The sequence below is a fragment of the Talpa europaea genome (genome assembly GCF_964194135.1).
Source record: "Talpa europaea genome assembly, chromosome: 11".
Taxonomy (NCBI): Eukaryota; Metazoa; Chordata; class Mammalia; order Eulipotyphla; family Talpidae; genus Talpa; species Talpa europaea.
The window spans coordinates 23,781,739-23,903,634 of NC_140078.1; the positions used below are offsets into that span (position 1 = coordinate 23,781,739).

A 121,896-nucleotide genomic window follows, 5' to 3' on the forward strand; every position below is an offset into this window, starting at 1 on the left:
CAACACTTCTGGCTTGTACCCCAGTTCTTGTATGCATAAATAAATGTTTTTTAAAAAAACAACCACTAAACTGTACACTTAAAAATGGTGAACATGGTAATTTTTATGTTATGTTTATTTACTATAGTAAAGTTGGGGAAAAAAGATTTTAAAAAACTGACAAGAGATAGATCACTTATATTTGCATTAAACATTTGTGGTAGGCTTTTGGGATGCTCCACCGTCACATTCTCCCAACTTATCTGATTTTAGTACACCTTTGATAGTCCCATACACTTTGCCACCATCCTCCATAAAGCAAGCATGGAAAGAGCTTCTTGCACCCTGTAATGGGTCAGAAGATCCATAGCTACATTTAGGTGACTTTAAAGTGCATGGGCATGAGTGAAGACCCTGGGGAGAGTTGTTCATGTAACAGGGTATGAGACCCATGGTTGGCGTCCACACCTCCACCCTAGTGGAGCAGTTCTGATTCTGATGTGCTTTCTTCACAGTTCTTCAGGTCCCAATGGGAGGAGCCCCAGTTGTCCGCCATGGTAATCAGCTCATTAATACCAAAGTGAGATACCACTTTACACCCCTTTAGGACGGCTACTGTAATAAAAAAAAAAAAAAAAAAAAAAAAAACCAAGCAATCAACCACAAAAAGAAAAAACCGGAAATACAACAAGGGCTGGTAAGGATGTGAGCAATTGAAACCCTTACGCACTGTTAGTGCTATATAAACCTATATAAATCCAACCTATGTTGGATTTTTCTCTCTTCCCTGCCTCATTTTTCCTCATTCTGCTACCTAGAACCTGCATCTCTCTCTGATTTTGCTTCTGGGGAGAACCCAACTAAGGTAGCACTAATCACTGACTGATGCTTTGTGGAGAATTAGTGATGTGGGTCTTTGACAGTTTGACCAGAACAACTTGTTTACACGCACCTGTCCTGACAAGCTGGCAGCCGTTTGGTTGAGTGGTTCCCATGTCACACAGGTCATCTCCCACTGAAGAGGTCTGTTGGTGCCATAATATAAATGTCTGCCTCTGAGTGTCCTTCTTGGCTGTTTATGAGGTTCTAGCTCAAGATGTATGTAGGGAATATAAATCTCTGAAGACACAATCCTCTTGGGTCATGTACTAAAAGGTCTATATACCTAAAATGGGGAGAAAAGGTTATATAAGGTCACCTTTTTTTCCCCTTCAGTTCAGGCTGAGGTCATGGTTGTTTATTTGAATTCTGGCAATAACCCTGGGAATGTATTTAGGTGCCAAGGGAAACATGAGGACAGTGGACTCCAGACAGATTATTCTCTGAATCATGTAAGACAGCAGGTATGGAGCCTGAGAAAGGCATCAAACACCTGGTGACTTTTGAGGGGAGGTCATGTGCTCTTTGTTGGTTTATGTGGATATCATTTAAGCTACACACCAGGGGGAGATCAGGCAGAAGATGAAGACACAGATCTCGAGAAGATTCTCCCATCTGTGCTACAGTACACCCTCTCCACAAAATGTCACAGGCAACCAACCATTCTATTAATGAAATCTTGTCTCCCTCCCCTGATGGTAATAGAGCTGAGGATGGGGTCCAACACTCCTAGTGTAACAGTGTAATCTCCATAGAAGGGGAAGTTTCCAGGTTTCCTGCCCTATCTAATGAAGGGTGGAGCTGAGAAGCTAGAGAAGAGACTTGGAAAAGATAAGACGGAAGACATGGAGGAGGCAGATGGAACAGAGACACATGTGAGGAAGAAGGGCACGTTTGCTGCTTGGTTTTGGACTTGCACCAAGACTTACCTGGCCCCTTTTGCGCTTTCCTATGGGTCCCACCAGAAGGTGCTTTAGACGTTTGGCAGGTTTTGGGCTTTGGTGACTCAGCCTTGAGCCAAACCTGTTTGACTGGGCATTTACCCACAGGAGGATGGGTAACTTTAGGTGTTTTACTGGGAAATTACTATACTTTCTTCTCTTCCTCTGCATACTAATTCTATTAAATTTCTTACATACTGAGAATATGCTTTGTCTTTATGTGGAGGATGGCAGAACCTATTTAGAGTATACAAGATTGGGGGTCCTGGGGTACCTCTTAACTCTTTCCACTAACATAAACAACCCTAGTGGATCCCTTCCCAGTTTCAGGGCAACAGACTCAGATGAAAGATGCATGCAGGAACTTATTGGGAGTGCTCTCAGGAACCACACCTTTAGGAGAGTAAGGGAGGGAATGTGGAGGGAGGTTGTTTGAGAAAGCTGTTACTATATGGCCCTTAGCTGATCCCGTTGGAAGCGCTGGCACAGGGTGACCCTTCGGGATTGTCCTGAATGCACATTTGTCAAGGCAGACATCAGGGACCAAGTCTATTGGTAGCTGAGGGGTGAGTGTCTTGGTCTGGAAGTGGGGATCTTGGCACAGCATCATAGCATCCATTACAACCACCTCCAACTATGCCCCTGGTCTTGTTACAGGGCAGGGAGAGGGGTACCCCAGACTCCCCAAACCTGCCTGCTCTAAATAGTTTCTGCTATCCGCTGCCTCAACACAAAACATGAGACTTTAATGGGAAGGAACTTAAATACAATTAGGAAACAATACAGGAAAGGGAAAGAATATAGTTTCTAAATCAAGTACCCAAAGTTACCCATCCCCTCATGGGTAAAAGTCCATCCAAATGGGATTGGCCCAGAGCAAGGCCCTAAAGCCTGCCACAAGTCTAAAGCATCCTCCAGTGGGGACCCAGAGAAAAGGATCAGAAACAACCAGACAAGTCTGGAGGGAAAAGAATAAAAGCAAAAGCAAGACAAAAACTCCACTGTCACCTCCCCACGGGTGTCTCACCCACAGCTGTGTCAACCAGTCCCTGACCAAAAGGCAAGCAGTTTCTTCATGTGTCTCTTGGCTCCATGTGCCTCCTCCAGGTCTCTTTCTGGCTCTGCATCCTGCTTCCTTCCTTCCTCAGTCTCCTCTGTAGCTTCTTTTCTCTCTACTCAGCTTCACTCTCCTTGGGTGGGGCAGGGAACCTGGAACCTCCCCCTTTCCTGGGGAGCACCCTGTTACAATCCCCCCTTTTAATTTTTATTCCACCATATCTATGGTGGCACAGATCTCAGGGTGTAGTCTTAAGAGACAGTCTTTTTTCAGGGTTACAATGTATGTAAGAGAAGCAACAATTAGCAGCAGCATTGTTCATGAATGTCCAGTCTGACAGTTTTCCATTTTGGAAAATAGTCCATTATCCAAGCCAAAAGAAAAAAAAAATCTGTAGGCATTAACCAAAACAAGACAGCAAATATATTAAAATCACAGAAAAAAAAATCTTAAAATTGGTTCAACTTATGTAAAAAAACAAGTTATCTCAACCTTGATCCCAAATTATTTCATCAGCATAGCAAGTTTGCAAACTAAATCTACTTTTAAACCATATTACCCATTTTTAAATAAAATCACAGGGCAGAATAACTAAACAGCAATTTTAGCTGGCTTTGTTGGAATACTCCCTATAGGATCAGAGCAAACACGACATCTGGTCCACATAGACCTCAAGAACAAAGTTGGTCTCACCAGACTTCACCTGGGCTGCTTCTTCTCGAGGGTACCGGGGCTTTTTCGTTTTCTGGGTTATCCAGTCCTGCCCAGGGAGGCAGCTTCCTCAGATTCTTTGGAGGTCTCTGGAACCCTACAAATAAAGCAAAAGGTTCTCCTCTTCTTGGTTCAGCTCTATTTCAACTTCCTGGAAGAACTCCATTCAAAGCCACACAATGAAACTTATCTCCAATTGTTTTTGTTTTAAGCAGACAAAATCCCTATGGAGTTATGCAAAAATAGACACTGACATGCGTAGTAAAAATTACTATCACTATTTTCATGCTGTGTTGGTATGAAGGGGAAAGAAAAGGCAAACACAAGTTAGCTCTGCTGAAGAAAAAAATTGTAATTTAACATTGCTGCAGGTCCTAGTCAGTCAAAATGTTACAGGGCAGGGAGAGGGGCAGCCCAAACCCTGCAAACCTGCCTATTCTAAACGGGTTCTGCCATCTGCCACACCAACACAAAACATATGAGACTTTAATGGGAAGGAACTTAAATACAACTAGGAAACAATATAGGAAAGGCAAAGAATCTAGTTTCTAAATCAAGCACCCAAAGTTACCCATCCCCTCGTGGGTAAAACTCCATCCAAATGGGATTGGTCCAGAGCAAGGCCCCAAAGCCTGCCCCAAATCTAAAGCATCTTCCAGTGGAGACCCAGAGAAAAGGATCAGAAACAACCAGACAAGCCTGGAAGGAAAAGAGCAAAATCAAAATCAAGATAAAAGCTGCCATTGTCACCTCCCCTCGGGTCTCTCACCCACATCTGTGTCACCCAGTCCATGACCAAAAGGCAAGCGCAGTTTCTTCACATGTCTCTTGGCCCCATGTGCCTCCTCCAGGTCTCCTGGATCTCCATTCTGCTTCCTTCCTTCCTCACTCTCCACTGCAGCTTCTATCACTCCCTGCTTAGCTCTACCCTCCATTTGGGTGGTGGAAGGAACCTTGTACATCTCCCTTTCCTGGGGACCTCCCTGTTACAAAAACAAGAAAAACTTTGTTGAATCAGAACAAGATGCAACAAAATTACCAGTATTATATCAAAACTTAGTCAAATTGGGCCTCCTTGGTGGTGCAGCAGTTGAGCGCTGGGTTGCGAAGCTGCCCACAGGCTCTGCAGCACCGGTTCGATCCCCAGCCACCAGGTGAGGGTCCGACATGGCACGCAGACCTCTCTTGCCGTCCGCTGCTCCCCTCAGCAGTGTATTTCGTCAGTCTGCCTGTTCTGTTCCCCACTCTGGTGAATTCTCTCACCCTCCCGTGCTTCTGACTGTACCCAGTGCTTGTATAAATAAATAAATAAATAAATAAATCTTTAAAAAAAAAAAAACAAAAAACTTAGTCAAATTTTTTTTTTACCCATCAAAAGTTGCATCAATAGGAGGAATCAATAGGGGGAATCTTTCCCCCTATTGTTTCCAGAAACAATTTGTGTAGATATCAAACAACTTAAGTATACAATATTATAAGGTGACAATCATCACTGACAATTTACATACATATCAAGCACCAAGAGGTTTTGTACATGTTTTGAAAACCAATATTAACATTTCTGTACATATCAAAGTTTTACCATTTTCCCAAGTGACAATGCTTCCCTTCTAGTTTTACTTTACTAGGTAAACCAAATAGGGCAAATTTATCTAATGCTGTTAGGGGGAAAAGGATGTCCTAAAGCTAATTCCATACAGGCTTTGTGGACTCCACCCCAACCCCAGGTCAAAGCCAAAGACACTGGGAACTCCAAATCCTATCACCACCAAAGGGAAGGTGGCTGGGACCTGAGGGTGGGGTTAAGCAGCCAGGTGGATATAAAAGGCAGACACGTGGGTTTTGGGGGTTCCCCATTTTGGCTCTCTGCCAGCTCGCAGCGTCCGGCCAGCTCTGAGAGTGACTTTGGGTTTCCAGGTCGTCGGATCGGGTAGGAAGCATTAAAGACTTTATTTCCCTATTTTCTCCTGAGTTGTACCTTTTCCTTATTTCCTTTTCTCTTGTAAATAAACCTTTTATTAACCTTTTGTGTGTACCTGTAGTGAAGTATTCATTAGTCCCTTTAAAGCGCGTGGGTGAGGACCCACAACCAGGAACCCGTTTAATATCGGGGTTGCTCTATAACAATGCCTTTCCCAGGAGGAAAGGGAGAAACTTTGTGGAGTGTCTCACGAGCTCGACTGAGGTTCCACAAAATTTCCTTACATCCACCAAATGATAGGCTACCAAATTTTTACTTGAATTTAGATTTCTGGGAAGCTTTGCCATAAACATCAGAAAACAACAGCAACAACAATATTCAATCTCTATGAAGGCCCCGCCTTAGTTCAGTAGTACAATGTTGACAATCAAACCATAACCTTCAGTTTTTTTTTCTCATAACTGGAGATTCTTTTCTCAATGTCTATAGGCACCAGGTATATCAATTTTTCAACCTCTTGAGGCCAAGAGTTAGACACAAGGACAGACAGACAACATATAGACAAAAACAGTTTTTTTAGTTATGCCATGTGGAATATCTTATATAACTGTGTTGTAGAGCAACCCCGATACAAAACGGGGTGCCTGACTGTGGGTCCTCACCCGCGCGCTTAAAAGGACTTATCAATGCTCTACTGCAGGCACACGTGAAAGGTTAATAAAAGGTTTATTTACAAGGGAAAGGGAAAGGAGGAAATGTACAGCTCTGGGAGAAAAGTGGGAGACAAAGTTTTAAATGAGCCCTACCCGATCCGCCGATCAGGAATCCCAAAATGGCGCTCTCAGAGTTGGCCGCCAGCCAGGAGCGGTGAAGCCAGGAGGAGAGCGATCGCGAGCCAGAGAGGGAGCAAGGCCCACGTGTTTGGTTTTTATATCCAACCTGGCTGCCCAACTCCACCCTCAGGTCCCAGCCACCCTCCCCTTGGTGGTGATGGGATTTGTCTTTCCCAATGTCCTGATGGCTTTAGTCTGGAGTGGGGGTGGAGTCCACAAAGCCTGTATGAGATTATCTCAGGACATCCTTTCCCCCTAACAACTGCAGTTTTACTCCATAGGCTCAGAAAAAATGTCAAAGTCCAAAAAAATGTGGCATGTTGATGGCTGAAATTATAGGTTCCGATTGTCATCCTACAAACCTAAGGCTTTGGAAATAGGAAGAAAAAGTTTTATTAACCACAAGAGTTACATGACTTTGTTTATCACTTTAGGATTTCAGTGTTCAAGCCAATCCTAGGGTATCCTGTACAGCAGCTGAAATAGCAAAAGCAACAGTTAAACTTTTAAGCAAAAGGAGTCATCTGTTGTTAGCCATCGAGCAGACAATACTTGGGTTTCCTGGAACAAAACCTGAAAAAGCAAAAGCAAAATATCAGCAATTAACTTTCAATTCAAAGGAAACATCTCCTTACTTCTGTTAGCCACTCTGGGACAGAAGCTAAAAGGACAGATTCAACATCAAAGCACAGATTCTACCTTCCCACACTAGGGAGGGACAACAACACAGATATGAAAACCTGATATTGTTACATGATGCACCATAAAGACTGATTTGCAGAAACTTAGAATTTTGTCTTATACCAGCAATTAAATCCAGAATTCAAATGGCAAACATGCCCAAAACAAATTGTGTAGACAAAATTTACAGCAGCAAATCCTTTCAGACTCAGACAAATTCTTTTCAATTTTTCTGATCCAGACTTTGCAAAACTTCAAGTTATCTCCAAGAATCCATCAAGGCTACCAGCAATTACCAGTTACTGCTTAAGGCTACTCTGTTGTTAACACCCAGGCACACATTTGCTAATTTAAACACCACTGCTCCACAGTTTGCTTGCAAAACCCCTCAGGCAGAAGTCAGGAAGTAGAAGTCAAAACAACATACCACTGAAGAATCATTATTGCCTTTGAGACAATGCTAATGAGACAGCAGAGATCACAAAAAGAAAAAAAAAAAGGGTCTAAAGTCTTAGCAACAAGAACCTCCGAGTTTTCCAAGAGCCTGCCAAGTAACCTCAGATGCCATCTTTGATCTGTCCACATGGTCCAACTTACTACCTAATCTTTTGAGTAAAACTGTTGTACAGAACAATTTCCACAAAATCAAATCTCTTAGCAAGTCACTACAAACAAATTATACACAGACACAAAGAATCTTCACAAAGCCCAAGCCAGTTTTCAACAGCATATCTACATATGAAACACACTAAGAGAAACCAAAAATCACATTTGCACTTATGGTAGCCAGTGCCATAGGGAAGCCCAGTTTCCCCATGGGGCTGACTAACCAGGGATGGCTTTGTCCTAAATGATGTTGGGCACCAAATCTGTTATAGGGAAACCCCGATATAAAACAGATTGCCTGACTGTGGGTCCTCACCCGCACGCTTAAAAGGGACTTATTAATACTCAACTGCACGCACACAGAAAGGTTAATAAAATGTTTATTTACAAGGCAAGGGGAAATGAGTCCTACCCATCTCCACCTACCTGGAATCCCAGTGGCACGCTGACAGCTGGCCGCGAGCCACCAGCTGTGACGCCAAGAGAACCCCCAAGGTCCACGTGTCTGGTTTTATACCAAACCTGGCTGCTTAACTCCACCCTCAGTTCCCAGCCACCTTCCCTTAGGTGATGATGGGATTTGAAGTTCCCAGTGTCTTGATGGCTTTGGTCTGGAGTGGGGGTGGAGTCCACAAAGCCTGTATGGAATTAGCTCAGAACATCCTTTCCCCCTAATAGTCTCACAAAGACACTCACATCCCACCACCATCATCAGTAACCTTCAGCCTTCCCTGGAGAAAGAAAGAGGAGCTTTTGCCTTACAGATGCTGAGGGCTGAAACCCCAAGGAAAGTAAAAGCCAGTTTGCATCATTTTAATAAATAATCCCGGCCCACAAAAGGAGTATTTTAGAGGCTTCAAAGCACTTTCACAGATGTCATCTTTTTTGATCTCACATTATTAGCATTAACATTTAATAATAACTGGAATAGAGAGTTTCCATTTCACGGATGACAAGCTGAGGTTTGGAGCAGGTAAATGCAGGCAGGGTGGGAGAGGAACCAAGCCTGGAACTCAGGCCTCTGAGTTTCCTACTGGCGTGGTTCCCTGCAAAAGGATAAAATGCCTTGAGTTGTACCATATACACTTGCACAGAAGATCCCTTGCTTCAGGGCTGCTAGAAAAAAATGGCAATTTAGAATAATTTCTTTATGAAGAAGAGAGGTTTCCAAAGGCCCCAGTTAAGGCTCTGAGAAGGAAAAAAGATGTCTGTTGAAGCTGCAGGACAGACCACCTAGAGATGTTTATAACAGACCTTTCCTAGACAATGTCTCACATTGGTATATAAATTATTTCCATTCAAGGTCAATCAAGGCCTTGCAGACTCATGAGAAAATTGACCACGGCCACAACTACCTAGAAGAAAGAAAACTGAGGGTACTACCCAGAGATAACCTTTCTATCACAGGAACCTATCAACATGGCAGACAAACATGGAAGTAGAGAGTTTCTGGTCTTTCTCAGATGAATCACTGTCTCCTCTTTAAAATGAAGATTTAATTATCAACTCAGAGGTTAAAAATCTTTTCTTTGTGGTTTGTCAAGGCTCTCAGAACAAAGACAGAATTTGTCACATGGTCTCCTATATGGATCTTATCATAAGAAGTGAATCCTCTTCCTCCTGAAAGCCCCCGACCCCTGTCCCATTCCTTAACTCAGGATCTGTACCTTATTTTCTCCTCACTGACTCTGGAACCCTCATTGCTGTGCAGATTCCTCATATGTATGTAATTAAATGTGTTTTTCTTTCTCCTATTAATCTGTCCGATGCTAATTTGATTGCTCAACCTGAGAATAACCCAGTGTTAGGGGAAAATTTCCTCTTTTCCTAACACTGTTAGGGGGAAATGATGTCCTGAGCTAATCCCATACAGGCTTTGTGGACTCCACTCCCATTCCAGACTAAAGCCATCAAGACATCGGGAAAGACAAATCCCATCACCACCAAAGGGAAGGTGGCTGGGACCTGAGGGTGGAGTTAAGCAGCCAGGTTGGGCATAAAAACCAAACACGTGGGCCTTGGGGTCTCTCGCTCTGTCGCTCGCCTCCTGGCTTCAGGGCTCCTGGCTTGCAGCCAGCTCTCAGAATGCCATTTGGGATTCCAGATCAGAGGATCGGGTAGGACGCATTTAAAACTTTGTCTCCCACTTTTCTTCACTTGCCCTTCCCTTGTAAATAAGCCTTTTATTAACCTTTCCTGTGTGCCTGCAGTAGAGTATTGATAAGTCCTTTTAAGCGTGCAGGTGAGGACCCACAGTCAGGCACCCCGTTTTGTATCGGGGCTGCCCTATAACAACACCATGTTCATTATAATATTAAAGGAGGGGGAAAACCTTGGGAAAAGAAAAGCCAAAACAACAACAAAAATCTCATTCCAAGCATTCTCTTGACTTGTGTGTGCGTGTGTGTGTGTGTGTGTGTGTGTGTGTGTGTGTGTTGTGGAACTCTGTAGTAAGCATGACGAATATTTTAAGCTGAAGATATTTAAGATTCAATAGAAAAATATTTCCTGGTGCTCCCCCTCTGATTAAAAGGAGCAGCTTCCAGAAAATGAATAAATCATAACTCCTCATAAAGGCATGAGAGGAGGGCCTCCCCGGTGGCGCAGCGGTTGAGCGCTGGGTTGCGAAGCTACCCGCAGCCTCTGCAGCGCCGGTTCGATCCCCGGCTGCTCCCCAGCCACCGGAGGAGGGTCCCACATGGCGCGCAGACCTCTCCTGCCGCCCGCTGCTCCCCTCAGCAGTGTACTTCAGTCCTTCTGCCTGCTCTGCTCCCCGCTCTGGCTCTGGTGAATTCTCTCACCCTCCCGCGCTTCTGACTGTACCCAGTGCATGTATAAACAAAACAAACAAATGAATAAATAAATAAAACATGCCTCTATTTAAAAAAAAAAAAAAAAGGCATGAGAGGAACTATTATGGCCCTAAAGGTGCAGACCACACATATCAGACACTTAAGGATCACCTATACCTGTCCAGACAAACCTCACAAGCTTTCTTATCTCCCACCTTTTCTAAAACCTCATTTGTCTTTCTTAAAGACACCTATTTTTTCATTTGCATTTAAGCTGGTCCTCCTCTCTTTCTTCCTCCTACTAGTTAGTTAATAAGCTTTTAACCATTTAATAGGCCAGCTACTTCTTTTTCTTCTGTAATCTGGCTCTTGTCAGTTTAATTCACAGGCTATGGGTACTGCACATAAAAGGGTGGAAGAAAAGTTCCCTTCCTCCCATGTCCCTTCCTTCCTTCCTTCCTTCCTTCCACCCATACCTCTTATTGGAAGAGTGTTTTTCACCTGTAATACAAGTGGTTTATCTGGGAAAGCCGGGGTGCCGTGACGTGGGCCAGAACACAGCCACAGTGTCATTTGGTTGTTCAACTATTTTGTGCAGGTTGTGAGCTGCAAAAAGGTGTGGGTATCACTACACCTTTCTTTGACATCTCCATCAGAGTACAATGCTTGTTGAATTGCCATGAAATGTGGGAAATGAAGTTACCAAAGTAGGGCTGGCTGAGAAGGGGTAGGGAAGGCTCAGTTTTCACAGCTTTACCTTCATTTATATTGGACACGTGATCATTGACCTCACTCAGCCTCTGTGCTGGGCATTCAGCTGCAACCAGGAATGATTTGGCAATGATAAAGTATGAACTTTATTTACTCAGGTATGAATGTAGACAGGCAGTCAGTTTATCATTCTGTTCAGTAAGCACTAAATGACTCTGCTGTGTATGGACCCACCTGGGATTTGGAGAAACAAAGATAAAGAAAGCCCAAGGCTTGTGATGAATTTACAGCTGAAAAAGAAAGGCAGATAAAGTAACAGCCTGATGCAATAATCCAGGAGAGAAATGTCAAGGACCTGAATCTTCCCCAAGTCCCAAAGAAGTTTCAAAGTCAAATAAACTTTTATTTTTCTCTTTACAGTGTTGATAACCTATACATAAAGGTCCTGGCTAAGTGACTGTCCTGTTAAAGTCATTAATCTTTCTTTTGTAATAAAATGATTTATGAATGAAATGGAAGGCTCATTTGCCTTCCCCTCTTTATATCTGGCACTATTTAGAAATAAATGGAAAACAAAGGAGTGAGAGGAGAGAGAGAGGAGAGGGTCAAGAGATGGGCAGAGGCGAGGAAGATGAAGAAGGTAAAGGACAAGGGAGAAGTTTCCTAGATAATAGCATACTGATCTGATCTGCAAGTTAATGGAGATTGTTTTTCTCCAAACCCCAAGAATTTCCCCAGAACACAAAAGCTGTCCTTGTTCATGATAATTTTATGTTCATGTCAATACAGTCAATAGTCCTGAGTCTCTGGTGGATTTTCATCCTGATGCAGTGCTATTGAGTGAGGAATGTTTACGCTGCAGCAATTTGCAGCCTGCCGGGCTTTCCTTGCAGAGCAAGGAGAATGGATTCCAGGAATGTCACACCACAGACCTTTCCATGACTTCAGCCTGGAAACTTCATGATTACAGATGGTGGAAGTAAGGTTTTAGTCCAAGCTGCCAGTTCTAAGTGAAAATATTATGGAGCCTTCCTTTGAACAATTAAGTAACTGTATTAAGCCAGAGAAAACTACAAAGAGTAAAAAGCATATCTTTGTAGTTATAAGTCTTAAAGGAGCAGAGGCTAACTCTTATTCAACCTGCTTCAGGTGAAACTGTCAGTCTTTACTCTTCCGTGGGCAGGGAGAAGAAGCTTTTACCATCAGTTGTTTTTCCAGAAGAGACCTGGTTGTATGCATAAAACACATCTGTAATGATAAAAGTAATTTAAGACTTTATCTTGCAGCTGCAATTATATGGGAGAGGGTTTTCTCTGGCTGCCAGTCTATCATGCCCATGTGGGGTTAAGGGAGACAGACCAGAAGTCCCAAGTAGCCCTCAGTCAGTGACTGATAGAGACCCATCTCCCTTGCCCTGAGATTGAAAAAATCTTAGATGTATGTTCTGCACAACCTCCTAGAGTTCTCCAATGAAATTAAGCTCCAGCTGTCTACAGTGGTGACATGCTGGTAACACACTCTCTCCTCTTCCCTTTGTGATCTCACATTCCCCACTCCCATTAGTGTTTCCTGGATCAATGGCCAAACAAATTACTTACACTTGAATCTTTGCCTCAGGGTCTGCTTCCAAGGAGCCCAAGTCAGACACTGGAATATTAAGTAACTTGCCTTGTGTCCCAAAGTTGGTAAATGGCAGGGGCAGGATTTGGACTCAGATCTCACTGCAGAGCTCCTGTTTCCAGTTGCTTGTCTTAAATGGCTTTATTGCACCTGGAGATGACTGACCCAGGATGTAATCAAGCTAGCAGGTTTCTCCTTTCAGGATCCTGATCTGGAGAAGATAGGATTATGAGAGTGAGGTTGCAGTTCAGCCATCTGGCACCCTAAAGGGTTGGAATGTTACAAATCTCAGGCTGCAGCATCCTCTTGAAGCTTCCTCAGCACCCTTGGGTACCACAGACAGAGTCTTGGGTGAGGTGGGAATAGTTGCACTGGTGTCACTATGTTATTGACTTAAAGTTCAGGTGAAGGACATAATGACAAGGAACTGGCTAACAAAAATATGTATACATCTGTAATTTATCAAAAATACGTGTGCTTTGGATAGTGCACATAGGACAAGGACCCATAGCTCAAGCTGTAGGAAACCACTTTCCTAATACGTGGCTTGACTAGAATGTAGCTTCCCCAAATATGGTTTTCTGACTACAGACTGCCTGCACTATTGAAAGAAAAAAAGAAATATTTAGGGCCTCCCTGGTGGCTCAAGGTGATAAGACATAGCACTATGAAGTTATCTGCAGATACTGCAGCATGAGTTCGATCCCTGGCGGCTGGGCAGGGAGCTACCACTGCAGCACGAGTTTGATCCCCAGCAAGCTAGGGAGATACCCACATGGCGCAGCAGACCTCTCCTCGCCCGCTGCTCCCCTCAGCAGTGTATTTCAGTAGATCTGCCTGTTCTGCTCTCCACTCTGTCTCTGGTGAATCCTCTCATCCCCCACAACCCTTTTTTTTTAATTTAAGATTTATTTTATTTATTTATACAAGAACCAGAGTACAGACCAGATCGCAGAAGGGTGAGAGGATTCACCAGAGACAGAGCGGGGAACAGAACAGGCAGACTGACGAAATACACTGCTGAGGGGAGCTGCAGGCGAGACAGGAGAGGTCTGCCGCGCCATGTGGGACCTTTGCCTGCAGACTGGGATCCAACCGGTGGTGCTGCAGAGGCTGCGGGCAGCTTCACAGTATGGTGCTCAACTGCCTGCACCACCAGGGGAGGCCCCTCACAAATCTTGTATGCATAAATAAATAAATCTTTAAAAAAAAAGAAAAATGTAATAGCCCTTTAAGGGGGAAAAATCCTTTTAAAAAAAGAAAAAGAAATAGGTAAACAGTGGGCTGTCTCTGCCCTTTTTTTTTTAAAACCCATTAGAGCTGATAGTGACATGATTTTAAATGTGGTTTCACTGGACAAATACTCTTGTGGGGTACCAGGGCTGATTTTGTCCCACTCCTAAGAGCTGTGCCTTCAGAAAAAAATCCTTTGCTTTCTGTGGTTCCTGTATTCAAACCCTTTAACTGAGAAAGAAGAACGCCCCCAAAACAGCTACTGTTCAGAATATGAGAAGGGCCACATTCAGAGTATTGCAAAGCTGCCAAATCACAGAGTATGTGTCGGGGACTTCCCATTATGTGTCGGATGCAGCTGGATTCGAATCCTGCTTCTGTTACCGACTCATGGTGTAAAACCTTAGGTGATATGCCTAACCCTTCTCTCTCCAGTTACCGGATCAGTGAAGCAAAGATGATATTACAGTTGTTGGCAGCACCCTTGCTGGAAAGCCTGCAGAATGCTTTATGCTGTGCATTCTTAATAGGCTAATTCATCTCTACAGGTGAACCATCCCAAGAAGGCTAAAAATTAGGGTTAAAAGACTGATACACTATTGAGACTTTTCTCTGATGGCATCTTGTCATCTCTGAACTCTGGCTTTCTCTTCCATCACTGGTTTGTAGCCTGTGGGCTCAGAATCAACCATAATAACTTTGTATTATAATGTATGTCACGTATGCAGTCTATATAATAATTAATATTATATTACTGATATCATGTATGGTTGCACAGCTTTTATTACAAAATTGCAATTCACATTTGATCCAGAGTATGATTGAACCAATTTATTATTGTTAACAATTTGGTAGTCAGAGACAACAAAGAGACATTAAGTCAATATTGCATTACCCCTTGTACTACCCATTGCAATACTGCATTGACTATTTAAATTTTAAAGGGATTTGTTGTACTTTGTAATTATTTCAAAATTATTCTCAGAAAATATTAACAATTCTAACTTTGTCCTGAATTAAGCAAAAAATAAAAATGTGAACCGCTTTTCTAAAAATTTAGATTTCAACTTTACCAAAGTATTTAAGACTAAATCTTCTAGAAAAATTTTGAAGAGCTTAGCATAGGAAATGCTGCTTAAGTAAGTCATGTTACTACCTCTTCTCAGGCTGTAGTTTCAAAGGGAATCCTAAAACTAAGTGCTAGAAGCTGGACCCAAAAGAACAGGGTTGGCAGGGGATGTTCAGAAGCTGTGGGCAAGTGGGCTGTACACAGAAAGCTTAGAGAACAGGGGTGAAAAGACAAAGGCAGGAGAGATGGTGAAGCCAACTTCTCTAAGGCTGTTGAGGGAAGTTCCAGAAGGTTTTGGAAACTGAACATTTCTACTACCTACATAACTGAGCTGCAAAAGTAGCTCACTCCTTTCTCTACTGCAGTCACTCCCCATCAGATGACATTTGCCTGGAATGTACTCAGTAACTTAAAGGGAGATGTATACATGTGATTTTTGGTGCACGGGCTTCTGCTGTGCACAGGCAGGGACGTAGCTGCCTTTTCTGAAAACAGCGAGGTCTTTTCAGTTTTCCCTCCACTAGCTGTAGGACACCTTTGACAGTCTCTTCCAAAGGTGGGGCAGATAAATTATTAGAAGGGCTGTTGTGAGCAAACCAATGATTCAATTCTGTATTAGCAAAAGAACCCGAGTCATTCAAGGCTAGCTTAAAATAGGACACCCAGTAATGTGATCAGCATGAAACAAAGACTGCAGCAGAGGGGGAGGACAGAGAGAAAAAGATACCTCTGGCTGGCTATCCTGCAGAGACTTCCAGGAACAAGCAGACAGCAGGCTCAGAAATGCCACTGTTACCTGGTATATCGGCTTCCATGGAGGTCCCGGGTGCTCCTTGGTTCTCAACTGCTTTTTTGTGTCACTAAAAATAGACTCTTATATAATACAAATTTCTGAAAAGCAATCTAGTCTAATTCCTTTATTTAATATAGGGACATGAGTTGCCATCTGTAGAATATCAACCTGATGAACACTTGGGGGTCTATCTAGAGGAAAATAGGAGATGCAAAGCCAGCATGACCTTAGGACTTCTCTCCAGCATTCCACTCAGACATCTCACTTCAGATTTGTCTACAGGAACAGAGGAAATGATGCAAAAAATGTTTTCAACCACTTGAATGCTCTGGTCCTTCTCCCTGTGCAGGAACATAGCATCTTTAGTGAAGTCCAGTCAAGTAAGTGTGGATTGATGCAGGGCTATACACAGGAGCACTATTCCAGCACACATGGCTTTCTCTGTCTCTGAACCCACCTCATCTTGTTGGGGGAAAGGATGTCCTGAACAAACTCCACACACAACTTTTATGGACCTTACCCTGACCCCAGACGAAGACACCAAGGACTACAAATCCCATGATGCCATCACCACCAAAGGGAGCATTGCTGGGAACTGAGGGTGGAGTTAAGCAGCCAGGTTTGGTATATAATCAGACCTGTGGTCTTGGGAAAGCTTGGTTTTTTGCTGGCTCTCAGCATGCTATTGGGATTCCTGCTCAGCAGAACTGGTAGGACGTATTCACCAATTTAGCTCTCTCTCTTTCTCTCCACGTTATGCATTTCTTCATTTCCCCTTTTTCATAAACAGACCTCTATTAACATTTTTGTGTGTACCTGCAGTTGAGTCTCATTAGAAGTTCCTTTTAAGCATGCAGGTGAGGCCCCACAGTCATTTCACATTGTAACAATCTGGAGAGGGGCAGGAGTCATTTAGAATAGATCACAATCATAGCTGCTTCTCTGCATGGTGCCACTCTCACTGTGGTTTCCTGGGCCTTAATCTGTGCCAAGGCCTTTGATGCTTTGAAACTATCTCTGCTGATTCTGCTGCCCCTCCCATTGTTACCAGGACTACCACTAAGCGCAAGTGATGCCTGGCTCAGATTATATTTCAGGAGATTTTCTTCCTGTCCCAGCCAAGCCACAGACCCCAGAATCTTTGAAGACGCAGGTGTGTCCATGCCTTTAGTGAAGAATCAATGTATGAGCTGTTTCACTGAAGCAGGAAAACTTCCCACCCCCATCTTTCTCTCATCCTTTATTATACTGACAGGTGGGGATGCTCATCACAATAATGATGAGGAAGCACTCTATTATACTGATTCAAATGAAGTTTACAAATGAAAATCACAGGGAGACACTGTGTTCTGTCTATAAGCTGGCAAGATCAAAATGTTTGATAACTATATAGACAGGTCATGGAGAAAGAGATATTGCAAAAGTAATTAATATAATCCTTTAGAAGAAAATTTGGTCATACCTACTACCATTCAAAATGTCCATTCCATTGGACTGTGCAACTGTATCTCTAGTTTAAATGTATCTCTAGTTTATACTTCAATATTTACAAGGAGGGTTAGTACAGCAGTGCCCGTAAATTGAAGGTTGGAAACAGTACTATAACAGACACTGGCTGACCTTTCCTTATTCCCTTGGCTCACCTCCCAGTTTACCTGCAGCCAGGACGGAAAGTTCTGTATGTATTGACAAAACTTCCCACCTTGAGTCAACTGCAGTGCCCAGCAGGGCCACCTTCAGCCACTAGAGAGGAAAGATAGATGTTTTAGTCTGCTGAAGCTGTCATAATAAAATAGACTGTGTGGTTTAAAAGGTGAGAATGTATTTTTCTCACAGTTCTAGACACTAGATGTCCAAGATCAAGGTTGTGGCCAATTCAGTTTCCAGAGGGGGCTCTCATTCCGACTCACAGATGGCTGTCTTCTTGCTATATTTTCAGTTTTTCATCACATAGTGTGCATGGGAGAGGGGATAGAGGGAGAGAGGAAGGAAGGGATTTCCTGGGAATAGTCACAAATCTTGATTCTCAGTCTTCTTTATCTTGTAATTCTATAAAAATATCAGAGTTGTGAATCACTTCATTAATAATTTGGGTGGACTTACTTGGTTGTAAACAAGCAAAACCTCAGCCCAAGCCATTAAACTACAAGTCCCAGGAATGTTACATAATGTTTAGTTATGATGCCTGTGTAACAAATCACCCCAAAACTCACTGGTATAAACAATGATTTCTTAGTCTCACAGATTAAGTATACTTAGGAAAGTACATGAATATGCTGGTTCCACAGTGTCTGAGGCCTCATGTGGAAGAGTTGAAGGCTGGACTTGAAATCATCTGAAGTTTCCTTTACTTACACCTCTACAGGTTTATGCTGGCTGTTGGCTGAAAGTGTGTGTCAAGTTTCTTCCACATAGGCTTCTCCATCTGGTCCTTTTCATTGAGTTAGTTTGAGGCCCTTCAAGAGATGGTAGCTGGGTTCCCAGAGCAAGTACCCCAGAGAGAGAGAGCACCAACCAGGCAGTGGGTTGAATAACCTAGCCTTGAACTTGACATAGCTTGTGTTCTGCAATGTACTAGTTGGTTGCAGCACTCATAGGCCTCACCTCCCTGATTTCTAGAGGAGGGGACTTAGAATCTACTTCTTGATAACAGAGTTGATAGTTCTGGAAGAGCTGTGCAACTGGTTACATTGTTTTGCCTTGTTCAGTGGAACACTGGCAACTTGGAGCCCTGGGCTGCCATGTTAGAAGACTGGTGACACTGAAATGCTGTGTATAGCTCACAACAGGGCCATGAGTGAGCCCGCCCATTGGCAACTGCAGTCTTTGAGTCATCCCAGTCCAGGAGTCAGACAGGTGAGTAGATGGAACTCCAGATGATTTAGTTCCAAATGCTGAGTCATCACCAACTTTCAAGTCTTCCCAGCTACGACTCCAGACTTTGTAGATCGGAGACAAGTCACTCCCACTCTACCTGAATTCTGACCCATGATATCTGCAAGGAGAATAAAATGTTTTTAATTGCTCAATTTTGAGGAACTTTTTAATGCAGCACTAGTTATTATTAGCAAGATATAACACAATGATACAGAAATTAATTCTTTTCCTTTTTTAGATCACTCTGAATAAACTACTGTGATGCCAGAAAAAGCATTGCTAATGTTGGGAATCTATAAAAACAGTAACTAGAACAAATGTTGCATCATCTATATGCTGCAGAGGCAGGGAAGAAGGGGCCAGGGAGATAGTCACGCCTGGCAAGGTGCTCCAGAAGGCATGTGCCCAGAGTTTAGAGCTGGGCAAAGAGTCAGGATGGGCCATATAGAATCATCATGCCACACATCAGCAGGGAACAGTCTCTGGTGCTTTCCAGCCTTGGCAGCATGAAGCACCTTGGGACTTGGAGTGTGAAGATGAAATAATGTGTGCTAAGGAAAGGAAAGGGCACTGAGTTATAGGATTCAACTTAAGATGGAGTAATAGCATAGAATATTCATTATTCAGAGAAGCATGGTGCACTCAGTTTGCTTAGATCATTGTTGGGTTCCAAGATGGTCAAAACCAATGGATGAGACAAGGCGGCAGGTCTTTTTTTTTTTTTTTTTTAAAGATTTATTTATGTATACAAGAGCTGGGGTACAGGCCAAAGATGGGGGGTGGGGTGGGGGGTGAGAGGATCCACCAGAGACAGAGCGGGGAACAGAACAGGTAGACTGACTGAAATACACTGCTGAGGGGAGCAGCGGGCGATACAGGAGAGGTCTGCTTTGCCAGGTGGGTTGCTCTCTGGCTTGCTACAGAGGCTGTGGATTGCTTCACAGTGTGGTGCTTAACCTCTTGCGCCACCAGGGAGGCCTAAGGCAGTAGGCGTTTACAGTGGAAGGTGTTCCTTGAATTAAAGCAGTCCTGAAATTCCCAGTGATTTTCCCGGAAGGAAGCTGATGTCACATGCAAATGGAGCAAGTGAGGAGAATTTCATAGACTAAAAAGATGTGGGTAGAATAACCAAAATGAATGGTTCAGTGCAATAAAGTTAGCAAGCGGGGAGCCATTCATACTCTTAGATGTGAGGGAGCAACAGGCAATAGTATTTATAGATAAAGAGAATGGCAATCTCTTGGTAGACGCTCTGGCTCTCAGCAGGATGGAGCACTGTAGCAATCAGCCAGGTAGAATCCAGGAAAATAAGCTCTTCAGCCTTTATCTCCTTGTACCATTACCCTTATGGGTTGAATCCAAAGGGAAACCAGAAGAATGAATCCATCGAAGCAACCCACAATGTTCAGCCTTCCAGAGCTCAGAACAGAATGGAGAGAGGTGGGGATTGGATTTGGAGGGACAAATATAAGAACCCTGTAAACCACATCATCTATACATCCAAGTCAGGATAACTCTAAAGTTTGAGCAGAAGGAGGACAGTGAGGATGCCTTGGTAGAGGTGGCTGGTAAGGGGCAGGCATGGACTTAAAGTCCTGGCTTCTCTTCCACTGTGGAGCCAAGATTTTCTTGGGGAAAACAGGGGTAACTTGCTGGGATCATACAGGTGAGACTGGAAAATGTATGGATCATGAACTTCCAATAGATAGGCAACACCATCAGTTTCACAGCCTGTTATCCTATTCATTTATTCAGAGTTTCTTAAACTCAGCACTACTGATACCTTGAACCAGAAAAGCCTTGGGGTGGGGTGGGGTGTGTGTGTGTGTGGTCCCTGTGTATTATAGGATATCTAACAGCACTCCTGGCCTCTATTGTAAAGATTAAAGTAGCAACACCCCATGTAGGTGTGACTACCAATGTCTCCAAACTTTTCCAACTGCACCTGAGAGGAAAAAAATCAACTTTCGTTAAGAATCACTGCATTCATTCATTCAGAAAATAATAGTTCAGGTCACATTCATTATGTGACAAAACACCATGCCTCACCTTCTGGATCAGGGGACACAGTGTGAGCCAATGGGATGTGGTTCTTTGGTATTTCAAATTTCCCAGTCTTGTGAGGGAGGCTGTAAAGGCAGGAATGGCCACAGTGCAGGTTTTCTGATCCCATGCAGACCGGGTAAAGGAGGAGTCAGAGTCCACAGTGATTTTTGCAGGTTTTTTTATTGGGGTTCACCAGGCACATGGCAGGCAGGGATGCTGGGGGGCTGGAAGGCTGGCTGGCCTCCCAGCCCCCAGCAAATCTTCACTCTATCTGGGCTCTCTGGCGTTCTCTGCTTCTGCTTCGGGCTTCTTCTCTTTTGGCTTCTGCTGCTGCTGGCGTCCCCGTGATGCCACCCTTAAAAGCAGTCTTAGCCCAGGTGAATCCCATCTACCTATGCCCACACCCTATTCCAGGTGCCCACCATCAGGCATGCATTCAGGACCTCAAGGATCCATCATCTATCCTGATGGCGGGAGGGCAGGAAAGCCTGACATTTTTCCTTACCCTACAGAGGCCAACATTAGACATGCAATTACATAAATAAATACATAAATACTCACCTTTTGGGAAAAGTCATATTTAATCAAAGATCCAGATGACCTTTTCAAGCAGGCGGCAGTTCCAGAATAAAATCCATCCACATGGAAATATCAGGTGGTAAAGGGAATTATTTCTGTTGACCTTTAACTTTTTAAAGTTAAGGTTTTCTTATACCTCGAATCCTCAAATACCACAAACCTTGAAGCAGGGATTTAAATAGCATCTGTTAAAATATGAAAGCGATTGTAGTTGCTGCAACTTATTTGCCATTCTTATCATCAAGATGTAGAATCTAGGTCTCTACCCTGGAAACGGGAATGACCTTGTGCCCAGTTTGACAAATAAAAGGCAGTTATCTTGCTGGGGAGAGGTAACCAGTGGACAGACTCTGGATGAGCAGCTGCTATGCAGAGTTAGAAGCCATGTGGAGGACCCCTGAGGTGTCAGATATATAAGAAAATATATTGGATATTGCAGCTAATTGAACCTTTGGCCTCCAGGAGATTCTGCCCCAGCCACCATCTGACTACAACCACTTGAGAGTCCCCAAATGAAACCAGCAGAATTACTCATCTGATCCCAGTCAACCACCAGATCCATGAGTGGTGGTTATTAATTTTGGGGTGATTTGTTACATAGCAATAGATAACCAAGACAGTCCTTAAGATCCTACTGAACATAGGATGGAAGTAATCATTAATCTGTTTATTGCATAAATATTAATAATATATGCAAAATGAATAGGATATATAAATCATGATTTGGGGAGAAGCTCGTGATACAAACCAATAAACTGACTAAATGAGGGAAGGGAAGGGCCACGTAAGAAAAATCAGGTTTCTAAGTAGACACGTGGATAGGTAAAGATGTGTTAGCCCTTAGTATGAACACCTGAAGCAGCAAACTTTTTATCTGCTCACAATGCTGTTGCTCAAATGGACACTATTCCATCTGTGCCTGCTAAGTTGGGACTTGTGTCTAGCTTGGCTGTATTCACTTGACTGTTGGTTGGCTGACTGACCTGGGGTGAGGCAGAGAGGTGGTGGGGTAGTCCACTGACATGTCTAGAACGTTTGATATCAGCTGGGATGCTGTAGGGTCAGGACAGGACACAGTGCAGGTTTTCTGATCCCATGCAGACCGTGTAAAGGAGGAGTCAGAGTCCTCAGTGGTTTTTTGCAGGTCTTTTTATTGGGATTTACCCGGTACACGGCAGGCAGGGGTGCTGGGGGGCCGGGAGGCTGGCAGGCCTCCCAGCCCCCAGCAAGTCTTCACTCTTTCTGAGCATTCTGGCCTTCTCTGCTTCTCTTGGCTTCTGCTGCTCTTGCTTCTCTCGGCTTCTGCTGCTGCTGGCGTCTCCATGATGCCACTCTTAAAAGCCCAGTCTCAGCCCAGGTGAATCCCATCTACCTATGCCGATACCCTATTCCAGGTGCCCGCCATCAGGCATGCATTCAGGACCTCAAGGATCCATCATCTATCCTGATGGCAGGAGGGCAGAAAAGCCTGACAATTTTTCCTTACCCTACAGATGCAGTATGACTTGGCCACACGCCATGCATCATTTAGCAGACTAGGCTGAGACTGGTCACATGATGGTAGATGAGCTCCCAGCACGAGATCAGCCCCATGCAAAGCATTTTTCAAACCTCTGCTTCTATCCCATTTGCTAATGTCCAATTGGACAATGTAAAATAAACATACATGCCCAGATTCAAGTCACCAAAAAATGGACTCCATCTCTTTATGGGAGAAGTTGCAATATATCTCAAGCTTTCATTCCCCCAATCTATTACTGGGGGTGGGAGAGGGTAGAGTGTTGAAGTATTTGATGGGGTTTTTTCAAGGGAAGTGCTGCAGACAAACCAAAAATGTTGACAAAATAAATGAACTGAATTAATCCTATAATTATCTTGACTTTCCCACTGGTCTGAGCAATAAACGTACAACCACAAAGATGGTGGTAGTAACCAATTAAGCCCTCAAAGTTTGCTTCAGATGTTCATGAGAAGTACTCCAGATTCTCCTCTTTGCATTTCTGGTATGAACCTTATTTCAGGTTTTGTTTTACAAGCTTTGGCAGCCTCTTAGAACTGACTATTTCTGGGGCCTCCCTGGTGGCATGAGCCGTTAAGAAGCAACTCGTGAAGCTTTCCACAGCCTCTGCAGCACAAGTTCCATTCCCTGGCAGGGAGCTACCCACATGGTGCAGAAGACCTCTCTGACTCGCCTCCTGCTCCCCTCAGCAGTTATTCAGTCAGTCTGCCTGTTCTGTTCCCCACTCCATCTCTGGTGAATCCTCTCACTCCCCACACTTCTGTACCCCAGTTCTTGTATACATAAATAAATATTTTAAAAAACTATTTCTGAAAAATATTTCTTGAGCTATCATCAAAAAAGCAATGACAAAAGGGTAAGTAGCTGATATTCAAATGAAAATAAATTATATTAATTAAGTGGCTGTAGGGTAAATGAAGATTGCTCAAGCTTTTGTTTCCTTGGCCTCTGTGGCTATCACCTGAGGCTTTGAATGGAGGAGGTGCTTGGGAGCGTGGGCTCAGGGTACACATGCCTGATAGTGTACACCTGGAACACAGAGTGGGCATGCATAAATCAGCACACCTGAGATGAAAGACTGAGCATCTATGGGAGCAGCAGAGGACAGTGAAGCCGGAAGTGAGCCCTGGGGGCCCAATTTGGAGCTGATTGAATCATTCATCTGCCCTCCCCGCTCCCCGCCCCCACCATGCCCATCTCAACCATTATCTCTCCTTATCCCTCCCTTTCAGAGCCAGCACAAATATTTGTTGAACGAAGGAATGCATAGCTACTCTTGATAACTGATCTCACAAAATACTTTCTCAGGAGACAAGTACTTCCCAAATTTTGGTTTTACAGATATTTTTGATGAATGAGCAGAAAGGGGTTTAAGCCAGCAAAAGAGATAGAAACCTATCTCAGAAAAGGACTGCTTTCCAACAGGCCTATAAACACTAATATTGAATAGGGCCTTGAGGTTAAAGGGATTTCCAAGTGGTTCTCTCTGTTATTGTCTTGGACAGGAAAGCTCTGAGCAGAGAGGGGTCCCGAGTGGGTAGCCACTGAGGGGGCAAGCAGTAGGTGCTTAAATGGGTATAATGGGCAAGGAGTGGGGGTTTGGCCATTGGGTGTCTCCTCATTGTGTCTCTAGCTGATCGGTCGGGGCCTGTGGCTCCTAAGCTAACCTCAGTTTTCCCACATTACCTGTCCTGCCTTCCAGAACCAGCTTTGTTCTGTTGCTTTAGCATTGTGTTATTGTGTTAGTGTTCTGAACATTCAAATTTTAACTGGGTTGGGAGGCACCCTCCTGGTTACACGGTTGTTTATTAATCAGACTGATAAATGGACTTAAGGTAGCTAGCTGGGCCCTCCCAGTTTCAACTGATTGTTCCTTATTCAGATTGGTAAGTGGGCTTGGGGCACCGTGTTTCCCAACTGACTGTACCCATTTCCTAACTTCCTCATTCAATATTATAAACATTGGAAAATCTCAGAGATGTGAAAATAAAGAATTTTCCCTTTTTTTCCTGACTAGGTCTCATTATCGTTTGCACCCTCACTGTCAACCACTGTCTTCTGGCTCTGCCCCTCTCTCCTTCTCCCACGCTCCCAAGAGGTTTTTCTCTGTTGCCTCATTGACCATATTTTACAGAAATAAATTTTTAAGAAAAGACAAAGTCTATCCTTTCCAATGACACTTGTTTCCCAGTCCTAAGGATCAAAGTTTCATGAAATCATTGTGCTCTGGTTAAATGAATCACTTGGAAAAGATGAATTGCATTAGAGGAAGGAGAAAAGGCCAACTCTGGATTAGATTAAGGGAATTGAGACGTTTGTTATTCTTAAGTAACAATCTAGGGGAAAACAGTAAGATTTGGTCATCTTGTTTATAAGGTATTGTATTTGCTGGCAGGAATGCCTGAGTCTACATTTATTGAGCTGAGTATTCCAGTAACTGTCACAGCAACAAAAAATAGCTACAAGCTTAATAGCATAAAGCAAGAGCCATTTTATTACGATTATGAACTCCGTCAGAAATTCAGAAAGGGCACGGCAGGGACATCTTGTCTCTGCTCCGCAAGCCTGGGGCCTCGTGGGGAAACCTCAAACAGGGAATGACGATGGCTGGAGGCTGACATCAACAAAGGTTTGCTAACTCACAAGTCTGGCAGTACTTGCTAACTGTTGACTGAGAACGCAGCTGGGCTGTTGGCTGAAACACCACTACCTGACCTCTGCTTGTCTCTGCTTGGGGTTCCTCACAGCAAAATGGCTGGTTTCTAAGACGGAGTATCCAAAGACAACTCGGCAAAGCTGTGCAATCATTTATAATCTTGCCTTGGAAGACACACAGTGTCAGTTCCACCATAGTCACAAACCCATTAGATTAACACAGGCAGCATGTCTTCCTGTAAAAGGTGCCGGCTACGTTATAAGAAAAGGGGAAGAGTGGGCCTCCCCTGGTGGCGCAGTGGTTTAGCACAGGGCTGCGAAGCTGCCTGCAGCCTCTGCAGTGCTGGTTCTATCCCCGGCTGCCGGTGAGGGTCCCACTTGTCCCGCAGACCTCTCCTGATGCACCTGCTGCTTCCCTCAGCAGTGTATGTCGTCAGTCTGCCTGTTCTGTCCCCCGCTCTGCCTCTGGTGAATTCTCTCACCCTCCAGCGCTTCTGACTATACCCAGTGCTTACATAAATAAATAAATAAATCTTTGAAAAGGAAAAAAAGAAAAGGGGAAGAGAGATGTGAATGTAGCCATCTTTGGAAATTACAAGGTGCCCACCTTGGGCATTAAACACAAATGACCTCATATGGAATAGTAGAGGACAGAAATACCACTCACCTTTGAGTCTGCTTAAAGTTTGAAACAAAATTAATTAATAATCTTTTGCTTATTAACCCAGAGTCAAGATAGAGGAAGTAAGAATAATCCTTAATCCTCCTTGATATCTGGGAATGTGTTAAGTCTAACAAAGAGAGGTAGGTAAGGGTAAGTGGGAAAAGGAGACTGATCAGATCTACAATAGGCTAGGGGAGAAGCTTGGGAAAAACAAAGTTGGTAAAGGCAAATATCAGTGACGAGAAAGGATCAGGCCCAAATTAACAAATGAATCTTTGGGTTTAATGTAACACTAATACCTAACATTCTTTTTTTCCCCCTCACAGAACCAAATTTTGTGCCTAGAAAGCTGCATGCAACCACTCTTTGCAGCTAGTCCAAAGAGATTTTTCTGCTCCAATCTCTCCTCCTTTTTTTCCCCCTCTTTTTGCTTTCTTTTATTTAAAGATTTATTTATTTATGCATACAAGAACTGGGGTACAGGCCAGAGGTGTGGGGGGAGAGAGGATTCACCAGAGACAGAGTGGGGAACAGAATAGACAGATTGACTGAAATACGCTGCTAAGGGGAGCAGCGGGCGAGACAGGAGAGGTCTGCTGTGCCATGTGCGTAGCTCCCTGGCCGGGGATCAAACTTGTGCTGCAGTGGCTGCAGATAGCTTCACAGGCTGGGTCTTAACCCCTTGCGCCACCAGGGAGGCCCCTTCTTTCTGCTTTTTATGAAAGCCAACTCTGTCCCAAATTTAATCTCAAATCCAATAGAACACACACTTCCTGGGAATTGCTGGGAGAGAGCACTCTTCCACACTCTACATTTTCTATAAATTTTTGCTAATGGTAGATTGCCATCCTCCTTTGAAACTCTGGGGGTTCCTAGCATCATCTGAAAATGTGTATAATGATAGAGATCCTCCTACATTACCTTATATGGGAAAAGGGACTCTGCAGAGATAATTCAATGAAAACTCTGGAGATGAGGAGATTATCCTAGATTATGTGGGTGGGACCAATGTAATCTCAAGGTCCTTCTAAGAATGAGGCAGGAGGGTCAGAGTCAGAAGAAGATGTGAAGTTTGAAGCAGAATCAGAGAAATAAAGTTGAAGATACTGGAATGTTGGATTTGAAAATGGAGACAGAGCCACATGACTTCCTGTTCCAGGATCCCTCACTTCCTAAAGCCCTCCTACATCTGGCTTCTGGTCTGTGAATTATGCTAACACAGGTTTAAATCTCCCCATTTCTCAAGCTAGCTCAAGTAACTTCCATTACATAGCAGCAAAGAGACAAAGCATACAAACTGCACTCACACTTTCAGTAAGTCAGAAAGTTCTGCTCTGCTGCACTCTTTGTGGGAATTTTCTTCTCGAAACCCTTAAAGCACAACGATTATTAATCTTTCCACGGGTGATTGAACAAGTCAGTATTCAACTGCCCTCCGGCATTCATGAAACCTGGCCCAAAGACCTGGCTGGTACATACAGCAACGTGTTTGTAGTCTAAGGCAACCCAGAAAGGAACAATTTATTCCCTAATTATTCTAGTTGGAGTGGTGCAAACTGCCTCAGATCTAGAGATATGTGGCAGTAGGAGGGAGTCAGAGGAAGTCAATTGCCCATGAGCAGCAAGAGACTATGATAACATGACATCCTGTCTGCCAAGGTTTTGAATCCTCAGTGTACCTGTCTTTACTATTGGGGTGCCTAAATGAATAGATATCTTAAGCAGCCCTCCATATGATGCTGTTTTGGGGCAGTATCCTGGCTAAAAGTATCCTTTCTACTAACTTGCCACAATTCATAGATTCTCATTACTGAGTTCTCCTTTTGGTTATTATTTCTAGGATGTCACTATTAAAACACAGATGTACTAAGAAAGTACAGAAAAAAAGACCATAAATGTAGTCACCACGATTGGACTCTACTAGCTTGGGTGGGCCATGGGGGAGCTCAGTGAACTGAGGCTTGGTCACCAAGATCCCACTGCCACTTCAACTTCTACAGTCGTCTAGCTACACAGGTCTTGTCCATTGAGGTCCTGCCATCGCCCAGTACATTTTGCAGAGACAAGGCTGAAGACACCTCCTCTTCTTCCTGTAGGAAGGTAGGGGTGAGTATGGCCAAGGTGGGGAATCCAACACTACCCTTCACCTTATTACAGAAAAAGGAAAACTCTGCCTCTTCCCTTTCTGGGAAGCTATAATGCCCCCAATGGACCAACCCTATTAAATAAAAGCCAGAAACGGGCAAATGTCATTGACCCCTATGTTCCTGGTCAAAGAAACCCAGAAGCTTTTCTTTGCTCTTCAAAGTATGATGACAGCAGGAAGATTTCTTTTTGTGCCTTGTATCCAGAGAGAGGATACAAAAGATTGGAGAAGGAAGCATTAAAGGGCCTTAAACTCTGCTGGAATTCAATCCATTCATTGAACAGATCTCCATTAAGTGCCTCTACCAAGCATTTGGAATATGAAAAAACAGGCTCCTGCTTTCATGAAACCTGGAGAGTAAAAGGGTGGATAGTGTCACTCCAAAATAATGGTTCTCAACTAGGGGTGATTTTGTCTTCCAGGGGACATTTGGGGATATATAAAATATTTTTGTCCTAACTGGAGGGGTTGTTATTGGCATTTAGTAAGCAGAGGCCAGGGATGCTGTGAAACAAGATATAATGCACAGACCCTCCAGAGTAAAATTTCACCTGGCCTCAAATGTCAATAGAGTCAAGGGTGAGCACCCCTGTAGTGGTTCCCAAAGTGTGGTTCTCTGACAGGCAGCATCAGCAGCATGTGGGAACTTGCTAGAAATGCAAGTCTTAGATCCTACTCTAAACCTACTGAACCAGAAATAATGGGGTTAGAAATCAGTATTCTGTACTTTAACAAGACCTCCAGGGAATTCTGATGCACACTAAACTGTGAGAATCACTAAATTAAGGAATGAAGGAATGTGTCACAAATACATTAAAGTGAATGCTGCTCCGATGCTACAAAAAATGTGGCTTGCCCTCAGCATCATCAGAGATGACTTTAGCTTGTTGCAAATACAAATTCTTGAACTCCACCCTAGCCCTATTCAATCATAAGAGCTACATAGGGAAGAGATCAAGAAAACCAGCAGAGCTGTTGTAAATGATTAAGACTAAACATGATGGAAAATTGGGAATCTCTAGATTGCTCTCATTCTGGAATAAACAGTATTAGGTTGGAGGAAAAACAGGCAGGGAAGCCTATTGGGCAGTTATGGGATATGGAACAAAGCAGACGGAGCAGGGATAAGACAAGGGAAATACATGTGGCAAAACTCCAGAAGATAGTGTACAGGTTGTAATTACTGATTAGATTAGGGGATAAAGGTATGTCAACAACTCTATTGATTGTAAGTAACAACAACAAAAAAATCCCACTTAGAGTGATTTAAGCAAAGAGATTATTTTCTACTAATAATGAGAAATCTAGACCAAGGCAACTGCTGCCTTTGGTTCAGCGATTCAGTGTTATCAAGGCTGTTTCTGGATTCTCTTGACCTTTTCTTTTTTTTTTTTTAAGGTTGATTTTTTTAAAAAAGATTTATGTATTTATTTATACAAGTACTGGGTACAGTCAGAAGTGCGGGAGGGTGAGAGAATTCACCAGAGCCAGAGCGGGGAACAGAACAGGGAGATTGACTAAGAAATACACTGCTGAGGGGAACAGCGGGCATGGCAGGAGAGGTCTGTGCGCCATGTGGGACCCTCGCCAGCAGCTGGGGATCTAAGAGGCACTGCAGAGGCTGCGGGCCGCTTTGCAGCCCAGCGCTCAACCCCTGTGCCACCAGGGGAGGCCCACTTGACCTTTTCTGAAATTTGTGACTTTGTGATCACAAGATGGCTGTTACAGCTCCAGCCATCTTGTCAGTGTTCAGGAAAGGAAGGAGGAAATCAGAAAGATCCAGTCTGTTCCTTTTAATAAGAAAGCAAAAGTTTAACAAAATCTCTCAGTCTTCTGCTTATTGGCCAGAACTGCTTCACATCACCACGTAGAGCTACAAAGCAGTGTGAGATGGTTTATCATCATTTCCATGTACAGAAAGAGATTGGGGATTGGAATTTAGACCTCTCAGGAGATGAGGAAGTAAACTAGAATGACTGGCTTGAGTGACTGAAGTGACTATGGCACATTCCCTAGGATAGGAAAGGCATGAGAAGAAGCAGGTTTGGAATGGCAGGAGTATTGTGGTAGATTGTCTACATAACAAATTCTTCCATTGTTGGATAATGACCATTCCCTTTGAAGCGGGGAGTTTGACTGTGTTTTTTGTTTTGGTCAATGAGACATTAGCAAGGATGGCAGTAAAGTGTATAAGGCTGGTGGTGAGTGAGCATTATAAAGGAGAATTGATGTGTCTCAGCCATGAGCCAGCACTGGACACCAGATATGTGAGCCCATTTTAAACTGTTGAGTCCCAAATGAATCACCAGTTGACTACAGCTTGCTGTGTGATCCCCAGTGAGATCAGCAGAATTGCTCAGCTGAGTCCAGCTCAAATTTTCCCATACAGAATTATGGGTAAGTCAATATCCTGGTGGAAATGCCCAGGAGCTAACTAAACATTTTGATCTGGAACGGTGCTAGAGATTTGGGAGTTATTAGCACATAGTGTCTGAAATTACAAAAAAGGGATGAGATTGCCTTGAAACAATCTCAGGAACACCAATGAGAGGGAATAGGCATAGAGATCATAGGAAGAATTTTCAGAAGAAATTTCTTAATATTGTCATATGCCAAGGAAGTGGTAGGAAAGGTGACCATTGAAAAGAGAACATTGGATTTAGCAACTATTATGTCATTAGTGAACTCCAGAGTAGTTTTAGTAGACAATAGGGGCCAGAGGTCAGATTGCAATAGGATTATAATGGGTGGAAGAGTAAGTAGGGGCAGAGAACTAGACTGTATTTTCTAGGATTTGGGACTGTGAAGCTAGAGATAATGGAAGAGGGAGAGGGTGAGGGAGAAGAAGAAAGGAAAAAAGAATCTTCTTTTTTCTTTCAAAATAGGGGGAGGCTTGAAAGTATTGGAAAATGTTAGGAAAAGTCTTAATAATCATTGGGGCTTGGTTCCTAAGAAGTGGGCTTTAGCTTATCCAGGAGAAAGCACACCATAAAACAAAGAAAGAAAACAAAAAACTGAAGGTTAAGTGTTACACAGGGGAGTGCAGATACACAGAGGTGAGTGACAGCTATTGGGACGGGAAGCTAAAGTACCTGTATTTGAAAGCATCTATTTCCCCCTGGTTAGAGATGGTCAGAGAGGCAGGAAGGGAGTGACTGTAAACGAGAGGTGAAGAAATTTGGACCAGCCTTTGTAGGAGTAAAGGAGGGAGCTGACTAGACACTAGTGCAAGATTGATAGGGTGCTGAGGTTCAGCTAAAGCTGCTGCTTGTGTAGCTGTGTAGGGACTAGAAATGTGATCACTAGCTCAGTCCACAGGGTTTCTCCAAATTTCATTCCCTGCAACAGAACCTCTTTTTTTTTTAAATCTTTGGTTCTTCCAAATTTTATTAACAAAACCAGGCAGAGGGGATGCAAGGGTGAGCTGACTCCACAGTCCTACCCAGGCACAGAAATGGAGATGGAGGTGTTACAGGGCAGCCCTGATATAAAACAGGTTGCCTGACTGTGGGTCTTCAACCGCGTGCTTAAAAGGGACTTAATACTCCGCTGCAGGCACATACAAAAGGTTAATAAAAGATTTATTCACAAGGGAAGGGCAAGTGAGCAAACGTACAACTCAGGGAGAAAAGTGGGAGACAAAGTTTTAAATGTGTCCTACCTGATCCGCTTATCCGGAATCCCAAATGGCACTCTGAGAGCTGGCCATGAGCCACGAGCTGTGAAGCCAGGAGGCGATAGCGAGAGACCCCAAGGCCCACGTGTCTGGTTTTTATACCAAACCTGGCTGCTTAACTCCATCCTCAGGTCCCAGCAACCTTCCCTTTGGTGGTGATGGGATTTGTCTTTCCCAATGTCTTGATGGCTTTGGTCTGGAGTGGGGATGGAGTCCACAAAGACTGTATGGAATTAGCTCAGGACATCATTTCCCCCTAACAGAGGGAAGACAAGAACAGGAAGAAATTCTGAGACCCTATATCAAGGGTAGATGGGCAGTCAAATGGTGGATGGACATAGGGAGAAACTCAGGGACCATGGGAGAAACAGATGAATGGTAGAACAGACAACAGCTGATTGGGGCAGTTCCCCTGCCTGGAAAGCAGGGTGTAAGGCCTTCTGGGCCAGTGAGTCTCAGCAGTCAACACTAGAGTACAGGTCAAGAACTTCCTATTTTAATTTTTCCGATTATATGCTGGGGCAGAGTGTTATTTGACCCCATCATTCATTCTCCCTAACTTTTAATTAGGTATGTTGCTTTCTGGAGCAAAGATTATATTTCCAAGCATCCCTTGCAGCTAGATGTGGAAATGTGAGTAAGTTCAACCAATGGAGTAAAAGTGTCAATAAATGTCTTTAAAGCATTTAAAGACAGCCATCTCTCTCCTTATTTCCCTGACTGGAATGCATATACTGTGACTTGAATCCAAGATGCTACTAGGAACTTTTTTTTTTTTTTAAAGATTTATTTATTTATTTATATAAGCACTGGGTACAGTCAGGAGCACAGGAGGGTGAGAGAATTCGCCAGAGCCAGAGCCAGAGCGGGGAGCAGAACAGGCAGAAGGACCGAAGTAACCTGCTGAGGGGAGCAGCGGGTGGCAGGAGAGGTCTGCACGCCATGTGGGACCCTCACCAGAGGCCGGGGATCAAACTGGCGCTGCAGAGGTTGCGGGCAGCTTCGCAGCCCAGCACTCAACAGCTGCGCCACCGGGGAGGCCTGAGAAGTCACATATTTAAATGGCAAAGTAACAAGGTAGAAGGTGTCTCGATTTCAATTGGTCATAGAGTAAAAAATCAGCCTGGACTAGCTATTTGCAAAAAGAAAGGCCTTCTATCATGTTTAAGTTTTCTGTTATATGTAACTGAAGCTAATTAATTGCAAATTGTCACAACTCTCTTGGAGGGCTTCACTTACTTGATAGTCTATCAATTCCAATTGTTTATAAATTCCTCAATTCCCTATTTTCATTTTCTCTAAGGTTTTTTATAACACCTACCCTATGGTTTGATCTGGCGTCAGCCCTACTTGTTCAAATCTCTGACCAAGAGCATATGATAGTTAATGCGCTTCCATTTATATTTCACTTCTGATTAAATTGCAGTGGAAATCCCCCTGATTCCCCTTCAACTATTTTAGCAATGCATTATTTCCATACTGCTATTAATAACCATGCCATCATATGTTACATGTTTATTAATTTTTTTCAATATTTATTGAATAACTTCTGTATGCTTTGAAGTGAAAACACCAGGGAGATGAAAAATTCAGTAAGACATGGGGTATGGTATCAGGAATCTGACAATCTAGTAAAAGGTAGCAACATGAAACAACTAGTAAAATGAAAATAGAAGTGAAGCAGTCATATTTTGCATGCTATGGGGAAGTGTGCAATATTGAAACTCTTTTCCTGATCATCACTGTTATATAGAAGACTAGAATTACAAATAGAGTTTTCACTCTCAATATTCTGGTCATAATATCAGACTCCACAATTGGCTGCCATTCCATATTTCCTTAAAACATCTTGGAAAAACAAAACTTTATTTATGGGCCTCCCCTGGTGGCTCAGCGGTTGAGCGCGCTGGGCTGCTAAGCTGCCGGCTGCCTCTGCACCGCTGTTTCAATCCCCGGCCCCCGGGGAGAGTCCCACAAGGCGCACAGACCTCTCCTGCTGCGCCCGCTGCTCCCCTTAGCAGTGTATTTCATCAGTCTGCCTTTTGGCTCCCCGCTTTGGCTCTGGTGGATTCTCTCACCCTCCCGCGCTTCTGACTGTACCCAGTGCTTGTATAAATAAATAAATAAATCTTTATTTATATAAAAGTTTAAATGATAGAAAATAGGGGCTTTGAGAGAAGTAAGAATTGATTTAAATGTATTCATATCTTTTTTCTTTTTTTTAAGATTTATTTATTTTTATAAACGAACCAAGGTGCAGGTCAGATGTGCGAGAGGATGAGAGGATGCACCAGAGAGGATGCACCATGTGTGACCCTCGTCGGCCGGCTGGGATTGAATCGGCACTGCAGAGGCTGCAGACAGCTTCACCGCACAGTGCTCAACCACCTGCGCCACCAGGGAGGCCCTGTATTCATTTCTGTACTACGTGTCAGGCCCAGAGCTAGACCAATGGAAACAATGAACTGATGTGTTACTAGCCTCATATATAATATGTAAACATCGATTGTTAATTGTGATGGAGACATTTCTAAGGGGAGGTACATGGTACCCAGAGAGGCTATAATGGCAGCACTCATTTTGGGTAGCAAAGGCAAGGAAACAGCTGGAGTAGGGTAGGGAGGTGGAGGGCGGTCTAGCAAAGAAAACAGCAAGAGGAAAGGCCCCTCAGTAAAGGGGAAATAGGGGAGGAAATGAAAGTCAGATCATTCGATGGCATTCAGAGAGCAAGGGGAAGGGAGTGTGGCTTAAGAGGAGAGTAGGGGTCAGTCTGTAGAGGGTCTTGCAGATCATGTTACAATTTTAACCTAGCTTAAGTAATGGGACGCAAAGGAAGTGGTTGGAGGTTGTGCTGTACAGAGCAATGTGGTCAAGAGACCAAACCCTGGTGAATGAGCACAGCTGGTGAGGGTGGATTTACAAAGGTGCCTTTGTGCCTCATGAGTGACTTTTCCTGGCAGTTCTTGAGAACTGAGTTATTGAGCTTTTCATTGTCAGGAATGGGGAGAGTTCTTTCCAAATCGACTCTGTCATGGGAACTTTTATTTCTACAGAACCAGGAGGAGGGAGTAAATGAAGCGTGATTTATCAAGAAACAGCTTAATTTATATTAAGAATAGTATGTACAGGGCCTCCCCTGGTAGCGCGGTGGTTGAGCACTGGGCTGCGAAGCTGCCCGCTGCCTCTGCAGCAACGGTTCGATCCCTGGCCGCCGGCGAGGGTCCCACATGGTGCACAGACCTCTCCTGCAGCCCGCTGCTCCCCTCAGCAGTGTACTTCGGTCCTTCTGCCTGTTCTGTTCCCTGCTCTGGCTCTGGTGAATTCTCTCACCCTCCCGCACTTCTGACTGTACCCAGGGCTTGTATAAATAAATAAATAAATCTTTAAAAAATAAAAATAGTATGTCCAGTTCATTAAGTTTGTCAAGTACAACAGGTGAGCAATGTCAAACAAAGAGATCTATGAGAGACTCTGAAGAGTCTGGAAGAAACGTTAAGAACAATGTTTGGAGGTTAGTGATACCCTCATCTTATCACCATCATTTAGAACTGTTTTCACTGCCTGATGGGTGAGTAAACCTTTGTTCAGAGCTCAAAGTCCTAACACTTCCTAATCTTTGAGATGATTTTCTGGAAGGGTGAAAGGGTAAGTGGGGTGTGTCTGTCCTTTGAACTGACTATGGGTGTAGCAAACATCTAAACTTTGGTAATTTGCTAATTCCTTCCTTGTCTGCTCTTCTAATCCTGTGAAGATTAAATATGCATTAACAGTTTTCTGTTATGAAAACCTCTTCACACCCAGGCTTTGGTGGAAATGGCTTTTGGTTTAATGCCATAGGAGTTTAAGGGAAATAGGTTAAGAGACAGACTGTTGAAATCGTGAGTTCTTTTTACAAGGGAGGAAAGGCATTCTCATTTAGGACCTTGTGTTCCTTAATCATAGCAGAATATACTGACTCACTTTCTATGGAGAAGATTAGCAAAATCTGTAACGACAATTTAAATGTCATAAATGAAAAAATAAAGAAGGCATTCTCCTGGGGGTTCAGAGGAAGGAAAAGTATCTAGGTGTCCTTTCTGGAAAATTCATGTCTGTATCTAAGCATTGCCAGAACCCAGCTCTGTGGGCCTACAGGACCTCAAACTATCAATAGAAGACAGAAATGATGCCAGTGAGTCAATAATCTGCTTTGTTTGGTAGCAGTTTGTTGGGAAACTGCTGTTTCCAGAAAGGGAGGGAGTTAATTTCACAGGGTACCCAGCCCACACTTGACATTTCCTTGCAGATGGAAAGTAGATTGTCAGACATTATGTGAGACATACTTACCTGGAAGCCCTGGAGTCCTTAGAATCCTGGGGTTGGTCCATAGCAAAATAGTATGTATCTCTCTCCTGGGCAGCCTCTCTCTCCTGAGCTGGGAGACCTTTGGGGCACTTTTCCCACTCACTCAACTCATTGCCCATGTGAGAGCCAATGTGAAGGTGTTTTCATTGTAAAAGACTATACATTCAAAGGGGTGCATTGCTAATAGGGGAATTTGAAATACATGGTATGCCAAAAGATATTTGGGGGCAGGAAATTCTAGATTGTACTGTTTGAGCGACCTAATAGCTAGCCTCTTACTTCACCCTGCTAAAAGGTTGGCTCTGCGGGCCTCCCCTGGTGGTGCAGGCAGTTGAGTGCAGCGCTGTGAAGCTGTCTACAGACTCTGTAGCGCCAGTTGGATCCTGCTGGCTGGCGTGGGTCCCACGTGGCGCAGCAGACCTCTCCTGTCTCGCCAACTGCTCCCCTCAGCAGTGTATTTCGTCAGTCTGCCTGTTCTGTTCCCCGCTCTGTCTCTGGTGAATCCTCTCACTCTCCCGCGCATCTGGCCTATACCCCAGTTCTTGTATAAATAAATAAATAAATCTTTAAATAAAATAAAATAAAATAAAGGGTTGGCTCTGCCCCTTGGAACTCCAGAAACATCTGGCTCATTTTCTTCCTGGGAGGTCCATTGATTTCAGTCCCTTCCAAGGACTTACTAGTAATGTCAGAGTTGTTTATAATTCCATGTTTTTTTGGTGAACAATAGATAAGGACTTGTCTCTTTCAGAGATAAAGGAGTGAGCTTCACAGTCACTTCAAAAGCAGAGGGAGAGTAAGTTTTACGCCTTGCCTGCAGGTACTTGGAGGAGATGGGTTTTATTGCCTCCTTTTTATAGAACAGGAACAGCAGGTAACCCAGAGATGTGAGGCTGCTGATTCCTACAGTGTCTCTGCAGACAGGTGAGCACTCTGCCTTTCTCACGAGTCTGTCTGTCCATCCACAACAAAGATGGGGGCAATTTAAGATAATAAGCCCAATGAAAGGGATATCTTCACATTTTTATTTTCTACATCTGTTTGGAGAATTTGAGCTTTGTAATTACACATTTCTCTTCATTTAGGCTTTTGTTAAGTGATTTTCCTTCTCCTAACCTTCAAAGAAGGCACTCTGGTATGAGGGTTTATAGCACACACGAGGGTTTATAGCACACACCAGGGTTGTTTCTAAAACACGCAAATGATTTGAGTCACAGATGCCCAATACAGAGCTATGTCTGCTCCATTTTAATTTTTTTTAACTAATTCATGAATGCCCCAGTCAGTTTCTTTACATTCAAATTTACTTTTAAATTATTTTCTAAAACTGAGAAAACCAAGCGTGATTCAGTTAAGGATAACTGCATTCTTTGCAGTATATACGTTGTAACATCATGTTAGCCAGCCATTAGGAGATACATTTTTGTGCTTCAGTTTCCTCATTTGTAAAATGGGCATAAACATAATATCTTACTCATTGCCCTGTTATGAAGATCAAGGGAAGAAATCTATGTCAGTGTGTTCTTACCACAGTCTAGAGCATTCTACCAAACTTAGCTATCATTAGCATTCTCTAATTGTTACAAATTACCAAGGTACTAGTGCTTATTTTTTTTTCAAGACTTAAATAATTTAGAGGTTTTTAAACTGAAGAAATGATAATGTTCACTCTTCACCCAGTTGTACCCAACTGTACTTTCTAGTGCTAGCCACTGCTTGTGGACCACAAGCTTTCAATGTGCAGTCATGCTGTTAGGGGGAAAGATGTCCTGAGATAATTCCATGCATTGTATCAGGGCTGCCCTGTAAAAAGGCCACTGCCTTAGAACGTAGCAGAAGACGAGGAGAAACTTTAATGAACAAATTTAGGTTCCTCCTTGTTTTCCATACCTAGCTCCTAATGTGTTATAGATATCTAGGATGATAGCTGTTTTCCTGGAACAGGTCTTCTCTCTAAATTTTATAGGCAGGAGAGAGGAAAGTCATGAACTCATCTTGGGTCTCTCAGACCTGGACTGATTTCAAATCAAAATAATCTGCATGTCAAAGTGGCACATCTTGGGGCAGCCAGTCCTGCAACCCATCAACATCAAAAACTAGTAGCAGATTATTTTATATTTCATGATAAAGACATCTCTGTATGGTCTAATATGTTAACCAGACACTATTATTTTTAAAGACACTGTGTGGCAGTCAGCCTCCAGGGGCCATAGTCTGGGGTGACCCCTGCCTTTGGCTTTGTCTCCATGCCCTTGAGTAGTCACCTCCCAGTGAATCAAGCACCCGGGGACCAACAGAATACAAAGGAGGGGGAAGGGGCTCTCTGGTGGTGCAAGGGGTTAAGAAGCAGCACTATTGAAGCTATCCACGGCCACTGCAGCACAAGTTTGATCCCTGGCCAGGGAGGTGACCCACATGGCGCAGCAGACCTCTCCAGTCTCACCCGCTACTCCCCTCAGCAGTGTATTTCAGTAGATCTGCCTGTTCTGCTCCCCACTCTGTCTCTCACCTCCCCCACCCCCATCTCTGGTTTGCACCCCAGCTCTTGTATGCATAAATAAATAAATCTTTTTTTTAAAAAAAAAAAAGAATATAAAAGAAGGGACAGTGGATGAATTTGTAGACAGGGACTGGCAAATTAGGGTTCATGGGCAAAATCCACCCGCAGACTGTTTTTGTGCAAACTGTGAGCTAAGGTTTTTAAAATTTTTTGATTTTTATTATTTTAAAACATGATTTTAAAAAAGATGAAGAATGTGTGACAGAAACTGAAGGTGACCCAGAAGGTTTAAAATATTTACAGTCTGTCTCTGCAGAAAAAGCTTGCCACCTCTGCTCTGGGGAATCCAATCACCTTGCCATGAGGACACTTCAAATAGCCCCGAGGAGAGAACAACAGGGAGAGGAACAGAGGCCTCCCACAAGCCTCCCTCCCAGAGCCAACACAAACTTGCAAGTCATGGGTGAGCCATCTAGAACGTGGAGTCTTCCACCCTTACATGCCCTCAGAGGATTACAGTCTCAGCTGACATCAGCCTGTATCTTCATGAGAGACAGTGGGCCAGAACCATCTATTCAAGCTATTTACTGCCAAGTAACTGACCCACAGAAACCAAAATAGATAATAGATCATAATTAATGTTTTAAGCCTCTAAGTGTTGGTATAATTTTTTATGCAGCCATACTAAATGGAAATACTCTATTATGTAAGCTCTTAAGTGTCCAAGTAAAATACTCCTTCACCTTTTTAAATAATTCTTGGAGGTAAGTTGAACATGAGCATTTGAAAATCCTCATGACCATATTGCATCTGCTGATTCCTGAACTTTGCAGCAGTTTCCCTAAGACTTGGGGTATCACATTCTAATAAATGTGTAAAAATCACATTTTTCCATTAATATTCAGAAGCATCATCAGTTTCTTCAGCTGAAGTCTCTTCATTTGTATTTACTTTCTGCTGATCTGTAATACTTTCATCCTGTTGTTACAGAGATAACTCCATAAAAGGGGAAGGGGCATCACAGCACAGAAAAAGGGTGCTATTTTCCCCACCCCCACCTACATGCAGGTAGTTACCTTGGATTGAGTCCCAGGGTGCTATAACTGGCCTTTCTGAGCAGGAGGATAGAGTCAAGCAGTCATACTTGATACACAACTGCAGTCACATAGACCAGTGCTCCGTACTTCTGCAGCCCAACTCATAGCCTGGTATTGCTGAGAAGGAGAATGGAAGGAGACACATGGAGGAGCGCTGAGACATGTGGGAAGCTTGTCTCCTGGCCCTTAGCCAATGCGACAGCAGCCATCATTCTGACTTCATGGTGGATTATTTGGTAAATTTTGAATTCTGACTCTCTCCTTTTGTCCCAGATCTCTAAGATCTGCCTTGTCCCCTTCTTGTGGCTCCCTGCCAGAAGGTGCCCTGGACTTATGGCAAGCATTAGGGTTTCAGCAGCCCCTCAGTGGGCAACCCTATTTGCCCACAAGAAGATGAGTAATTTTGGAAGTTTTATTGGGAAACTATTATTAGGAATAGTTTCTCTTCTTTTCCTTCTCTAGGCACACTGATTTATTAAAGATCTTTCACAATAAGAATCTACTTTGGGGCCTCCCTGTTGGAGCAGGGGTTAAAGACAGTGCTGTCCTGGCTAGCCAGGGAGGTAACCCACATGGTGCAGCAGACCTCTCCTGCCTCGCCCACTGCTCCCTTCAGTAGTTGTTTAGGTCAATCTGCCTGTTCTGCTCCCCACTGTGTCTGGTGAGTCCTCTTACCCCCTCATACCTCTGGCCTGCACACCAGTTCTTGTATGAATAAATAAATCTTAAAAAAAAAATCTGCTTTGCCTTTGTGTGCAAGGATGGCTGGACCCCTTTAAAGTGTGCAAGTTTGGGGGTCCCTGGTTGCATGTTAATAGTGTCTGGATTTTTCAAACCACTTATTTGGATGGAGAGTGAGTTTTGAGTTGCCAGCCATCAGTTCATCTATTATTCCATCAAGCAGTTGTATGTGTTTCATACAGTCATAGAAGGCATTTATTATTCCCTTTTGAGATGAGTAAGTTAAGACTCGCAAAGATTAAATGACAACAATCATATAACTGTTTGGTAAGAGAACTAAGATTGAAGTTCAGTCTCCTGACTCTACATTCATGCTACTTATTGCTCCATCATTGAGTGTAGACAGGCCAGAGTGACTGTGGGTGATAGGTCAGGCATGTCTATCCTTAGCATCATGAAATGGCATGCGATTTGTTAGTTCTTCATAGGCTCAAGTGCCAATGTCAGCGAGGAGAGGATATTTTCCCCTGTCCCTCAGGGTTCTTCTTGGACTGGTTGAGCAAATTAATATCAGAGCAGTTAGTAGGAGAAAAGAGCAGGTTAATGAACTATACAAACATGGGGAAAATACACAAGAAGTTACGGAGTGAGACACTGTCCAACTGCTGGGTATTCATTGGGGGAAAAACTGATACCTCTACCTTCATGGATTTTCCAGTCTATTCAGGGAAACTACAGTCTAACACTTTTGGTTATCAATTTGTTGTTTAGTCAAGGCTTTAGAATATTGCATGAACGAAAAGCAATAAAAAGTCTGAGACACATCAAACTACTTATCCCTTGAACTTTTATAATAGTTCCTGTTTTCTTTCTTAAAGACAACCCCCTGGATGGAAAAGAAATCCGATCAAAGTTCACAATGACAAAAAGAGATAAGGTAACTGCAAACACCACCACCATGTTTTGAAAGAGATATTTGGGTACTTCACCTACAGTGACTTTTTTTCTGTTAAAATAGATTTGGCTGAAGTAGCTGACTTAGCTGATGGCAGAAAAATCAACCACGAACTATAGGAGTTTCATAAGATTGTGACATAAACTCGGTTTTTACAGCCCATTATAAAATCAATGGCAAAACAACAATGGATGCAAAATAATTTATACTTTACTTTTAGAATGCAATAAACTATTTTGCAGTCTCTGCAGATTTAAATCTGTCAGAGAGGACCTACCCTTCATCTCAAGTTGGTAGAGAAATCAAATTAACATCAGGCAAATGGAAGAACAGAACAAATTTAATTAAATTCATTGAGGAGTTTACACAGATGTGGATTCCAAAGGCCATGAAACAAAATAGGGATTATATTTCCTAAGCTAAGGAATAGGATAGGAGTCTGAGGCTTCAAGTGTGGGGGAGGGTCTCCTGATGAGAAGAGTGTAACTCATATGACCAAGACTAGAAGCTCTGTAATTAAGATGGTTGCCTCCCACATAGGTAGGTTTCTCTGAGAGAAAGTTTATTCCTGGTAAAACTCTAATTCTGGGTAATAACCCAGTTTTCATTCTTCTAAATAATTAGGGGAATGATAAAAATTTCTGCGAGACTGCAGGTCTTTGGCCTCAGCTCAAAATAATCCACTTTCCAAAGTGACACATCTTAGGAAGGCCTGTTCTCAACATTTTAGGGGGTCATTTTCCAAACACCTTGGAGGTTTATTCTAAACATCTTGGGAAGACCTAACTTTCAGTCCAAATTATTGACTATTTAGTTTTGATGATGACCAATTTGTTTCCATTTCATCTGCTCTGACCAACTGAAAGTGGGAAGAAAGATGGTTAGGGGCATACTATAGAGCAAAGAAAGTCATTCCAGACTTCAGATATCTGCTCCAGATAGCATATCTAAAAGATAAGCCTTAACTTGAAAATGCCAAAAGTGAATATATAAAAACCAGTTTATACCAGATAAACTTGTTTTTAAAGCAAAAGGGTGACAATGGCAAAAGTCTCCAAGGTTTGTTTCACTGAAAAAGGTGAGAAAGAAGTCATGTTTTTGAGACTTCTTAGAGAGTATAAGGATTGACTAGGGTGGTGAGTGAAGGATGAGGGAGATCGTGGAAAAGATTTATACTTATGTATGAGTTATAGGGCTGGGCTCTGGACTACAAGAGCACCCCCCAGGAGAAATAAGCTTGATCACTATAACATCATCAAGTTCCCCCTGACCACTGAGTCCACAATGAGGATAGATGACAACACACTTACGTTCATTGTAGATGTCAAGGCAACAAGCACCAGATCAAATAGTCTGTGAAGGTCTATGACATTGACATGGCCAAGGTCAACCCTCTAATCAGACCCGATAGAAGAAGGCATATGTTCAACTGACTCCTTACTATGATGGTTTAGATGTTGTCAACAAAATTGGGACCATCTAAACTAGCAAATTTCAAATAAAAATTTTTCACCATTAAAAAATGGCTTTAGGGCCTCCCTGGTGGTGCAAGGGGTTTTGATCAACAATGATCCAGTGATCAACAATGTTCAATGATATTGAGAACCAGATGGAAAGAGACAAATTCAAACTGAGGGACATTCTACAATACAAAGTAATTGACTTGTACTTTTCAAAATTGTCAGCACCAAGAAATACAAAGAAAGACTAAGAAACTTGGATTAAAGTAGACAAAAGAGACATGAAAACTAGCAATGCAATGCATGATCTGGGATTTTTTTTTTTTTGCTATATCTTTTATCATTTTGAATGATAATAAACATAATAATCCAGATTATTTCATTCAATTATATTTACTTATCATTTTCCAGACAAAGCTAGCTAGCAAACTGTAAATCAGGGACATATAGCAAGGGAGGGAAAGGGGTCAAAATGGGGGGGAAGAGCACAAGAGACAACAGTGAAGGTTCCTGGGTGAGCTGGTGGTGAGAATTTTATGGGGATTACACCTAACAACATACAAAAATGAACAATCATGTAAAATAAATATATTTTAAACATTTTGTTTTGTTTTATCATTTTCTGGAACAGGAAAATAATATAATCCAGGCCTTCTATAATCATAATCTCTCATGTTACTTTGGAAGAATATTTTTATGATATATATTACATAAAAAAGGTAAAAATCAAAATTAGACACCTTGATTACCAATGCAAAAAGTTAGGAGAGAAAATGAAATTTATAATTACTGTGTTATGTTTGTCTGAATGTGATGGAAAGTGAGTTTTGTCAGGGTATCATTTAATGAGGTTAAAATCTAAGCCCCCACCTCTTACCCAGCAGGAAGGTTTGGGAATTTCCAATAGATAAAGGGAATTGATAAGGTTGCTAGAGGAACCAGGCATTAAAACCCATCACTTTGACCTTGAATAGAGAAGCAGGGCCAGGACATATTCTGTGTCAAAGGTCAACACCCAAGACCAGAGATCTCAGCACTAACTGGCCCAAACTGACTCCCTAGTCATGAAAAGCCCGTGAAAACTAGTTATAAACAGGAGCTCCAAATCCTTCTTCACACGCAGACCTTTCCCCTGTCTCCCCTATTTTTCTTGGCAGTGTATTTCAATAAACCCCCTTCTTTTCTGTTCACCACAGTGTCTCTGGTGAATTCTCTCATCCCCACATCACCGGCCTCACTCTAATCTTCTCTCACAAGTTTTACTTCTAATTATATCTCTAAATTTACCTTCATAAGGTCACTGCATTTCTCACTGTGGGGGGTTCACCGTACCTGACATGTAGTTGTTCAAACTTCAGTTAGTGCTTGTAGGGTAAGGAAAAATGTCAGGCTTTTCTGAACTCCCGCCATCAGGATAGATGATGGATCCTTGCGGTCCCAAATGCATGCCTGATGGTGGGCACCTGGAGTAGGGTGTGGGCATAGGTAGATGGGATTCACCTGGGCTGAGACTGGGCTTTAAGGTTGGCGTCACGGGGACGCCAGCAGAAGCCAAGAAGCAGCAGAATGAATGGAAGAGCAGAGAAGCAGAGAGAACGCCAGAGAGCCCAGATAGAGTGAGGATTTGCTGGGGGCTGGGAGGACTGCCAGCCTCCCGGCCCCCCAGCACCCCTGCCTGCCATATGCCTGGTGAACCCCAATAAAAGCCTGAAAGCCCGCAAAGGTCTCCGGGACTCTCTCATCCTTTACCCAGTCTGCTGGATCAGAAAACCTGCACTGTGTCCTATCCTGCCCCTTACAGTGCTATTTAAAATATTCATCTCAGTTGCAGGATGTAGAGGCAGGAAGACCACAGAGCAGGTTTTCTGATCCAGCAGGCTGGGTAAAGGAAGAGTCTTGAAACATGGCAGGCAGGGGGGCTGGGAGGCTGGGCAAATCTTCACTCTATCTGGTGTCTCTGGTGTTCTCTCTGCTTCTTTTCTTCCTCTCTGGGCTTCTGCTGGCGTCCCTGTGACACCGCCCTTAAAAGCCCAGTCTTAGCCCAGGTGAATCCCATCTACCTATGCCCACACCCTATTCCAGGTGCCCGCCATCAGGCATGCATTCAGGACCTCAGGGTTCCGTCATCTATCCTAATGGCAGGAGGGCAGAAAAGCCTGATACTTTTACCTTATCCTACTCAGGACTTCAAATTTATGGGGGTCCTACCCCAATGTAGAAACCCACAGGATGTCTACAATTTTTTTTTTTTTTTTTTTGTGGGACCCTTGCTGGCAGCTGGGGAACGAACCGGCACTGCAAAGGCTGCGGGCAGCTTCGCAGCCCAGCTCTCAACCGCTGCGCCATCAGGGGAGGACTCCTGGAAACCCACAGGAGACTGATTGCCCAGGACTTTCACCAAGATGGCAAAATGGAAAAATACCCTCGATGGTCCGGCAGTTTCGGTGATTGTAACATCCACATGTATGAGATATATTAAAATATTTTCATAGTCTTTCCTAATTTCTCACCACTTTTTTTTTTTTTTTTTTTAAGATTTATTTATTCATGCATACAAGAACCTGGGTGGAGGGTGAGAGGATTCGCCAGGGACAGAGTGGGGAACAGAACAGGCAGACTGACTGAAATACACTGCTGAGGGGAGCATCGGGCAGACAGGAGAGGTCTGCCGCGCTATGTGGGTATCTCCCTGGCTGGCGGGGATTGAACCCGCTGCAGAGGCTGGGGACAGCTTCACAGAGCTATGTTCAACAGCCTGCGCCACCCTCTCGCCACTTTTTAAGTACTGTTTGTGCCAGATTGTGTAGACATTAAAAGAAAAATATATTTTCCTGTTCTCTTTGTGTTCACCAAGCTCACTTTCAATAACCCTGTCCTAAAAATTGCTCAAATTAGCCTTATGCTGAAAACGTCAAGGGCTGGGGAAAATGCCCTTAGTCAAGATGGCTACTGTTGCCTTCCAGTGGCCTTGTTTGACCACCACAAAGATGGTTTCTGAGACTTCCTCCTAGCCTCACTTTCCCATAACAAATATGGAGCCCCTACTTCCGGATTCCAGGACTTTCCTGTTGTGGGGCGGTGAGTGCAATTGGGACCAGGTTACTTTTCTTGGTCAGTTGTCTATTGAGTTAGGAGAGTTTGGGGATTGGGAATAGCTGAGGGTTCTCAGCAGCAAACCATTCTCTCACAATTAGGAAGTTTTGGCGGCTTTCGCTGCCAGACTCGCATTTTCCCCGCCCTCTGCCCCTCCTCCACTCTATCACGGGGCCTCTGGTCTGTGTCGCCTCCTCTTTGGGAGATACCCAGGATTTGCTTGCAGTGTGTCTGGCTGAGCTTAGGCCCTTTTCTTGGTTTCCCTTATTAAGCCTGGAGGGTAAATAAAGTTAATAGGAGAGCTTATCTGGTGGGACAGAGAGACAACGCCTTCACTTGCTGTTAACACTTTTTAAAAAACTTCCTTGTGACTTAATTCACAAATTTTGCCCATTTAAAGTGTAAATTTCAGCGGTCTTTCATATATTATCCGGACTGTGTGTCCATTACCACAACCTAATTTTAGAACATTTTCATCGCCTCAAAGAAAATCCCTGTATCCATTAGCAATCACCGTTCTCCAAGATCTTGCAGTCCTGGGCCAGTCTGTATTTTATCTCTATAGATTTATTAATTTGGACATTGATATAAATGGAATCATAGCATATGTTGTCTTTCTATCTAGTGTTAGAAGATAAACTGGGGTATATTAATTTTTTAAAGAGTTTGAGGAAAAATTGATTGGAATTGAACAGTATCCAGTCCTGCAGATAGAAAGGAGATAGGGGGACTGATACAACATGAATATTTATAGGCAGAAGGGAGTGGAACAGGAAGTTTCACTAAGCAAAATGTCCTTGGTTATTGTAGAGTTTCTTTCCTTTAGGAAATGTCAGGAGTATGTCAGGCAGATTACTTAACTAGTGCTTGTCAGATAAGTTTTGATTGATTGGTTTAATGTTCCATTTTTGGGATAGCTGAAACCAAGTCTCAGTTTGATGATGAATAAGTGACTCCATTTGGGGCCTGTTGCTTCATTTTTTTTAACACTGCCTTCTTTCTTGAGGATAATGTTTTCCAAGTTTGACTTTGTTGTAGCTGGTATTGTTGTAGAGCAACCCCGATTCAAAACGGGGTGCCTGACTGTGGGTCCTCACCCGCGCGCTTAAAAGGACTTATCAATGCTCTACTGCAGGAACACGTGAAAAGTTAATAAAAGGTTTATTTACAAGGGAAGGGGAAATGAGGAAATGTACAGCTCTGGGAGAAAAGTGGGAGACAAAGTTTTAAATGAGTCCTACCCGATCCGCAGATCAGGAATCCCAAAATGGCGCTCTCAGAGTTCGCTGCCAGCCAGGAGCGGCGAATCCAGGAGGCGAGCGATCGCGAGCCAGAGAGAGAGAGCCCAAGGCCCACATGTTTGGTTTTTTATATCCAACCTGGCTGCCCAACTCCACCCTCAGGTCCCAGCCACCCTCCCTTGGTGGTGATGGGATTTGTCTTTCCCAGAGTCTTGATGGCTTTAGTCTGGAGTGGGGGTGGGGTCCACAAAGCCTGTATGGGATTATCTCAGGACATCATTTCCCCCTAACAGTATCAGAACTTCATTCCTTTTTTGCTGAAAAATATTCCAGGTATGCATATATCACATTTTATTCATTCTTTCATCAGCTGATGGATATTTGGATTATTTCCTTTCACTTTTTTTGTCTGTTGTGAATTAAGCTGATAAGAGCATTTGTGTAAAGCTTTTGTGGACATAATGCGTTTTATTTCTCTTGATCATAAACCTAGCTATGGAATTGCCAGGTCAAAGTAACTCTGTTTTACCTTTTGAGGAGCTGCCAACTTTCCCATAGTGGTGCACCATTTCACCTGTTTTATATGTATATTCATTTCATAGGTGTTGAAGAATATCTGCTCCCCATAGAATGGTCTTCACACCCTGATCAATTCATCAAAATGTTCTAGACTCTCAATTCTACCATACTGATCTATCTACATGTCTACCCTTGTGCCAGTACTAGATTTGATTATTGTGTTTTTTTATTTATGCATACAAGAACTGGCCAGAGGTGTGTGTGTGTGTGTCGGGGGGGGGGGGGGGTGAGAGGATTCACCAGAGACAGAGTGGGGAACAGAACTGGCAGAATGACTGAAATACACTGCTGAGGGGAGCAGCGGGCGAGTCAGGAGAGGTCTGCTGCACCATGTGGGTAGCTCCCTGGCCTGGGATCGAACTCGTGCTTCAGTGGCTGCGGATAGCTTCATAGGTTGCGTATTAACCCCATGTGCCACCAGGGAGGCCCAGATTATTGTGGTTTGTAGGAAGTTTTGAACTTGGAAAGTCCTCTTTGTTCTTTTTCAAGATTGTTTTGGCTATTCTGGGTTCCTTTCAATTCCATATGAATTTTTGAAACAGCTTTGTTATATACCTTTTTTTTTTTTAAAAGCCAACTGAGTTTTTATTATAAGAATTGCATTGATCTGTGGATCAATTTGGGCAAAATTGCCATGTTCAAATACTAAGTCATTTCATGAATATAGCTTAAAAACAATAAAATACTTAGTAATACATTTAATGAAAAATATATAAGCCATGTACATTGAAAACCACAAAAAAAGTCAAAAGAAACTAAAAATTTTAATGACTCGAAAGACATCTATGTTCATGAAAACATGACAGTCAAGGAGAGGGGCGAAGGGGTTATCTGATAAACATCCCAGGATTCATTTGACTGGGTAGCCCATTTCGGTTTGACGCAAAAGCCCAAGTCTGTTTGCCTTGTATAGTGACTCTAATGTCCGGCATATGGAGAGAGAGAGAGAGAGAGAGGGTAAACAGTTGAGTACATCTAGGTTTGGGTTTTGCCAGAGGGTTGTGATGAATAGTCCAAATAGGCAGGGAGGGGAAGTTTAGGATGTTAACAAGACTGTGGAATAGATGGGATGAAAGGAGCAAGTTGGCTACTAAATGGAAAAGAGAGGGACAGTGGACTGGAGGTAGGCTGGGAAGAGAGGAGCCTGTGATATGTTTTTTAATTATTACTGTTTTGTGCATTGGAGCTAGTGATTATCAAGCACAGATATTGTGCTGAGTATTTTACATGCATTAATTTCATATAATTCTTACAGTGACTGTATGAGGTAAGTATACTCAGTAGGTCGTTTTTATACATGAGGAAACTAAGACTAAGTGGCTGGCCCAAGTTGACACAGCTAAGAAGTGACAGCAGGGATGCAAACCTTTGTCTTTCAAACTCTAGTGACCCTATACATCTGTGGACTTTTTTGCAGTTTCCAGCTGTGTTTCCTGCTTCATGTTGACCCAACTCCTATTGGTAATTCACTCAGCTAACACAGTTAGCATTTAAAAATGCAAATCAATCATATCACACCCTAGCTCAGAAATTTCCATCATAAAATATGTGTAAAAAAATAAGGTGAATGGATGAATAAAGTCAGATAGATGGATAGTTTTGTAATAAAAAAAATGTGATGAAATATAAATACGAACTGTAGGCAGTCACTTAATGGATGATCGTTGGATAATTCTGCCCCCCTTTAATTTGTTTGGAAATTTTCATGTAAAATATTAGAAGACCTCAGCTGAAAAGCGTAAATGAAATTAAACTTCTTATACATGGACCCAGATTGACTTATATTTTGGATCTGTAAGAAACCGTAGAGTAATAGAATAAATGCCTCTTCTCAATAAATAGGTTTTTATGTAGTGAGAGACTTCTGGTGCCTCTTATCCGAGAGCATTTTATACTCTGTGGTATTGAAAAAGAGTATTTGGATTATGGATAAATAAATAAATTATGCACCACCCCGGTGGTGCAGCGGTTGAGCGCTGGGCTACGAAGCTGCCTGCAGCCTCTGCAGCGCTGTTTTGATCCCCGGCCGCTGGCAAGGGTCCCACATGGCGCACAGACCTCTCCAGCCGCGCCCACTGCTCCCCTCAGCAGTGTATTTCGTCAGCCTGCCTGTTCTGTTCCCCACTCTGTCTCTGGTGAATCCTCTCACCCTCCCGTGAATCTGGCCTGTACCCTGGTTCTTCTATAAGTAAATAAATAAATAAATCTTAAAAAAAAAAAGAGAATATTTGGGGGCCTCGCTGGTGGCACAGCGGTTGAGTGCTGGGCTGCAAAGCTGCCCGCAGCCTCTGAGGCGCCGTTTCAATCCCAGCCTCCGGGAGAGGGTCCCACATGACACACAGACCTCTCCTACCACCCGCTGCTCCCCTCAGCAGTGTATTTCGTTACTCTGCCTGTTCTGTTCCTCGCTCTGGCTCTGGTGAATTCTCTCGCTCTCCCGCTCTTCTGACTGTACCCAGTGCTTGTATAAATAAATAAATCAATAAATCTAAAAAGAAAAAAAGAATATTTGGATTATGTAATTAAAACACTTTTAAGAGAGGAAATAGATTCTTGTGGAGAACGAAGTTGAGCCAAAAGTTTTGGGGTAAAGGATAATCATTGTATTCTGTTTGCCAGCCTGGATGATTTCAGGCAAATACAAAGGGCCTCAACTCTCCCTATCACTTGTTTTCTCCTCTGTAAATTTGCTGAATCCAGAATAATGTGTTTTGATGCACACTTAAGTTAAAATTTAAAAAAATTGCCTTTCACTAGGCATATTTCTTTCTCTCTTGCTCTCTTTTGGTTGAATGCCCAGTTTGGAATGTATTTGACATTTAATACAGATGATTCTAAAAAAGGAGATCTCACATCAATGTGCTTCAGAAAGGATTCCTTTCATTTCAGATCTCCAATAACCCCGGTTGATAGATGATTTCAAAGCACCTTTGCTGGCAGGCAGGATATCCCCATGACATTCATTGACCTGTTTGTTCCCTTCCAGAAACCTCCAGAACAGTGTTTGGTAACATGAAGGGGGTGGGGGGAGGTGGAGGAGGAGCTGCAAATGCCTGCAGTAGAGGTGTTGCTGAAACTTCAGGCCTGGTTGGCTAATGCAGCCCTGTGAAAAGACAGGATGTTCTTGTTTCTTTAGGGAACCTTGATCACTCCTCTCCTCTCAGCTGATGTCTTGGCTCACTCTCTGCCTGAGCAGATGTCCACACCGGCATGTGACCGCTTGTTCTCAAACAAGAAGGATTTGGCCAGGCCTGTGGGTTGAATGGTTTTTCCACACCTCCTATCTTTGCCTGTTGGGTGGTAGCCTGGCCTGCAGCCAGGGGGCTGTGCAGACCCAGGTATACCTAGCTTGCTACTTTCTAGGCGGCTTTGCTTGGGCAGGCTACTCTACTTTTTTCTGCATCTGGACCTGAGTGTGACTGTAAATGGGGCAATAATAGGATTACCTGCTTCACGGGGCTGTTGCAAATGAAGGTTTTAGATTAATGCCTGCCATTCAGCAAGCACTTTATACTGATTATGTTATTCTGAAATTGCCTCTTTCATTCAAACACATTTCTTTGAGATCTTTCAGTTTCTGGTGGCCACTTTAATGGTTGCATAGTTCCATAATTTGGAATATTGCCTCCTCCCAAACCTATTCCTTCTTCTCCTGTCTTCTCTATCTCAGTTGACAATACAACCCATCACCAAAGCTGCTACTCCTTATTGACTCTCAGTTCCTCTTTAATACCTTTATTTGTTCAGTTATTGAGTTCCACTCTCATTTTTGTTCCTAAATAGGCCCTTAATCTGCTCCCTGCCTTCATCTGCTCTTCCTCTCTCACCTGAACCACTGCAGGCGAATGAATTTCTGTTATTTCTTAGTTTGCTTGCCACCCGCACTTAGGCCATGCTACCCAGCTGCCACATTCGCAGATCTAAACGTGTAACTCCTTTGCCTGGTGCATGGTGGCCCATGGCACTCAGGACACGTGGTGCTGGCTATGATAAGATTTCTTGATGTCTGCAGCTTACGAGGCCAAGATTAGCAGTGGGGCAGGACCTTCCTAGGTCTATAGTTATTTTGTAGAGAGGTTGGCAGGGCTGGGTGCAGTGTAGAGCCCTCTAGTGAGATTGACACTCACAGATTGACATGGACCCAAGAGATCTAGGGAAAACCCATTTCTTAATAAATGTTCAAATGCTGATCCTGGTATGCCATCTTGTAGTCTCTAGAGCTCAGCTAGAGAATTTGTATATCCAGGTTTCTGACAACTGCCAAGCCTTGCTGTCCTAGAGTGAGTATAGGAAGGGGAGAGCGCCCCATGGCCATTTGGCTAAGACCACAGTGTTTGGCCTCTTTAGTAACTCAGTGTGTTACTGTACCTTGACTCTCAATATAAATTCCTGATACCCCATGCTGCTCTGGTTTGCTTTTCTTCTGGTGTTCATGCTCTCCCCCAACCATGGACTAGTCTGCCCCATGCAGGGGATAACCACTTCCAGAAAGCCTACTGCCTTTTCTGGGTTCTTTGTTGACATGGTATATCTCTATGCTTAGATCACCCCAAACTGAGCATCTTTTTTTTTAAAGATTTATCTATTTATACACACAAGAACCAGGGTACAGGCCAGAGGTGTGGGGGATAGTGAGAGGATTCACTAGAGACAGAGTGGGGAACAGAACAGGTGGATTGACTGAAATAACACTGCTGAGGGGAGCAGTGGGTGAGCCAGGAGAGGTCTGCTACACCATGTGGGTAGCTCCCTGCATGGGGATCAAACTCACCCTGCAGTGTCTGTGGATAGCTCCATAGGTTGCATCTTAACCCCTTGCGCCACCAGGAAGGCCCCAAACTGAGCATCTTAAAGGAAGGCTCTATCACATTCACCTTTGTCTGGCTTGCTAAGTAGCTGACTGAATGCATGTTTGAGTAGACCACAGAAGAAAATGCAAATTACATATCATCTCACTACCCAGAAATTAAACCCCTTAATTAATTAATCACTGAAATTAATTTGGGTATACTCTTCTAGACTTGTTTTTTCTACCTGTATGTCTGTATTTTTCATACTCACATGTCCTGCACATGGTATTTTCTTTTATAAAGTCTGGATCAAATCCTACCTGCAGTTTAAAAAATGTTTTCCCATTTAATAGATCATGAATGGTCTCCCTTCGCATTAAACATTCTTGTAGCCCTGGAATTCTAGTACTGCACAGTTTTTTACCCTTATCGGACTTACAGCTTACGATCCTGATTGTTCATGGTTCCTGTGCTGAGAGTATTTGTTTTCCATGGCAGGACTATGGCTGCCCAGGAAGCCACTCCAGGCAGCCAGCCAGAAGAGAGTGGTACTTTGGACCTGCCATCAGCTTATGACATAAGAGATTATGTGCTGCAAAGACCCAGCCAGGATGCCAACAGTGGGGCTTTTAGCTCAGTGGAATCCTTTTCTTTTCCTTGTTCTTCTGATGTGGATCCAGGTAAGAAGCAGAGTTGAAAACAAACTAACATGAAAGCAAAAATAACCCAACCTATGCAGGTAGTTGAAGTTTGTTTCACTCTCTTCCAGTAGCAGATATCTGAGGAGTGGTTTATTGTTTTGGGTAGAAAAACATCTTATCTAAGAAAGCTGGGGAAGATACTTCAAAGGATGGACTTCCTGGTATAAACATGACAAGATGCTGTTTCCAGGGGCCATGTTTTGTCTGAGTCTTTTTCTGATCTTCACCCAAATGCTTTCAGAGGTAGGGGAACACTTGGTTCAACAAGGGGAGAGTGGAATTGTTTTTTTGTTTTGTTTTGTTCTTTTAAAACTTAAGAAAATAGTAATGTGGACTGGTATGTGTTATAGGTAAAAATAATAGGGACTTCAGTATTCCTTTTATGAAGTATGCTCTGGATAAAGTTAACAATTTTTCTGTAAGTTTTCCTGGCTGGATTGCCTAAAAAGCCTATTTATTTAATGATAATTCATTGACATCGTGAGAGACCACCTCTGTTTATCATGCACTTCTTGAATGCTTTTATCCAGTCTCACAACCTTAAATTCCCTGGCTACCCTATTCAGTCCCAGAATTCTCTCTTCAGCTGGAATTCTAGCTTGACATTGAGACCATTTCTGTGCTTAACATTGTTACTTAGATGTCTCTTAGATTCTTAAATTTGACATATCCTAAATCTAATTCCTCCACCTCCCTCTGTATTCCATTTTCCCTCATATTCACACATCCATACCTGTTGAGATGAAACTTTCTTATGTTAAAATAGCACTTCCATGCTTTGGTTCACTTAGCCAAAGATCTAGGTGTCATCCTCAACTTCCATCTTTCTCTTAATTCTCACATCAAGTCTGTCAACAAGTCCTATTAACAATTCCTTCAGGAAAATCTAAAATCTAAACAATTTCTGCTATCTCCTCTCCTGGTCCTTTCTGACCCCTGGATTGTTGGTACAATCTATATTTTTCCATACCTGCCCTTCTCTTCTACAATCTCTTTTCAATATCATGTTAGTCCTTGGTGCAAAACTCCTGCGGCTTTCTCTCTGATTCAAAGCAAATGTCAAGCTCCTTACCTGACACTCACGCCGTCTTGGCCATGGACCTGCTGCCTCTCTGACTTCTCCTCCCGCTACTCTCCTGGCCCTCACCAGGCTGAACCCCTGCCCTCCCCAGCATATGCCTCTGCCCCCTGTGCTCCCCTTTCAGGGAGGTCAGCCCTGGCCTCTTGTGTCCAGGAGCCAGCTACCCTTCCTCCTGTCTACCCCCTTCTTATCCTCCCCTGGCTTTATTCTTTTACATAGCACTAGTGCCATCAGCCACCCTATATGTTTGATTGTTAATTTTTTGTTACCTTCCTCCCAGCCAAAACTCGATAAATTTGTATATGAAAGGAATGAGTAAATGTTAATTGCTATTATTATTTCTTTGAGAGAGATTCTGTATGGATTTAGGGCTGGAAATAAAAAACTCTGTTCCCCTTCCCCCCTGCAACCCACACATAGCTTAAGACTGGCAGTGGCAGGTTCTGTGGATAAGGAGTGGGAGTCATGGGCAGCATTGAATTAGGTGAATCCTGAATTTAGCCCCATAACAGTGTTGGAGGCATGTCATGTGTCCCCCTCACCAGCATGGGTACATCATGTGCACCCCACATATAGGTGAGTCACTCTAAACTTGTGCCTTCAGAGTTCCAGTTCTTTTCACTTTCTCTCCACCTTGTCCCCAGGTGCACAGAGCCTCCAAGTGTCACCCATCAGTCTCTCAGAAAACAACCTGGAGCTTACTCAGACTAATACACAAATGGTTGTTGTAGCTTCAAGTGTTAGCTTTTCCAGGAAGGTCCTTGTTTAAGAGCACTTCTCCTTTACTCCAGGAGTAAAGGACAAGTGGAAGAGAGATTTGGGGAATGTGCCTCTAATATCCCTGAAAAGCATCCTATTCATGCTTTCCACCCCCACACATTCTTGTATTCTCCTCTCCACCCCATTCCTTTGTATCCAGACTTATCTCCTACTTCCTCCCCATGACCATATCTGACTGTCTTCAGCGGCACATGTTTAAAGTTCTCACACTGGTGTGCATACACTACCCCAAGGTTTTGTGTATGGTCATTTTTCTCTGTATAGCTCCATGTTAGAATGTTCTAGAAAAAGTTAGTAATTATCACTCCCCTGTATGGAGGAGTGTTCTGTGTTGCTATCAGGTTCTGTGCTGCTGGGCTCCAGAGTAAGTATTTCACAAACATTGCCCCTTGTCATTCCTACCACATACCTATGAAGTGGAAATCAGTCCCGTTTTTATAAACGAGGAGGTGGTTAGGAAACTTGCCTACTTAATAAATGGGAGAGCTGGCGTGAAGCCAAAGGTGGTGTTTTAGATCATGTTTTAATTGGAAAAAAATGCTTTTTTTCCTAACTTGGGAAATAACCAAGTGGATGATACTTCTGAGACATGGAATTGCTGGAAATAAGTTAAGGCAAATTTGCTAACTTGATAAATAGAGATTTTGGGAAGAGGTTATTTCAGGAAAGAATAATCAGTTTTTGATATTCAGACTCAAATATTTAAAACCAATTAATTTTGCTGGCCATTCTATGTTATGCCATTTATCACTAAAATACTTATTAGAGTTGTTTTTATTTTTTATTTATTTATTTTTTTAATAGAGGCATGTTTTATTTATTTGTTTGTTTGTTTGTTTGTTTTGTTTATACATGCACTGGGTACAGTCAGAAGCACGGGAGGGCGAGAGAATTCACCAGGGCCAGAGCAGGGAGCAGAGCAGGCAGAAAGACCGAAGTACACTGCTGAGGGGAGCAGCGGGCGGCAGGGGAGGTCTGCGCCGTCATGTGGGACCCTCCTCCGGTGGCCGGGGAGCAGCTGGGGATCGAACCGGCGCCGCAGAGGCCGCGGGCAGCTTCGCAACCCAGCGCTCAACCGCTGCGCCACCGGGGAGGCCCTAGAGTTGTTTTTAAAATGAACCAGATCACCCAGAACTTCCCAAGAACTAAATGATGTGATGTTTTTCAAACATGATGGGATCGAACGGAAGCAGCCAGCCTGTTTCTAAACTCCGCCATACCTAATAGTTTATACTTCATCAAAATAAAAGTGCTCAGCTTTATCCATTACAAAAGAAGCTTCATTCTGGTATCACTAGCACAAGCTTCCAAGCATGAAGGCTGTATTGTAAACACTCCAGAGCTGCCTTTTGTGAGAGAGATTTTATAAAAGTAAGTTACGGAAAGTTTGTCACTATTAATGTGCATGACCAGACAATGAACTTGATCAGTCTTCATCTCGGAGGGAATTCACTGCCCTAGCAACCAGCTCTAATTTGCTGCATCTGACCATCTCCAGTATCTCAAAATTGTCTAGGGACCTGGGGTTTTCATTTACTTATGTGTCCATTTTCCTTCCCTTCACTGTATGTTCACAGCTAGTTGTGCTTCTAAGTTGTCTTCCCCACAAAAGTCTTCCTCAGACTTTTGCCCACATTTTAATCTAATTCAGATAACTCTGGAACTGTTGTTTTCTCGGACACGTGGCCTATCTTTACATTGGTTGTGTTGGTGTCTGATAACTAGGCTCTATCTCAGATTCTTAACGTATCCAGTTCTCAAGCAACCTTGCATTCTTCATTTGCTTGTTTGCTGTTGTGTACTGTTGAGAAGCTGACCTTCTAGAGATTGGTGAATACAGTCCAAAGTTTCCAGTTGAATAATTGTCCGAGATAACTGCACTGGTCTGTACCCCCACTGGTATTCACTCACTGTTGGCTGCACTCACTTCACTCGTGCTTGGTTCAAAATATCACTGACAATATCAAGAACTGGCAGATTATGGCAGGTTGTTTACAGAGGAATGGAAGTAGAAGCATGGACATGGGGCCCTGCTTCCTCAGCTATTGGGTGAAATAGGAGCCAAGAATTGACCATTAGAATTCAGTTAGATCACTCCAGTTGTCAAAGCCTCCAGTCAAAATCCAGACATACAGTTGGCAAGACACAATGAAGGCATGAAATAGCCCACTGGTAGTGGGGCTGTCGCAGAACACAGCCCTGTAACAGGTAATCCATAGAGAGTACTGAGAAATCCAGGCATGTGGCAGGCTGGGTGCAGGTGCTTATCTCAGTGGGTAGCAGGGTCCCACTGTCAAGGTTGGCGTTATGGTCACAATTCCAACCCCTAAAAAGGTAACAGGTAAGAGATCAGTGGCCTCAGTTTTAGGTGGCAAAAGGGACCAGTGCTCAAGTCAGGTTATAAGGACATGGATCCAGGCTGAAGCCTATAAAGGATTTATAAAGGATTCCCCACTCCACCTTGCAGGCTGCCTCTGGCTGTGGGCCTATCACTGGCCCTGCCTTCCAGCCAGGCTTTTTGAGGGACTTTTCTGCATTCCTTCCATTTCATCTCATATTTGCTCCTCATTCTAAGACATGTGACCTCTGTCACCACTGCTTGCTAAAGAAGCCTGCCCTTGCTCAGGTGTCAATGATCTTCCCCAAGAGCTAACCCTAATGGACACTTCTCTGACCTTATCTTGATATCTAACTGCCAGATCACTGTTCATGCCCTGGAGGATATGTTCCTGGCAAGGGACAGGAGACTTAAGAGCACTTTCCAAGAAACTAATGGGTGGATAAAAATCAGCGAGTATAGTCAGAAAACCTCAAAAGCCATGGTCACTTCAGTCTGGATAGCTGAAGGTAGGTGAGAGACCAGGCTGTATCTGTCTAAATAACCAGACCTCTCTGCCCTGAAGTGACCAGCTAGCCATTTATCATGAAGTGCTGATGGAAAAAATAACTAAGCCAGGCACAGCATTAGGAAACTCCACCCCCTTTGCCCTTTCTGGTAGGATAGGCAAAAGATCCAGACCTTCAAAAAGGCCTTCCTGAAATACCTTTGCAACCACATTCCTCTGTTTAAGCCCCTTGGAGATGTCATTGTATACTTTCCACTTTCCTGCTAACTCCAGCAGTGCCTCCGCCACATTTTTAGGACTCTGTATAATCTGGCATTCAGGTTATTTGTTCAAAATATTTAACAACCGATACACCAATATTGCAATATTCTAGCCACTGGCAAGGCTGTAGAGACAAATGCCCCTACCAATGTCTGACTACTCATTAACGCAGATCTGCCACTCTGATTGGGCTGTTCATAGGGCCTGATTTTATGCCGAGTCAGGCCATAATGACTCAGCAGTGCTGTTCCCCTCCTTGAAATGTGCCTTCTCCTCCTTTGCCAACTCTAGTCCACTCCAAAGACTGCCAAATGGACTCTGTCAGTTAGTCCCCAGAACATACTTGATGGACTTGCGCTCCCTGCCTCTTAGCTACTTGTTTCCTTTCTCTTTTTGTTGCTGGACTTATAGGGTAAAGAGAATGCAAGTACCAAGTGAAATGGCAAATGATCTTGGCTAAGTCTCAAAAACAAGGTTGTAAAGGTTTTCTGAAGGCTCAGTCTAGTGTGTAGGACAGCTTGATAAGCTCTGGGTAGCTCCTGTGGCATATCTCATCCAGGCCCTCTGAAACCTTTACCCTGGAAGCACCCACAGTGTATTCGAATATAGGACAAAGGTTTCCTCTGAAGTAGTTGCTTAGACCTTACAATATGGAGATGGGGAAGCTCAGCCCTTTCCTCTTACTCTAACGTCTAAGAGCAGTTGTCAGGGAAACTGGTTGAATGTATACAGCAAGTTGAATGTTAAGCACAATATATCATGGTGATTAAAGGCACTAGCTGATGAGTGGCTGTAATTTTAAAACAAATAATGGTTTAATGTCCCTCTCTTGTTCTTTTTGAAACAATCTGGAATCTGCTAACATTCCAATCCTCAAAGACAATTTTTTTAAAAAGATTTATTGTATTTATTTATGCATACAAGAGCTGGGGTGTAGGCCAGAGATGCAGGGGGGTGAGAGGATTCATCAGAGACAGAGTGGAGAGTAGTACAAGGAGATTGACTGAAATACACTGCTGAGGGGAGCGGTGAGGAGACAGGAGAGGTCTGCTGCACCAGGGTTAGCACCCTGGCCAGGGATTGAACTCATGCTGCAGTAGTTGCGGATTGCTTCATAGTGATGAGACTTAACCCCAAGGAGGCCCCCTCAAAGACAATTTTATAACTTATATATTTAGGCATTTCATTCAAGTAATTTAATATTTAAGAGTTGATAAATGTCATTTTCCTTTTTGTAATTCATATGGTATCCATTTGTAATTCTAGAAATTTTATCTCCATAAGAAAGCAATTATAAGCTCTTAAGTCCAAAATCTCAAAGTAGAATTTAAATAATAAGTATAAAATTCTGAATGTGTTGTTGTTTTAAATAGGAGTCAGGGTACATTATGGACATATAAATGAAGTTAGAGATGTTTTCTTTAGAGGTGCAGTAAATGATATTCAACCTAGTGACTAATGATCCAGCACCCTCAAAGTACACCTAAGATAGAAAAAAGAGAAAAAAGGAGACAGCAACTCAGGTACCAAATTTCTGAGAAATGATAGAACAAATTTGCTACTCCCCCTCCCTACCACATTGTCAAGTTGATGGGCATTATTTGGAAGGTGTGGGTGTACTGCATGGCGGTACATCTCTGCATTTGTTACCATTTCTTACATTGAGTTCTGTAGAGTCAATCATCTAGATTTAATTTTCAGATTCAAAATGAGGTTTTGAATTCTTCATTTGCTATTTTTATTTTTATTTTATTTTATATATTTTTAAAGATTTATTTATTTTTATACAAGAGTTGGAGTACAGGCCCAAGGCGGGGGAGGGTGAGAGGATTCACCAGAGACAGAGCAGGGAGCAGAACAGGCAGATGACAGAAATACACTGTTGAGGGGAGCAGCGGTTGTGACAGGAGAGGTCTGCTGCGCCATGTGGGATTCTCACCAGTTGGCGGGGATCAAACCAGCTCTGCAGAGGCTGCGGACATTCACCGTGCAGTGCTCAACCTGTTGCACCACCGGGGAGGCCCTGTTTGCTATTTGCTATTTTTAGAAGGCAGAAGCAATGTGTCCTATTTGTATGGCTCAGGTAGGGAGAATAAACCACAAGTGTATGATGACGATGGCACACAAGGTTAGAGATTCTGGGTCAGTGATTTTTAAATTGGGCTCCAGGCAACCTTTTAGAGCTAAAGGGTCAGGATTGGGAGGAGGTAGTGAGTTTGTGGGGTCATTGCACTCTCCATTCTTGCTCATCCATAGCAATTGATTCACATTGAAGGCTATCAGATAAGTGTTTATTGGGAGAAAGGCTGTCAGGGCCAAAAAGAGTTTGAGAACCACTAAACTCACCTCGTTATCTCATTTTTCTCAAGGGGAGGTTGAGCCCCAGGATAATACACCAATGTTATGTAGTAACCTGGTGGCTCCTATTCCTTAGGTGGCTGTCTGTACAGGTTATTTGAACTGTAACTTCTCTCTAAAAAGAAATTACAATTTTCTGTTTTTTGACTGCCAGATTATATAACATTAAGCAGTCATTACAGATGGTAATAGACTTAAAAGTAGAATTACTTTTAAAGGTTTAAGAATGTATTCACCCTCCGTGACAGTTTTGGTCATTCTTCACTGTTGAGTTCAAGGACACCTGCTATGGGAGAAGAGACTTGTTTACTTCTGTGTACTTTGCCTGTGGGTTCAGTTTTAAAAAGAAACCCCAACTGAGTTGAAAACAGGCTGTGATCGTGTTGAGAACCATGCCGCGGACCAGCACAGCAGCAGACGATGAGGCCGTCTCAGGGTTGAGAGAAACGTGCAGGGTGGTCAGGGCGTCGGCGAAAGAAATGACAAACAGACACACTTCAAGAGAGAGTGTAAATCTGAGTAGTGCAGCAGAGCCACACCTTTCAAGTCCAGGTATACACCAGTGACACTATCTGATGTGAGAGCTGCCTCTAAGGGCTTCTCCCAGGGAACATTCATCTATGACACGACACTCAGCTGTTTTTTTTTAAAGTAAGAGAAGACAACTTGATTAAAGTAGTCAATCATGTAACATCCCTAGTCTCATCCACTTTTATGTAGTTGTAGGACAAAAAAGACTACACAATTTAGGTAAAACAGAGATTAAGTTTAACATTTTGTTACACTTCTCCTAGGCTACACACTTTACACACATTGTTCTTTCTGATTCCCACAACTACCTATGAGAAATAACTGCTATTATGATCTCGGTGTTACTCATGAGGAAATAGTGCCTTAAAGAGATTACATATTGATATGTTACCCAAAGAACAGTGGAAAGTCGTGGCTGATTTCAAAGGCAGACTTTTTAAGAACTGCAATCATCCAGGTAGAAGCAAATACTCAATAGTAAGTAGTAAGGCTGGACTCTTTGCAGTTTCTTTTTTCAGTCCCTGCTACTTTCTGTTAACTCTGAGGATCTCCAAACTGCTGTCAGCATCCTCTCAGGGGCAAACATGACTCTGGTCACATGACCAACGTTGTGCCCATTGCTCACTGAGCACCCTTCAGTCTCTTGGCTTCTGGTGGTTAAAGACGACCTGCAGACAAATTGGAGACAAGGCATTAATCGCAGTTAAGTTTTTCACGCCAGGTGGAAACATTTTATGTTAAAATCAAGGGGAGAAAACAAGTTAGGAAATTTAACTATTTGCTAGGATAACTTTTTCTATAAAAAAAAAAAAATTCACATCTGACTCAGAAACTCTTCCTGTTCTTGACACCACCTGGCCTTTGGAAGTTGTAAATTGTACCCATGGTGAGTGTCTGCCCTTTACTAGCCTGCAAGCTCCCTGGAGCTTTTGATAGACTTGGGTTTTGCTAACATGTTTGAAATTATAGAAACCCAGTTCTTAAAGTGTTTTTTACTTCATTACCAGGTCCCAGATGCTTGCCTGTGGGGGGTTCATGTTTTGCTCTCTGCCTAGGCTAATCCTGCAGTGCCAGCAGCTGCTGCCTTGTAAACCTAGACCCTGATGTTTGAGTAGCAAGAAAGTATTCAGTGTCTTTCACGTAGTCGGTGCTCAGAAAAGGCTGGTTGAATGAATAAATGAAAAACTCACATGAGTGAAATTTGATAAGATTTGAAAATAGATGTAAAATGTTACAGTACTTTGATAACCAGGTTGTATAACTTTGTAAGATCAGCTATGACTGATCTTATCTGTTTTCTTGGGTGAGAAAATTTCTAAGTTGAATAGCATACACACTTTACATGATCCCTGAAGATTTGCTTAACTCTCAGTTGATAAATCTTCAGACTAGTCCAAACTGGTCTTTCTGTTAGGGGGAAAAGGATGTCCCAAAGCTAATTCCATACAGGCTTTGTGGACTCCACCCCCACCCCAGGTCAAAGCCAAAGACACTGGGAACTCCAAATCCCATCACCACCAAAGGGAAGGTGGCTGGGACCTGAGGGTGGGGTTAAGCAGCCAGGTGGATATAAAAGGCAGACACGTGGTCTTTGGGGATCCCCCATTTTTGGGCTCTCGGCCAGCTCCCAGTGTCTGGCCAGCTCTGAGAGTGACTTTGGGTTTCCAGGTCGTCGGATCGGGTAGGACGCATTAAAGACTTTATTTCCCTATTTTCTCCCTAAGTTGTACATTTTCCTTATTTCCTTTTCTCTTGTAAATAAACCTTTTATTAACCCTTTTGTGTGTGTCTGTAGTAGAGTATTCATAAGTCCCTTTAAAGCGCGTGGGTGAGGACCCACAGCCAGGAACCCGTTTAATATCGGGGTTGCTCTATAACATTTCTATAGTGTCTCAGCATTTTTCCTTGATAAGAAAACAGCATGAAAATGAGCATCTATACGAAGACCTACCACTGGGAGCAGAAACTAATTACTAAATTTTCCCTCCTGAAGAAAGTAAAATTATGTCAGCAAATATTTTTAATTGCAAGAGATTCTAATTATAATACATGTGGTTATGCCTTTAAGGAAACACCTACGAACTGCTTTTTAAAGTTGTTTTCTTAAGCAAACTGTATTCTCACTACATTTTATAGCATATAAATAAATAATACAATTGAATGGAAATAATACAAATAATACAATTTGAATTATACAAATTGTATAATAATACAATTATAAAATAATACAATTGAGTGGAAATTTTGAATAAATTCTAAAAACAAACAACTGAAGGCATTTCAGTTGTTAGGTCCAGAATTTTATTTACAAAGAATTCTTGGAATGTTAGTCACAATATAAATAAAAAGACAAAGAAGTTACCCACAAGCCAGTGCCATTTTGGAAGCAGGATTTGGGGAGAAGGGGTTAAAATAACAGCCTGTAGTTTTAGCCAGTAATAACTAAGTTACTGCTCTGGGTAGAGGTTGGGGATGTGCCGGACCAGCTCATGCCGTGGCAGTGTTTGAATCTACTGCCCTCTAGTGACTACTTTTTACAAATTCCTGAGCCTTAGGATTTAAATTAACCTGATGTGTCTAATCTTTCACAATTCACTCTTTGTAGAATTTTGTACAGCCGAGATAAAACTTAAAGTTGTTAGAAATTGTTTTTTTCATTTGAAATCCGAGAAGCTAATTTGTTTTAAGGCCACCAATGTTAGGTTTAGTTATGCATGTGTTTTATATAATTTTCAGACACCTTTTCATTTATCTTGTTTGATTGATAGCAGATTAGAATACAAACATAAAGAATATGTTTGTATTCTGATTTTTCTTTGGACAGTTGCCAAGTAAAAGTTATACTTTTTCTGCAAAGATAAGACTGAAGGGTTTAAAGATGTCTTATTTGCTGAAATTATGGTAGCATTATAGAGCAATATTTTTTTTTTTTTAATTTTTGGAACTTCTGATCTGACAAAATGGCATAGCTATTTTCCCCTGCAAAGTGCAACTATAAACCGTGGAAACATAGGAAGCAACCAAAGGAGAACATTGAGCTGTGGTAATAATAGGGTGAATAGTTTGGGACCCCAGAGCTGAAGGAACAACATAGAGTTAGGGTGTCTTCTGTCTTCCCATCCACAGAAGATGCACCAGGAACTTGTGCACCCAAACTACTGCCTAGCAACAAGAATGGGTCTAGGTAAGTGCATTTCCCCCTAGGAATCACCAGTTGTCCATCCAACATCTCCAGGCAAGCCCAGCCTCCAGGAAGGGGTATAGAAGACCCCTAGAAATAAGTAGATTGGGAGGTTCTCTCCTTCCCTGGCCAAAGCCTCCCCTTGCATGCTAAGCCAGTCCTGGATGCCCAGGTGTCACAGCAAGGGGAGTCTGTAGCACAAGTGATCTGGCTCAGGAAGCCCCTTTGTTTCCATCAGCTTGAGACTCTTCTCCCCCACTCATATTCAGTAGGGCAGCTAGGGACCAGATAGGGGGTGCTGAAAAAGGGAATCTTACCACAACAAGCAACCCTACCTAGGAAGCCCCTTCCTCTCAGAGAACCTGAGCTCTTGCCTCCACCAAGAGAAACACCCTGAGGGCCAGTCCTCCCTTCAGACAGCACTAGCAGGGACCTGTGGGAGCCACAGCAGCACCAGATATACTAAAACAAACAGCACAGGCAGTGAAAAGTAAACTGTCATTGGAACCACAGTCCACGAAAGTAGGCCAGGGCCTGTGTGCCAACCTGAAACAGGGTGACTGCATGCTGTAATAAAGAATTTGATAGAACCAAACATAATATTCTAATATACTCGATAAAGTGCCAAGGATACAACCAGAGATCACCTGTCTCCATACCAAGAACTGAACATCACATCTGAATGAATAGAGTCCCAGATGCCAACACTGAGATGAAGTAAACATTAGAACTATCCGACAGGATTTTAAAGTAAAATGCTTTCAACAGTCAACTACAAGTTCTCTTATACCAAATGAAAAAATAAAAAATATTTTAAAAAAAGTTATTAAAAGAAACACCTGGAAGCAGCTGAAATGAAAAATACAACAGCCCAAATCGATATTGATATCTTGGAACTCACCAAATTAAAACTTTTTCTGAGGAGACAAGCTATACACTGGGAGAAAATATTTGCTCTGACAAAGGACTAGTATGCAGAGGACATAAGGAACTGCCAAAACGCAACAGGGGTAAAAAAAAAAAAAAAAAAAAAAAATTCAAGTAGAAAATGCAAAAGACATGAAGAGGAAGTAACATGGCATTTTCCCATGTGGTCGATTGTCAGTCCACAGTTGCAGGGTGAGTTACAACTTGAGTGGTAAATTGAAGCATACCTCTTTCTCCCCCTTTTAGACTGTAAATCTTCATATCACTTTTTAAATATTAATTCAACCTTCACCAGGCATGAGAAGTTGAAGTTGTCTGCAACTAGCCACAAAACTAAGAATTATCGAGTGTCTTTCAGCTTAAGACCGGAGAAGAAAAACAAAAACTGAACTCTGGATCCTATTTTTTGTTCAAAGTAATGGCAGGAAGTTCTCTTTCATTTGACTACAGAGGATGCTATTTAAAACAATTATAAACTACCCTCTTTTTTTTTTAAAAGATTTATTTATAAATAAATAAATCTGGGTACAGCCAGAAACGCCAGAGGGTGAGAGAATTCACCAGAGCCAGAGAGTGGAGCAGAACAAGCAGACTGATGAAATACACTGCTGAGGGGAGCAGCGGGCGCACCATGGGGAGCAGAGGTCTGCGCACCATGGGGGACCCTCCCTGGAGGCCAGGGATCGAACCTGTGCTACAGAAGCTGCAGGCAGCTTCGCAGCCCAGCGCGCAACCGCTGTGCCACTGGGGAGGCCCTAAACTACTGTTTTTTTTTAGGAAACAAGAGGAAAATGGAAAGAAAGAGGGAAGGAAAGAGGGTGGAAGGAACGAAGGAGGGCTAAGTGTGCTTATCTTCCAAGACTATTATTTCAAGGACTAAGGCTAATGTGTGCAAAGTGCCCAGTACAGCTCTCACACACATTAGACAAGCTATTAATAGTATCTGCCAAGGTGATGATTATGTAAAGTTTTATGTTCTAGCAATAGTATTTGACTAAAGGCATATCTACATTTGTTTAATAAGTCATATTATAATGGCTTTGCCACTCACGAATGGCTATCCAATCACTGGTTTCAGTGACATCTGTGGCATAGTCAGAAATTACACACCCCTCGTCCCATGATCCTAGATTCCTCCACAGTCATAGGCCTCTCCACTCGTGATTTCCTTGAGCTGTATGCCTGGTACACATGTGCATATGATCCTCTGTTCTCTGTCATCAACAACAGTTGTATCTGAGGTCTTGTATTGTAATCTGTTGCTGCCTAACTCCTCCAAAACTTAGTGGCTTGAAACATCGTATCAAGGGTTGACTTGGTTCAGCTGGGTTGTTGTTATGCTCCTTGTGATGTTGGTTGAGGCTTAGTCACCTGGAAGCTTGAATGGTCGGATTGGTCAAGATGACTTGTTTGTATCACTGAGAGTGATTGCTAGCCATCGGCTGGTAACTCAGCTGGGCTGTCAACTGTAGCACCTACATGTGATCCCTCCATGTCCTCATACTTGGGCTTCGTACAGCCTGGCAACTGAATTCTTAGAGAAGCCCAGGTGTGAGACTCCTTAGAGAAGAAAAGCAGAAACAGGTAGTCCTCTTAAAGGCCAGCCTCACTGTTGTTATATATATATATATATATATATATATATATATATATATATAAAAGATTTATTTATTTATGCATACAAGAACTGGAGTGTAGGCCAGAGGTACAGGGATGAAAGGATTCACCAGAGATAGCGTGGGGAGCAGAACAGGCAGATCTACTGAAATACACTGCTGAGGAGAGCAGCGGGCGAGACAGGAGAGGTCTGCTGTGCCATGTGGGTTAACTCACTGGCTGGGGATTGAACTCATGCTACAGTGACTGCCCATGGCTTCAAGGTGCTGAGACATAACCCCTTGTGCCATCAGGGAGGCCCACTGCTGTTATATTCTACTGATCAAAATAGTCATAAGGCAGCTTAGAGTCAAAGGGGAAGGAATCGATGCCACTCCTGCTCAGGGTCCTCCTCCCTACACTGTGCTTTAGAAAGTGCCTCAAGAACTTACATAGTGACCCTGCCTTGGTTTTCTTCTTTGTGAAGTGGGAATAGTCCCTTCCCCTCCCACCCTTTCTCCCCACCACCATTTCCCAGGGATTTTGATTTTTTTCCCCTTCACTCTATTATTATTTTATGCTACCTTGTCAACTTTCATGTGTCCTTAAAGCCACCTTCAGTCCTTGATGAAAAAGGCGGGGGTATGTAGGGTAAATGAAGATTGCTCAGGCTTTTACGCCATTGGCCTCTGTGGCTATCACCTGTGGCTTTGAATGCAGGAGGCGCCTGGGTACGCATGCCTGATGCTGTGGGTATGCATAAGTGGGCACACCCGAACTGAGAGCCTGAGTGTATATGGGAGCGGCAGAGGACAGAGTGTGGCAGTGGAGGGTGTGGCAGCAAGATGGCGGAGCCATGGCTACTAGAAGAGACTGCAAGAGAGCCCAGAGAACCCCCACTGCAAATCGTGTAGAGAGATCATTAAAAGCGTCAAAAAGCCATTGAGGACCCAGGACTCTCCTTTGCCTGCTCTGCCCTACTGCCTGCCTGCACTACAGGGTATAAATAAAGGAACACATAATAAAATGGTAGTTAGGAAACCACGGCAAGTTCAAAATGTCATGCACATATAGGATGTTTTAGTCAATAAGTGTTATAAGTGGTAGAGGTTGGAAAGTCCATTTTGTCCCTTTTTCTGTTGAATTTAGAAGTGTTCAAATCATTACAGAGGGCAGTAATATCTCTGGAAAGTAGAATAGAAAAAAAAAAGTTGGAATTTTCTTTGTCCTTAGAAAACATTCTGAAATATAATTAAGCAGCAGTGCTGGGAATATACTTTTAAAACATTTGGCCACAAGTTCTTAAATAAAGAATTAATGTAGAGGTCATAATTAGTCTTCTCCCTCTCAGGAAGTGCTCACTGTAAAAGTCACACCGAAAAATGATTACAAAAGTGAATGTAAAGTCACCATCAAATAGTAAGATTGATTGTTGACATTTTGGTGTGTTTACTTAGCTTTATCCCAGGTAATCTTTCAGTAAGCAAAGGGAGAGATACTGGCTTAATCCCTATCTTAGAGAAGGAAAACAGGCCCAGCTGGGTTATGTAGCTGGGGCAGTGGTGGAACGAGGTGGTGTAACTTAGCGTGTTATAGTGGCCGCCATATGCTTCACTGCCCCTTAACCAGCTGACTCCTACAAGCCACACCTTGTAATGCGAAAGTACTTCTCCAGGTTTCTTCTGAAGGTCATATCATAGATTCTCCGTCACACATGCCACAGTGCCAGGGCCAGTGCAGGCCATTTCGAAATTGGTTTTGTTTGGTGGTGACTCCCGTCTGACTTGATGTCTGGCCGTGGCCTAACCTTCTCGCTGTTCTGGGCTCATTCTCACCCTCAGCATATAGTCAGTGAGCCCCAAAACACAACTCAGCCAGGTCTCTACTTCAAAATTATATCCTCAAAGGCTTGAAAACATTTGTTCTGCTAGTTTGATTGTAGATCCCTTTGAGAATCTGGTAGAAAGAATGAAAGCTTTCCCCATAAGAAAAAATGAACTTCAAATGGGGTGTGTGGTTTCTGGGGGAGCATGGTCTTGAATTTAACATTTGAAGAAATAAAACAAGAGTGATGATGAGGTGATGATGGGCTGGTTATTTGGGTGTTGGGAACTTGTCTCCTGACTTCATCAAGAGGACACTGTCAACCACTATGGCTGGATCACCAAGATGAGTGCAAATACGAGTGTAGTAGAAGGAGAAAAATGATGTCGTTTACACTCCATCTTCTGTGTGTTTTTACATGGCTTTATGGTCCCTGCTGGTTTCAGGATCCTGGTGCTGTCCCAGGAGTTGTTGAGGTTACTGGCTCTGGATGGAGATTCAGTATCAACCATGTCCCTGCAGAATGATGATGGCAGAGTTGGCTTTTTTTTTTTTTTTTTCTCAGAGTTGGCTTTTGTTATCATCTGACCTGCCCATGCTATACTCATCAGCTAAGGTAACCATTACCTGTATTTTCTGCCTTAAATTCCCATTTATTCATGAACATTCTGGCTTAGAAATCATTTGGCAAGCAAATATGTGCCAGAATAGTGCCCCCTGCTTTTAGCGGAAGCCCTCCCGCCCCCATCCCCCTTAACCCCCCCAGGACAGGCCTCTCCACAGTCGGCCTTTGCCTGTGCCCTCTCCTATGCTGAGGTGAGTGAGAGCAGCTCTGGCCTCATTTGATAGTGTTTGAGTTGTGATTGATAGTTGGCACAATGGTATCACTTGGTTTTTAAAACAGAATCTGGAAATACAATATAAACTAAATTTTCACTGTTCCCACCCCAGTTACTCAAAACAATTATCAAGTTTTGTTTCTGTGGAATGTGCCTAATTTAATAGGCCACAAAACCTAGAATTTCTTCAACATTATTGGAAAAGAGGAACTCCTTAGATTTCCTTTTTGAAGACATCACCTTTCTTTGTGAGGTTTGAGGATCAATGCTCCTTAGAAGCCCTTAGTGGTTCCAGGCAATGAACTGCAGAAAATAAATTCAAAGTATGTATTTATTCCTGTTGTAGACTTATTACTACTAGTCTTTGGGTAGAGGTCCACACTTCAGTCTATGTATGATAGTTATGATACTTGTGATAAAGGTACTAATTAGCTAGGCTTTTCTTTTAAAAAAAATTTTTAGGGGGTACCTGGTGGCGCAAGGGGTTAAGCGCTGCACTATAAAGCAATCCGCAGCCTCTGTAGCACGAGTTCGATCCCCGGCCAGCTAGGGAGCAACCCACATGGCACAGCAGCCCTCTCCTGACTCGCCTGCTGCTTCGCTCAGCAGTGTACTTCGGTCAATCTGCCTGTTCTGTTCCCCACTCTGTCTCTGGTGAATGCTCTCAACTCCCACATCTCTGGCCTGCACCCTAGCTCTTGTATGCATAAAATAAATAAATCTTAAAAAAAAATTTTTTTAAGTAGCAGAGAAAGTTGTAAAATGAAATGCAGAAATCTCTAATGCTTTTCCCTAGAGGTAATCATTATAAATAACTTTTGTGTATATTCCCAGATATTTTCAATGTTGTTGTAACATACACATGCACACATAAATACATACATAATATTACATACATACAAATAACACACGCTATGTTTTAGATACACAAGTGAAGTAAAACCTTTTTATTTATTTATTTATTTATTTAAATTTATTTATGCATGCAAGAACTGGGGTGTAGGCCAGAGGTGCAGGTGGGTGAGAGGATTTACCAGAGACAGAGTGGGGATCAGAACAGGTGGATCTACTGAAATCCACTGATGAGGGGAGCAGTAGGCAAGACAGGAGAGGTCTGCTGTACCATGTGGGTTAGCTACGTGGCCACGGATTGAACTCAAGCAGCAGTGGCCGGTGATAGCTTGATAGCGTTGATAATTTAACCATTGCACCACCAGGGAGACTTGAAATTTTACCTTTTGTACTGCTTTGTCTCTTGCTCTTTTCACTTAATGCTTTATCAAGGTATCTTTCCATATTAGTACATATATATCATATTTTTAGTGGCTGCATAGATTTCCATTGTACAGTTGGACCATAACTTATTTAACACAACATCTGTGGACAATGTTTAGGTTGTCCCTATTCTGATCCATTTTGTAGTGGATCTCCTTGTGTGTATCTTATCCAGTTAATGAATGTTCTCATTGGTTGAATCATATCTTGAAAACTAAATTGCTGTATCTTAAATACTAGCAATTTAGTAGATTTTAGAAGAGAATATTGTAATGAAACTTAAATACTAAGTAACAAAATATCTCCTTACAAATGTACAAGAAGTATATTTACAGAGGATGCAAGCATTAGAGAAGCCAGTTTAGTTAGGTTAATATTATTTGCTAGGAGTTAGTTCATGGTGAAATATTTGTTTTAAAACATCAAATTAATACACCACAAAAGAGGCATTTTTAATGAGTTATCATAGTGGCAGATACAGAAGTATGGCATGTACATATTAGAATGCCCTTCTACCAGTGAAACTAAAAAAGCAGTTTCTCATAAGAGGAGGTGAGAAATGTTGAGGGTGGATTTTCTTTCTAAAACTGTTTATAAATGATTAAAATGACAGCTTTTAGAAAAAAATCACAGAAGAATTGATATGACTAAATTGCCGAAAGAATCTGAAAGTACACATTTGCACAAAAGTCGGCAACCCATTTTAATTCCATGAAGTGAGTACTAACTTCTGTTTAGACTAAATCTTGATAGCATGAACTGAGTTCATAGTTAAGTCCCTGTTTCTCTTTATGGAAACAGGTATCTGATGAGTGGTGATGGGGTAGGGAGAGCTCTGTCTCTCATTGGTGAGAGGGGGCCTTGGTGCCACAGTCCAGATTGCCCCCAAAGGGACTGCCACTTTGCCACCAAGAAGCCCAGTGAAGTTGACCCTCAGCAACAAGACAAGGTTTTTTCTATAGCCCAGGACAAGGTTTCTTCTAACTACTTTGATCTTATGTCTTATAACAGCTGCCTCCATCTTCCCTCACTTGTGCAGATAACTCACATATTTATTCTACACCAATGGTGCTCAATGAGGAGTGATTTTGCCCCCAGGGGACATCCGACAGTGTGTGGGGAGATCAGGAATGCCTCTAAATATCCCAGAAGGCACAGAACAAACCTCCCACCCTCACTTCAAGGTCATGAAACCCTGCTCTACAAAGTGATTTCACAGACAAATGTCTCGTTATTTCAAGGCCTGGCACATCTTGTGTACTCTATGCTGCATTTTTGCCCTAATTACACACAACTTAGTGTTCTGCAGAAGATTCAGAAGAATAATCCTGCTGCTGATTTCTGGAGTTCTTTCTCTGGATTGCTGCCTCCTCTGCAGGACTCAGCCTCATAAGTTCTTCACCTCAGACTCCGGTCTCTGTCTCCTCAATGAGGAGACTGCTGTGTCCTGTCAGGTTCCCCCGCCCTACACTGTGGTCCAGGAAGTACCTAGAGGCAGACAGCAATTGTAGTTACATCTTACTTGTTTCCCTTCTTTCAGGGATCAAAGTCCTATACAGCCTGTGTCCAGTATCTGAAAACAGTTGCTTCATTGACTCTGTCTCATTTTCAGGTTGATTATAGCAGAAGGATGAGTCTAGTAGCAGTTATGTTAGGGGGAAAAGGATGTCCTAAAACTAATTCCATACAGGCTTTGTGGACTCCACCCCCACTCCAGACCAAAGCCAAAAGACACTGGAAACTCCAAATCCCATCACCACCAAAGGGAAGGTGGCTGGGACCTGAGGGTGGGGTTAAGCAGCCAGGTTTGGTTTAAGCAGCCCACGTGTTAAGCAGCCCACGTGTCTGGCTTTGGAGGGGATCCCCCATTTTGGCTCTCCACCAGCTCGCAGGTCCGGCCAGCTCTGAGAGTGCCTTTGGGTTTCCAGGTCGGTGGATCGGGTAGGACGCATTAAAGACTTTATTTCCCTATTTTCTCCCTGAGTTGTACATTTCCTTATTTCCTTTTCCCTTATAAATAAACCTTTGATTAACCTTTTGTGTGTGCCTGTAGTGGAGTATTAATAAGTCCCTTTTAAGCGTGCGGGTGAGGACCCACAGCCAGGCAACCCATTTTATTTTATATCGGGGTTGCCCTATAACAGTTACTTGGTCATTGCCAGAGACTATTTACTTATTTCTTTTCCTATCCCACTATATTTCTTCTGGTAAGTAAAGGCAGGGATCCTGTCCCCATTTTATAGTTTAGGTGTATAGATTTGTCAAAAGTGGATGAAAGGTTTGAAATCACATACTGAAATAGTGGGATGGCAGGAACTCTAGGTCACATGACCCTGAATCACATGACCTGACCATTGCCTCACTAAACCAGACTCTGCTGCAGACCCAACACCCAGTGGGTGTTTCTGGTTGCCACTGGCAGAGACAAAAACAGTGGCGTGAAAGAGGAGAGTGAAAAAGGAAAATAGTAGAATAGGATAGGGGAGAGCTCTACCGCTGTATGTTAGGAGAGACATTTGGGACTGCTGTAGTAATGGCAAGAGCTGCTTCATCCATCCTAACAGAAATAAAAGCCACTTCTCACTGTACTGAGAGCCTTCAATCTGTCATCTCATTGATTCTTCTTTTTTTACCTAAAGAAGACACTGTTATCCCTACTTTACAGATCAGGCAACTGAGGCTTAGAACAGCAGGGTTGTCTGCAAAGAGACACAGCTAATATTCAGCGATGCTGAGCTAGATTTGAACCTAGATCTACAGAGTCCTAATCACTGTGGTTTCCCATCAGGGGTGGCCTCTCCTTCACTCATTTTTGTTGACTGGCCTAATATTTATCCCCTTTCACTTCATTCCACCTCTTTTGTAGTACTCTTATCTTCTTCTGACTCTAAAACCAATATATGCTAATTGTAGGAGGATTTGAAAATATTGAACATGAAGGGAAGAAATAATCTATACTCTTGCCTTTTTCTATTATTTCCAGTTCCAAACTTTGCTTATTGACCATAATGTACACCTTTATAGTTGCTTTGCTTTCATCACATATAGTAAGTACTCAAAGAATGCTTATTGGTTCCGTCACCATAGGAACCACATAGAATATTTAAAACACATAACTTGCTAAGAAAGTCATGCCTTTGTGTTTGTGACTAAAGAATTACTGGGCTCTAGTGGAGGCACAGTGAGGACTTGGCAGTCTTTTTCAGTGCTCCCAGTATATGCTGGGTTAAGCTGCATGGCCCTTGTAGCTCCATACTTTTCTCATAGGCAGTTAACTAATTCTCTTTGATTCATTGACAGGCCTTCAGAGGAAAGCACTTTCAATGCATTCATCAGAATCTCAATGAGCACCTACTGTGTGACGGGCTCAGTGCTAGCTCTTGGGAATAACATGCACTAGACACAATCACTGCTATCCTGAAATTTACCATCCAGTGATAGAAATCCCAAGAAAGCCTGGGAAGTATTAACATAGAAGACATTCTCCCACAGGGACAGATGCTCAGAGTTGTTTGTCATGAGATGGGTTAAAAAAAGAATAGTTTCCAAGATCAGGTAACATTCATAAAATACAGAAGGGGAAATGTTACCTCAGGCTGATAATAAATGATGGCTTAGGTACTGCCATACTGTCTCGCAGGAGGGAAGTTTGATTTATGTCGCCTTTGGTCTGGTCTTCTTTTCATCTCCAGGTTTGATATATAAACTTTAATCTGGGCTTTTGATTTGCAGTGTTTGGAGAAAGAGATCAGGGATGACAAAACCAGCCAGACCGTAACTCAGACATGGGTGTGTTGTCCTAGATCTGGAGCTGTCTGGAGCTACACGAAGATTTCATACCACTCAGGGAGAGTCAGCTGGGAGGGCAACTCCCCTAAAGCCCCATAAAATAGTTTCCTAATTTTTCTTTGACATGCACGGTTTGCTTGGGTATTGGATGTTATGGCAGCAATTTGTAGTCTTTTGAAAAATCCTTCAGTATCTGAGTTGCGTCAGTGGAGAAAATTAAAATCATGCATTCTTAATCAGAAATATATTAAATGAGTGACTTTCAAAGTTATGTGAAAGTCCATGACCAATGTTTTTTTCACCTCTGAAATAAAGTTTTGCTAACACTTTATTATAGCATACAGGATATGAGGGGTAAGGAGAGTATTTATCTGTTGGGAGCAGTAACATATTAATCACTAAAACAACAAGCATTTATTATCTCAGTTTCACGGGGTGGGGATCAGAGTAAGTGCTGGCTTAGGGTCTTATGAGGTTGCAGGCAAATGGAAACCTTGACTGGAATTATCTGATGTGCCTCCAAGCAGATTCATCATGTGGCTCTTTAGTTTTCCTCTGCCTGGGCCTCTCCAAAGCACTGCTGAGTGTCCTCAGGATATGGCAGTTGATGTACCCAAGAATGAGTCATGAGAGAGAGATCAAAATAGAAGCCCCAGTGCCTTTTATAACCTCAGTTCAGAAATGACAGATCATCACTTCTGCTGTACTGTGCTGGTTGGGTCATATAGACCAACCCAGGTACTTATGAGGGGAGACTACAAGAGGATGTGAAAGCCAAGAAGTGGGGATCCTTACTGCCATTTTGGAGGCTACATGGGCTAATTGGTCTGACAAAATTTTAATTTAAACTTCATTTAAAAGCTCCTCATGTTGGTGCAAGTGATCTGGTATTTACTGTTTCCATTATTCATCTTCTTAAAAATTGTAGTGAAAACCCAGAACTGTGTGAGAGAGAGAGAAAGAGAAACAAAGTCCCAGCAATGAGGTCAGTTGGGCAGTTCCTTGTCATACTATCAGGGCACAGAGCTTATTACACCTAAGAGGCAGGCCCAATCACCTAGATATCTTTCAAGTTTAAATGAATACTTCTCAACCTGAGCAAGACTAAGGATCTAGGTATAAGGGAAAAGCTCCTTCTCTACTGTCCACTGACATAGGTACGGACCAGACTCAAAGTGTGGGAAATCTGAGAAGGAAGCTTTTTTTTCAGTAGAGCATTCTGGGAACACTTTCTCAAAGCCATGGACCAGATGCCTTTTTGTCCTCATTTTTCAAAAAGGAATCAAGTACTAGGCTTCCAATAGAGCCTTTCCTTTATTCTCTTCCATATCAGCAGGTCACATGCTTGCTCCACACCTTAAACCCTCAGTGGTGACAGAATGGTTGGACTAGAAAGTAAGGTGACTGGCACAGTCCTACCTTCTGGCTCTGGCATGTTGTCACTGCTCTTTCACCAGGTGTTCCACTGGAGAGTCACCCAGGCATTCCAGTATGAAAGTTACTGGTTCCCAAATGGTACCTGACCTCAACTCAGAGCCCTACACTGAGCCTCCTGTCCTGTGGTGTGCAAGCAGAGGTGCCTGACAGTCCCATAGTTTCTCCAATAACAAACAGTCAGAAGGAATTATCAGTCTCCCTGATGCAAGGAGCAGTGTGCAAATGATTTGCTTATTTACATCCAGTGCTGCTTTTCAAAAGACTAGTGGTTGTTGTAAGGGTAATAGGTAATCACTGGGAAATACAGAAAACTCAAAGAAGAAAACTAAGAAAGAAGAAACTGAAGGAGGAAAAATATGGAAAGAAGTTGGAATGGCCTTCAAATATATCTGTTTCTTACAACTTTTAACATTTAACTTTGTTAGTACATATGTGGAGGTATGCTCTATTTCTCTGTGTTTCCCGGATGTTTGAATATTTTGTCTTTCCCCCTAGTCTTTGCTATTTATTACAAACAATGCCTTAATGCAAGACCTGGCACATATATCCGCAGGTATTGAATATTTCATGTATTTTTTGAAAAAGCAATGCTTAGAAGAAACATTCTCCTTTTTAAAATCATTAATCACAGTTAACCATTTTTGTGATATACTTCCAAGTTTGTTTTTTTTTTTTTTTAACCAAGAAAGGATCCTGCTCTGTGTTTCATGCTGCTCTTCTTTCACTCTGTAGGCTAAGTCGGACTCTCCTTCCACATTTTCAAGTTTGTTAGATAACTATGTAAGTCCCTGAGAGGTTATACCAGGAATGTCTGAGAATGCGTGTTTTCCTAGCTCTTTGCTGACATGGATGAAAAGTAAGAGCTCATTATTTTAATTTGCATTTCTCTGATTATTAGTAAGGTTGAACATCACTCTATACACTTTTATTTTTACTTATTCTCCTATGAATTGCCTGCCCATATTGCTCTTTTTCAATTAAGTCATTTGCTTTTTAAAAAAATTACACCCTCTACCAGATTCTTCCATTGTTTTTAAGTTTCCACATTTGCCTCATCATTCTCTCTGTATTTTTTTTTTCCACTTGATTTGAGAGTAAATATAGTCATGATGCTCCTTTACCCGTAAACACTTTAATGTGGTGTATGTTTCCTAAAAACAGAGACTTACATAACTTCAGTACAGTTACCAAAATTAGGAAAATCAACATTCATACAGACCTACCTATCATTCAATCCACGGACCTGGTTCAATTTTTGTGAGTTGTCTCAATTTTATTTAAGTGTTATACTGTGAGCCTTGTCACATATCATTTAAATTCAAATGCATTTTTTTTTAAGTTTTTTTTTTTTTTAAGATTTATTTATTTATTTATACAAGCACTGGGTACAGTCAGAAGCGCGGGAGGGTGAGAGAATTCACCAGAGCCAGAGCGGGGAGCAGAGCAGGCAGAAGGACCGAAGTACACTGCTGAGGGGAGCAGCGGGCGGCAGGAGAGGTCTGCGCGCCATGTGGGACCCTCCTCCGGTGGCCGGGGAGCAGCCGGGGATCGAAACGGCGCTGCAGAGGCTGCGGGCAGCTTCGCAACCCAGCGCTCAACCGCTGCACCACCGGGGAGGCCCTCAAATGCATTTTTTTAATGACTGAAAAACATTATGTAGATAATGTCCTATTTTATGAACGATTTTTGGTGTCTGTTATTCATATTTTGGCACTCATGATGTTGCTGCAATGGACATAAATATCTTGCACGGTCTGTGTTGCATCCCATAAATATCTTGCACATTCTGTGTTGCGTCCCGTTGACACAGCCCAGAGCTGGCAACTCTGAGAGGATGTGTGTTTGTGGTGTGTGTTGCTCAGTACCCGGCTCAACTCTTCTCACCTGCTACTCTCTCCTTCCAGCCCCTCTTCCGATTTTTGGGTCCTTTCAGATTTCTGCTGGGAGACTCAATTTTGTGTGCCGTCCTTTTTCCAGCTAGGCAGGGCATGTGCACTAGCACCACTGGGTTTCACATTCTGTCTTGTCCCCTGTTATTTGTCTCTTCTCTATTGTCCCTCCGGGGTGCCTTCAGGCCCTCCAGTACGGGTTGGATAGATAGTTGAGTCAAAAAGCTGAGTCTGCCTGCTGAGTCTTTAGAAAAGACTTCTGACAAATGACAGGATCAAAGTATGAGAGTCCCATAGTTCTGTAAGAGATGATACCTGTCTGTCCTCTTCGCGGGAATTTGGGGAGGGATTTGTCTCCCTACCTCTGGGTAACATTCACTCATTCCTGCGTGTCCTCACGGAGGGCACATTATGGGTGCAGGGAGTCATCTCATTGTGTTAATTTGCATCTCTTTGTCAATGAAATGGCAATATTTTGAAAATTTGTGGTAAAATGCACAAAACATAAAATGTACCACATTGGCCATTTTTAAGAATACACTTCGGTGAAATTAAGTGCATTCACATTGTTGTAGAACTTCCATTCATCTCCAGAAATTTTCATCTTCCCAGATTGTAACCCTGTAGAAACTAATTCCCCCCACCCTTCAGCCCCTGGCGATCACCATTCTACTTCCTGTCTCTGTTGATGAAATGCCTTATTTTAAAATATATATTGACCATTTATTTATTTCTGAAAATGTCTTTAGCTTACTTTTCCTATGACAACTTTAGTATTTTTCTCATTGAGTAGAAGGAGTTCAGTAGGAATTGTGAAAGTGTTTCTTTTGTAAATGTTGTTAAAAGGTTAGTAATTTTTCTCTGCCTGGTCTTGATTCTGGAGAAATTTGCCTTCTTTTCACTCCACCTGTCTGCTAAGTCAGACTCTCCCAACTTTTCCTCTCCTTACATATGGGCTTGACACCTTTTTTTATTTCCTTATTGAAGAATAATAGACAAATATTTTGCATAAATTTGAAGTGTACAATGTGACGATCTGATAGCCATATGCATTGAAAAATGACTAGCAAAATCAAAATAATTAACATATCCATCACCTCACATAGCAAACATGCGAGTGGTGAGATTACCTCTGATCCAAAAATGCTTTAGGCTTACAAATGCTTATACAATCATAAACCCAAGACAAGCTGGTTGGGGGGCGGCGGGGTGTAGGGGAGGAACCGGGCAGTTACAGCCTGGGAGCTGGGCTGCCCAGTGGACTTTGGCTTTGGCGCCCCCTGCCGGTCCAACCTGAGGCTGGTTGTGATTGGGTCTCGAGGAAGCAGTGTTGGTTGCAACTCTTCTAAGGATCGTTCCTTGCGCCTTCTTATTTTACAGAAAAAATTCAAAACAACAGAAAAAAAGACTTTCTCATCCCTTGCCCGTCTACCTCTGTCCCCATCTGCCCCCGACTGTTACAGCGGGTGAATTGTTTGTGATCCTATTTTAAGACCAGTCTTTGCGCGTGTGCAATCCCCATCTCCTGGCTCTTAGTCACGGACATCATGCCTCCAATTATCTCCTCTGCCTCCGTTATTGATCTTTCCTTCTTGACTGACTCATTCTTAGCAACAGAAATTTTGCTGTAATATCCCCCGCTGGGAAAAATAATCCATCCTTGACCTGGTGTTGCTCTTTGGCTACTGCCCTATTCCTCTGTTCCTTTATATACAAAGGGCTTTGGAGCTGTGCCTGACTGGCTGTGTCCACGCTCCCCTCTTCCCTCCCCAACTTCTCTCCAGTCTGCACCAGTCAGGCTTTTACCTCCCCTGCCACCCACCCTTCCACTCAGCACCCTCATCATGGACAGTTTGGTTGGGGCTGTGTGGAGAATTGGTGGGTAGGCCAAAAGCTATGGAAGTGCCAAGTATTGCCTCTTTCTTAAGTTTTAGAGATATGACCAAGTATGATATTCTGAGTGCCACATGTGAAAGGCAGAAATAGAATTTAGATCATCTGCTTTCCATTCTGAAGTAGACAAGCAGGAAATTCTGGGGCAGTTTAGAGCTGTGCTATTCAGTATGGTAGCCACAGGTTACACATGGCTACTTAAATTCAAGTAAATTAAATAAAAATAAAGATACAGTTCCTTAGTTCCACTATCCATATATCAAGTGCTCCATAATCACAAGGGCTAGTTGCTCATTGGGCAGCACAGATAGAGAATACTCCTGTGATGCTATGTAGAACCTAGGATGAGGATATTCAGGAAGAACAGAATAAGGCAGAGGGGCAGGTAATACAGCCAGTAGCTACTGCCAGCAGAACCTCCACTGTGCACTTGCAGAGCCCCAGCTGACATTTCTAAGACCCTGTTACTGGATGCCTCGTTATAGCCTGGACTGGGCTGGCATGAAAACTACAAGAGTCTGACTAAGGGGTATTTTCACTTCCTCTCTTTTTTCTTAAGAAAAGGAAAGTGAGGGCCTCCCCGGTGGCTCAGCGGTTGAGCGCTGGGCTGCGAAGCTGCCCGCAGCCTCTGCAGCACCGGTTCTATCCCTGGCCACCGGCAAGAGTCCCACATGGCGCGCAGACTTCTGCTGCACTCGCTGCTCCCCTCAGCAGTGTACTCTGTCAGTCTGTCTGTTCTGCTCCCTGCTCTGCCTCTGGGGGATTCTCTCACACTCCTGCGCTTCTGACTGTGACCTGTGCTTGTATAAATAAATAAATAAATCTTTAAAAAAAAAAAAAAAGGAAAGTGATCACAGTGGAAGTTATATCTGACAATTATAGGAACATGTTGGCATGGCTCTGCTGGCCAAAAGCAGACAGCCTGAGTGGAGAAGGTGAGCTGTGTGGAACCTAAGTACCAGGATGTGCCTTGCTGGCTGGCCTTGCCAGTCATGTGTTATAAATAGCGCTCATTTTCCAGGGCTCTCTTGTTTTCATGATTTTATCTGCTGCAGGAGACTTTAAACAAACATGATTGATCAATATTTTTCTTATAGTGTTAAATTTTCATCTCAGGAACTGGTTATTATGCATCTGTGGGGGAAGCGTGGTTGGCATTTTCTGGACCCCTAGGGCTTGTGATGTGAGCACCATTGGGGGGAGCTCTGGGCCTGAAGGAAGGAGGTGGCTGCCTTTTGAGTAGCCCTTGTCCCTACTCCTCTACCCCCCACTCCCACACACACCCTGCAATGTGTAAGTGGCTGCCAGCCAGCTGGTGTCAAGGGCTTTTCTTTACCGATAATGGATATGAACTTGGCTGCAAGTTATAATTTTTCTATGCTGTTCAGGTTTTGCTTTTACTTCACCTTTGTTGATCTGTGATTGAGACACTCATTATCTTTCAGTGGTAACAAAATGTAATTAAGACCTGCATTGTTGAAGCCCAGTTCCTATAAGAGAAATTACCTATTTTTTCAACTCTTTGTAGCAACCATTCTCCTTTTTCCACATTGATGCAATTATTTATGTGATTTTTTTTTTTTTTGATGATGTGAGGTTTACTAGGAATACAGTTATGGTTTATAGTAGAAGTGACTGTAATTTATTTGACTATGGTCTTTGAGGATTTCTGCCATTCTTGTATTTGCATAAGATTCTGTAGCATCATTGAGACAGTTTGTATATAATGAAGCAAGATTTTCTTTTCATAGTGATACTTCAGCAATCTACACAGATGGCTGTCCTGACAGTCGTCATCACCTTGCCTCCTGTAAGATCTTGAGTTCTGACATCCTCTTCTTCGGTCCCCACCAGAGTAGTCCATCTAGTACAGAGGCTGAGAACATGACTGGTACTGGGCCATCCTCTGTTTAAACCTGAGCTTTGTCACTTGTAAGTTTGGAACCTTGAAAAAGTTATTCGGCCTCTCTGTGTCTGTTTGCTCAAGTTAAGAGAGGTGCTTCACAGGATGCTATAAGGCTTAAGTGAGGTATGTGTTCGTTAGGTTGAGGAACACCTGGTAGGTTTCACCTAAGTGCTGTGGCCCATAGCTAGGATGTGATTCCATGTCCCCATCACCCCACTCTCCAAGTCATTCTGATTTTCCCTCCCTCAATCCCTTCCTCCCCAGGGATCTGCTTCTCTGTATCTGCCTCTCTTGTCCTCAGTAGTTCTCGGATGTCCGTTCTGCATGACCATTATCAGTTCAGGCCCTGATAGGGAACAGATAACACAGTCCAAACAGGTAGTGTGAGGAAAGACATGCTGTTCAAAGGCATGTGAGAAACCACAAGGGGAAGCTTAGTACCTGGGCCTAGAAACCCGGAGAGCACATGCTCACCAGAGCTGTGTTGAGAGGGGTACCTGACAGGAACGGGGAGCTTGGTAGAGAGACACAGCCAGCCATAGCAACCACCTGGGAAGGGAACCAGGGTAATAAACAATCCAACTTCACCTTTTCCCTCCTTACATCTCTTTGCCAGGCCTCTGTGGTTCTCAACTCCAAGACAGAGGCAAGGCACACATCAATGCAGTCCATGCAGTCAACCTTACAGGGTGGAGCAGCATAGGGCCAAGGGTAGCTGGAAAACATCTGCATAGTGCTCTGTGGTACCCCTGGCCTACAACCCCCATTCAGCCTTGAGTCATGGCCCCTTGCAGTCTGACCCATACCCATCTTTCTACTCATAGGCTCCCCTATCTTTCCCCCTAACCCCCAATACCCACCACTATGGTATTTTCTCCTGCCACATCTTTTTAATTTTTTGTGCCCATTCCATTCTTCTAGGCCCAAAGACCACATATATTTGTAGGATTCAGCCCCAATTCCCTTATTCCCCTGCCTCAACTGTACCTGGACTTCATTCTAGTGCATTTCACGTTGTGATCTGGAGGGTCATTTGTGGGGCTGTTTCCTCTGTACACAAGGTCATGTACTCTTTGAGGATAGACCACACCATACTCATCTCTGCGCTCCTGTGGTGCCTCCAAATGGTTGAAACATGCACTCACTCAAAAATATTAGTTGTAATGAAATGATTTTTAGAAAGGAGTAATACTTATCACTTGTTGGCTAAAGATGGTGTTGGTTATGAATAAGGATTCAGCATAATTAACACTAGTTGAACTCAATCACATGTTGTACCTAGTCACATCACTCCCCAACCCTCAACCCCACATCCAGATTGAATCACTGGCATATTCTCAGTTTACCTGTGTGGTGAACTATCCATATTTTACCTCTTCATCTCAATCTTTAGCTCTGTATGGCCAGGGGTCATATCTGTGTTGTTCTTCACAGAGTCTCCAGATCTTAGAACAGTGTCTGGTATATAATGGTTCCTTCACAGATATTTGTTGAATGAATAAACATGTTGGTTATAGTACTTCCTGACATGTCCACCTTGGGAGGTCAGCAGACTGGGGACTCTAAGTGTCCAGGCAGGGTCTGTGAAGTTCATTCCAAGGCCCTCATATCATTCCTGGCAGCTTAAAGGGGTCATTTCTTTGTGACCCTATTCTGGCATCATTAGAGGGACCATCTGTCTCTCATGTGGAGGCAGGTCTTGTACTAAGAGCAAATTCCTTTTCCTTCAGTCAATATAGGGAATATTATATTTGGAGAATTATTTTCCTGAAATTATTCTGTTTCTCATTTCTCTTTCCTAACCATGTTTATTTGTACTTTCTTAATCTCATGGTGCCAATCAAACTATATTTTCTTGTGATTTGGTCCATTTCAAACCTATTTGGTAATTTTGTAAATGTACAAAAAACATTATCAGGTCTTATAATTGAAAATTGGCATCATTTTATATTATTCACTATTGTGATAGTCTAACCAGATTTTATTATTAATGAATGACTTCAGGGAGTTCTTTTTAAAGGTCACAGATGATGTTTAATAACCACAAGAAAAGATTACTTTTTGGAAACAGGAAGTAGCAACATAGGCTGAAAACCTTAATTTATTTAAGCCCTACCGTTGCTCAATAATCTTTTCATCTGCCGTTTTTCTGAGGTTTAATATTCTAAAAAAAAAAAAAATGTTCTGGAAAAGGAAATTAAACTTGGAGTGTGAGATAACAGTTTCCTATGAAGTTTATATATTGAAGATATTAGGAAAAGATGTTAATCCCCTCCTCTCCCAAAAGTAATTAGTTTGGCGGAACTAAGTAGGATTGTCTATAGTGAACACCTAAAAAAATTGAACAGATGGCCTTCATAAACTTGGGGAATATTAACTCTAGGTTAACAGGTTTTTACTGACGCATCTGTTGCAAACTAATTGCCTCTTTCTGTCTGATAACTGAAGTTTGAATTTGGGGAGTTTGCAATAGAAGCAGTTAAAAGCTCAACACCATCATATTTTTCATTAATTTAATCATGAGTGGTTGGGTTCATATGGATAATTTGATTTATTTTGAAGATAATTATAATTACAAGTTGTGTTTTACTAGACAGCTTGTCCTCTATAATATAATTTGCCTTTATCTGCAATATAATTTCTTCTGCCCTTCTTGGTTAATAGCCTGTGTTTAGGAACAAAATAAACATATGCAGTATCTATGAGGATAATATTTTAACGGTAGCTGAAAATAGAATGATTTGGGAGCTTTTAATCTTGGATGATAGATTAGACTTGGGCCAGATCTGATATAGGACACCGTCATCAGAGTGAGGAAAAGCAGAGATGGGCCCTTAATTCTCAGATAAGCTATTATTTTTGCAGTATTTCTAAAAGCTTAGCATTTGTATACCCTGCAACCTATATGTTCCAGTCCCAGATGCATACCTAGCAGAAATGCATTCACATGTCCATAGAAAGGCATGCACTGAAATGATCTTAACAGCACTAATTATAATAACTTAAACCAAAGGGCCTCCCTGGTGGCGCACGGGGTTAAGCACAGCACTATGAAGCAATCCACAGCCTCTGCAGCATAAGTTCGATCCCCTGGCTGGCCAGGGAGCAACCCACATGGTGCAGCAGACCTCTCCTGTTGTGCCCGCTGCTCCCCTCAGCAGTGTGTTTCAGTCAGTCTGCCTGTTCTGTTCCCCACTCTGTTTCTGGTGAATCCTCTCACCCCCCACACCTCTAGCCTGTACCCCAGCTCTTGTATGCATTAATAAATAAAATCTTAAAAAAAGAATAAGAGTATAACAACTTTAACCAGAAACTACACAAATGCCCATCATCAGTAGAATGACTAGGTAAATGGAATGCATGTGTGGGATAGATATATGGCCATAATGGACAATCTGATAGGCAACTGAATGCCATACATCATTGAAAATGGACAAACTGCTTCTATATACAACATATATGAATCTCATGAACATAAGGATGAGTGAAAGAAGCCAGATACCAAAGAGTACCTTTATGCAAATGCATTTGAGGTAAATATAAAAAAGATAGAGCAATCTAAGTGTTAGAAGTCAGGACAGCAGTCACCCTTGAAGAGTAGCGCTGGAAGGGGTTCTGGTGCTATTTTGTTTCTGATCTGGTTGCTGGTTACCCGGGGTGTTTCAGTTTGTGAAAATTCATAGAGATTTAGGCATTTTATATATGTGTATTATAGTTTAATAAAATGTTAAATTGTAGCTACCTGAAAATAAGACATTGCTACAATTTGGGGGGAGGGGGTGACACATTAGAAAGGCAGTTTACAGTGACACTTTAACCAAAGGTTTAAGGGCACACAAGTACTGCATTGTCTTTAAGCAAAACTATATTATCTACCAAAAGAAACCATTGAGACATTTCAACCCAGACATGATCTTTTTATGAAAAACCATGGGCACTTAGCCAAGTGCGTGCTTCCTGTAAGGGTCAGCTCTGGTTTCCCCATTCAGTGAAATAGTTGCTGGATTCTATGTTCTTGAGTTCTCCGAGAAATAGAAATAATGGAAACTCTAATCCTGCAGGTACCAAGCAAGAATTTATTAAAGATTATGCAGTTCAGCATTAGGGAGTCAGCTTATGCTGGGATTGGGTCTGTGAAACCATATTCTTTTGATGATGCTTGTAATCAGAGCTTACAAGCAGCGGTGCCATGGAGGTTTTGTGTTAGGCAGGAGATAGTGTCTGCTGAGTCTCAGAGAACTCCATGACTTGACTCAGGCTGAGACTAACCAAGTCATGGTAAAGTAGAAAGTAGCATTTTCTCCACTGGAGATGCCAAGCAAGGTCACCTACCCACACTCTGATGGTGACTGTCCCTATTTCTAAGAAGGAGCTCCCTGCCCATCATATACTTTAAGTGAAATAAAGTTTTTACCACTAACCCTTTAGGCTAAACTCTCTCCACCCCCTTATCTCCCCCCACCCCACCCCCACACACACTGCAAATGATAGGGAATCCATTATCAAAACATCACAGTTACAAGGAGATCATTATAAGTTGGAAAGATGGAATCACCTCATGGAAAGAAGAGCAGAGAAAGGACCCCAGCCCTTTAAATCTGCTTAAATAGGGCCTCCCCGGTGGCGCAGCGGTTGAGCGCTGGGTTGCGAAGCTGCCCGCGGCCTCTGCGGCGCCAGTTCGATCCCCGGCTGCTCCCCGGCCACCACAGGAGGGTCCCACATGGCGCGCAGACCTCTCCTGCCGCCCGCTGCTCCCCTCAGCAGTGTACTTCTGTCCTTCTGCCTGCTCTGCTCCCTGCTCTGGCTCTGGGGAATTCTCTCACCCTCCCTGCTCTGGCTCTGGGGAATTCTCTCACCCTCCCGCGCTTCTGACTGTACCCAGTGCATGTATAAACAAAACAAACAAACAAACAAATAAATAAATAAAGCATGCCTCTATAAAAAAAAATTAAAAAAAAAATCTGCTTAAATAGAGCCTCCAACCTCCGAGAGCAGTATGCCAACTCTGACCCTGACGCTGACTCCCTTGTGCTGAATTGCATAAGCTTTAATAAATTCTTTCTTGCTATCTGCAGGATTAAAGTCTCCATTATTTCTATTTCTCAGATTGCTTAAGAACCCAGAATCCGGTAACAAGATCTTTCAGATCTTTTAGAGTTTAACATCTTCTCAGCCTTCAAATCCTGTTAGTCCTCATTCTCTTCCTGAGACTCTTAACAGGTAGGGATTTCTGGGCAGTGGTTCAAGGCTGTGCAGTTCCTTACCTTTCTGGAACCACATGGTTCCAGTGCTGTGTGGCTAATGTGTCTGTTCACCTGGGGCTCCCGATCTATCGTGCACCTGGGTGTACACACTGTCATGCCTGTACTCTAGCTTTCTTCTTCTAATGTAGTTCAGCTATTCCTGTGCCTCTCTTCTTTGTGACTTCCTTCAGTTCTTTTCCTCCAAACTCCTCTGAGCTTTGTCCCTTGTTTCTCTTTAAACTCTCAAAGTATTTAAATATACTCATTTGAATGAGATTATTCCAGGGTAAGAGGAAAGATCAGCCCCTAACAGTGACAGACTGTTCCCCTTGACCTTTGAGATACCTTAATGGGTGCATTGTCTTGTTTGTGCAGCTGGATGGGGCTGGGTGACATTTATATTATCTCTGGGCCTTACCTTACTGTGCTGCTGTAAATGTTTATCTTGAACAGAGTCCATCTACAGTGTCTACCTTGCTGTATGTGGCATGTGTGAGAGGGAGACAGAGTGACAAAGACAGAGACATAGAGGAAGAAAATAGTGTCCAGAAAAGAGAAAAGGTATATAGTTTGGCTTTGTATCTTCCTCATTTCCATTTTGTCTAACCTTTGGTCTATGTCAGTTACCAGAAGTGGCCTTGACACCCCCTCCCAGAACCCTACTCATCTAAGAGTCCGTTGTCCTTGGCATTGAGGAGAGAAAGTTTCACCTGTCTGTATTTGATTCCCTTTGACTTTGTGTTCCCTAGGGTGCTGGTATCTACATAAGGGTGAGTTTATGATGGGATGTTTATGTTGTTATTCTAGGAAGTTCCATGCTTAGTTTTTGGGAGAGCAGCTTGAGAGCTGTCAACCAGAGCTCCTGCCAGGAGGGTGTTTATGGTGGAGCATGCTGGCCTCGGGCCAAGTGGTTCTCTTATCCTGTGAGGCCTTCTCTTCAAAGCTAAAAACAATTTTGTGTGTGTCTATAAAGAGATTAACAGTGCGTAACTTTTGTGCAAAGGAAGAATTAGGAAAACAATCATTTCTATAATAATAAGGAACAATTACAGCCTCACCCAGCTGGGTTGCATTCTAATTTGACTAATTCTTTGAGTAATAGAACCTTTTTTTTTTTTTAAATTTAAAGTCATTAGGGAAAAAAACCCTACAAAGTATAGATGGATCAGAAGGGTGATAATAATGAAAATTATCAGACATTCAGTAGCATTTTTCCTACTTCCCTTGGTTCCATCTTCCTCCAGTTCTGTGAGTGAGATACTATTGTAGAAAGGTCTACTTAATGGTTTTAACTGTCTTGAATTTACTGGAAAATTGAGTCCCATTTTTGTGGAACACATGCTATCACCTCTCGGGACAGGGGTGGTTTTCTGCCATCAGTTTGGAAAATGAGAGCCATTTGGTAGTCACAAGGCCAGCGAGGGCCTGAGCTGGAACCAGGCAGTTGCCTCCCTCTACCCACCCCCAGCTTTTCAGAATCTTCCTTCCACTTGTGTTGTATTGAGTTGGAATTGTTCTTCAGCATTAAAAGCTAAAGCAGTACATTAATTCATTCTGTCTCATTTGCTGAAACCATTAACCTCTGTACTGTGCCAGGCACTGGTGTCCGACTATAGACAGGACAAATGTACCAACTTGCTGTAGGCTGGGAGAGCTGCTGAATGTAGCTTAGTGCTTGGGGGCCACCTCTGTCTGGAGAGTTGGGGAGGCTTCAGTGAAGGCCACAGGCATGGGGTCCCCAAGGAGCAGCAGGGTCTCCAGGTGGGGAAAACCAGTGGTGGGGGGTGGGGGGGGGCGGGGGGGAGAGTTAAGAAGGTATCTGGCAGCCTATGAGTGGCAGGACTTCCAGCAGGGGGGCTGGTGGAGGAGCACAGATGGTGTTTAAAGTCAGGTCTGAGTCACTGTTTGAAATTACAGAAATTCAAGGAGAAGGATTTGGAAACTCTCCAGCAGGTTATTGGACCTTCTAGTCTCTGAGTAACCATTCTGTGTCTCGTTCATAAATGGAAGTGCCCTGTAAAATTGTATCATATAGGAAAAGCTGCAGAATCATTTCAAATAAAGAAAATAGGCTATGCCTTATAGCTTTTTCACTCTCTTAAAGAACTTATTAGCAGTGTGTTTCCCCCACTATCCAGCGAGCAGGGCACCTGTGCAGTGGATTCTCAGTTCATGCCCCGTTTTCAGAAATGACTGAAGAAAGGTTAAATATCCCCAAAGCAGAGCCAGAGATACTCAGCTTCTGAACGTGATAGTGCTTGAGATGGAAATTATATTTTCTGTTTAATTTTTTTTCTTGTTGTCTTGGCAACTGGTGGAGTTTTTTTTTTAACCTTTTGATATTCCCTAATAGCATGAATCACTTCTTTGATTTAGCCCAGACATATAACTTATTAAGAATGTCTCAGTGTACATATTTATGAGGTGTAATTTTTTAGTTTTCAGAATCTTCACAAGGTTGCATAGGGATAGATAATTTCACATAACTGTTATCTTGATTAACCAAACAAAGGCAAGTTACCAGTGAATTTTTTTGGTCTGATGTCAAATACTGTAAAAATTATTCAGATTCATTCTTACAAAATATCACTAATATTTTATATTTTACTAATAGTGATATTTTACCTATAATTTTGGCTTTTTAATATCTCTGGCAAGGCCTATGTGAAAATTGTTTCCATAAATTATTATTATTATTTTTTAAGATTTATTTATTTATTTATACAAGCATTGGGTACAGTCAGAAGTGCGGGAGGGTGAGAGAATTCACCAGAGCCAGAGCGGGGAGCAGAGCAGGCAGAAGGACCGAAGTACACTGCTGAGGGGAGCAGCGGGCGGCAGGAGAGGTCTGCATGCATGCAGGAGAGGTCTGCATACCATGTGGGACCCTCGCCCGGCAACCAGGGATCGAACCTGCGCTGCAGAGGCTGCGGGGCAGCTTTGCAACCCAGTGCTCAACTGCTGCACCACCGGGGAGGCCCTGTTTCCATAAATTATAAAGGCACATGATTCCTTCTATCTTTTCCTCGCTCACTCTGTGGCAATCACAGCGCTCTCCTTGTCCTCATCCTTCCTGATTTGTTTCCATTTCAGGGTCTCTGAATTGGCCATTTCCTCTGTCTAGAAGCTGCCTGACCCTGATATTCCCCTTGCTTTTTCCCTCAATGCATTTAGGTCTCTTGTTAAATGCTACTTCCTCAAAGAGGACTTTCTGACTTTTGTACCTAAAACATCATCCTTCCCTATCACCTTCTGATCAGTTAGGAGATGGGAGGAACCATCTCTGGAAACCGGAATTAAAACTGTGCAGCTCAGCCTACCAGTCTATATAAGTCCTGGTCATGGTGGGGGCTTCAAGTTAGCTTTTTAATGCCTCAACTGTAAATCATGAACTTTGATAAATATAAAAAGTAGTTAGGGATGAAAATACAAGTTTTAAGCAGCCCTTCTCAGAGCATATGTCATGGCTACAGCTGATTGTACATTTGATTAATATGAAATTCAGTCCAGCATGTGGTTGATGGCCTTGGCTGGCAGGCTCATTTATTTAACCAAATCCATTTTCGCTTGCACACGGAATGATTAACTCAGACTCACTTTGTAGGAAGTCATGCTGAAGACATTTATCATTTTCTTCTACACCATGGAGATAGATTGGCGTATGGCTCATAGTTTCTGAGCTGTATGCTCATTAAAAATGGAATAGATGCATGTAATGTACAATATGAGGAATATAGTCAATAATATTGTGTTGACCTTGCCTAGTGACAGATGGTAACTAGACTTATCGTGGACACCACTTCACAATGTATACAAATGTCTAATCACTAGGTCCTAGTATAAATATTGATGTCAGTTATACTTTAATTTTAAAAAATAAGAGATGCATGTGATACTAAATTGAACTTTCTAATTATTTTAAATTTAATGATGTACCTTTGCTGTGTACTTAATCTTTTTTTTTTTAAAGATTTGTTTATTTATACGTGATCAGGGTACAGGCCAGATGTGCGGGAGGGTGAGAGGATTCACCAGAGACAGAGTGGGGAACAGAACAGGCAGACTGAAACACACGGCTGAGGGGAGCAGCGGGCGTGACGGGAGAGGTCTGCTGCGCCATGTTGGCTTCTCCTGGCCAGCCAGGATCAAATCCTCACTGCAGAGGCTGCAGACAGCTTCACAGCGCTGCGCTCAACCCGCCTGGGCCACCAGCTGTGTACTTAATCTTAAGCATATACTTACCCTTCCCAAACTGGCAGATTTACAATCCATACCTTGTGATATCACATCAGGAATTTCTCTTTTTCCTGCCTCCAGAAGGCTCTCTTTTCAAAATTAAGTCTGTCTTTTTAAAATTTATTTATTTATGCATACAACAACTGGGGTACAGGCCAGAGGTGCGGGATGGGAGACGGTGAGAGGATTCACCAGAGACAGAGTGGGGAACAGAACAGGCAGATCTACTGAAGTACTCTGCTGAGGAGAGCAGCTGGCTTGAGAGAAGTCTGCTGCGCCATGTGGGTCACCTTCCTGGCCGGGGTTCAAACTCGTGCTACAGAGGCTGTGACAGCTTCACAGTGCCGTGCTTATCTCCTTGCGCCACCAGGGAGGCCCTCAAAATTATAGTCTTTTAAAAATATTCTCCATTGGGGGGCCTCCCTGGTGGCGCAAGGGGTTAGGACACAACCTATGAAGCTGTTTGCAGCCTTTGAAGTGCAAGTTCAATCCCCGGCCAGGGAGCAACCCACATGGTGCAGCAGACCTCTCCTGACTCACCCACTGCTCCCCTCAGCAGTATATTTCAGTCATTCTGCCTGTTCTACTCCCCACTCTGTCTCTGGTGAATCCTCTCAACCCCCTGCCCTTCTGGCCTGTACCCCATCTCCTGTATGCATAAATAAATAAATCTTTAAAAAAAAATATTCTCCATTGTGGGGAACTTGTGTTTTGAAACTATCCCTTCTCACTCCTCTCAGCCTTAGTCTGTACTTACTGATAGGTTTATTTTGGATACAGTTTAATGTTTTTTATTCTGATGTTTGGATCATTCTAATAGAGAGGTGGATGAGTGGATGGTTGGATGGGTAGACTGATAAATAAACAGGCAGACAGACAGGCAGGCAGGCTGACAGGCCCCACTGTGCTAAGGATATATGGAAACACAGTTTCAGATAACAGACTACACCACAAGCTTTCTTCTCAAGGTTTCTAGTACATGAGAGCTATGTAAAGTTCAGCTTTCCAACCAGAGGCTAAATAACTATCATTCTATTGTATCCAACATAGCTGCCCAAATTTTTTATTAATGTGAAATCAGTAAGATGTTCCATTAGAAAGTCCTAAAATGACTTCAGAAACATTTAAGTGTTCTTTTAATTTGTTCCAGAGGACTCATGTAAGGAACTAAAGTTGGAAGTAGTTATTAAAAACGGTATGCAGGGCCTCCCCTGGTGGCGCAGTGGTTGAGCGCTGGGTTGCGAGGCTGCCCGCAGCCTCTGCAACACCAGTTCGATCCCTGGCCACCGGCGAGGGTCCCACAAAAATAAATAAATAAATGTTTAAAAAAAATAAAAAATAAAAACGGTATGCATGTCTTCAGTCACTATTTGATGATAGAATTTTTTGTTTTTGTCTTCCTTCTCCAGCCCCAAAACACTTGAGAACACTTTGTAGACCAGGGGCCTCCCTGGTGGCACAGGAGTTAAAGTTTCAGCACCATCAAGCTATCACCAGCCACTGTGATGCTGGCATGAGTTTAAACCCCTGCCAGGGAGCTAACCCACATTGGTGCAGCAGACCTGTCTCGCCCGCTGCTCCCCTCAGCAGTGTATTTCAATCAATCCACCTGTTCTGCTCCCCACTCTGTCCCTGGTGAGTCCTCTCACACATACACCCCTGCCCCCAGCACTTCTGGCCCAGACCTCAGCTCTTGTATGCATAAATAAATAAAAATAGAATCTTAAAAAAAACAAAACACTTTCTAGACCAAAGATAAAATGGTCACGTAAATGAAAGATATATTTTTGAATTTTGAAGATGACTTAAATTTGTAAAGAGGGTATCAGGTAATGAGTACAGCAAATTGCTCTTTATGGGCATTAAAGTTTTTGTATTAGGACTGGAGATCTCACACCTATGAGCTTGCCTGTGGCCTGTATTATTTTTCTCATATACAGCTTATTAGCCTTTTTTTTTTAAAGATTTATTTATTCATGCATACAAGAGCTGGGGTACAGGCCAGAGATGCGGGGGGTGAGAGGATTCACCAGAGACAGAGTGGGGAACAGAACAGGCAGGCAGACTGAAACACACCGTTGAGGGGAGCAGCAGGTGAGGCAGGAAAGGTCTGCTGCACCATGTGGGTTGCTCCCTGGCTGGCCAGGGATCGAACTCGTGCTGCAGAGGCTGCGGATTGCTTCATAGTGTGATGCTTAACCCCTTGTGCCACCAGGGAGGCCCCTACAGATTATTAGTCTTTAGGACCATATATCCTGAGTTTGAATCCTGGTCCTGCCATGGAAAGCTATGAGTCTTTGACCAAGTCTCTTAATCTCTGTTCCTTAGTTTCATTACCCGTGAGTCTATCAGTTAGCCCACTCCTTACCCGTTACACCCTCCTCCTAGTGTTATTTCTTCTCTTATGAGGGTAGAAGTTTCCATTTCCAGAATCTTTGGCAGCTAACATCTGGATGTAAGATCTGCTAAACAAATCCATTCCTATAAACCTTGAATTCAGACCTAGATTATAGGGAAAGAGATGGGGCATAGGGTGTTCATTTTTAACTGGTGTGGATAATGGCAAAGGCAGCATGGTTCTTGAAGCAGCAGCTGTAATAATAGAGCATCCTGGTTCAACAGGCAACCTCCCATTGCAGCAGAAACTGTACTAATTTGGAACAATATCTGTAGCAGCAGCTACAAGAGGACAATACAAAACCTTAATTCTTAGTTCTTGATTTTTAATTTTTAATTCTTTAGGCTTCTAGTAGTGATAGAGCAGTAGACCCTTTTGGTTGTCCTGTTCTGCTTATTGACTTGAGGGGTGTAAAGGCAGGAATGGGCACAGTGCAGGTTTTCTGATCCCATGCAGACCGGGTAAAGGAGGCGTCAGAGTCCTCAGTGGTTTTGCAGGTTTTTGTTGGGGTTCAGCGGGTACGTGGCAGGCAGGGGTGCTGGGGGCCGGGAGGCTGGCAGTCCTCCCAGCCCCCAGCAAATCCGCACTCTCTCTGGGCTCTCTGGCGTTCTCTGCTTCTGCTTCTGGCTTCTTCTCTTTTGGCTTCTACTGCTGCTGCTGGCATCCCCGTGATACCGCCCTTAAAAGCCCAGTCTTAGCCCAGGTGAATCCCATCTACCTATGCCCACACCCTACTCCAGGTGCCCGCCATCAGGCATGCATTCAGGACAAGGATCCATCATCTATCCTGATGGCGGAAGGGCAGAAAAGCCTGATATTTTCTTTACCCTACAAGGGGTAATTCCTAAAACCTCAGGTTGTTTCTACAATTCTCCTAGCAATGATGGGAACCGTGTTATACTTCCTAATGATTTCTTGTCTTATGAGAATAGAAGTTTCCATTTCCAGAATCTTTCTGTTTTAAATAGCCAAAGTGATTTATAGTGGTTGCAGCTGAAGACCAAGAACAGTTTACTTACCTCATAGGGTTGTTGTGAGAGTTAATAAGAAAAGGCATTTAAAGGTGCTCAGAACATCTGGCATGCCTTTTTTTTTTTTTTTTTCATTTTAAATATGCTTAGGGCTCTCTGGCCTTAGTACACCTTCAACCATAAGTAACATAGATATTTACTAATTTGTTGGTTCATTCACTCACTCATGTATTCATTGAAACAAATATTTGCTGGATGTCTATTCTAATTAAGATTATGTTCTAGCTACCTGAGGGTAGTAGTTACCAACTTAACTGGACATTAGAACCATCTCATATTCTTTTTTTAAAGTTTTAATTTCTGTGGCACATCTAAGTTTTAATGAAGACAGGGAAAATATGTGCATAGATATTTTAAAAAACTAGATATAATTTTTATGTAATAAACTGTAGAAATCTTTTTATTACAGTTTTTGGTGGGTTTTTACATATGTATGTACCCAATCAACTACTACCCAGATCAAGATAGAGAAAAACATAAATGTGCATTGTGTGCATAGCTTTTTTGGAATTTTTTTAAAAAGGAATTTCAAATGCATTGGAGGTTTTGCCACTCAGATAAAAATAAATTAGTATTCTGGAACAACCAATATAATCTTTTTCCTTTTTTGTATTTCCTAGAACTATGTATTACTTTCTAGTTTTATGCAAAAATACTTTTATTTATATGTGAAAAATGAACTTAAGGAGGACTATAAGTAACAGAAAATTTCACAATATCAATAAGTCAGTAAATATGCCAGTAATAACTTTGTGCATCATAATTGTAGGGTAAGGAAAAAGTATCAGGCTTTTCTGCCCTCCCGCCATTAGGCTAGATGAGGGAACCCTGTGGTCCTGAACGCATGCCTGATGGCGGGCACCTGAAGTGGGTATACCTGGGCTGAGAGACTGAGTTTATAAGGGCAGCATCACGGGGACACCAGCAGAAGCAGGAGAGAAAGAGAAGCAGAACAGAAGCCGAGAGAAGAAGAGAAGCAGAGAAGCGGAGAGAAGGCCAGAGAGCCCAGATAGAGTGAGGATTTGCTGGGGGCTGGGAGGACTGCCAGCCTCCCGGCCCCCCAGCACCCCTGCCTGCCATATGCCTGGTAAATCTAAATAAAAGACCTGCGAAAGCCGCTGAGGACTCTGACTCCTCCTTTACCCGGTCTGCTGGATCATAGAAAATCTGTGCTGTGTCGTTCCTGCCCCTACAATAATCTTTAGCTATTTCTTTATGATTAGTGTAGTTTATTGCCTAAAAGAAAGTTTAACTACTTTCTTAAAATTAAGCTGTATAGCTTCTTTATGTAATATCTGCAAGGAGAGAAAATGTAATAAGAAGAAAAATACTTATTTTTCCTTTTTTTCCAAAAGAGTGTTTGGAACTAATACCTTTGTCTGTGGGCCAGTATTGCAGTGCTGAAGCCACTGAAGCAGCAGGCCCAGGCTGACTTTAGACCAGTAAAGTCAGTAATTCTTTGAAAAGCAAATGGAAAGTTGGTTATAGAGAGAGAAAATGTCATCTACAAAATGTTAAGAGCATTTGCACTTTTTATATAACCAGCTACAACAACTTTGAAGTTGAGTGATTTTGCATAATTGGCTTATTACACAGTGAAACTTTCAGAAAAACAAAAACAAAATGTAGGGTGAGTCTGAATTATACTTTTAAAATAATCACGTGTGATTTGGGATCAAAGGCTAGTATTGAAGATGCTGTTTCAAGGATAGCCAGACAATATTAGTAAATTAAACAAACTTTAAAGTATAAAAAAAAACAAACAAAAAAAGATACTTGGAAAAAAAAGAATAAAAGACATGAAAATCTATGTAGTTCATTCCTCTGCCTTCAGGCAAAATTTCCAAAAATCAACCTAGGTGATATGAATATTGTCCCTTTTAAGCACTTTGAGAGCATGAGCTTTGGATCTGAGGATATGAAGTTGATTTGGCCATTTAATAGTCTGGTATCTTCAATTCCTCACTATTTCCTGAGGGACCTTAGGTTCACAGTTATTTTCTCTTAGAACTTTGAAGGTATTATTGTATTGCCTGCTTGTTGGTATCGCTTCTATTGAGACATCAGTAAGCAACTTGTCTTTTATTTTTAGGTAATATGTCTTCTTTCTAGGTGGTTTTAGGATTTTTTTTTTCTGGAAGAAAAATAATCTATTTATTTAGTCTCATATACATCTGTTGTGCAACATACAAAAAGAAAATAAGAATCTGACAATGTTTACAAACAAGATACCATTAAATAGATTTTACTCACTTTATCCTGAGGCAGAACAAATGGCAAGTTGTACTGTTACATTACTGAGTCTGTAAGTACTTTTATTTTTGCCTTTGATAATTTGCAATTTTATGTTTTGCCTAGTCAATGAGTTATTTTTGTTTATCCTGCTTGTAAAGCATTGTGATTGCTAGATTTGAGAATGCATGCTTTTTCTCTGTTCTAGGAAATTCTCACCTACTAACTCACTGTAAGTTGTCTTTGCCCCATTCTCTTTGGTATCTCTTTCTGAAATTTCAGTTAGAATCATGTTAAGCCATCTTGCTTTGTCTTATATATCTTTTAATTTTTTTTCTTGTTTTGTTTTCTACATCTCTTTGTCTCTCTGTACTAAATTATGAATATATCTTCAAATTGGATCTACATTTTTAAATTCTTTTTCAGGCAGTATTTAATCTTCAGTTGTACCCATTTCCTGAAGTACAAATATCTATTAACTATCATTTTTTATTTTCTAATTTGCATGTTAATTTTTTGCAGTCTTTTTCTTTATTCAAGCTTTCTAGTCTCTTTCTTTACCATAGTAAGCATATTTGTTTCATATTCTGTGTTCAGTGACTCCAATATAAAACATTTCTGAGTCTCATTCTGGTGTTGCCTCTTTTTGTTTACTCTCTCTCAATAAAAGTGTCTTTTTTCAGTGTATATTATGTGAGAATTAATTTGTCTGGCCTCTTGTTTAATGGAATTTATTATGTAGGATTTCTTTTGAGATTTGGATTGAGAGTACATTCCTCTAAAAAGGATTTGCTTTCGGGCCTCCCTGGTGGCGCAAAGGGTTAAGACACAACCTGTGAAGCTATGCGCAGCCACTGGAGCACAAGTTTGATCCCTGGCCAGGGAGCTAACCACATGGCACAGCACACCTCTCCTGACTCACCTGCTGCTCCCCTCAGCAGTGTATTTCACTCAGTCCGCCTGTTTTGCTCCCCACCCTGTCTCTGGTGGGTCCTCTCACCCCCCACACCTCTGACCTGTACCCCAGTTCTTGTATGAATAAATAATCTTTAGAAAAAAAAGGATTTGCTTTCTCTCATCATTTGAGGGCACATAAATCTGGAGCCATATTAAAATAAATACTAACTTGGAGATTTTTGGATCACAAAATAATCTCAATTCAGGCCATAAACATATGTGAAATCTGACTCATAGCTAAATCTCAGGACAAGTGTTTCCTTTCTTCCCCTCCACACAGAGCCAAACTGAACACAAGCCAGTCTTCTGTGACCCTTTACAAGGCATTTTCCCCCCCTAGTTCATCTTTGCTCTGAGGGTATAGCGGGGCCCTCGGCTTTATGCACTGATCTCCTTTCAAGCACCCCATGCTGCCATCACCCTAGACTTTGTGTACTGTACCCCGTGTAATATTAAAGCTGATGTGCAGGTGTAGACCCTACTCACGACTCATTTACTTCTTGGAACACCTACTCTCATTTTGCTGTTTGTTGCTAAGGGCTTTCTTTACCTTATTTCAGCTTAGTGATGCATTTTAAAAGATTTAAAAAATTATTTTACCCAGCAGTTTTAGATATTTGGTAACATGGAGGATTTTTTATGTCCTTTTAAAGGTGGAAATTCAAATCCGTGATTGTACCTACTCCTAGCCCTTAATCAGCTAGAAACATTAATCAGTTAGAAACATTTCCCACATAAATATATCTTAAACCCCTCATGTCTCATATTTTCTGTCATTCACTCATTCCCCGTTATCTCCTCTGTGCTGTTCATAGGCCTTTTCTACATAGATTATATTCTCTTGTGCTATTTTAAAATTTTGTTCGTGACTTTTATCTGTTTACTCTGAATTTTTTGTGTTTGCTGAGTTATTCCAGCCAAGAAGGCTTAAAGCTTTGCCCTTCTTCAGAGTCAACTCTAAATTTGAAGGGGTAGGGGAGAATGAGAAGAGAATTATCTTTTATAACTGTTCTCATTGTTTCTCCCAGTCTCATCTTGCCTTTTAAAGTTTAACTCTGAACTAAAACTCTGACTCAGCCAGCAGTCATTCTGTGAACCCTAGATCTTTTCTGTTTAATTTCCCAATCTTTTTTTTTTTTTTTAATACAACCTGTTTCTCCTTCTTCGATGTATTTACCTACACTTCTCCCTGAAGATGTTTGCTTGATTTATAGTTTCCATCAACTTCCAAAACCACCACACCATCAGGCTCCCTGGAGGTTGAGTCATTTCAATCCCACCCACACTCCGAGAGTGATGGTCCCCCTTGGGGACAGCTGGAGGGCTCCACCAGCCTGAGCTTCTGTGTTTGATACTCCCCCACACTGAGACACCTGCTGTTCCCACCCACACTGGGATCATGTTTGCTTTGCAGAGCATGCACTTGGGACCTCTCTGTAGTCATACTCCTTCTGCTGTGATATGGATAATGTTCAAGATGATTCATCCCATCGACTCTGTTGCCAGGACAGGGCAGTAGCTATTAGAAAAGGTGAGGAATGAATGCTTCCAATCAGGAATGAATGCTTCTTCATTTGGCCTTTTCTTATGGCATACATGTATCACGGCATAGTAGACTTACAGGAGTATTTACAGTTTAAAAGTGAGCTCACTTTTAAAAATTCCAATGACATACCTATCAAATGACATACCTTAGTACTTATATGTGACAACTCTGCTGCTGGTACTCCTCTTGGATAGAGTAGCTTTTGTTTGTTGAGTGCTTACCACCAGTTAGGCTCTATGCCAATAAATCGTTTAATTCTTACAACAGTCCTACAAAATGGGAGCTACTATTATTCCCATTTTACAGGGTGGGACTTGGAGATTCAGAGATGTTAAATAACTTGCCCAAGGTCATATGTGACCGTGCTTAGACTATGCTAGGACTCAAAAGTAGGGCATCTCATCTGTCAAAACAAAAACATTCAAATTTCTGATCAATGGCTATGAACTTTTTACAGATGGTCTGAACTTAAATCCACTTAGTTCTCTCCTTCAGGGTAACATATTTGAAAGTATATACACATAGAAAGCATGTTGCCTAACATTGCACAGAAAGGATCTAGGAATTCCTTTGTCAGAACTACTTTCAGAACTAATCTGTGAATCATAAAAAAACCAATTTCCTTTTAGAGATAAACTTTGCTTTTTACTTCATGCCATGTTACCCTGCTCGATCACTTATATAATTTATCAGATTTCACTCCTAATACCTCTTGACAGTTTCTAAAAAGGTATTCTGAGGATAAGAATATCCTCAGAGAATTAGGATTTGCCACCAGTGAGGACATTCAGAAGAAACTTACAGAACGAGTGATTACCTGCAAGGTGATCACTTTGAAGGGGGATCACTATTTGATTTATATTCTGGTTATTTATATACAATTCAGTATTTTATTTGGTAAATATACTATGTTCATTTGATGATGTGGAGTGAAATCTATCTGCACACATGTGCATTTAACAAACTTCTACTATATATAGGGAATCTTCAGATTTTCTTTGTCTATTACAGTCTCAGAAAGTGTTACTGCTGATGTCAGCAGGGGAACTGGCTCTGTTTTGATAGGAATTATGTTCTGTCCCTCTTTAAATCTTAAAATTAAGAAAAACTGACTTGCAGATTTGGGCAGATTGTGAGTAGGCCCCCAAACTTCTTCAAGGATCAGGTTTCTGCTTCCCCAGCAAAGAGGAATGATGTCCCTGCTAAATATGTCTCCAGCCACACATCAAACATCATTTTTAAAGTGTTTTCTTTTTTCCTTTTGGTTATGGTTAAGATTAAGGTTAAAGATTCAAGCATCATCTTAATTAGCTGTTCACATTTAACTTTGCTAAAGTAAACAGCCCTAATCAAAATAGCAATGTTGCTGTGGCAACCTACCTCCAAATCATTTGCTTTTCCTCTCTGTGCACAAGTGTTCCTCACTGTCTAGGCCAGGAAATGAAATAAATTTGCTGAAATCTCTCATGTAAAATAAAAAATTAAAAAAAAATTGGGGGGAAACCATTTAAAATCATTGCTTTAAGTGTTACAGTGAAGCTCCTAATTCCAAATGGCTCCTGAAAGAGCTTATCTCTCAGGTTCCCTGTCTGACAGCCTCTCCTCATTATCCACTCTCAGGGATTCTAGTGCAGAACCTCCAGAGAGGGGTACCCCAAAACATAGGTGGAATCAGTGAATCATACTTCCTGTTCTTTATCTGTAGGACCTGGTCCAGAGAGAGTCAAACCTGATAACTCCTCATGACTTCTCTAATAAAAAAAAAGGGATCAGGTTCTGATCCTTGAACTTGGTCACTACTTAACAAAAATGCAAAACCAAACTGTTTTGAATCAAGCCTCAGGCTAAACCTCAACCTTAGCAAGGAAGAGAATGTTAAACATTTTTATGATCTAAGCCTGTGATTCCTAAGCTTTTATTTTCTGAATCATCTAGGAATGCTCTGCAACTGCCCTGCCTGGCACATCATCACCAACAAGTAAAACTCTCACTGGTCCTCATTATGGCAAATGGTAACCATATGAGGATCATTTTACTTAAGAAAATTAATGAGCAGGATTAGCTTTTTTGGTGTTCTATTTGCCAACCCCTTCATCAAGTGATTCTGGAGACGTGGTGATGGTCTCAGCTTTCTTGGATCTGATTGAGCGCATGCCTTTTTCACACAGTATCACCTTTGGGTAGTGATAAGTTGACACTTTGAGGGTTGTTTTGCTTGAAAAAAATTGTCATGGAAACAAAAACAAAACTTGAGAAGTCTTATTTTCAGCCTCACTTTCTATTTATCCCTTTCGTAATGGAATGATCTAGTCATGAGATTAATCGAAGGAAATTCCGACAGATATAGCTTTCTTTGTAATTCATTTTGTGTGCCATTAAAAAAAAAATAAAAAGAGACAAAGCCCAATAGAAAAATACTAAGAATTTGAGTAGACAGCTGACGGTATAGGAAACCCAAATGGTCGATAAATGCATGAAAAACGGCTCAACCATATGAGTAATTAGGGAATTGTGGACCCAAATAAAGAGATACCATTTGAAACGTCTGACTATATCAGGGTTTGGCACAGCTGTGGAGAAACAGGAAAACCCAGGCGCTGCTAGTGGGAGTGTAAATGCTACCACCACTTTGGAGAGGGACTTGGCAGGATCTAGTGAAACTGAAAATGCACATTCTTTTCAACCCAAGAATTCCACTTCTGGCTGTATTTCCAGAGACAGTCTCACACAAGCACAAGAGGAGTGTGTATGGTGGAGGCAGGGGGAGGGAAGGTGTCACTGAGGCCTTGTTTGTGAAAATTAGACATAACCTACATGTCCATCAGCAAGAGAATGGAATACGTTCCTATTTTAGAATACTGTAAAGCATGTTAGCAACAGCTAGAAGAAAAAAATAAATCAAAGTGGAGTGGAAAAACAAAAGCAAAATGCTATGTATTGAAATCAAGATCTAAGATGACCACCACATACAAAGTAACACTATTGCTTATAGACACACATATGTAAAGTATAAAAATGGGCTCAGAAGGAATAATTTTCTCTGTAGAAGTGATTGTTAGTTGAAATATTTAATTATTCTTTAATAAGAAAAAGATGAGACAAATATGATAATATGTTATCAATTTGGAGTGTGATGAACTTGGATAATTCCCTAACCTAGATAGTTCCCTCTAATATTCAGAACAATTTAATTTCTTGGGAAAAATATAAAATGCCAATGTAAGAAGTAAGAGAGTTTATAAATCAGACAATAGAGAAAGGCCTTATTCATGGCTCTGGGCACCTAATTTTAGGGCTTTTCACTGATGATACACATCTCTGCTTTTTTCCAACATTCATTTTATTTTTCAGCAGTTGCCTTTTAGAGGACCCTGTCCTCTGCCTATTGTATCTGCTCATCATCAGAGTGGAGGTGACAGCATATGCCACACTCCTTCTGGGTGATTCATCCAGTGTTAGCTTTTAGATGTAAACAAGTACAGACTGAGGCTGTGGTTTCAAAAGCACCTGACCAGCCCATCCATCCTTTTGATGTGTTCATTTGGATTAAATATCTTGATACCCCACACACTTACTTCTGCTTTTGTGAGCTCCTGGGTTTTGTCCTTTAAAGGGACACTTACAAATTCTAAAATGTATAAACCAGCAGGATTGCTATCAGACAAAAGGAGGCTTAGGCTTGTTGATTTTTTGTTTGTCGTAGTTTTATGTTTTTAATAAGCTAGGAAATAAGATGCCTTTGAACTCCTGTGCTGGTGTTACCATGCAGCAGGGAAAGCCAGATTAAACGAGAATGAGGAATTGAAATGAAGTGCCAGTGGAATAGAGTGAACTGAGGTCATTTACTTGTAGAACAATAACCACAAGTTCATTGGATAGCAAGGGGCTGAGAGAAATGCCAGTTGTCAAAAGAAGAGAAATGAAAGGATTGTTTTAGAAGACAATAGATTAGAAGGTGTAACAAGGAACAGAAGTCTATAGACTCCTTACTATTTAAGTTACACACTGAAATTCTTTTGCCATCAAAATTCAGCCCCCTCTGGACACAGGGTGTGTGATAGGAACAGCTCACTGGCGACCCATGGTATATGTGTAGTATATATACAATAAGGAGGTCTTTGTGTATTAAAGAGTCACTGAGCCTTTGAAAATGAAACTCATCCAGTAAAAGAGAAAACTTAAAATTTTTTTTAATGTGCTAGTATCTACCATATGTTAGGCTTTGTTTTAAACCCAGGGGGTATAGGAGGTAACAAGAGAGACAAAAAATCTTGAGTAGAAGAAGATAGACAGTAAACAAATCATATACAGATATAGTAGATAGAGCCAGGACTTAGTAGGGTGAGGAAAATGCAATTATTGAATAAATAAATGCTCAGGGAAAGTATGGTAGACTGAGTTATTGTTCATCAAGACTCTACCTCTCCCTACGGGATAAATTTTCACTCTTATCCTTTAAAAATCAGGTGTGGCCATATGATTTAATATCAGCCATTGATATTTGAACAGAAGCAAAAGAACTGTTGCAGTTACGTCCTGTTTTACCATGCTCTCTTCCCTCTGCAGCAGTCACTAAGCAGTGCTCCATCAGCCAGTGTCCAGGTCAGGGCAAGAATGACACAGATCTGCAGAGTATGACACAGAGCTACAAGTATGAGCAAGAATCCTTTGTTGTTTTTGCCCCTGAGATTTGGGGCTTGTTTTTTATGTAGCATGACCTAGCCTGGCCTGACTGGTACAGAAAGCCTCATCGAAACTGTAACATCTGAGCAGAGACCAGAAGGAAGTGAGGGGGCCATGCAGATAGGTGGAGCAAGCATGTTCCATGCAGAGGAGCAGCAAGTGCAGAGGTTTTGAAGTGGGAGCTGGAGCTCATCCAATGACCTGTTCACACATGGAGTGGGGTGGTGGCTGTGAGAGGATTAGAAGGGTAGGAAGGAAAAGAAAGTGAGTTTGGAGCAGGAAATTGAAGACTAGCAGAGCTGTTCCCAGACCCATGGGCTGTAGATCCTACTAGACAACCTGGATGCTAGAACACTATATTCCAGGCTCATCTTGTACTTTCTTATCATCAGCCTGAAGTTAGCCATTCTTCAAGGTGGACTGAAGAATGGCTATGAGATGATTGCTGTTGGTATGTCCATTGTACATACAAGCAGACTGGGTCTCAGAAGTTTAAATAAATTAGTGTTGCACAGTTCAAACTTGTCAGAGTAGGGATTGGAACTTGGGTCTTCTTGATTTTGGAGACTATGTTAAAAATCACTCTGCTGTAAATGACCCACAACTTTCCACTTTGCCTGCCCACATCCCCTCCCACAGTGTAGACAGTAGTGGCTGGTAAGGATTTTTAAAATGTTGTTATTGGAAAGTGTGCTCAGCATTCCAAGTTAGTGGCTAGGAACTCCTCTCCTGTTTCTCTGACATCAAAACCAGAATGAAATCAGCCTCTGCCTCCCTCACGCACCCAGGAGGCTGTAGTTCAGCCACAGGTTTGTTGGGAGTTACTTGGTCAATAAAACAGACACTAGCAGGGCCAAAGGAAGTCTTCCTTACTTCCTTCTCCCCTTCCTTCCTTTTCCTCTCCCTCTCTCCCTCCTTCCCCCTTTTTTTTCAAAGAGGCATGTATTTATTTATTTTATTTGTTTGTTTGTTTGTTTATACATGCACTGGGTACAGTCAGAAGCGCGGGAGGGTGAGAGAATTCACCAGAGCCAGAGCGGGGAGCAGAGCAGGCAGAAGGACCGAAGTACACTGCTGAGGGGAGCAGCGGGTGGCAGGAGAGGGTCTGCGCGCCATGTGGGACCCTCCTCTGGTGGCCGGGGAGCAGTCGGGGATCGAACTGGCGCTGCAGAGGCCGCGGGCAGCTTTGCAACCCAGCGCTCAACCGCTGCGCCACCGGGGAGGCCCGTTCCCTCTTTTTTTTTTTTTTTTTTTTTTTTAATGATTAAGGGATCTAAGCTTTAGTTTTAGGCTTGTCAGCATTAAAGTAAGTAGAAACATCATCCCCACTATTAAATTCTCCTAAAGGCATGTAGTCTCTGTTGTCAGTCCTAGTAGCCTTGCTTTCAGCTCTGAATCCTCTCTCCTCCTGCCTCCAGGCTGGGTCTCAGGCTGCTGAAACTGAAGTTGGTAGAAAATAAAGACACCAGCCGTCAAGTAGTTTAATTTCTGTTTCTTCCCACGGGCCTTTGTGCATTAACCCCACTGTTTCCCTGGTCCCTGATCTTGTCATATTAAGATCACTGGTACCACTCCCAAGGAGGCAGCCCTCACTGTTTCTGCTACGAGCTGGTCCTTCTCTAACACTGCATTTGCCCTTCGCATCCACACCATCCCCACTTAGTATCACATCATTGTGTATTTATGTGTATCCACACCATCCCCAGTTAGTAGAATCACATCATTGTGTGTGTATGTGTATCCTGTCATGATTTTTCCGTGGTTGATGTCTATAAGTGTGTGTCCTCTTCTTCCAGCCCAAGTACCTCAGCTGTAGGAGATGGTCTTCGGCATCCTTCTGTGTATTTTTATAATTTTTTTTTTTTACTAATTGAGATAACATTGGCTTACAACATAGGTGTCAGCTGCGCAGCTTCACACCTCAACATCTGTACATATCAGCCACACCCACGACCAGGAGTCTAGTCCCCATCCACCACCATTTAATCAGTTCCCTCTACCTGTTCCACCCACCTCACCCCCATCCCTCTGGCAACCGCCATTCTGTGGTTCAGAATCTCAAAGTTTGTTTTTGTTTTGTTTTGTTTGTAACTGTTTTGGTCTCTCTCTTTTGGACTTATTCACCTAACATAATCCCCTTGAGGTCTATCTATGTGGTTGCATATAGCATAATTTCATCTTTTTTTAAATAGCTGGATAGTATTCCAGTGTGTGTGTGTGTGTGTGTGTGTGTATGTGTAAATAAATATATATATGTATGAATGATACATTTGTAGTGAAACACGGAATAGCAGAGTCAAAGGAAGTCTCTTTTTCATTTTTAATGATTGAGAACTTGAGAGGCCTCTCTGTACATATACATATATATATACACATTTTCTTTATCCATCCATCCATCTCTTGGCTATTGTGAATGTAGAGGTGCATATATATTTTTTTTAATATGTTTTCCTTTTTTTTAATTATTTTTTTATTTATTTATACAAGTACTGGGGTACAGTCAGAAGTACGGGAAGGTGAGAGAATTCACCAGAGCGGGGAGCAGAGCAGGCAGAAGGACCAAAGTACACTGCTGAGGGGAGCAGCGGGCGGCAGAAGAGGTCTGCGAGCCATGTGGTACCGTCCTCCAGTGGCCGGGGAGCAGCTGGGGATTGAACCAGCGCTGCAGAGGCTGCAGGCAGCTTCGCAACCCAGTGCTCAACCGCTGCGCCACCGGGGAGGCCGTGGTGCATATATTTTTTGAATGAGCATTTTCATTGTCTTCAAATAAATATCCAGAAGTGGAATTGCTAGATCATATAGTAGTTCTATTTTCACAACTTCCATACAGTTTTCCAAAGTGGCTACACCAGTTTACATCCCTACCAACAGTGTATGAGGTTCCTTTTTCTCCATATCCTCACCAATACTTATTGTTTCTTGACTTTTTGATAACAGTCATTCTAGCAGATGTGAGGTGAAATCGCATTGTGATTTTGATTTGCATTTCCCTGATGATAAGAATATCTTTTCATGTGCGTGCTGACCATCTGTGTGTCTTCTTCAGTGAAATGTCCTTTGTGAATCTGGTAGCAAGTCGTAATGAGTTGCATTTGTGTCAGCTTTCTATAAAAGTATGTTGAATGATGAATACTTGTCCATGTGTGGGTCTGTGTGTGTCTCACAGAACACGTGTCCATATCCTTTTTGGATGCCCTGATGCTTTGAATCATTTACTTCTCTGTATTATCAGAAAGTTCTAGAAGGGACCTAGTTTAGTAAAACTCTTGTTTTGTAAATGATAAAGCGGAAGCTCAGAAAGGTCATCTCACTTGTTCAAGGTGACATATTTAGCTAGTAGCAATATAAAATTACACCCCCAAATCTTGCCCCCTTTTCTAAAACTCCACCCACTGCATCATGCAGTTTTTCATCATTAGCAAGTACAAATATTTTTATAACTACTAATTGAGTTTGCGGGGGCAGGGTGTGTAGGGAATTAAAGCTAGTGATTTATTAGAGCAAAAAGGAAAACAGATTTTTGATCTAAAGGATAAAACTTTACAGAATAAAACTGGTAGCTGATTTTATTTGTATAAAATCTTTTCTAGAACACATTGATAGAAATCCCTATATTTCAAAAGACCTTTATTTCAAAAGAGATTCCTCTGTTAGGAATTAGGGTCCTCAGAGAAGTACAGAAAGTTAGAACAAGAACGAGGATATGGAGCCGCATAACTTATTGTCTGTTAAATCGCTTAATTTGAGTAAACACAAAGGTGGTCATTTCAACTGAGAGGTAAGTAGTCGATAGGATTATTTTAGGAAGTAGAGGAAGAAAATGTCTGAACTGTGTAAATGCTCAGAATGTTTTTCACTACCTTAGTTTGTAACCTGGGTCCCTTTGGTATCTGTCGAGGCCAGTCAACTCTTTACTCTTTCTCAGAATGATTTTTTTTTTTAATGCATGAAGTAAAATATGCAGAATCACCAAAGAAAAAAAATTGAGATGTAGTTAGTAAAATATCTAAAGCACACATTTATGATATTAAAATGAATGTGTTGTTAAATTAGGGATTAAATAATAAGGTCTAGTATCAAGACTAGTAACTATAGGGCCTCCCCTGGTGGCGCAATGGTTGAGCGCTGCTCTGCAAAGCTGCCCGAAGGCTCTGCAGCGCCGGTTTGATCCCCGGCCACCGGCGAGGGTCACACATGGTGCAACAGACCTGTATTTCATCAGTTTGCCTGTTCTGTTCCCTGCTCTGTCTCTGGTGAATTCTCTCGCCCTCCCGCACTTCTGACTGTACCCAGTGCATGTATAAATAAATAAATAAATCTTAAAAAAAAAAAAAAGACTAGTAGCTACGGTAATTTCAAATTTGTGTGTGCTAGTCTGCTCATGCTTCCATAATAAAATTCCATAAACTGGGTGGCTTAAGCAATAGATGTTTATCTTCTCACATTTCTGGAGGCTGGAAGTCCAAGATCAGGGAGCCAGCCTGGTCAAGTTCTGGTGAGTAACCTCTGCCTGGCATGCAGAAGGCTACCTTCCCATTGTGCCCCCACATGGCCTTTCCCTGGTCCTGCATCTGGATTGAACTCTCTCTCTTCCTCATCTTCTAAGGCCACCAGTTGTATCAGATTAGGACCCAACCTCACTTAATCTCAATAACTTCTTAACAGTCCCAGTCCAAATACAATAATTACATTAGAAATAAATCTTCAGCATGTGAATTTGGGAGTCCATAGACTAGTGATAGACAGCAATAATATTTCAAAACACCTTCAGCAAGCTATGCTGTGATATGAAAATAGCTGTGATCTGTGGGTGACAAAACCACAGGTGCTGCTGCTTTTCAGTTGCCTACATTCACCGTGGAAAGAAATGCTTGATTTCAGGTAGAGGTTAATGAAAAAGACCTGATTTTTTTTCCCATCCAAGTTTACAGCACCCTGAACTTCTCTATACAGACTCTAGACTCAGAACCGAAGATAAATGCAAATAAGATGTTCTTGTTTTGAGCAAACAAGTAGATTAACCCCAAGATGGTGGGGACAGATTCTAATACTGATTCTGCCCATTTCCAGTACACCAGAGGCAATAAGTGTGTTGAATTGAGAAGGGACATCATTTGCTTTTGGCTTGCTTTTTGATATTTTGTAATGCATGTTCAAGTATTGTAATGTGTTTTGTCTTGCAGACAACAATAACCTAAATATTGAGCACAATGATTCCTGGACCTCTGAGAACTTCTGGCTTGACCCTTCTTTGAAAGGTCAACAAGAGACCAAAGCAGAGGATGATGCACTTCGGGAATCTCTGGACAGATTCTATGAAATGTTCAGCCACCCACAGCCAGCCTCTAGAAGTCCACTCTCTGCATCTGTCTGCCGATGCCTGACTCAGAAAGTCAATGAACTGAAGGGCCAGGAGAACCCGCCGCAGTATGCCCTCCGCAGTTTTCAGATGGCCCGGGTCATCTTCAGCCGGGATGGCTGCTCAGCCTTACAGAGGCATTCCAGGGATGCCCACTTCTACCCACCCAAGAAAGAAAGTGTGTCTCTGGATAATGAAAAGCCAACCCCAGGACTTTCAAATGATATTATTCACTTCCTCTTGCAGCAGAATGTGATGAAAGACGTGTAACTGGGGCCTAGTGATGAGCGCAGGCAATAGGGAGGGTAGCCTGAGGCTGACGCTGTTGCGCTTGCACCACCCAGACCCCCTCGGTCTCTCTTGCCAACTCAGTTCCCAGCCACAGTGACCTGGTCCTGGAGCTAATTCAGCCCATGTGGAGAGTCAGCAGCCTCTGGGTTTTTATAGTCCCAAAGACCACGCCTCCCTATCACTTCCTTTGATCTAAGCCCAGGATTGAGGGCCAAAAACCCAGCTTCCTTGTCTCAAGGAAGGACATGCTCAGAGGCATAATTTACTCTCCAGAGCTCCCCTCTGAATCAGGTAAGGCTGGGAGCTTTGCTTGGCTCCTTCGCTTTCCCTGCCGTCTTCCTCCCATTCATTAACTTGTGTCTCTTGGGAGCCTTTCCTTAATAAATTTCTTGTATCTGAATACATGACTCAGAGTCTGCTTCTGGTAGAACCAAACCTAGAGAACAAGCTGCCATGAGATGAGTCTTCTAAAGGGCACAGAGCCCGAGGCGGAATCTAGTATAAGAATTGTACCAAGTTGTAAAAATTGAAACCACGTGATTAAGAATATATATCCCAAAATAATATGAAGATTTATATATGATTCCAAAAAGTATATCACATCTTAATCCCTTGTTTTATATTACTGAGTTTGGAAGGAACATTTGGACCAGCTGAAATAACAGCTAAAATTTCCAAATTACAAAAAAAGTCTTTTCATTTCCATCAGATTGCAAATGTGAAAGGTGAGAAGAAAACAACTGCACCACCCACCAAAGTATGTGTAGCTTAATTATGATCAGCAAGGCTGATGCATGCAGCCTTGCCAGTTTGTGGTGGAAGAGAAATCCTTTGCCCAAATGGTCTCCTTCCTCTCATCATTTGTGCCTCCTACCTGCCTGTCTCTAGCACCCTCTGTCACTCTCTGAACCGTTTGGCTCCTCACCCCTGTACTGTCCTGTGTCCAACACCCCAAGCTCCATCTGTAAGTGTTTTCCCAGAACAGGTGCTCCTTGTGGCCCTGCCCTCCAGGCCTGAGCTCTGCCTCCCCAGGGGGCAGTTTTAAATAGCCAGCTCAGGCTCATGTTGGCAGTTGCCCTGTGCCACAGCTTGTGTCCTGAAACTGTGTTTGAGGCTTGGTTGGTAGAATGACATCACTTGGCACCAAGCTCTGTGAAACTATAATTGGAAGCCTCTTATTAATTCCTGCCTCAACTGTTCATCGGACAAGTTATGTTGAGAGAGAAGGCTGTATCACTTTTTTTTTTTTTTAGGGTAATAACAAGGGAAACTGGCAGCACTGTGCAATTGGATTTTGAGGAGCTTTGGGTGAAATTTAATTGGCGTGACTCCATAAGCTTTCAGAAAGTGGATTGTGCAAATAAATCAGTCTAAAAATGTACCTTACAAGTGACTGTGCTCTCTCAGGCAGGTCTTTTGGGCACTCTTGGCTGGAGAGAGAGAAGTCTTTTACAGGAGGATTTACATATTAAGGCTCCCAGTTCTGGCAAGATCAGAGGTAAGAAACAATGTTCCACATTGAAGTGCAGGGCCAGCTCTGCAAGAAGGCCTAAGTGCTAGCAAAGGGCAAATGAACAGGTGATGGAGACATACTTGAGGAAACAGAGTCCAGATTTTTCTCTGAAAGGCAGTTGTCTGCATCTTTTTCCATGGACTTCTTCTGTTCAACTGGCTCTCACATAATCATAAAATCAGTGGGACTTACGATTGAAAAGCTACAAGTTGAATTTTAAGTTGGCTAATTTTATTTTTTTAATGTAAAACAAATGAATAGATGCCCTTGAAGGATATTGTCATTTTTAGTATTATCCAGTTACTGAAATATTGGAGGTTAGTTTCCATAGTCACCAACTAAAGAATACTAGATTATTTTATATTATTGTTAAAGGACAAAAGATAAAAGCTAACTTGAATCTCCATGCGGGGAAGCAGCAGCTTCTATTTGACAGTGATATTTTACGGTCAGTAATTTTATAGCCTTTATTAATATCAGTCCTGAGAGCGTTCTGCAAGAGGTAGGATTGGAAAGCAAAGATTTTAGAAGTCTAAAAGCCAAAATCACCTTAGGTTAAAAAAAAAAAGGTGAGACATGTGTTGGTTTGCATCGGAGTAAGTGCTTGTGACAGTTCAGTACAAGATATTTGATTTCCTGCAATCTCACTCTTTAATTTGATCTTCATGTGGTTAGAGGGCATTTTCCATTTATCTCAGTTTACCTTTAATAGTGACTAAGAGATAAGGATAGTGAGGCTCTGGCCTTTGGCATTATTGTTGAATTCTACCCTACAGATCACATCGCCATCTTACAAACTAATGAACATTCTGATTGGCCTATTATTTGTGGCCTTCTTCCAAGGCCTCTGTGAGGATGGATTTGCTTACAGGACATCAGAACTTTAAAGGAGAGAATACTACCCGTGTTTTAAGTTTGTGTAACTGTTACTTACTTCATTAGTCAGAGAACTCCATCATCACAGGTTTATATTCAGAGAAAGAACATGTAAAGTGAGTTGAATGACAGCTCCTTTGGGATAAATAATTAAGCAGATAAGCTTGTGGACCAGAGTAAGGCAACTCACTGGGCTTCTCCACTCATTGCTTTTTTCTTAAATACCCAAAAGCCATGCATCAGAGACAGTGAATTGAACAAAATATTCTCCAAGTCTAACTAAGCGAATCCTTTCCACTGGCTGTTTCATTATTAGGTGGTGCATTCACAGAAGACACAACATTAGCATTCCTCCCTCTCTTATTTTCTCCTCTGTCTCCTTCAACTTTTGCAGCTTGATGTTGAATGCCTAAAGCACACTTTATTATTTCATGAGAATGCAATTCATGCACATTCAAACTGTGAAAGAATTCTGGTTGCCTTTGCAAGGTCCCCCTGGGATCCTGATTAAAGCTTGCCACATTGAGTCTAAAAGGTATGTGGCCTATTTTGATGTAAGGTGTGGAATTCACTGATGCAGTGGTTACAATTCCTGGCAGCAAAGATATAATGCCTAACTATGCCCTGACATTCACCTTCTCTCCCTACTCCAGCTCTCTTTCACTTCCTTCCCCTTTCCCATTATATACAGGTCTCCTTTATCTTAAAATTTTTTGGGCACACATACACAGACCCATGAACCAAAAAAAAAAAAAAAAAAAAAAAAAAAAAGGAAAGAAAAACCTTTGTTTAGTCTATTAGTTTCTGTCCAGCTCCTCCTCTTCCCTTTTCTCCCATCTTCTGAACCGGGAAATAGCAAAACACAAGATGCTGGAATTTGAAGAAAGAGAAGACCTTGAGATCTTGCTTTGCCACTCTGTACCTCCAGGCATGTCACTCAGCTTCTCTGGGCCTGAATTTACTTAGTTGTAATGTGTGCATAACAGATGGTCAGTCTTTATAAGACCTTTATAAGTTAATAACTTCAATATATATGTGTACAAAATATGCCTGAAATGCTTTGTAAGTGGTAGAGTGCACTGAAATTGGGAGGTGACCCCATCCATAGTAGTTACTTATCCCTTTCTCATTGGTCCTATATTGCTACCGCTCCTTGGTGAAACCCCTCCGCCATGACTCACTAACAACCACCTCCCTTGAAGATAAGGCTTTGTCATTTGGCAGTATTTATGAGGTTGAAGTTGGAAAAGTTGGATCAGCTACTTTCTTCTAAATCATGGTGTAATTCAAGTTTGGATCCAGAATAGCAACAGACAAGGCACCTCTTGCTTCTGAATGTTGTAAGGCATCTTAGTTTCATCTCTGTCAAATTTAAAAATGGATTAGAGGGACTCTTCAACCAAATATTCAGACTGGGTTATACAAGATTCCAAAGGTTTCTGAAAAGGGGAATCATGTTCCTAAAGGAGATTTCTCTGCACTTTTTAAATTCCATTGCTAAGCATCATCTTATTTGTTTCAGGAGAAACCCAAGTGCCAGCTGTAGGGCATCATCTGGATTTTCTTAGGTAGGATGATGACTTCCCTGAAGAGTTCTTTACAGAGCTTTCAGGTGTAGTTCCCAGTTGCTCTACAGTTACTGTGAAAAAGTTCAAAAGTGATATAAAAGTGTCTAGTGTGCAAAGATTAGGAGTCATGTTGGCTGTATGCTTCTGAGAAGTTGTAAGCTTCCTATTTCCCAAAATGAAAAAGGGCATATTCAGCATTATTATTATTATTATTTTAAAATAATGAACAGAAGACTAAGTTGTCATTGAAACTGTAGCAAAAACTAAACAGGGTGGCTGCATACTAAAAGATTTATGTAAGATTAAGTGATTGCTAACAAAATATGCAACATATTCAGGATACCATAAAAAATCACTTGTCATATCAAAATCTAGGCAAATCACAACACAATGAGAGAGGACAATAGCTGACACCAGGCGTGGGATGAATCAGATGTTGGATCTATCTGGCAAAGATTTTAAATCAGCCACCAAACGTGGCTTCAATAAGTAATTATGAAATCCCTTGAAACTTATAAAAAAAAATAGAAAACTTCTTTCTCAGCAATGAAATATGTTACAAAAAAGAACCAATTGGAAATTGGTTGCAGTGAAAATTGCAAACTGAAAAGTGCAAACACCAAAATGGAAAAAAAGAACAATTCCATGGAATGTAGATGGCCAAAGAGGAAATCACTGAATTAAAGACAATTCAATCAAATTTACTCAATCTGAAAAACAGAGAAGAGAGCCATTGGGGTGGGGGTGGGGACACGCCGTGTGGGATCTAATATGTCATCAGAGCCCCAGAAGCTCAAACTTTCTCACACCTCCAGAACATTCCATTTCTTCTCCAGCCCCATGGCTCTACCCATTTCTGCTTTATCCTACACAGTAGGACCATCCTCTATTAACATGTGTACATTTTCCCCAAATAGAAAGTTCCTGAATGTCAGAGAGCTTATCTTACCCAGGCTAGGCACAAATGGCCACAGGGTAGCTGTAATATGACATGAACCTGCTCTGTAATTCATATTTCCTGTTCAGCTTCCTGGTAGAACCAGCACAACAATTTTTATCTCTTTCCTATGATTGAAACTGTATCATTTTAAAACCAGGAGCAAGGGGCATGAGATGGAAGGTGGGTTTGCACCTTCTGAGAGACATCACAGGGGAAGGAAGAATCAACTGTGGGCATCAGAGGTCACAACACTGACAATGAGGTGTCCAGAGAGGTTTGTACCCCTCCTCCAGGTCTTATTTCCATCAGCAAACTTGAGAACTTGCTGACTGTAGACCTGAGACATACAGCAGGGGAGGAGGAGGGAGAGGAGTCAAAATAGGGGAGGAAGAGCACAAGGGACTGTGGTGATGGATCACAGGTGCTGTGGTGATTGGAGAATGACAGGGACCACACCAAAGGGGAAATAAAATCCGGTCCAAAATTAACAAAGATGGAAGAAAATAAATTAAAAAAAATTAAATCTAAAGAAAAAAGAAAAATGAGGATGTTAGCTATGTTCTGAGTCCTCCATAGGCTCAAAGATTGTGACAAATCTTCATAAGGGTATATTCGAGAAACTGATTTTCAGATTGATAGAGCAGTGTGGCATTACAGCATGGAGAATTAAATGACTGCTCATACTGCTCCAAATTCATTTCCAGAGCTTAGCCTATCAGTCAGTGCTTATTAAGCACCATTTACTCTGCAGTATCCTAGGTCAAGTGGGATGGAGACAAAGATGTGGTGTCTCAAAGGACCCTTGGCTTAAAGGAGTTTGTTATGTAATCAGTTTATTTTGTAATAAAAGCTCACCAAGTTCATGACCCAGCAAATTGCTTTCAGTTTGTCTACCTGACTGCTTTTGAAAAATAGTTTTATTTGAACCATTAGGTATAATCTTTTTGTGAGCTATGGATTCTGTATGTCATTTTGCTATGTTATTGAAACACACACATTATATATACATATGTTTAGATATAACCATATGTACTTGAATACATATTTTAAAGATGTCCATTGATGGGCTGTTTTTTAAAAACTTTTTAATTTACCAAATGATACTGATTTTCAAACATTCACAAAAGTAGTTTCAACAGCTGTCAGCTCTCTACCAATCTTTTTCATCAATCCCACACTTTTTTTTTAATCCACAAAGGTGAAAAACATTCTATGATTCTAAATAAAAATCCATAGGTCTTAATTGAAGGGGAGCAGAACCCTAATACAACAAAACCAAATGCCATGTCATTGCTGTCATTGCTGGAACCTTCCTAATCCTCCTTCTAGTCTTTCTTCTCTGCTGTAATTCTGTTTTTCTTGTGTGTGCCAAAGCATTGTTTCTTATGCTAGGGGTGGTGACTGACCCCTTTGTTCTATTTCCAGTCTCTCATGACCAATGCCAGCTACACAGCTCATGCCCATACCACATGCTACTCACCAGCAAGTCCAACACTCTCAGAGGGTCAGCGAGACAAGCCCTGCTCGGATGCCATGGCAACTGTTTCTCCATACTTATTATTGATTTTTGCATTAATCATAGACCGACAGCACACAATCTGAAAACTGGCACTGATGACAGAGCATACTTTTAAGTAGTCCTGTGCTAGATTATTTTACAGTAAACCCAAGGCATTCTTTTCCTTCACCTGTACATTCAGCATGTACCTTAAATTAATACAGACTTGGACAAAAAAAACCCACCACCACACTACTAATTCCTCCAGGAAAATTATTGATCATTCCTGGACATCATCTAATGTTCAGTTCATATCCAATTTTCTCAAACTGTCTCAAAAATACCTTTTTACGGTTGGCTTATTTCGATCATGAGCCAACCAAGAATCTACCACCACATTTGATGGACATGTTTCTTAAGCCTCTTTCATCCATTATAATCCTCCTCTTCTCTAAAAGCTGTTTTTGAACCGATTTCCAAATATTGATAGATTGGTTTACCATAAACTATATAAGTTTTCCTGGTCTATAGTTTTGTTTTATTTTTTTAAAGATTTATTTATTCATGCATACAAGAGCTGGAGTATAGGCCAGAGATGCGGGGGGTGAGAGGATTCACCAGAGAGAGAGTGGGGAACAGAACAGGCGGACTGAGGGGAGCAGCAGGCAAGACAGGAGAGGTCTGCTTCGCTATGTGGGTTTCTCCCTGGCCGGCCAGGGATTGAACTCATGCTGCAGAGGCTGTGGATTGCTTCGTAGTGCGATGCTTAACCCCTTGCGCCACCAGGGAGACCCCTGGTCTATAGTTTTGAGTGGGTTTTTCTTGCATTTGTTAATAGTGTAAGTGTGGGAAGAGTTTAAAAACAATCCCTGCCCTCTCCACACATGCCAAAAAAAAAAAAAAAAAACAAAACCCTATAACTGCATGTTGTGACCATGACTACAAAATTATTTAAAATACTGAGTTTCTAAGTGTGAGGCACACTCACTGTCTTATCATCTCTGATTCTCTTTGTCTCCAGGGGAGCATTAATTAGCAGAAACCTGTGAACATCATTAAATGTTCTATGGGTTTTCTTGGCCTTTACATGCCCAAATCAGTGTTTACTGGAGATACATACCTCTTTAGGGACCCTTGCAAACATATAGCAACTTGAGACACTCTGATTATTTGATTTGACCAGATCTATCTGTGGGTTTCACACAATGACATCTTTTCCCATAAACCCTCCCGTTGCCACTAAGGATGCAGATACTTGAGTAGCTTTGAGTCTGCACTGGCCAGCAGAATGTAGAATCATGGAATCATGGAATTTTAAACGCGAAAGGAAACTGAACAGTGAGGCAATCAAGCCCCCTGCAGGGAAGGAGACAAAGGCCCCTTTGTTGAGATACCTAGATATCTAAATCACCCTGTCCAGTACCCCTCCCTGGTCTGTGAGCTCCAGGGAAGACTGTGCTAGGGGGTGTCACTTTCTGTGCCAGTAAGCATTCTGGAGGGCATATAACAGAAGTGCATGCTGTTTGATGTTAGCAGATAGATAATGAGTGGTTATCATACCTGACCAGAGGCTAAATAACCAGGTTTGGAGAACAGGCCAAATCTGAGGGAGGGTGAGCAGCAGGAACACAGCTAAGGTTACACTGCAGGGACAGTCTAGTTAAGATGTCCTGAAGTCTGGCCCTGCTACCACTGACTGTTGAACACCACAGCTGAGCCCAGGAGCCCAGATGCCACTGCTGCTGTCCCTCAATTAAAAATCCTGGGTGGCCACATGTGATTTGCTGAGGCTGGATCATATGACTGTCCTCTCACGGTCAGGGGCCAGAAAAGGGCCATCCCTTCCATAACAGGAGACAAATCCACATCATAGAGGAAGGGCGTTAGGATGCTAAGCCCCTCACCTACCTCTAATGGCAAGTGACCTTTCCATCGCCCCACTTGAACTTCTGTTAGTATAGAGACATAGTGAATAGTAGTTATTTTATTTCTGGAAAATATGGAAGTATCTCCTGTCACCCCCAAAATGAATGGCATCCTCAGACAGACAGTGCTCGTCTTAAGTGCAGAGTTTGCAGAGGCTTTCACATTATTGATGAAGACAGTTTCTCCTTGTGTCTTGGTGGTTCAGTGAGCATAGCCTGGGCCTGATTTCTGGGGGGGAAATAAGAGGTCAGTCTGTGCACTTGAATTTGGCTCAGATGCTCAGTGTGAGTGCAGTGGCTTCTAGGGGCCTGTAAACCTCTTCTTCAAGGGTTCCACTAGTGACTGGACTTGCCTTTGAACGTACTCCATGCTGTTTTGTATTAGACTGGAGCAGGGATGAATTGTGACGCAAGGGGTACATGGAGGTGTCTGCCACTGTGTTCTCAATGTATTTCTAGTGATTCTCAAATTCCACTGTGTGGCTAAACAATATGAGGCTGTTAGGGGGAAAAGGATGTCCTAATGGGTGAGGAGGACCCACAGCCAGGCAACCCGTTTTATATCGGGGTTGCTCCATAACAAGGCCAGTGTGACAGCTTTCCCCAAAGGCACAGAATTTCCTTATTACCAGGAAAAGATGCCCTTGAGTTTTCTGGGCAGAGGTGAGGGTGTTTGGCAGACCCTTTCTTCTCTGTTTCCTGATTGCCTTAATGGATTACAAGATGGAAAATAAGGAGCCAGAGGGGTCTTCGGAGCATTTGTCCACTGCTTTAGTTTGGTTTCCCTCCGAAACAGACTCTGAGGCACATGATCAAGTGCAAGTCATTTATTTGAATAGGGGAGTGGGGGAAATGAGACGAGAGTGGGGAAGCCAATAGGTGCGACATTACCAGTCAAGTTACCACTGTAGGTCGCTAGAGCTCAGCTCTTCCTGGCAACTTGGGGACCAGAATGGAGTCCTCAGGGAGTGAGGGGACTGGGGGGTCTAAGCACCAAATCCCATCAATCTTTGACCCCTGCCCTTTGGGGGGACACTAAATCCTCCAGTACTTCAGGCCTGCTGTTTTGTGGCAAAGCAGGCTCAGCCACCAGACAAAGCTCTTAGGTAGACAGGCAGATGGTGGTAAAACCCAACTTGATGGGTTCCTTCTCCTGATGCAGGTCTGGGCGGAATAAGACACTGCCAAGATGGAATGCGCAAAGCACAGGTATTTCCTTGTCGCAGGAAAAGGAGACAGTGAAACTTGCCTTTCCAAAAAAACTGTCTCCTAGGGCAGACAGTGAGGTGGAGTCACGCAGTGCTATTTACTGTGGAGGGGGGAGGGGGTCCTCAGGAATGTCTTTGTTCCTATGCCCATCTCTACTCCTTGCCATCTGCCTCATCAAATACTCCTTATCTTTAACAAGGAGATCTAAGGGAAAAACATACTGTTGGGGAAACATGTAAGTTTGTTACATACATGATTCTTACATCATCTAGGTTCTATTTAGAACCTAGAAGTAGTTCATGTACAAGACGAGTTATGCCTAGTCATCTGGGCCAACAGAATATTCCTTCTGTCAACTCTGTGTTCACACTGGCAGTTGGAATTCAAACTGGTGTGTACAGAATGCCAAGGTCCAGAGGACAAAGCACAGGCATCCACAGCTCCTGCTAGACTGAGTTCTCTCATCCTCCAGACTGGCGGATAGGTTTTCTTTCCCTTCCATTCAAAGCCTAGAGTAAATCTGCCCAGAATCAAATAGGAGGTGCCCATCCTTTGCCACGCCAAACCAAATTTCTGCTTGGTCCAGATTGTTTATTTCACAATTTGCTACTCAATTGCTCTCTGCCTGTGTTAAGGGCCACTATGAGTTAGTTTTCTTTCAGTCTTGCCTAGCAACATGTTAGCAGCTCATGGTCTGGCCACATCCCTGAAAAGTTCAATAAATTTCACAGCCTGACCACTCTCACTTCCTTCCATTTATCAGATGTTCTCAGATTTGAGAACATCTCAGTTCATAGCCAATACAGTTATAGCAGATCCTTGTCAACTTTGCTATTTTGGAGAGATGAATTTTGGGTATGTAGAGAACTATAATCTTGATGGAATATAGTATTTCCTATCTCCAAGGGAAGAGGCGGGGTTCCTTCAGGACTAAGGAAAATATGTGCTAAAACTGTGGGTCAGCCAATTGTGAGTTGGCAAATTAACAATGTGTGAGAAAGGCTGAGGAGCCCATTGAAGACAAAAGCATTAGCTCTGTTGTTTTCTGGTCTATGAGCATCCTATTTACTGGATGAATTGAAAACAACCCGAAGCTTTCCAGGCGGTCTTATATGAATGAAAGATCTCGAGCTCTGATGCTTTTCTGATTTTCTTTAGTTTCTTTCTTTTTTTCAGTCTGAGCACCAGCCTTTGGTAGAGGCTGAGAGATCTCAGAATCAGTTGGCTCTGTTGAAAAGGACCTTTATTGAGGCTGTTCCTATTGTAACACAATATGTGAATTATTCCTGACAGGATGCTGCTTTTCCATGGTTTGAAAACTCTCCCAAAAGAGGAGAAATGCCACAGTCTTAACTCTTCTCAGTGTCTCTGATTAATAAACTCTGAGTTTATCCGGACTTGAATTCCAGCTTTGAATTTTTAACAAATGTCATGATGACCTCCTAGATCCTATAAAGATTCATGCTACAGAAGATCCCAGGTGACCTGTGACCATTATAGACAAGTTGATTGTATATAATTAGATTGAGTCAGAAGTACTCTTTGGGGAGATTTGGTTTCCTAGGGAATCAATTAAATATATGTACAGATTGCTTTGAAATGTACCATCAAATAAGATTAAGTAATGGGTGGATAAATGGAGGACATGAAATAATCAAGCACAGTAAATGTCAGTGGTAAAATCTAAGTGGTGGACGTACTGGTCTATTTGTACATTTTTACCAAGTTTTCTGCAAGCTTGAAATTTTTCATAATAAACCATTAGGGAAATACATGCAGGGTATATTTTAAATATGTTAAATGTCTACCCACAAACATTTTTATAACTTGGAGTTTTAAATTGCCACAACCTTTCCTAAAGACAATCTCTTTTCCTAATGGAAAGCATACTTAAAATAAAAAGATAACTTTATTGTCTCTAAGTGGTAGAAGTAATTAAAGCATCACTAATGAGTGCCTCCAAATTGCTCTGAGACATATGGATGTTTAAGCAGAGTCTCCGCCTTCAAAGAACTGAAATCCAAGTTGGGAAAATTCTTTCTATATTGACCTATCTTGATATCTGTTTCACCACTTATTACTAATCTACATTGTCCGCATCAACTATACCTACATTTTTCTGCCCGATCATAAAATCACATTTATACCATCAACATTATTTATATCAGATGTCATCCACATCTGTGCCTAGAGCTGTATCATTTAGATCTACTCTTACATCGCTGCAGGGAACAGTATGTTCTGAATGAACTCCACCCATTGATGTTTTATGGACTCTTCCCCCACTCTATGCCAAAGAGATCCCAGGAACTGAAGATTACAACTCCCATCATGCCATGACTCTGTCATGACTCTTGACTTCTTAAAGGAGGGGTTTCTGGGAGCTGAGGAGTTAAGTAGCCAAGCTTGGTATAAAGCCCAAACACATATGGACCTGCAGTGGGGGCTTGGTTTTTGCCTGCCTTCAGCCTGCACCCAGGGTCTCAGCTCAGACAGTGTTACCAGTTAGACCTATTGATCAATTAATCTCTCTATCTCTCCACTCCCCC

General features: G+C 42.3%; 1 protein-coding gene across 1 annotated transcript; it reads left to right on the top strand.

The window, feature by feature from the left end:
- Positions 1-53,230: 53,230 nt before the first annotated feature.
- On the top strand, positions 53,231-109,797 carry SHLD1 (shieldin complex subunit 1; the record flags this gene model as incomplete). The annotated part of the gene is made up of 2 exons (XM_084247712.1): positions 53,231-53,408; positions 109,352-109,797. 2 exons carry the CDS (start codon positions 53,231-53,233, stop codon positions 109,795-109,797), a joined length of 624 nt encoding a protein of 207 aa, XP_084103838.1.
- Between the last annotated feature and the right edge of the window lie 12,099 nt (positions 109,798-121,896).